The sequence below is a fragment of the Oncorhynchus masou genome, chromosome 15, assembly GCF_036934945.1.
Source record: "Oncorhynchus masou masou isolate Uvic2021 chromosome 15, UVic_Omas_1.1, whole genome shotgun sequence".
In the NCBI taxonomy this organism is placed as follows: domain Eukaryota; kingdom Metazoa; phylum Chordata; class Actinopteri; order Salmoniformes; family Salmonidae; genus Oncorhynchus; species Oncorhynchus masou.
The window spans coordinates 7,452,356-7,592,737 of record NC_088226.1 but is presented as its reverse complement, the minus strand read 5'-3'; the positions used below and the strand labels follow the sequence as shown (position 1 = coordinate 7,592,737).

Genomic DNA, 140,382 nt, shown 5'->3' with positions numbered 1-140,382 from the left:
CACACTCTTACTGTCTCTGTCTCCTTTCTCTTTCTAACACCATGGTACACTCTTACTGTCTCTGTCTCCTTTCTCTTTCTAACACCCTGGCACACTCTTACTGTCTGACTCCTTTCTCTTTCTAACACCATGGTACACTCTTACTGTCTCTGTCTCCTTTCTCTTTCTAACACCATGGCACACTCTTACTGTCTCTGTCTCCTTTCTCTTTCTAACACCATGGCACACTCTTACTGTCTCTGTCTCCTTTCTCTTTCTAACACCCTGGCACACTCTTACTGTCTGACTCCTTTCTCTTTCTAACACCATGGTACACTCTTACTGTCTCTGTCTCCTTTCTCTTTCTAACACCCTGGCACACTCTTACTGTCTGACTCCTTTCTATTTCTAACACCATGGTACACTCTTACTGTCTCTGTCTCCTTTCTCTTTCTAACTCCATGGTACACTCTTACTGTCTCTGTCTCCTTTCTCTTTCTAACACTATGGTACACTCTTACTGTCTGACTCCTTTCTCTTTCTAACACCATGGCACACTCTTACTGTCTCTGTCTCCTTTCTCTTTCTAACACCATGGTACACTCTTACTGTCTCTGTCTCCTTTCTCTTTCTAACACTATGGCACACTCTTACTGTCTCAGTCTCCTTTCTCTTTCTAACACCATGGCACACTCTTACTGTCTCTGTCTCCTTTCTCTTTCTAACACCATGGTACACTCTTACTGTCCCTGTCATTGCCTCAGGGTCTTCTTCAGTTTCTCTCTCTCATTCACACACTCATAGACACACACACATACCGGCACACACATCATCTCTACCCACATTTTTTCTGTTTTCGATTCTCCTCCCTCAGGTCTCTCTCTCTCTCTCTCTCTCTCTCTCTCTCTCTCTCTCTCTCTCTCTCTCTTTCTCTGTTTTCCTCACTTATGTAACACAACATCAGAAGCCTGGGGACTGCTCTCGTCTGGCCAGTGAGAGAGGGAGGAACAGACGAGGGTAGCTAGATAAGTACCAGGCCGGTGGGATAAGAGAGGAGAGTAGAAAAGAGGAGAAAATAGCGCAAGTACATGCTGTTCGGTGCCCAATTCACCACAGGCTCTATTTAGCTAAATACCCCCACTGGAAATAATACGTCAACAAGCAACACATATATATCTGAATGAACCCAGACATGGAACTTAGTATGGAGCTGGCAGGGTGGCTTCAAATCAAATCAAACTTTATTTGTCACATGCGCCAAATACAACCTTATCGTGAAATGCTTACTTGCAAACCCTTTAACCAACAATGCAGTTCAAGAAAGAGTTAAGAAAATATTTACCAAATAAACTAAGTGTATAAAGTAGCACAATAAAATAACAATAACGAGGCTATATACAGGGGGTACCGTTACCGAGTCAATGTGCGGAGGTACAGGTTAGTTGAGGTAATTTGTACATGTAGGTAGGGGTAAAGTGACTATGCATAGATAACTATGCATAGATAATAAACAGTGAGTAGCAGCAGTGTACAACACAAATGGGGGATCAGACTTGGCGTTCCAGTACTGCTTGCCGTGCGGTAGCAGAGAATTTTTTGGGGGGCTTTCCTCTGACACCGCCTAGTATATACAGTAGGTCTTGGATGGCAGGAAGCTTGGCCCCTCTGTCGCGCCTTACGGTCAGATGCCGAGCAGTTACCATACCAAGCAGTGATGCAACTGGTCAGGATGTTCTCAATGGTGCAGCTGTAGAACCTTTTGAGGATCTTGGGACCCATGCCAAATCTTTTCAGTCTCCTGAGGGGGAAAGGGTGTTATCGTGCCCTCTTCACAACTAGTACCAGTCCTACAACAGAGTCCCCTCCTCTCCCCTGGGACTAAGTCTGATCATGGCTATGGTGGAGACAGATCCATTTGGGAGTGAAAACTGTGCTTTTTCAATACCCTGGCAGACATATTGAGAAAGCAGCATCGATGAATAACAGAACATTTATAACCATGAAATGCAGTGACAGAGATAATCTTCCCGTCCTTCCATCCAACCTTGTCCTGATTGTTTTAAGCAGGGATGCCAATTGGGATTGATTTGGGATTGAGCCTGTGGTTAGTGGTGAATGTCAAGTCCCATTGCTTTGACTCAGCAGGTAAATGAGTCTGTATCTGAAAGGGGCAGATTAATGTCGCAGACCCTGGTGCTGTGCTCACTTCATTAGTGTCTCTCTCTGTCTCTCAGAGGTGAGACAGATGGACGAGGTTAACTGTCCCCACTTCCCAGTATAGCCACTATCAGAGCCACCAGAATACATGATTAGCTATGGTTCTGGCCAATACAAAAACGGGATTTCATGTATGAGAGAACATCAATTTTCTTCTTCTTTTGTCTTCTGTCTAACACCTCCACTCTTCCTCCCTTCTCTTTCTCCTCCTTTTCTCTCTCTTCCTCCCCCTCCAGTCCTCCAGCTCATCTCAGGAGCGGCTGCACCAGCTGCCCTTCCAGCCCACCATGGACGAGTTGCACTTCCTGTCCAAGCACTTTGGCAGCACGGAGAGCATCACCGACGATGATGGGGGCCGCTGCTCACCACACATGCGACCGCGCTCCCGCAGCCTCAGTCCTGGACGCTCCCCCTCCTGCTATGACAATGAGATCGTCATGATGAACCATGTGTACAAGGAGCGCTTCCCCAAAGTATGACATGACACACACACAGACGCACATCCACACACACACACACACAGACGCACATCCACACACACACACAAAACATAATTGTCTCTCACACTTTCAAGTGCAAGTAAGGATAAGGATTGGTTATAGCACACTGGTATCAAAAGGAAGCAGGTTATGGTGTTTGCTCAGTGTGGTACTGTATGTCAGAGAAACTCTCTTCTATGGAAGTTGGGGGAAACGAGGCTGTCTCCTCTCTGATTTGTATATCAGGAGTTATGTCTACTTTTAAACAGGTGGAAGTGAGAATGATGGAAATACCACGGGTCAATGGAGCGAAACTGCACTATTTCAGTTTTGAATGTCAAATATGAAATGGGTAAAACTCTCCTAACTCTGTTTTCTGTATCTCCCTCTCCCAGGCCACGGCTCAGATGGAGGAGCATCTAGCAGAGTTCATCAATGCCTTCTCCCCTGAGAGCGTGCTGCCGCTGGCCGACGGGGTCATCAGCTTCATCCACCATCAGATAGCAGAGCTGTCCAGGGACTGCCTGTCCAAAGCTCGCGAGGGCCTCATCACTACTGTCTATTTCTTTGAGCTGCAGGAGAACCTGGAGAAGCTGCTCAATGACGTGAGTCACAGAAACTCTGCAACTATAGGCTAAGATGTCATGATAGGTGCCAGGACAGGTCAGTTCTGGGGTTATAGAGCTGCCCATAAGCCACTCTTATGTTGCAGTGTATAACATCAGCATAGCCCTGAGTGGAATTGTTGAATGGGAGCCACATTGTCTCAATATCAGGCTCTTCTCAGGTCTGGGTGGCCTAGCTGCAGGCTGCTGAAAGGCACATTTAGTTCCTATCATCTCATTTCAAATGACAGCACTACGCCTTTCAGAAGGATAAGAATGAGTAAAGGAGTAAAATAAGGCTAATTGTGTAATAGTGTGTGTGATTTGTGTGAGCAGATAGAACCTATCACGGAACTTCCTCTGCATCTCTGGTTTGGCGGGTTGATTAAATCGGTCTGATTATTCTGGGTTGCCAGTATTCTGTTTGATTGGATTAGTTTTGCCTGGAAAATGACTGTTCTCACATCCAACATTGCTGCCAAGCTTTGATTTATTTTAGTATTTTTCTGTCTGTCGCTGTCTCTCTCTCTCTCTACTTCTCTCTCTTCCTCAACATTTCTCTCTCTCTCTCTTCCTCCGTCTATTTCTCTCTCTCTCAGGCGTACGAGCGATCAGAGAGTTCAGAGGTGGCCTTCGTCACAGAGCTGGTGAAGAAACTCCTCATCATCATCTCTCGCCCAGCAAGGCTGCTGGAGTGCCTGGTGAGAACAGAAAACAGAACTCTCAACACAATCACAGTCATGGTAATGGTCATGGGAGTGTTCACAGTCACATTCACGGTCCATGGCCCCACTAATTATTTAACAGACCATATCCCTGGCCTGAACCAAAGACAAATTAATTTCCTTAAATAAATATGAACACAAACAGTCATTATAAACATTTAAACAGGGGGTTTATTACACAGTAGGGCAAAAATACTGAGCTCCAACTAAGCACCTTGATAAAAGGCCCAATCTGACTGGCTAGCAATCCCATTTGCATTTAGATTAAAATTCCTGTTGCCTTGCTACTGTATTACAAATACCAGCGGCCCCCTGAAGTCCTGTCTGAGTCTCAGACCGTGACTGTGTCATTTAAAGTTTGAGCCTGTGTGTGTAGCCCAGACTGACTTAGGGTCTCTGGTAGATCAGTAGTCCTGTCCTCTGGGTGAACGCAGCCAGCAGGCCTCATAAACTTGGCTTCCATCCAACCTTTTTATGTGCGTAAAGGACATGTTGGATAAAAAATGTCATGACAGGCCTGATGGAAACATCATTTTTTTTCGGTGAACCTTCCAAATGTCGACCAAACAAAATACGTTAGACAAGCCCTTACAAAAAAGATTGCAATTTTGAAACTGCAGTAAAAGTGCAGTAACTGCAGTTGACTGTGGTGTTTTAGATGCAGTAATTGCAGAATAACTGTAGTGTTATACTGTACTCTGACTGCTGTAAATAAAACAGTGGTATTTTGGACACAGTATTTGCAGCATACTGTAGTTATACTGCACTCTTACTCTTTTATGCTCAAATTTTGAAATAATAACCCATCAAATGGAAGTTCAGTTAACTTAGAGTCCTGCAATGACATGTGTATGGTCCTCCCACTACAACTCGTCAGGGAAGCATGTAGTTTATTAGGCTACAGATTAAATCATTTATGATGAACTTCACAGGGTGGTGAAAGTGCAAGGTCATGATCTTGATGCTCCTTTCCAATAAATATCGAGGGTCTTATTCTGGTGATGTCATCATCGATGCAATAATCAATAATCTCATCAACTCAATTCTGGACCTCGAAGCCAGTTCTACTGCATTACTTTCATTGTTCCCCTCTAATTAGAGACTGATTTATACCTGGGACACCAGGTGAGTGCAATTTATTATCAGGTAGGACAGAAAACCAGCAGGCTCCTGGCCTCGTAGGTTAAGAGTTGAATACCCGTGATGTAGGCTATGCGTGTGCTCTAGCCAACAGCATGCAGGGCGCAGAAACAGTACTGTGCCAATACCAGAGTGGGCACAAATCAAATCAAATCAAAGTTTATTTGTCACGTGCGCCGAATACAACAGGTATAGTAGACCTTACAGTGAAATGCTTACTTACAGGCTCTAACCAATAGTGCGAAAAAAGGTGTGTGTGTGTGTGTGTGTGTGTGTGTGTGTGTGTGTGTGTGTGTGTGTGTGTGTGTGTGTGTGTGTGTGTGTGTGTGTGTGTGTAAGTAAAGAAATTAAACAACAGTAAAAGGCATTTGAAAATAACAGTAGCAAGGCTATATACAGACACTGGTTAGTCAGGCTTATTGAGGTAGTATGTACATGTAGATATGGTTAAAGTGACTATGCATATATGATGAACAGAGAGTAGCAGTAGCGTCAAAGAGGGGTTGGCGGGTGGCGGGACACAATGCAGATAGCCCGGTTAGCCAATGTGTGGGAGCAGTGGTTGGTCGGCCCAATTGAGGTAGTATGTACATGAATGTATAGTTAAAGTGACTATGCATAGTATATAATAAACAGAGAGTAGCAGCAGCGTAAAGGAGGGTGAGACTCTGATGACTCTGATGACTCACTCGCTATATAAAACATTTGGGATGAGAAAATCATCAGTAGAGTTGAAAATGTGATGGAAACCCATTTAACTAGTATTTTATATTTGGTACATGCATAGACGCGGGAAGTAGAAAAATCGGAATAATTATTTGAAAAAAATGTCTTCAAAAAAGTAGTGCACTGGGCCTTTACTAATCCAGTATTAGCGGACTGATATTGCGTCTGTAGTGCGGCAATAAAATTAGTTATATCTTGATTCAAGCAGTATTATACCTGTGTCACACTGAATGTGGTCCCCCTGTTCCTGTCCCTCAGGAGTTTAATCCAGAGGAGTTCTACCACCTGCTGGAGGCAGCAGAGGACCATGCCAAGGAGGGACACCTGATGAAGACGGACATCCCTCGCTACATTATCAGCCAGCTGGGACTGACACGAGACCCTATAGAGGGTGAGTGAGAGAATGAGTCCGAGAGAGAGAGAGAAAGACGAAAACTTGACTTGTGTTGACTACTGTTGCTCTCTCACTCTATGTATTGCTGAAAGGCAGCTCATGGGTACTCCCTCTGTATGTCCCCAGAAATGGTGAACTTGGACAGCTACGACAGTGAGGGACCTCTCACCCCAGAAACAGATGACTCAACAGAGGTGAGAACCTTGTCCCTACTCCACCTCTTCTCAGCCCACCCACCATCAACCCCCTCTCCCTCTGTCCCTTTGGGTTAAGCCAAACTGTAGTCCAAGGTCCTGCTGACTGTAATGAATATGCTTCCTCTACTAATTACTTGGCACAGTGGACATTACCCTACGTAATTGAGTTCATTTGCTTTGACTAGTGTCCGAAGTCAAAGCAGGATATCCTCTAGTGCCTTGTAGCCTTGCAATCAGCCCTCCTTCAACCATCAGGACAGGTACCAAAATTCCGCTAACTGGACAAGAAGTCAGGAAGACAAGGGTAGCACTGGGGGGAGAAAGAGACAACGTCACTCCTGTGGGCCTGGTGTTGGAGGTCTGGCCAGATCCAGTCTCGTCTTACCCTACTGTCATGCTCTCTCCCTCAGGGCAAGATGAGAGCTATGAAGACGCCCGAAGAGGCTGACTTCCAGACCATAAAGCTGATCAGCAATGGAGCCTATGGGTGAGTGTGGGTGTGGGTGTGGGTGTGTGTGTGTGTGTGAGGGTGTGTTCACACATATGAATGTTACATTAGTATATGTCTCTGAGCCATCTTGTTGATGTCCATTAAATGGTTTTAGGAGAAAACACTAGATTTACTCAGTAAAATGTGTATAAAATCAGATTACTAACTGTGTGTATGCGTGTGTGTGTGTCCAGGGCTGTTTACCTGGTCCGTCACCTGGAGACCCGTCAGCGTTTTGCCATGAAGAAGATCAACAAGCAGAACCTGATCCTGAGGAACCAGATCCAGCAGGCCTTCGTAGAGAGAGACATCCTGACCTTTGCTGAGAACCCATTCGTGGTCTCCATGTTCTGCTCCTTTGAGACCCGCAGGCACCTCTGTATGGTCATGGAGTATGTGGAGGGTAAGTTAACACAATAATATACTGGACACCATTACCTGTCTGTTTAGGACAAGAGCAGCATTTAGGAAATTGCTGGTGATGGGAATGTTAGCAGTCAGTCTGATCATGTGTTATTGGTTGCCAGGGGGAGACTGTGCCACCCTGCTGAAAAACATCGGGGCATTGCCTGTGGAGATGGCACGCATGTACTTTGCCGAGACCGTCCTGGCACTGGAGTACATCCACAACTATGGCATCGTGCACCGCGACCTCAAACCAGACAAGTAAGACCTCACTTGGGTTGGCATTGAACAATTATCAAATGGGACTCATTGGAGTGAACTCAAAGTTTGATTATATTACAAACACGAAGAGTGTTTCAGGTAACCTTTGACCTGTCTGTCCCCAGTCTTCTGATCACTTCCATGGGGCACATCAAGCTGACTGACTTCGGCCTGTCTAAGATGGGTCTGATGAGCCTCACCACTAACCTGTACGAAGGACACATTGAGAAGGACACCAGAGAATTCCTGGACAAACAGGTGTGCACTGTATATAGAGCGGAGAAACCCACCACAGTATACACAAACTTGGCAGGATTTCAAAATGAATTTGCAGTAATATATTTAAATTTCTACATTTTCCATAACCATTCAGAAAAAAAACTATACCTGATCCATTTTTTTATGCATTTATTTCTAGACAAATTAATAAATTAAGGCTGAATTTATAAATGTGTGCATATAGTTGTCAAAGCGTGAAGAAATGAAATGATCAACATCAAACAAAATGTTGATCAAAATCATAACCAAATATGCCTTAGTTATTATAATCAACAGATGTTCAGATGTTTTGTTTTTCCCACCCTTTGAATGGTGCTGCTTCAATTAAATCCCCAATTATTTATTGGCTCGGCTTTCTCACAGCCACAGATCTGTTAGCATTTGACGAATACCCATCTGCACATGAAAACACAACGTCCAAAGCTTTCATGTTTCATCCTGGCATTCTCGCATTGATCCCCTCAGCTTGGCAGAAACGTGTATTGGCCACACATGTCTCCCACTCACATTTTGAGAGAGACTAGCCTTAGCATCTCACCAGTAGTGTTTTATCCATAAATATGAATACAGAGCCTCTCATGGGAGTGCTGTGGTTCTGCCCTCCATCAGGTGTGTGGCACGCCAGAGTACATCGCCCCGGAGGTGATCCTGAGACAGGGCTATGGGAAGCCAGTAGACTGGTGGGCTATGGGCATCATCCTCTATGAGTTCCTGGTGGGCTGTGTGCCGTTCTTTGGAGACACGCCTGAGGAGCTCTTTGGACAGGTCATCACAGGTGAGAGGTTGGGGGTTAGTGGGTTCATTGAGCAGCATCTTACAGCCATTTTGAAGCCATCTTTCTCACGTCTACATTATCCAATGCAACTTATCTCTGTCTGTCTCTTGTAGATGACATAGTGTGGCCAGAAGGTGATGACGCTCTTCCTGCCGATGCCCAGCATCTGATCTCTACTCTGCTTCAGACCAACCCACTGGTCCGACTGGGCACAGGTCAGCATAAACGTGCATGTTGACAACATGCTATCATCAGATGTGTGCCGTAACAGAGATGGACTAAACTGCCTATTCATAGTGAAAATATAGATTCACTCTCTCGCTCGCCCTTTCATTCTTACTCTCCCTTTCATTCTCTCTCGCTCTCGCTCTCTCTCCCGCTCTCTCTCTCTCTCTCTCTCTCTCTCTCTCTCATTCCTTCTCTTTTGGTGCCCCAGGTGGTGCATTTGAGGTGAAGCAGCACTCATTCTTCACTGAACTGGACTGGAGCAGTCTGCTGAGACAGAAGGCTGAGTTCATCCCCCACCTAGAGTCAGAGGAGGACACCAGCTACTTCGACAGTGAGTCTCTCTCTAACTGCACTGCCCCCTGGTCATGGAGGGGAACTGTGCTGATTTGTTGCATTCTTAATGTATAGAATCACCATAAGGCAGTGGTTTTCAAACATTTTCAACGGGGACCCCATTCTCTTCTCCAGAATTTCTGGGGAACCCATTTTTTTGCAACAGTTTCTCGCGACCCCACCCCACCCCTAATCTATTGACAATAGATTTTTACATCAACAAATAACCAGAGCCTGGGCGCGAACCCGCGACGCAGTGCCTTAGACCACTGCGCCACCCGGGAGGCCCATACCAAGCCTTTTTTGATATACTAAAAGCTCCATTGTTAGATTGTTTTAAAACTACTCCTATAGAAATGGTAGTCTGTCAGGTACTCAGCAGGAAGGTCTGATTTCACTATTATTAAAACAAGACCCAGATGGCAAATATAAAGACCCAGTCTATCTAAAAAACTGGAAGCCCCTTACACTTCAATATTGTGATGCAAAAATACTTGTGAAATGCATAGCACTCAGAATTAAAAGGGTTTTTCCAGGTATTGTTCATCCTGATCAGACAGGTTTTTTACATTGGAGAAAATATACGACAACTACTAGAAATAATAGAAAATCATGAACATCTAAGAAGCCAGGCCTGGTATTTATAGCGGATTTTGAAAAGGCATTTGATAAAGTAAGACTGGATTTTATTTAGAAATGCCTGGATTTTTTCAATTTTGGTAATTCTCTTATAAAATGTATAAAACTAATGTATAGCAACCCCAGGTGTAAATAGTAAATAACGGCTAATTCTCAGAGAGTTTTGAATTGTCAAGAGGAGTTAAACAAGGGTGTCCACTGTCACCATATCTATTCGTTATGGCCATTGAAATGTTAGCTATTAAAATCAGATCCAATAACAACACTAAAATCCAAGATGGCGTAGCAGTCAGACGTCCTTGTCCTGTCATGTCCCTTGTATATATTTGTTTACATATTTTTTGTCGCATATCCTTTAAAATATTTTGCTAAACCTCATCATCTAAATACTCTCCTGCAACCCGCCTCACCCAATGTGGCATGGATCTGCTTTTCTTCTGGAATTCCTCAACTGAAGCTAGCCAGCTAACTACCAGATATCAGTCAGCAAACCATTGCCAGCGGTCATCAGCTAACCTTCAGCTCGGAAAGCTCTCGCCAGTTCGAACAACGTGACTCTAACCAGAGCATAATGGACCTGTTATATTTATCCCCGGATTCCTACCACAAACTGAACATTTTCATCTGGATCTTCCCAACTAGCTAACCACAATCCCGGATGACTACTCCTGGCTAGCGTTTCCATCACAGAGCAAGCACCAATTTAGCTTGAAGCTAGCCCAGCCAGGGCTCCTGTGCTACCACCGAAACATACTCCTGGGCTACAATATCGGCCTGCTAGCTACCTAGAGCTACTTGGAACCCTACTAATTCCAAGACTGGTCTATCGACGTCACCGCACGAAGAGGCAAAAACAGACTTACCTCCATCGCGACGCCCCCCCCCCCCAAAAGGCTAACTTTCTAGCCCCTGCTATCTTCTTGCTTGTTAACCTGGTCTGCTAACTGCTAAACTGCCGGGCCCTGGTCTGCTAACTGCTAGCTTGCCTGCCTGGTCTGCTAACTGCTAGCCCTTGCTAACTGCTTGCTTGCTAACCCGGTCTGCTAACTGCTAGCTTGCCCTGGTCTACTAACTGCTAGCCCATGCTAACTGCTTGCTTACTAACCCGGCCTGCTAACTGCTAGCTTGCCCTGGTCTACTAGCTGCTAGCTTGTTAGCCTGCTAACTGTCTGAATCGCCGTGCCCCCAGCCAGCCCAACCACTCACTGGACCTATATGTTCACTTGGCTACGCATGCCTCTCTCTAATATCAATATACCTTGTCCATTACTGTCCTGGTTAGTGATTACTGTCTTATTTCACTGTAGAGCCTCTAGCCCTGCTCAATATGCTTTAACCAACCATGTTGTTCCACCTCCTACATATGCGATGACATCACCTGGTTTAAACATCTCTAGATACTATATCTCTCTCTTCATTACTCAATGCCTAGGTTTACCTCCAATGTACTCACATCCTACCTTACCTTTGTCTGTACACTATGCCTTGAATCTATGCTATCGTATCCAGAAACCTGCTCCTTTTACTCTCTGTTCTGAACGTGCTAGACGGCCAGTTCGTATAGTCTTTAGCCGTACCCTTATCCTACTTCTCCTCTGTTCCTCTGGTGATGTGAAGGTTAATCCAGGTCCTGCAGTGCCTAGCTCCACTCCCACCCCCCCAGGTGCTCTCATTTGTTGACTTCTGTAAACGTAAAAGCCTTGGTTATATGCATGTTAACATTAGAAGCCTACTCCCTAAGTTTGTTTTACTCACTGCTTTAGCACACTCTGCCAACCCAGATGTCTTAGCTGTGTCTGAATCCTGGCTTAGGAAAACCACCAAAAACCCTGAAATCTCCATTGCTAACTATAACGTTTTCCGCCAAGATAGAACTGCCAAAGGGGGCAGTGTTGCAATCTACTGAAAAGATTGCCTGCAGAGTTCTGTATTACTTTCTAAGTCTGTACCCAAACAATTTGAGCTTCTACTTCTAAAAATTCACCTTTCCAGAAACAAGTCTCTCACTGTTGCCGCTTGCTATAGACATCCCTCTGCCCCCAGCTGTGCCCTCGATACTATATGTGAACTGATTGCCTCCCATCTATCTTCTGAGCTCGTGCTACTAGGTGACCTAAACTGGGACAAGCTTAACACCCCGGCCATCCTACAAACTAAGCTTGATGCCCTCAATCTCACACAAATGATCAATGAACCTACCAGGTACAAACCCAAATAAGTAAACACGGGCACCCTCATAGATGTCATCCTGATTAATTCGCCCTCCAAATACACCTCTGCTGTTTTCAATCAAGATCTCAGCGATCACTGCCTCATTGCCTGCATCCGTAATGGGTCTGCGACCAAACGACCTCCACTCATCACTGTCAAACGCTCCCTGAAACACTTCTGCGGGCAGGCCTCTCTAATCGACCTGGCCGGGGTATCCTGGAATGACATTGACCTCATCCCGTCAGTAGATGATGCCTGGCTATTCTTTAAAAGTGCTTTCCTCGCCATCTTAAATAAGCATGCCCCTCCCAAAAAATGTTGAACTAGGAATAGATATAGTCCTTGGTTCACGCCAGGCCTGTCTGCCCTTAACCAGCACAGCATCGAATAGCCTCCGTGATATACAACTTTTCAGGGAAGTTAGGAACAAATATACACAGGCAGTTAGAAAAGCTAAGGCAAGCTTTTTCAAACAGAAATTTGCATCCTGTAGTACTAACTCAAAAACGTTCTGGGACACTGTAAAGTCCATGGAAAATAAGAGCACCTCCTCCCAGCTGCCCACTGCTCTGAGGCTAGGAAACATTGTCACCACTGATAAATCCACTATAATTGAGAATTTCAATAAGCATTTCTCTACGGCTGGCTATGCTTTCCACATGGCTACCCCTACCCCGGTCAACTGCCCGGCACCCTCCACAGCAACCCGCCAAAGCCCCCACCATTTCTCCTTTACCCAAATTCAGATAGCCGAATCTGGACCCCTACAAATCAGAGCTAGACAATCTGGACCCTCTCTTTCTAAAATTATCTGCCGAAATTGTTGCAAACCCTATTACTAGCCTGTTCAACCTCTCTTTTGTATCGTCTGAGATTCCCAAAGATTGGAAAGCTGCCGCTGGTCATGGGTGCACATCAGCCATGCTCAAGGTTCTAAACAACATCATAACCGCCATCGATAAGAGACATTACTGTGCAGCCGTATTCATCAACCTGGCCAAGGATTTCGACTCTGTCAATCACAACATTCTTATTGGCAGACTCGACAGCCTTGGTTTCTCAAATGATTGCCCCACCTGGTTTACCAACTACTTCTCTGATAGAGTTCAGTGTGTCAAATCGGAGGGCCTGTTGTCTGGACCTCTGACAGTCTCTATGGGTGTGCCACACGGTTCAATTCTCGGGCCGACTCTCTTCTCTGTATATATCAATGATGTTGCTCATGCTGCTGGTGATTCTCTGATCCACCTCTACGCAGACAACACCATTCTGTATACTTCTGGCCCCTCCTTGGACACTGTGTTAACTAACCTCCAGACGAGCTTCAATGCCATACAACTCTCCTTCCGTGGCCTCCAACTGCTCTTAAACGCAAGTAAAACTAAATGCATGCTTTTCAATCGATCGCTGCCCGCACCGGCTCGCCAGTTCAGCATCACTACTCTGGACGGCTCTGACTACAAAACTACAAATACCTGGGTGTCTGGTTAGACTGTAAACTCTCCTTCCAGACTCACATTAAGCATCTCCAATCCAAAATTAAATCTAGAATCGGCTTCCTATATCGCAACAAAGCATCCTTCACTCATGCTGCCAAACATACCCTCGTAAAACTGACCATCCTTCTGATCCTCGACTTCGGTGATGTCATCTATAAAATAGCCTCCAACACTCTACTCAACAAACTGGATGCAGTCTATCACAGTGCCATCCGTTTTGTCACCAAAGCCCCATACACTACCCACCATTGCGACCTGTACGCTCTCGTTGGTTGGCCCTCGCTTCATTCTCGTCGCCAACCCACTGGCTACAGGTTATCTACAAGTCTCTGCTAGGTAAAGCCCCGCCTTATCTCAGCTCATCTCAGGTATATAGGGCAGATTTAGAATATATACAGGTATATAGAATTCTTGCCGCCAACAAAATGTTGAATATTTGGGGAATAAAATCTCTGCAGGTTTTGTTGTGAGGATACAGAATCAATAGACCATTTATTTTGGTATTGCCCTCAGGTGGCCTGTTTCTGGTCTCAGGTTCAGGAATGGCTGAAAATGCATAGCATTGATCTAAAATTGACCATAGAAATAGTACTGTCAGGAGATCTGGAGAGACCGGGTCAGTCAATTACTAATATACTAATACTCTTGGTAAAAGTATGTATCTTGAACTTGCAATCTGTGGATTCTATTTGATTAGATAGATTGAAATTGTACGTTAAACATTACAGCATAGTTGAAAGATATGTGTTGCATAGAAACCCGAAGTGGGTGGCCAGCAGAGATAGATGGGATGGGCTAAGGGTGGCCAGCAGAGATAGATGGGATGGGCTGAGGGAAGCTGAGGGTTGGGATGTGGAACTGGAGACAAGTGGGAGTGGAGTTGCTGTGCAAGAGATAGAATGATGGTCAAAGATATATATATTTTTAAAGTAAAAACATAATAAAAAGTATATTTGAATGACACTGGCGGGGTAGTGTTTTTACAACTAATGCCGGTTTGCCTGAGGTTGATGCCGTGCAGGTGTTTGTACACATGCATATACACATACTCTCATTCAAATAAACGCATACAAGAACACACACATACATGTAATAGTGCCAGACATGCACACAAACATATACAGTTGGCTTTGCTGTTATGATTTTAGTTGTCCTTGATGTCCTTTGTTTAAATGATTAAATAGATATTTTTTTGCATTGTTTGCTGTTTTCATCTGTCTTTTCCTTTTTTCTCTTTAGTTCATTCTCTTGGTTGTTGGGGAATTGGGGAACTGTGGGGGGGATTTTGGAGGGTTCAGGTTCACATTTTTTGGCCTGGTGGGAGATCTGTCAACGTACCCTTGAGCAGGGCATTAACCCTGGCTGCTTCTGTGTGTCGCTCTGAATGGGAGTCTGTTGGATGACTGGTATGATGTAGTTGTTGAGCGGCTTCAATGCAAGTATATTGTATGTTTCGGATATTCAAACAAAACATAAATAAAAAAACGTTTGAATCTCTTATCAAAGAAACCAATAAATACATTTACATAATAAAATAGTATTTCTCAAAAAGGTTTGCATATTGTCCCATACAATAATCTTTACTCTTTGTTCCTAAAAAATGTTGGTTTGGTCGCAACCCCGACTTTGAATACCACTTGCATAAGGGATAGAGATAAGAACTAGCTGTGTTTGGAGCTTTGAGGCACTTGTCCATGCTATTTGTCTGTTTTCATTTGTCATTGTGTGTGTGTGTGTGTCATGTCCTCTTCCGTCCCCAGCCCGCTCAGACCGCTACCACCACGTCCACTCTTATGATGAGGACGACACCAATGATGATGAACCTGTCGAAATCCGTCGTTTCTCCTCCTGCTCCCCTCGCTTCAGCAAGGTCAAACTCTACACTTACTCATCTTTAAACTTACCTTAAAACTTCAATTAAACACAGTCTCAAATAGCCGACATGTCCATTTTAATAGCCGGACAATGCTACACATTTCAGCTAATAAACACCTGTTTCAGATAAACACTGGGTCTAAATGAATTGTTTACAACATGAATTACCATGAATTGTTTACAAGGTTTAATGTTTAATTTGTTACATGAAATAATTAGGTAATGTCTCGAAAAAGTGATGGCAAATCATCAGTTTTTATCACCAGTAAGAAACTGCTAGCCATTGGCTGCTAACAGATGAGAACTGCTAGCCATTGGCTGCTAACAGATAAGAACTGCTAGCTAACTGGCAAGCACAAAAACTGTCAACAACTTCATGAATACAGACCCTCCAGAAATCAGCTGTTCGCTCTAGTGACGAAAGTAAGAACTTCAGAAAAAATGCACATTCAAAGGGGAGAATAAGTATTTTGTCAAGGGTGGGGTTTTTTATACATTTTTATTAGAGGCAAACTAAGACAAAATAAATGTGGCACAGTGTGTAAATGATAGCACATTTGTGCAGGAAATTAAGATATTGATTAAAATACTGGAAGTGAATGCTGGAATTAAACAATGAAGTAAGCAAATGAGCAAACGCTGTGTGCATTTATGGAAAGAGACTCATGACTCAAATAGAAGCATGTGTCTAATAAGCGCCTGTTGTGTTCAGTGATTCAAGCAAATAAACGCCTGGGCTATTAATTGATGTTTACGTAAAACTTATACTTTGGCCTAATTAGTTATTCTGTCTCACCTCCCTTCTCCAACACTCCTTGCTGATCAAGATTGACTTGATGCCCCTCATTGGACAAGTCTTGTTCATGTAAACCTGCCTTCCCTAAAGCCTGTCAGTAAATCTCATAATCCTAAATTCTGATGAGTCTTTCTTTTAAAATGGTTTCAGTAGCACAATTAGCTTTCACAGATTAGTCAAGAAGGGGAGATCTGAGCAGAAAGAGACCTACGTCTGAGCCAAGTGACTTAACGTGACTATCACACATGGTAGACTAAGTCATGAAAGAACCTCTTTGGTAACCTTGGATTTTATTGACACACATGCCTCAGACAAATGTATCTTTCTGCTCAGATCTCCCCTTCTTGACTAATCTGTGAAAGCTAATTGTGCCACTGAACCCATTGTAAACGAAAGAATCATGGGAAAATGTGTCATTTTTCTCTCTGTGGTTGCTGAAAGCTTATGCGTCCTCTCTCTGTTGGGAACTACAGGTGTACAGCAGCATGGAGCACCTGTCCCAGCTGGAGCACAAGCCCCCGACAGTGACCCGGCGAGAGCACAAGGGCCCCAGGGAGGACCGGGCAGCCAAGAGAGAGAGCCTGGGCAGCCTGACCTTGAGAGATAAGAGCTGGAGGACAGGATCACCTGAGATGTGAGTTTGACCACTACTGTACTCTGACTAGTACTAGTGCCCTCTTACCTTGCATAACAAGTAGGAAATGTGACATTGTTGGTCCTCATTATCAAGGCTCTCATTATCATTACTCATTGTTTGTTTTCATAAATACAATACATTTATTCTGTGTTGTGTTGTGTGTAGGAAGCGACTGTCATGCTCTGAGTCATCCTTCACTGAGAGTGACTCCAGTCCTCCATCTGGGGCCCGGCGACGCTTTTCTGCCCTTATGGACACTCACCGCTTCGCCTCCCCACTAGAGGCCGATCCTGAGCTGCCAGTGCCCACCAGGCAGCCCCCAGTCAAGGCCCGGGGCACCTCTCTGGAGGGGGCCATGGGCACCACATCCATGGGCACCACATCCAGCCAGGGGGATTTTAGGAAGGAAAAGGAGGGCAACGGTTTGACTGCTGGAGGTGAGGGCATTTGGCATTGGATAATGGATGAATCCTGGCTTGACATACACTTTGATACCTACATGATATTATTCCTCCATCTTTCTGCTCTGCTCCAGACAAGCTTCTGAGGCTAGCTGATGTACCAATGGGAGTCATCCCCAGCCCCAACAGTACTGTGACTGCTGGGGCAACAGAGCCCCAGGGGTCCCGGGCCACCAACGAACTGGTCCTGAGGAGGGTCCGCCACAGCCAGCTCTCAGCTGAGGGAGAGAAACGCAACTCGCGACCCGTGACCAAGGTCATCAAGTCTGCCTCCACCACAGCCCTGTCTGTCATCATACCTGCAGGTAGCTGGAAGGCAAGGGAGTGTGAGAAGAACAGGGCTGTCTGTTGCTAATGACAATATTAATGTTAAACAGTAAAATGGTTAACTTGGCTTGTTATGGAAAATTGTAAATTTCTTAAAGACTATCTATTGCTTTGACCTTCAATTGACTTATTCAGATGTTTTTTCTCACACTTTATTCCTATGATTCTCTCCCCCCTCCTCAGTGGAGCAGCATGGTATGTCCCCCCTGGCCAGCCCCATGTCTCCTCGATCCATCTCCTCCGACCTGTCATCTCGTGACTCCTCCCCCAGCCGAGACTACTCACCCACGGTCAACGTGCTGCGTTCTCCCATCACCATCCACCGCTCTGGGAAGAAGTACGGTTTCACCCTCCGAGCCATTCGAGTCTACATGGGAGACAGTGATATCTACAGCGTACACCACGTGGTCTGGGTGAGACAGCGATAGAGATGATATGTTCTGTGTTCATTTCTATGGAGAAAGTAGTGTTAAGTAGACATCACTCTATTGAAGAAGTTCTGTATCATAACAAAGCATCAATACAATTGTATTGGAAAAAACAGACTTGTCCAATAGCATGATGACTTGTTTGGTTGATGTTGATCTGTTTCAATCACAGCATGTGGAGGACGGAGGCCCTGCCCAGGAGGCGGGACTCTGCGCTGGTGACCTCATCACTCATGTGAACGGGGAGTCTGTCCATGGGCTGGTGCACACTGAGGTGGTGGAGCTCATTCTGAAGGTGAGAGGAAAGGAAAGAAACAACAGGTGTTTTTTTCTACAGTATAGAATACAGGTGAAGCCTATCATACACTGTGTGCACAATTATTAGGCAAGTGAGTATTCTGATCTTATCATTATTTCTATGCACATTTTCCAACTCCAAACCATATAAACTGGAATGCTTTTTGGATTTAATCATTTTCAGGTGATATGTATTTGTGTGATGAGGGAGGGTGTGGCGAAAGTGAATAACACCTTATGTCAAGGTGTGCATAATTATTAGGCAGCTTCATTACCTCAGGTAAAATGGGCCAAAAAAGAGATTTAACTGACACTGAAAAGTCACAAATTGTGAAACGCCTTTCAGACGGATGCAACACTCTTGAAATAGCTAAACTATTGAGGCGTGAACACCAGACAAACGTTTTGTTGTGAACAGTCAACTGGGGCGCAAAAAACGCATGGAGAAGAAAAGGCACAAATGAACTGCAAAAGACTTGAGAACAATTAAACATCAAGCTACCGGGAACCCATTATCCTCCAGTGACGCCATATTCCATAACTGAGAAGAATTAAACATCAAGCTACCAGGAACCCATTATCCTCCAGTGCCACCATATTCCAGAACTGCTACCTACCTGGAGAGTCCAGAAGTACAAGGTGTCAAGTGCTCAGAGACATGGCCAAGGTCAAGAAGGCTGAAACACCACCACCACTGAATAAGATTCACAAATTGAAGAGTCAAGGTTGGGCAAAGAAATAGCTGAAGACCGATTTTTCTAAGGTTTTATGGACAGATGAAATGAGAGTGACTCTTCATGGACCAGATGGATGGGCCCGTGCCTGGATCAGTAATGGACACGGCACCACCTCGATTCAGGCACCAGCAAGGTGGAGGAGGGGTACTGGTATGGGCTGCTATCATTAAGGATGAGGTAGTTGGACCTTTTCAGGTTGAAGATGGACTGAAACTGGAAGATACATTCTTCAAGCAGTGGTACAGGAAGGAGTCCTCAGCTTTCAAGAAGGCCATGATCTTTATGCAGGACAATGCTCCACCACGTGTATCCAAGCACTCCGCTGCTTGGCTAGCCAGCAAGGGCCTCAAAGATGCCTGAATAATGACCTGGCCCTCTTCCTCAGCTGACTTAAATCCTATTGAGAACTTGGGGGCCCTTCTCAAAGGATTTGCAGTGCAGGAAGACAATTCACCTCTTTGAACAGCATTTGAGAGGCTGTGGTTGCTGCTTCAGCGAAAGTTGATTGTGAACAGATCAAGAAACTGACAGACTCCATGGATGGAAGGCTCATGGCAGTATTGGAAAAGAAGGGTGGCTGTATTGGTCACTGAATATTTTTGAAAGGCCAAACTTGTTATTTAATTGTCATTTTGTGTTACTTGTTTGTTACACTTACTCTAAAATTTAGAATAAAAAGTGAGTTAAGACAAATTATTTTTGTAGTTTAGTTGCCTAATAATTGTGCACACTAATAGTTGCCTAACACTTATATATTCCCCTGAGAAAGACAAACCTCACTATTCCTTTGTTAAACATTCAGGTTTGAGATGCAATAACATTTTGGATTGACTGAGAGCATTGTGTTTGTTCAACAATAAAATGAATCCTGAGGAATACAATTTGCCTAATAATTCTGCAAGCAGTGCATACTGTACGTTTTTTGTTTCCGTTGTTTCTCCAGAGTGGAAACAATGTGACGGTGACCACCACGCCCTTTGAAAACACCTCCATCAAGATTGGTCCTGCCCGCAAGTCCAGCTACAAGTCCAAGATGGCACGGCGCAACAAGAAGACAGGGGCTAAGGAGGGACAAGAAAGGTACAAGTGGGTTTCTCTGCACAGCAGATGCTACACTATGATTTCAGATGAGCGCTCTAGAAAATCAATGTCATTGACTCTGTTCTTCTAACTCTCTCATCCTCCCACCTCTCTCTTTTCACTTCTTCTTCGCAGTAAGAAGCGCAGCTCGTTGTTCAGGAAGATCACTAAGCAGTCGAACCTGCTCCACACCAGCCGCAGCCTGTCCTCTCTGAACCGCTCTCTGTCATCAGGGGACAGCCTCCCAGGCTCCCCCACCCACAACCTCTCTGCCCGCTCCCCCACACAGAGCTACCGCTCCACCCCCGACTCCACCTACCTGGGTCAGTATGAAGGGCAATACTCTACCTACATTACTGTACAGCACTCCTCTTAGCATCTGCACCCTCACATAACAAAATAATACAGTTTGAATTATTGCTATATCTCCTCTTCACTCCTCAGGCAACTCTTCTCAGAGCAGCTCTCCAGTCTCCAGCACCCCTAACTCCCCGGCTGCCTCCCAGCACATGAGACCCAGCTCCCTGCACGGCCTCTCCCCCAAGCTGCACCGCCAGTATCGCTCAGCCCGCTGCAAGTCAGCTGGCAACATCCCCCTGTCTCCCCTGGCCCACACACCCTCCCCCACCACCTCCTCTCCCCCACCCCTGTCTGGCCACACGGTGGGTAGCTCCAACACCACTCAGGCCTTCCCAGCCAAGCTCCACTCCTCTCCCCCTGTGGCCCGTCCCAGGCCCAAAAGCGCAGAGCCCCCCCGCTCACCCTTGCTACAGCGGGTTCAGTCGTCAGAGAAGCTGGGCGCGACTCTCCTGCCCTCCTTTTCATCTTCGTCATCAGCTTCCTCTCCCCTTGCAGGGGGGGTGTCAATGCGTAAGCACAGCCTGGAGGTGTCACATGGGGACTACAGGAGGGAGTCTTTCCACTGCGAGCACAGCCTGCAGAGTCTGCTGGAGATGGAAGGAGAGAACGGGCCCATTCCCCCCTCTCCCTCATCTTCCTCCTCCCCCTCTCCCCCCACGGTTGGAGAGACAGGGTGCCTGAAGCCTGTGAGGAGGCTAGGGAGACAGGAGTCGCCCCTGAGCCGGGACACATTGCAGACAGGGAGGGAGAGAGCTGCCCAGACTACAGCATCTGACCCTCACACTGACAGCACACCTGTTAAAGTAGAGCCCAAGACCAGCGCTGGTGAAACAGCTAAGACATTAACCCCTTGTGAGGCTCTGAATAGAAAAGCTTCCCCAGTACCAGGTGAGGCCCAGCCTAGCCCAGCCTCAACCCTCTCCACTCCAGGGGCCAAGTCCAGCCCAGCAGACAGACCTCTAAGCTCTAGTGCTCCAAGCTCTGAAACAGCCAGTGGAGGCCCTAAACCCACTGAGAGGGCCCCAGTCCAGGCTACATCCCAGAGTCCGCTCTCCCAGGAGCGTAAGCACCAGGCTGTCCAGACAGACACCACCCCAGCAAGCAGAAACCAGGAGAAGAGTGAGGAGAAAGGGAGTGTGGGCCCAGACAAAGTCACTACACAGAGGGCGGGAGCTACAGAGTTGGCCAAGGCAAGTAAAGACACACAGATGGGAGAGAGCACTTTGAAAGGAGGGATGGGTGGCATTGACAAAGCCACTGAGACCAAGGTTAAAGGACCTGCTCCTTCAGCCCCAACCCAAGCGCCAGCCCCAACCCCGGCCACATCCCCTCTTACCATAGGCCCAGTTCCTGCTTCAACAAAATCCAGAGCAGACAAGGTTTCTGTCCCATTGAGCAGCTACCGAGGGGCCAAGGAGGAGAGGAGTCACCTGGAGGTGGTGGAGGAGAACCCTATGTCCCCCTCCTCCACCGCTGCCTCCCCCTGCTCCAGCAAGTCACGCCCCGTCTCCCCTGGTGACAAGCCAAGCTTTGTGACTCAGCTGACCAGTGTGGCCAAAAACGTGCTGGGGCCTATGAAGATGGGATCCCAGGAAGGGCCCAAGGGCGGTGAGGAGAAACGGGGAAGTTCAGCAGGAAAGTCTGAGGCTCCGTCTGGAGGTGGTCGACGGGGGGCTCAGGGGACATCTCAAAGTCCTTCCGGCTCAGCTCAGCCTGAAAAGGCAAACACGAGGAATTCAGGTAAGCACCACTCCTGATCTTTGAGTGAGGGACAAACCTGGGATCTCCCAGAAAATGCCTTTTGGACCGGAATATCATGCCACCATATCAGGCACGGACAGGGCACCCTCAAAAAAGGGACAAAAACATGTACGCCTAAAGAAACACACACCAAATAGCTAGAAAATACAGACCTGTAGATAAAACATGAATATGTGGAGGAATGTGCTTAAATGCTGTTCTCAAATGTGTGTATGTATGTACTGTATGTGTAATGTATATAGTAAAAGTGTGTCTTCTTGCATGTTCCAAATTGTACATGAGAGATGAAAGAGAATATTTAAAGAGATGAGGAAAAACATCTAACAGACCTGATGGTAGTGAACACTGTGAACATCATGTCAACAGCCCCCACATGTTCCCAATGTAAACAGCATGTCAATAGGCAGGCTCCTGTCACAGTCTGTCACCATGAGGTGCATTACCCATGTCCGTCAACTTCGATGCCATCTCTTCAGTCAGTTAAAATACCAAGATAATACAAAGACCTTGTTCTTTTTCTCACACAGTACCTGGAAAAAAGATTGAGAGAAGAATTGTTGCATTGGTGTAACATGTATTGGTGTAACACATTGAGATGTGTTCCTAACTGGACTAAGATGATGACCTGCTTGCTAAATATGGAACTTGGAATTGTATTGTGTAAAGAAGAGCTGAATGAATTTGTTTGAGTGTTTTAAGGGCTGAGTCCTGGTTGGATTTAGGTGGACTATCTGAACTTGCACAGGGACACTATGCAATGGGATTTTTAGGTATTTTCCTGTGTGTCCCCTACAATATACCCATGAACGGATGTTAGGGAGTAAGCCAAGCAATAAGCCAAGCAGAGCAGATATATTGTTCTCCGAATTGTCTGCATTGACTCCACCCACTGGGCACACAATGGTTGAATCAATGTTATTTCCACGCATTTCAATGAAATTACATTGAACTAATATGGAATAGACATTGAATTGACATCTGTGCCCAGTGGGCATTGTGAATTGTGCAATTATTTAGGTTCTGACATGAATACAGTGCTAATGAATTGAACTAAAGAAGTGGAACCCATATGTCTCTGTGTGAATTAAGTGTAGTCAGGTGATGAAATAGATACTATAGAATGGGATTCTTCTTTGAGACTTACTCGTACTCTGGCAACGTATGCTAGAACTCTCTCCCTTTTCAATGTATGCAAAATTAGCATTGTGTAATGTGCGAATAAAAGTGCCAGTTTTAATTGAGGGATAACATGTTGTTTACAGTGATATGTAATGATATGCAAGTTCTATGTAGAATTCCTAGTGAGATCTGAGAGCCCACCGGAGACCTAGGCAGCGCTCTCCTCAGTGACGTAACTTAATATGTTCATGTCCATACCTGTATCAGACTGCCATCTTGTGGCCATCACACGATGGCATTTGAGGTCAAAATGTAATTTACACATAATCAGTTCACAATTTAATGACACAAGATTAGATTTTATCCGAGATATTACCCTCATATCTTCATTATGTTCTATTTTAACCATTGTTCCATTCATATAGCTACTAGAAACGTGTTTGTCTAAATACAATTTGAAAACTTTTGTTGTTTGTATTATGACCGATAAAGAGAGCTGTATGATACAGATACAGTGCTCCTAGGAGAAAACAAACATCTCTTATTTAGATGAATGCTAGTTAAAAGCTTGTGTTTGTGTATGTGGGGGTGTGTGTGGAAATTGCACTTTATTTTGTGTCAAATTTATTTCTCTATTTATTACACTATTTATTGTATTTGATTATTTGTCAATTGCCCTCAAATGGTTTACTTGTGCATCGTTCTTTGAATTGTTATTTATATCTTTAAATTGTAAGTCTACAAATGAGAGAATTTACCAAATCTGTGTGGTTGTCCTATTTTGTGCAGTTATACTTCTGTCATTCCATAAGAGAGTTGCAATACACCATGGCCTCTGTCCATGTTGACTTATTTGTGAGTTTTGACTTTTTTATGACACTTCACTAAGTTCATTGTTGTCCATGTTATTTTATTCCCTGGGCACTGTTATGAAACCAATGCAAAAAAAGCCTAAAGAGTAATAAAATACTTAAAGAGAATCCTTAAATTATAATGTGCCTGTTTGTGTTCTTGTTGTCAGACATAACTTTGACAGACAACTTCTAAATGTATATCAGAGGGGTCTACAGCAGGGCCACGTTCAGCAAAACTTTTCCCAACCTTGCAGATAGACGTTTCATGAATAGAGTAATACATAAATCCTTATTCTATACGTCAGAGAGGCATGTTTTTTTTTTTACGTAGCATATATATATATATATATATATGAACCTTCCAAAACGTTACGTCATGCTGAACACGCCGCTGTGGACGGAGTAAATAAATGGGGGTAAATGCATAGGGTAAATGAAACGTTGGTCCTTTATTGACCAATCACGATACCGATTGCCAAGTAGACAACCAGGAAGTCAGGCCGCTAGCTAATCATGGGATAACTTGTTCTTGAAAGGCATCTCCAATTCCGACGCTTATTTTGTTGACAGTAACGTTAGTTTGTAAGTGAAATATACAAGATGACAGATATGTAAATAAAGGTAAGAGGACAAATTATCGACCAACTATAAAGAGCTCAGGAGAGAACAGCTAATGTTAGCTTGTTTACAGAATATAATAAAGACATGGATGTCGTTGGCTAGCTAGTTAACCCGCTGTCAATTAGTTATTAGCTCACTCACTAGCAAGTCATTCAGCCTACATTGAGTTCGCTTAAGATTTGAAAGCAATATACAATATTTTTGTTAACTACATTTTTACAATACAACGTTAGAACACATTCAGCCGGCAAGAAGCTCGCCAGTGACAAATGAATACCAACGTGTTTGCCAATGTGTTGGAAAAAATGTTAACTATTCATCTGTAATGTTGAGACATGTAGTTACCTGAACCCAAGGCGTGTCACTGTAATGTTAGCTGGTTGTCAACACGACTATTATTACTTACGTTAAACAATTCAGGTGCTGACTTATCACACAACGTATCACAGATTGTTAGCTCGCTAACGTTACTGATATAGTGTATTCGGAAGTATTTAGACCCCTTGACGGTTTCCACATATTGTTACGTTACAGCCTTATTCTAAAATGGATTAAATAAATGAGCTTCCTCTTCAATCTACACGCAATACCCAATAATGACAAAGTGAAAACAGGTTTTTCGAAATGTTTGCAAATGTATTAAAAATAAAATACCTTATTTACATAAATATTCAGACCCTTTACTATGAGACTCTAAATTAAGCTCAGGTGCATCCTGCTTCCATTGATCATCCTTGAGATGTTTCTTCAACTGGATTGGAGTCCACCTGTGGTAAATATCAATTTATTTAGACATAATTTGGAAAGGCACACACCTGTCTATATAAGGTCCCACAGTTGACAGTGCATGTCAGAGCAAAAACCAAGCCATGAGGTTGAAGGAGTTGTCCATAGAGCTCCGAGACAGGATTGTGTTGAGGCACAGATCTGGGGAAGGCTACCAAAACATTTCTGTAGCATTGATGGTCCCCGAGAACACAGTGGCCTCCATCATTCTTAAATGGAAGAAGTTTGGAACCAACAAGACTCTTCCTAGAGCTGGTCGTCCGGCCAAACTGAGCAATCGGGGGAGAAGGGCCTTGGTTAGAGTGGTGACCAAGAACCCAATGGTCACTCTGACAGAACTCCAGAGTTCTTCTGTGGCGATGGGAGAATCTTCCAGATGGACAACCATCTCTGCAGCACTCCACCAATCAGGCCTTTATGGTAGAGTGGCCAAACCGGAGCCACTCCTCAGTAAAAGGCACATGATAGCCTGGTTGGAGTTTGCCAAAAGGCATCTAAAGGGCTCGAACCATGAGAAACAAGATTCTCGGGTCTGATGAAACCAAGATTGAACTATTTTGCCCGAATGCCAAGTGTCACGTCTGGAGGAAACCTGGAAACATCCCCACGGTGAAGCATAGTGGTGGCAACATCATGCTGTGGGGGTGTTTTTCAGTGGCAGGGACTGGGAGACTAGTCAGGAGCAAGGAAAGATGAACAGAGCAAAGTACAGAGAGATCCTTGATGAAAACCTGCTCCAGAGCACTCAAGCCCTCAGACTGGGGTGAAGGGTCACCTTCCAACAGGACAATGACCCTAAGCACACAGCCAAGACAATGCAGGAGTGGCTTCGAGACAAGTCTATGAATGTCCTTGAATGGCCCAGCCAGAGGCCGGACTTGAACCCAATTTGAACATCTCTGGAGAGCCCTGTAAATAGCTGTGGAGCAACGCTCCCCATCCAAGCTGACAGAGCTTGAGAGGATCCGCAGAGAAGAATGGGAGAAACTCCCCAAATACAGGGTTGCCAAGCTTGTAGTGTCACACCCAAGAAGAATTGAGGCTTTAATTTCTGCCAAAGGTGCTTCAACAAAGTACTAAGTCAAGGGAATACCTATGTAAATGGGATATTTCGTGTATGTACAGTGCCTTGCGAAAGTATTCGGCCCCCTTGAACTTTGTGACCTTTTGCCACATTTCAGGCTTAAGACATAAAGATATAAAACTGTATTTTTTTTGTGAAGAATCAACAACAAGTGGGACACAATCATGAAGTGGAACGACATTTATTGGATATTTCAAACTTTTTTAACAAATCAAAAACTGAAAAATTGGGCGTGCAAAATTATTCAGCCCCTTTACTTTCAGTGCAGCAAACTCTCTCCAGAAGTTCAGTGAGGATCTCTGAATGATCCAATGTTGACCTAAATGACTAATGATGATAAAGTCTCTGTATAAATGCACCTGCACTGTGATAGTCAGTCTCCGTTAAAAGCGCAGAGAGCATCATGAAGAACAAGGAACACACCAGGCAGGTCCGAGATACTGTTGTGAAGAAGTTTAAAGCCGGATTTGGATACAAAAAGATTTCCCAAGCTTTAAACATCCCAAGGAGCACTGTGCAAGCGATAATATTGAAATGGAAGGAGTATCCGACCACTGCAAATCTACCAAGACCTGGCCGTCCCTCTAAACTTTCAGCTCATACAAGGAGAAGACTGATCAGAGATGCAGCCAAGAGGCCCATGATCACTCTGGATGAACTGCAGAGATCTACAGCTGAGGTGGGAGACTCTGTCCATAGGACAACAATCAGTCGTATATTGCACAAATCTGGCCTTTATGGAAGAGTGGCAAGAAGAAAGCCATTTCTTAAAGATATCCATAAAAAGTGTTGTTTAAAGTTTGCCACAAGCCACCTGGGAGACACACCAAACATGTGGAAGAAGGTGCTCTGGTCAGATGAAACCAAAATTGAACTTTTTGGCAACAATGCAAAACGTTATGTTTGGCGTAAAAGCAACACACCATCCCCACTGTCAAACATGGTGGTGGCAGCATCATGGTTTGGGCCTGCTTTTCTTCAGCAGGGACAGGGAAGATGGTTAAAATTGATGGGAAGATGGATGGAGCCAAATACAGGACCATTCTGGAAGAGAACCTGATGAAGTCTGCAAAAGCCCTGAGACTGGGACGGAGATTTGTCTTCCAACAAGACAATGATCCAAAACATAAAGCAAAATCTACAATGGAATGGTTCAAAAATAAACATATCCAGGTGTTAGAATGGCCAAGTCAAAGTCCAGACCTGAATCCAATCGAGAATCTGTGGAAAGAACTGAAAACTGCAGTTCACAAATGCTCTCCATCCAACCTCACTAAGCTCGAGCTGTTTTGCAAGGAGGAATGGGAAAAAATTTCAGTCTCTCGATGTGCAAAACTGATAGACATACCCCAAGCGACTTACAGCTGTAATCGCAACAAAAGGTGGTGCTACAAAGTATAAACTTAAGGGGGCTGAATAATTTTGCACGCCCAATTTTTCAGTTTTTGATTTGTTAAAAAAGTTTGAAATATCCAATAAATGTTGTTCCACTTCATGATTGTGTCCCACTTGTTGTTGATTCTTCACAAAAAAATACAGTTTTATATCTTTGTTTGAAGCCTGAAATGTGGCAAAAGGTCGCAAAGTTCAAGGGGGCTGAATACTTTCGCAAGGCAGTGTGTGTGTGTATATATATATATATTTGCAAAAATGTCAACCTGTTTTTGGTTTGTCATTGGGTATTGTGTTTAGAATGATGGGGGGGGGGATATTGAATCCAGTTTAGAATAAAGCTGTAACGTAACAATGTTGAAAAAGTCAAGGGGTCTGAATACTTTCCGAATGCACTGTAGACTAGCCAGCTATAAAATCTTTCAGTGTATATTAAACAGTTGGATACTAGCTACATGTGAGGGCAGATGGAGCTCTACTGTGTGTGTAACTGCATTTTCAGTTTCTCCTGAAATGAAAGTGCTGTATCACAATTATTTTCCAGAAGATACTGACCCTACCTTTACGATTGTTTAAACTGAGCTGTACTGGGGTCGGAACACAATCATGATTATATTAAAACACTGTGGAGCTAGTTGGAGAAATGGCTCAGAAAACATACCTCAATGCAGGGATGGGTGATGTCAAGTTTTAGCTTTATCCACATTGATGCATCGAGAAGGTAGAAATACTGCTTTCCCGGAAAACTGCCCTTTTCATCCTCATGCTAGCTAGCATATGTTAGTAATAATACATATCCCATCCCTACATTGAGATTTATATTCCGACCCATATCTCGCACTGGCTCCCCATTGTCTTAATTTAACCATGATTGCGTTTCGAGCTCAGTGTAAACAAGCCTAAGGGTTGGTATCTTCTAGCAACAACATTCTAGTCTATCTATTTGAAAGAAACCCATGTCTGAAATTCCTACTGTCATCACAAGCTAGTCACGTGCTCTCAGTCTAACTCACTGAGGGGAATTATTAACATGTGATGCAGTTTAACATTCGTTTGTAGCTACTTCCTGGAGAGAGGACTTAGTATAAGCTACTACTATGTTCTGTGCAGCCAATATCTCTCAGCTTACATCTGAGCTTTGTCCCTGATGGTAATCAAGGTTTCTTCTTAGCTGAATACTCAATGGTGTGTCCACTCTCAGGTTGATATGGCAATAAGAAAACGACCTCCTGACTCCAGACAGTTGGACAAGCCCAGTAGTCATGAACCCCAGTTCTCCCTGTGAGGGCCAGATCCCTGAGGGTGACCCTCCAGATGATTGGTTTCACCTTTCCACCATGTCTCTGGGAACTCAGGGCTCTGATGGGAGCCGGGATGACCCAGAAGAACCTGAGGAGAGAGGCAGACTCAAGTCCAAGTTGGTGTCGGCATGGAACAATGTCAAATATGGTATGTGTGCCTAAAACCGTTTTGACCTAACAGTGACCAGTCACTTATTGCTTGTCATTTTATAGTTTGTTTTCCTTTGCCCATCCAGGCTGGTCGTTCAAGTCAAAGGCCCGCTTCAGCAAGACCTCTCCTCTGACCATGCTTGGACAGTCTTATCTGCTCAGTCATGGAGGTGAGAGATGTTCTGTTGGTTGCGTAACTCCATCCTTTTAAAAAGACCCACACCGAATGGTAAACTGGTATGTAACTGGATTTGAGAAAATTCTATATTCAAGGCCAGTGTCTGTCCTTTGTTTTGTCAGTGGAGAGGGAGTGCTTTCGCCAGGCCTTTGCCACTCTGCTGTGGCTGACGTACAGGCGGGGCTTCCCACAGCTGGATGGTTCCTCTCTGACCACAGACAGTGGGTGGGGCTGCATGCTGCGCAGTGGACAGATGCTGCTGGCACAGGGGCTGCTGCTACACCTGCTGCCACCAGGTAAAAGACAAAACACACTTGTGCACGTGGGAGACACACACATATATACATACATACAGGTACATGTTTCCAGCAGCATCTCAAAGTATCTCCTGGTTAACACACTACTACAGTTTATCACTACTTAGCCTTGTCCCTTGTCTCTCTATTGTTGCTAGGCTGGACCTGGCTCTCTGCCAACCATGTGTCTAAAGATGACATGGAGGTACAGGAGTCTCGCTCCTTGGGTCCAGAGGTGACTAAGAAGGGAAGGAGGAAGAGCATAGTGTCCTTCCTGGAGAGCCGGACTGAGGTCACTCATAGACGGGTGGTGTCCTGGTTTGGGGACCATCCCATCGCCCCGTTCGGGCTGCACCAGCTGGTGGAACAGGGCACAAGCGCAGGGAAGAAGGCAGGAGACTGGTATGGCCCCTCCATCGTAGCACACATTCTTCGGTGAGAACTTAGAAGCTAAACCTGCCCCCTCCCAGCCATCTGCATTCCATACAATACATCTTCCCTTAGTGATGTGGGGTGTCTGTTTGTTTTAGTAAGGCTGTTGACGCAGCATCAGCAGAGGTGTCCAATCTGACAGTGTATGTAGCACAGGACTGCACTGGTGAGTGTTCCCTTGTTATTTAATTCTCACTATTTGGCAGGGTGCCCATCAGACTATAGTAATAGGTGGTATCATTATGTGGTCCCTGTGTAGTGTACATAGATGATGTGGTGAGGCTGTGTGAGAGACCTCTATCTGAGGGCTCCACAGGACCCAGTCCAGCCTGGAAGTCTGTCATCATCCTGGTCCCTGTGCGCCTGGGAGGAGAAGTCCTCAACACCACCTACATCAAATGTGTCAAAGTATGTGTCAAGTCAGAGTAACATGCTAGAGACATGCACACAGACACTGACAACCACAGAACACAGTGAGAGATTGGTAAACCATTCTTGTTTTTATTTCCATAGAATCTCCTGAGGTTAGAATGCTGCATTGGAATCATTGGTGGCAAACCCAAGCATTCTCTGTTCTTCGTTGGGTACCAAGGTAGGTGTATGGTCTTCCTGTTGTCATTCTGTAATTTTACCTTCCTTGTACCCTCACTCTGACCATGCTCATGTCTCCTGTGCTAGACGAACAGCTGCTGTACTTGGACCCCCACTACAGCCAGTGGACAGTAGATATCACACAGGATAACTTCCCCTTAGAGGTAATGGAATGCGCTCTCTTTCTATTTTGGCTGTCTGTGTTGTTTGCAAACCCTATACATTATTCTATATCCACGACACTAGCCCAGGTCTTAGACCAAGATTGTATCTCGGTCTAGCAGTGTAACACTAAGCCACTTATTTACTGACCTGTCTGTGCCTGTTGGCCACGCTTTCGTGATACAATCAAGATAAAATCTCTGTCTAGAAACTGGGCTACCCTGAAGCCACCATCTCTTGCCTTAATGGGGCCTTCTTCTCCTCTTCACTCCCCCTGCAGTCGTTTCACTGTAAGTGTCCCAGGAAGATCTCCTTCAGTCGCATGGATCCCAGCTGCACTATAGGCTTCTATGCCAAGAGCCAGAAGGAATTTGAGTTACTGTGTTCAACTGTTAGCACGGTATGTGGGGGGCACACACACAGGCACGATTGCTGCTACTATTTATCTACGCTATACTGTATATTATTTTTGTTTATATATTTCCAAACATAAAAATTCCAAACATAAAAATGGTTATTTTGTTACTACTTTATTACTTATTGTGTATTCTTTTTATAAATGGGTATTGCACTGTTGAGGAAAGCTTGCAAGTATGCATTTCACTGTACCGTTTACACCTGGTATCCTGTGCATGTGACCAACTTGATTTTACTTGTGGTGTCCATGTCTGGCTATGAATTTGAACCATGGACAAGATGCTGTTTACTCTTGATCAAATATGCATATATGAAGAGTATGCTATATAACTGGTGCAGAACATGTTTTAGTTGCAAGGAGCCAAGTACATTATTGCTTTTACAGTATGTCTGTAATACAGTTAATGGTTAAATTGAGATGAGAGGAAAAATAAGAGCTCTTCTAGAGATGGTTCTCTCATTCATCTCTCTTCCCCAGGCTCTCTCATCATCAACAGAAAAGTACCCCATCTTCACCATTGCAGAGGGTCAGGGACAGGAGGATGAGAGTGATGCACCCCCAAACTCTATCACCCACATCCTGACCAAGGACAAGGCGAGGCTGCGAAGGACCAATAACAGCAACAGCATGGATGAGTTTGTGTTATTGTGAATTAACGTAGCAGGTATAAAAGTTCTAAGCTAGGTTGAATTAGCTGTATCCCTGAAAACCGGAACATCCGGTTGTTGGCAACTCTGCTAAGGGTGCTGTGAACAGACTGACTGAATGTGGCCAGCAGGGAACATAATTCACATACCAACTCATACACACAGTTACTGAACTGAGCTTTATCAGTGGCAGCTACTGACGGGGCACATGCTCCAGCATTCGCCTTTATCCCCAACCTCTACAGGCAATAACCAGGCTGGGTGAGGTGTTGCTGAATAGAACAGGCCAATGACACTATTCTTGTGTATTTATTAGTTTGGGCTAATTATTTGATTCAAGGGGATGTGTTTTTATGAATGTAACTATTTTAAATGAAGGTTTTTGTATAATTGTTTTTAATTGTAAGGTTTTGATATCAGTATGGTTTTGAGGTTCTTACGTTAAATAACCTGCCTTCAACTTCATTGTTTATTATTTTACATGAAGTCATGGGTGACTCTATGCCTGGCTGAAAGACACTAACTGACCCTATTTCATCATTGTGTAGATAGGCTGCTCATCCCATAGTCCTCCACTACAACATTTTGTTGAACTACTTTGTATTGAGTCTAATGCTGGACAATCTGGGCTCTGAGCTGCTGTTTGACATCATGTGACAGGATGTCTGCTCTGTGAATAGATTAGGAAATTGGATTCCTTAGACCTTGTGACGTGCACATGGAACTGGTGAAGGAATCAATTTGTCTTCTTAGAGATGTGTTGGTTTTCTGTGGTTGAGTGGGGAGAGTATAAAATAATTTCAATGAAGAGGCACATTCTGAGCAATATGGGGTTGCATTTGCCCTGTTTTCGGAATTAATATTTTTTACATGGAAAATTAGTGGCACAATGCACTCAATAAAAGCTCAGTAAAAAAAATCACTCGAACTTCATCAGACTGATTTTAGTTTAGGCCATACAAATTTGAATTACATGTTTAACGGATACCCTGCAGTGCTTCTACATTGTTTGTTATTTGGGGTTTTAGGCAGGGTTTCTGTATAGCACTTTGTGACCTGATGTAAAAAGGGCTTGATAAATACATTTGTTTTGATACCCCTCTTCAGTTTTCTCCCCACCCCAAAAAATCTGAACATTTTACTGAAAAATGTAATGATTATAGCTAAAATAATGTCCTCAAGCTTCTAGTAGAGGGCTATGCCACTTCCTCTCAGATTATGGCTGAACTATGCCTCTTTTAGCTTAATCTCTTGGTTAGGTCTCTAGGAGTTGAATTAAGGTCGTTATAATATTTTAACAAGATCCACATTTAAAAATACATTTGGAAAGAGACCTAACAATGTTAGTATTTCTGGTTTATTGGAAAAATGCATCAAAAGCAGAAATTCTGAACAGTGTAGTATCTAAAAGGGAAAGTGCTGCACATTAGTCTGTAGGTATGGACCTCATGTCATGGCCATACTGCTGGAAATACAAGTGAGAGTGGTACTGTAGCTCAGGCAGCACTAGTCGCACACAGAGCCCCTCTTCCTGCAGAGTCAGGTTCCCTCGTACCTTGTATCCCAGGATGGTGACTGTGTCGGTCTGCCAGGGCCTGACCAGGTCCTCCAGCTCACCAGGGGGCACTCCTCCTCTGGCCACACACTTCTGTCTGAGCCTCTGTGTGGAGGCCCTCAGTAGGGTCACCTCCCTTTTCAGTCTCCCCAGGCCATACTGCTCAGCTTTCTCCCAGAAAACCTGCAGAAATAAGTTGTAGAGTAGCACATCCAGACTGTTCCAGGCCCAGAGCCTGGCCTTGGTGTCCTCCTCTATCGGGGTGATGTCCGAGGGGGCGCGGACATTCAGGTGCACATAGGCCAGCTCCTCAGGCTCCAGCTGCAGCAGAGCCCCCAGGAGAACCAGAGACTCATCAAAGTGCTCAGCGATCATTACCAGCTGGAAGGCCTCCTCCAGCTGAGTCAGCTCCATGGGCCAGGATGCGTTCCACTCTTGGCTGCTGAGGCCCAGGTCAAAGCTCATAGGGTTTCTGGCTAGGCCATTCCCAGGTTCTGTAGGGTCCCAGTAGGACTCTGGGGCCTCCAGGAAGACTGAGAGGGCTGACTTCCTGTTAGCTGTGTCAGCTGCCTTTTTGGCTAGAGTGAAGGCAGGTACAGTGGAAGTGTAGTAGCTGAAAACGGACTCAAAGGTCTGTAGAGGATCACGCAGCAGGGTGATGTAGATAGTGTTCTTGGGCATCACCTGTTTCAGCTGTCCCAGGTCCAGCCGCATGTGGCTGCAGAGCATGTCGAACTGAGAGGAACCAGGTGGCAGCTCATCTACAAAGTCTGCTCGGAACCTGGAGCCATAAGAAAGGTTAAACATGTTAAAGCAGTGAAGGTTATCTGCAGTTAATATCCACCAAGTGGAGGGGCTCCAAATGTACCAGAGACCTGACAGTGTATTTGATCATCTGAACATTGCAATAGAACATATCTACTCATCAGATGAATAGAGGTAACCGTATCTTACAGGAGATAGTAGTCGTGCCCATACCTATCTGGGTAGCTGAACTGGTATGCGTAATAGGGGAAGGCGAATGTGAGGTTCTCCTTCTCCCCAAGGCGGAACATCAGATTCTGGACAGTGCTGCTTCCAGTCTTGTGTGTTTTGAGGAAAGCTACAGGTGGAGGGCTCCTCCTTGTCCTCCTAAAGGTGTACCCATTGTGATCTCTTTGATGCTGCAGATTGGGTGTCTGAACCTCCTTCTTGCTGTTAGGGGCAGTGTGGGATGGGACGGGGGTGTTTGGAGGAGCATTGTCGGAAAGTGCTCCCTTCTCCTCCACATTATGGCCCTTGTGCCCACCATAGTGGCTTTCGACATAGGAAAGAGAGAGGATTTCAACAGACATCTAGGTAAATAAAGTCTCAACAGAACTTATGTAGCTTAGCTGTATGCCATGACAAAGAACTCCTTATTAATCAGTTCTGTATTTGAAAGGTTTTTTAAATCTGTAATGCATTTACGCAAATATATGTAGTGTTTCTCTGGTACATTTTCACAATAACCATTGAGTTAAATCTATTAGTTTTACCACCACCTACAGCTACAGACAGTGCATAATGGTGTGGGGAGAAAGAGAGAGACAGACTGTCCCTTACCTTGGATGCTGCAATGACTGAGTAGCCAGGAGCATGAGTAACAAGGTGACACACAAAGCCATCAGGAGACCCATCACACGGTGTCTCCAAAGTTGGGTGGACAACCAGCGGAGGGTCATCTCCTTTCTGTGGCCCACCTGAAACACTTTCCTCTGGAACCTTCTTCCCTCCTAGCATGGAAAATATGCTCTGGGACTTTGAAGGTGAGACTGGGTTCCGGAGCTTAAAGAAACTGAGAGACCTGACCTCACCCTCTAAGCTGGCTCAGTGAGACGTCACGCAGCCAGCCAGCAACTCTCCAGCCAAGAAGCCATGATTGAGTTTTTGACTAGCATAAGATTTGAGAATGTCTATACTCAAGCTTTGCTGCTTTTGTGTAAGGTGCAACTGTAATATGACAAGGCTAATGTCCTTATTCACATGTTAAGAGCAGTAATCACTGTTTTTGTATATCAGGGATGCCAAATACTAAAAGCTCAATTGGATAAGAGACAAGGACATTAAGGAAAATAAATACATACAATAAATTAGATACAATTAAAATAAATAAGAACACAAAATTCCCCAACACAAAGAATAGTAAAACCACCTATGCCTAAATCAAGGTGTGCAACAATGAAAATGTATTTTAAGAATAGCCTACACATCTACAAACAAGTTAATGACACCCTTGTTTTTATGGTATTACACTATTGTCTGATATGAATGTGTGTGATATGACTGTGGCAAACACATTGACAGTGCTTTTCATTGAAAGGGACGGGTCTGATATTGGAGGGGGCGTTGCTTTCCTCATCGACCCTTAATGTGCATTATCATTCAATTGGTTAAAATGCTACATGTCAAGATACTATTCGCTCATAATAAAACCGGTGATAAACGGGTAACCCTTACTCTCCAGTGAGGAGGCCATGTTCATTACAAAAACGTTGCAGATAGAAATGCCATGACTTAGAAATGCCTGATTTATTTTGTATTTTTAATCCCAGGGCCCGTCCCCGCAGGAGGCTTTTTGGTAGACATCATTGTAAATGCGAATATGTTCTTAACTGACTTGCCTAGTTAAAGGTTAAATCAAATCAAATAATGTAAAAAGTTTTGTCCTGATGAACGCGGTTCCAGTGGTGCGCGACTTCAGGATTTTTGGAGTCGACTCCGACTCCTGTGATCGGAGTCGAAATGAGTCGCCACTTATTCGACTCTTGCTCAACTCCAAAAACACGCTGAAACGGATGCACACACATGTACGCACCACCTCATTATTGTAGTCCTACTAGGAAGATTATATTTGCGTTTCAGAGGACTGGCAAGAGCATGATCCCTACCAGTTGAATATTAAATGACTATTTTGTTTGATTATAGAAGGTGATGTGTAAGAAGTTACATCTATAATATTTCAGTGATATTTCTGCCGTGTGCAGCCTCCACGGATCCCATCCCATGATACTGCGCACGCGATGCTGTTAAGCCTATTCTTTGACATGTTATAGCCCTATTCGGACGGGTATTACTAGAGACGTTGGTTTTGTAATTATTATCCAAGTATGTGCGTTGACAAAAATATAGGTCTCCCCATAATATTTATATTGATGAATTGTGATCATAACCATTATTTTTGCGATACATTCATGACGTCCTTTCTAATAACAATGCCCCACATCCTGCTGATTTCAGCTGCTGAACCGTATATACCCGTTTGATTGTGTATATGGGTGAGAACGTGAATTTTCCATATACATAAAGTTCAGCGGGGATCCAGCTTTGCGAACTATTGCCTAGGACAGGGCTCTCTGACCCTAATCTAGCGCATCTGATTCAATAATTAGCTGCTTGATAAACGGAATCAAGTTAGGCTACAACTGGATCTGGAGCAAAACCCTACAGGAACTCTCCATGAACAGGGTTGGGGAGCCCTGACCTAGGTCATCAAAAGCCAGCCAGAGTTTCATTAAATAAACTATAGGCAATCATTTTTATTGCGCATTTAGGCCTAATTTAACTGATGCATTTGGCGATGTTCAACTTCAATTCACTGGCACTATGAGGATCAGTTTAGCCATACTCACTCACGGCCTAATATATACTTTAATATACTTTTGGTAATTTACGAGGCACAGCTAGATACAGATTACCAAGATACAGCCTATGCGCATGGTTCTAACAGTCTTTCTGCCTGCCCATATCTTCTCTCTCCCTCGCCTGCTCCTCTTTCTCTTCGCTATGAAAAATGCTAGTGTTTGTTTGGTCTTCGGTCTTGCGTGTAGAATAACTCAGCCTACTCATTGATAGCCCTGACCTTCGTGAATTTGCGCGAGACATTACAAGGCAAGCAATTGTGAAATACAGCATTGCAATAGCCTACATATTTTGATTTGCACAGTTCTGCCTGCTAGCGGACATGCCTGGCTGTGCCCCTCCCATCTCCCCCCGCTCTTTCTTTGCGGTGAAAGATGCGAGTTTGTGTTCTTCGGGAAATAGTTTCCTCCATTGCAAAGATACTGAATTTTAGGAGTCGAAGCTTGACACCAAGGAAAGGGAGTCGACAGGCAAGGAGTTGAGGAATCGATTATTTTGGAGTAGATTATCCACCACTACCCATTTCATTTCAATAACCTGTATCATCATATTTTGTTTTACTGTAAAGCGGACTGGTACATATGCCAATCTACAAAACAGCACCTTTGGCTGTGGTTATTAAACGAGTCAATATTGCTAGTGTTGATAACGGTCAATGTTTTTTTTGACATTGCACATTTTATTCAGATAGAAAAATGCATGTAAACAGAGCTCAATCGCTATTATTATTATTATTGTCAATGACTACTATCAACAATGATGCCTCATGATCTTATTTTACTACATGTAATAATGCTGTTCTATAATAATTTGTACACCCATCCCCCACGTCGACATACTTCGAAAGGACCTTACTCGCGAAGGGTGATTTCAATGTAAGTCAGATTCAGGTGTTTTATTGTCAATACTTCGTCGATGTTATCCTTGTTCAGATTAATGATACGTAATTTCACTTTTGTTTATCGTTGGGTTGGGAAGGAACGGTAGTCAGGACCGACATTACTCGTCTGTCTCTGCAGACAGTGGCGACAGACTGAAATTAGTACATGTTTTTGGTAAATGTATCTAGTTAACTCAAGCGGGGGTACCGGATGCGGGTTGGATCAATCAACTGAAATATATATTTTTTACTCTTGCGGCATCTCTCAAATCAGCAAAACTACGTCATTCACACCATACATTTTCTGCTAGCATGTTCGGCTAGCAGAGACCATACCATTAGCTAACGTTAGCCAACTGTCTGGCAGTGTTCCAGTTTATTCGCATTTATTATGTAGAAAACAATGTTTGAAATGTAGCCCATCACATGGGTGAATGGATCCTGACCTCAAACAAATATAGCGTGCTATTATGTTGTAAACGGAGCGAACGGAGGTTGTTTTGCTGCTAGATAGCTTTCTAGTCAAGTTATGCACCACATTAGGTGCTGTAGATCTCTGCGAGTTTTTAAAGTGTTATGACCGATAAGGAGTTAACATTATTTTTGGTGAGGGAAATGTTTGGGGTGATCAAACTTGAAGTGTGTGTCGCATCTGGATGCAGAGGGCTGGGGCGAGCGGGGGAATGGCGTCCTAGATTTATCAGGAGACATATACTTGGATTACGGAGGACGAATGGAAGGAAAAATAGAGGAAGGTGAGTTTGAATTGGTCAAAGTGGAGGAAAAGGGAGATGGTTTGTTGAAGAATGGTAGAAAGTGTGATCTGTACACTGGATCGAAGACAGGATAAATGAAAGTGAATGAGGGCGAAGTATCAGAGGTGTGGTGAAGTTCTCAGAGCCCGAGGATTACACGCAGGGTTAGGATAAAGGTTAGTCTGACCGTAGGAGTGAAATTACGGAAAAAGTGGACCCTTGCCTTTTGGCGGATCCATTTTTGGTTTCAGGGTGGGTGAAAATTGAGTTGGGTGAAGGAAACCCGAAGTGGTCTTGTGATTGTTTGTGTTTCTGTGTTGGGCCAGATGAAGCAGGCGTTTCGCGTCAAATGTCGGGTCAGGATATGTGAATTGTTTTGCTCTCAAGCATAGGGCGCCATTAAAAGGAGTGATTACCGGGGTAGCGGTAAATGTGAAAGTGGACAATCTGAAGCCAAGGGGAAGATTCCCGGTGTTTGCGATGCTCTTCGTTTGGTGTGACGCAGACCGTGAGGCTTAATTGGAGAAACAGAGGAGTCGTTGTGTTCTTTTGATGTTGAGTCTTTGCCCCGCAAAGTGGTGTTATATTAGTTATCCCTGTACGAGCTTTTGTACCGAATAAATTACGATGTTAACGTTACAGGTGTGTCATGCTAATGGTCATGTGGCAGCAGTGTAGGATGGAGGTTCCTATGTGTGCAGAAGGACATGAAAGGTGTATAGCGTTGGTGAATTTTGGTTGAGAGAATGACAAGCGTGCAAAACTGTCAAGACAAAGGGTGGCTCCTTTGAAGAATCCCAAATATAAAATATATTCTGATTTGTTTAACACTTTTTTTGGGTTATTACATGATTCCATATGTGTTAATTCATAGTTTTGATGTCTTCACTATTATTCTACCATGTAGAAAATAGTTTTTAAAAATAAAGGAAAACCCTTGATTGAGTAGGTGTGTCTAGAGTCGCACATTATGGGGAATATTCAGAGGTGGATACTTTCCTTGGGAATTAACAGGAATATATGGGAATTAATGGCAATATGCAAATTAACATTAATACCATTTAAATATAGATGTTTTCTGCATTGGATATATTTACCATATCATATGGAGACAAACATGAACATTTTACCTTAAAAGAAGACATAATTGCAAATTATTCAAGCCTTCCAATATAAATAATAATAAAATATCCCCAATGATCCATCTCATCCCAAAAAACGTTTTCAACATACATCTTTAAAATTAAACTAAAGCTTTGGTTGTCTTCCTCTCAGGCTTCCATGTCTTCTCCCTGGACCTCCTCAATGTCCACCTCTTGATCATCAGACTCTGAGGCCTCATCTTCACTGTCACTTTCCAACCTGGTTGAGGATGGCTCATTGTCAGGCTCAAAAAGCCTCAAATTTGCCTGGATGTCCACCAATTTTTTAACCCATATATTGGTCAGCCTGTTGCGTGCTTTGTTGTGTGTGTTTCCAAACAAGGACCAGTTGCGCTCTGAGGCGGCGGCTGTTGGCGGGATTTGGAGGATAATGGAGGCAACAGGTGAAAGAGCCTCAGATCCACAAAGTCCCTTCCACCAGGTGGCTGATGAGATATGTTGGCATGACTGTCATATTGCATCTCCATCCCAAAGCCCTTGCTTGGAAGTGTACTTCGCCAGACTGCCAAGAACCTTGCCATCATCCAGGCCAAGGTGGCGAGACACGGTAGTGATGACACCATAGACCTTGTTGATCTCTGCACGAGACAGGATGCTCTTGGCAGCGTACATGTACGCTGCGGCGTGTATGGGCTTCAGGCAGAAGTCTTCATGCTTTTTGATGTATTTCAGAACTGCAGTTTCCTCTGCTTGGAGCAACAGTGAAGTGGGCAGGGCAGTATGGACATCAGACAGGATGCCATTGTCTCCCTCAAATCTCCTATATGTTTCAGGCTGCTTACCACTCTCCCAAAATATATCATCCAGGAGGATCCTCTTGATGGGGCTGTCCATATCGGCAGACTATGATATGGCCATTTCTTGGAGAGACTCCTTCCCCTCCAGGACTGTCCAACATTTCATTTACATTTAAGTCATTTAGCAGACGCTCTTATCCAGAGCGACTTACAAATCGTTTTCTTATCAAACAGGTTGTGTATATGTTGTCTTCTTTCCTTTGTTCTGTCTCTTCTAATCTTTATCTATCCCTTTTCCACCCAGTACTGAAGTGACTGAATTAAATGAGACTGTGTGTGTAGCAGTATGTGTCGTAACCCCCAGTCTCCACTCTTAATCATTAATGGGCATGTGATCCTCCAGAGTTCCCCCCACCCCCTCCACTGTGTCCATGCATGTCTTTCCCATGTCCTAGAATGCAGTGTGCACTTCCACAGCCTTCGTCATCTCCCTCGCTTTCAGAGGAGGACTCTCCGAACTGTTTGGGTTTCTCGTAGACGCAGCAACACTTGGAGGACCTCCTTCCCATATGCTCGTTGTCCACTGTGTCGCTGGACCACTCCACCTTCTTGTCAGTCTTTCTCTTCCTCAGCTTAATGGTCAGGCTACGTCCCTCCTGCTGGGGCGGTGGCGGTGTTTCTACTTGAATGGTCTCCGTTATCGTCTCGTTAGAAGTACCTGGCGCCTCCGCCATCCTGATGATGTTAGTTTGGCGGTATTGAGGTCGCGCCAACCGTCAACAAATGTCAACGTTGTTTTGGGAACAACAACCACCCTGTTTCTGGAACACGAAACAGACTCGTTGTCGTTGGATGTTCGGCAAGAAGCTGTATCAGAATTACAAAAAAAAAAAAAAAGAAAAAAGAATTGGCTATATGGAGGAAGTCATTCCTAGACGGACCACTTCCGGCGGTGACAACACCACTCCAATGGGTGTTGCTGGGCAGCTTCAATGTGGTGCTCTTATTCTTCTCACTTTTCTTGGTGAGATAGATTGCTGCTATAACTTGATGACCCTTCACATACCTAACCATTTCCGTGGCTCTCTTGTGGAGTGTATCGATTGTTTTCAGTGCCATGATGTCCTTGAGGTGCAGATTCAATGCATGAGCAGCACAGCCAATGGGTGTGATGTGAGGGTAGGACTCCTCCACTTTAGACCAAGCAGCCTTCATGTTTGCAGCATTGTCTGTCGCCAATGCAAATACCTTCTGTGGTACAAGGTCATTGATGACGACTCATCTGCAATGTAGAGACTGGTGTATCTGTTGTCTCTTGTGTCTGTGCTATTGTAGAATACTGGTTGAGGGGTGGAGATGATGTAGTTAACTATTCCTTGGCCATGAACATTCAACCACCCATCGGAGATTATTGCAATACAGTCTGCTTTTTCTATGCTTTGATTGATCTTGATTTGAACTCTGTTGAACTCTGCATCCAGCAAATTAGTAGATAAAGCATGTCTGGTTGGAGGGGTGTATGCTGGGCGAAGAACGTTCAGAAATCTCTTCCAATACACATTGCCTGTGAGCATCGGAAATGAACCAGTTGGCCAGATGCACTTGGCCAGATGATTCTGCATCTGTGTTGCAGTCTTCACATATGATTTGGCACGGTATTTGCAAATGTACACAACTTTTCCTTCTACGTTATCTGCAGTGAAATGTCTCCACACATCAGATGGTGCCCGTGGCATTTTCCTGTAAAGATTAGAAAAAAATAGTAAAAAAACTAATACTATTCTTTACAATGTAAAGATAAATAGTTAAGCAGTTAGATTAAATAACTCCTTTTGTAAGATACATGTTTTAAAATGAAACATGTATGGAAACAGGTGAATTAACAGCTCAAGCGAGCTAAATCCCACATGGTAGCAAAAACTAACTAGCAGAAATTGTTAACAAGTTAGAAATAATTTAAACACACTTTTCTGTAGGCTACAATTTCCTAGTTAACAAAAAATATTCACCCCACCCAATATTGTAATCAAAACTTACCAGAAAGCATGTAGTCCTTAGATCAGACAGTGTAGTAGTGTGGGCTGAATAGCATCTCATTACTGTGCAAGATCTTGAGAATCAGCTGTACATGTGATGGAAGAATGCACTGTGCATGCAGAGGGTTGCAATTCCATTGAATTGGGGATAGGTTATCCAAAATATGCCACAAGACCTAGAATTGCCATGTATCCCACAAAAAAAGGTTCACTGTTTTAAGCTAACTTCTTTGATGAATTTAAGCAAAATTCCCCAAATTCCAGGGCTTTAACTTCCCAGGAAAAAATTCAGGAAATTTACGGGAAAGTTTCCAACCCTTTGCAACCCTAGGTACAGCCAACTAATGCAATATTGTCAAAACGATACAAAATATCGTCAACAGTATCCCGATATGTAATGGTATCAATCCCCCCCATCACTAGTACACATTACATTTTACTCCCCACTGCTGGGTTGGTTTGTTGTAAATGGTGGTCAGTATCTCATCTGTCATTTGTCCTCTGCAGAGTGGAGCTTGGTGCTGTCACATTCTCAGACTTACTTGAGAAATGTCCACCCCGGACCCCCCCATGGGAGGGACGCCTCGGCCGGGCCCGTCTCCAGGCCCTTCTCCAGGAGCCATGAGGGGCCCCAGCCCTTCCCCAGGCTCTGCTCATAACATGATGGGACCCAGCCCAGGTCCCCCAGCCTCTGGACACTCCCACCCACAACAGGGGCCCTCAGGATATCCTCAGGAGAATATGCATCAGATGCACAAAGTAAGACAGAAAATGGGCATATCCATAACTGTAATGTATGTAAAATGTCTGCTATGGTCTGTGGTACCATTTTATGATACTTTTTTTGCATTAATCTATTCATCCTTTACTGTACATAAGAAATGTATGTGCTGTCTAAGTAGGACATGCTTATGTCAATGTATTACTGTGTGTTGTCTTCTCCCAGCCTATGGAAGGCATGCATGAGAAGGGCATGTCTGATGACCCTCGCTATGGACCAATGAAGAGCATGGGCATGAGACCAGGTGGAGGCCACATTGGAATGGGACACCCTCCTAGCCCCATGGATCAACATTCACAAGGTACCATACCATGGGGTACTGATTAGGTTGGATATTGGAAACATCGACTCTGTTATTGAAGGAGCTTTACACAAAAGGCTAATGATCTAAATATGGTGCTTATGATTTTAGACTTAAGCACAATTGTTTTTAAAGCTGATTACCCAAAAAGAGAATGCTAACTCGTGTAGACCTGTGTGCACTTGTACTGTGAACTCAACCAGCTAGTTTCTCCTCTTTCACTTCTGTCGTTTTGTTGGGTAGCGTGAGCAGCAGACGCTCAGTGGAGGGGCATGAGGCTTCCCCTTTCAGACAATGCTGGTGGCAGCTGGCTGTTACAAAACTACTCAGTCACCAAGGAGAGAGGGACAGAGGGGCTGTTGAAATACTGTAACACAGGAGAGGGTGTTTTTCTGTTGACTCTTCTATCCTGTATTGACTGGTGACAAATCAAATTGTATTCGTCACATGCGCCGAATACAACAAGTGTAGACCTTGCAGTGAAATGCTTACTTACAAGCGCTTAACCAACATGGCAGTTAAGACAATACCTTTATATAAAATAAAAGAAAGAGATAAGATTAACAAATAAATAAAAATAGCGGGGCTATATACAATGGGTACCAGTACAGAGTCAATGTGTGGGGGTATTGAGGTAATATGTACAGAGAGCGAGACTCAGCTGTAATGTGTGCATGTGACGAATGCCTCTAACCCTATTACAGGGGCTGAGGCACTGGCTTACTGGTTCTCCTGAGGTGCTGACTTGTTGCACCCTCGACAACTACTGTGATTATTATTATTTGACCATGCTGGTCATTTATGAACATTTGAACATCTTGGCCATGTTCTGTTATAATCTTCACCCGGCACAGCCAGAAGCCTCACAGCCTCTAGGTTTCGTCCTAGGTTTTGGCCTTTCTAGGGAGTTTTTCCTAGCCACCGTGCTTCTACACCTGCATTGCTTACTGTTTGGGGTTTTAGGCTGGGTTTCTGTACAGCACTTTAATATATCAGCTGATGTAAGAAGGGCTATATAAAAACATTTTATTTGATGTCTGTTAGACTGATTTGTAAAGTGTTTGTATCGACAGTCCAGCTCATAATCATAATACCAGTCTGGATTTGATTAACATTTCTTCTGGTCTGTTAGCATCCATTTCGCCACCATTTCATGCCCTACCATTCCCAGGGAAGATGACTTTTCTCACCTGTGCTGTTGTCTCTCCTCCCCAGGCTACCCCTCTCCACTGGGGAGTTCTGAGCACTCTCCCAACCCTGTGCCAGCCAACAGCCCTCCCCCCAGCCCCATGATGCCCTCTGGCCCAGGTGTCCCCATGGAGGGCGGTGACCCCCAGGCCATGGGCCAGCAGAGCCTCGGTGGTGTCCTGAGTGGTGATTCTGTGCCAGGCGGGGTTGAGCCTGGTGGACCCACCCCCTTCAACCAAAACCAGCTGCACCAGCTCAGGGCCCAGATCATGGCCTACAAGATGCTGGCTCGCAGCCAGCCCCTACCAGACCACCTGCAGATGGCTGTGCAGGGCAAGAGGCCCATGCCAGGGATGCAGCAGCAGCCAGGGATGCCCAACATGCCCCCTTCCACTGGGCCTGGAGCGGGGCCTGGACAGCCACCAGCAAACTACAACAGATCACTTGGTGAGTGGGGTGGGCACATGCAAGTTTATGCTACACAGCCTGTTAATGAGGTTCGCAACCCTATGAATGACACACAAATGCACATAATTACAGTCAATCGCACACAAATGCTGTCCATCTCAAACAAAGAAAATAAATCATTTGAATGCTTTAACAACGACCCTTGGTGGTGAAACTACAAACATATGCTCTCGGTTCAGGCACCATTTTCTACGTTAACTAGACTTCAGTAGGCATGAATGCCCAGGTAGTGTCTGATCATATCTAATGTCATCTTGCAGGAATGGTAGGCCCAAATATGCCTCCTCCAGGACCCTCAGGTGTTCCTCCTGGTATGCAGGGCCAGCCCACCAATGGCCCCCCTAAACAATGGCCCCAAGGTGAGCCTCAGCTTGACCCCTGGGCAGTGATTTACCTGTGTGTGAGAAGGCACTAGTCTGTAGTGTTTTTAGTCCATGTTCTTCTCTTTCCTGTGCTGATAATTTCACCAGACCTATCACAAGGTTAGTAAGTAAGAATTTGTTCTTAACTGACTTGCCTAGTTAAATAAAAAACGAAACAAGGAATACACGCATATTTAACAGATAATAATTGCACCAAAACACTGTGGAATCAGTGGTAGAACTAATAACTCTTTCAATGCCATGTATTCTAGGGCCCATGGTGAATGCTGCTGCTCCATCCAGTGCCCCCCAGAAGCTGATTTCCCCTCAGCCCACTGGCAGACCCTCCCCTGCTCCCCCCTCCCCCCAGCCCCCACCCATGGTGCTGCACCAGAAACAGAACCGCATCACGCCCATCCAGAAGCCCCATGGCCTGGACCCAGTAGAGATCCTCCAGGAGAGAGAGTACAGGCTGCAGGCTCGAGTGCTGAGGCACGTAGCGAGTAAAAATCATCTGTCCTCCGTTCCAACACGCACTACCGAGTTTCAAACTGCCTCTGGAAGCAACGTTAGCACAAGAACTGTTCGTCGGGAGCTTCATGAAATGGGTTTCCATGGCCGAGCAGCCGCACACAAGCCTAAGATCACCATGCGCAATGCCAAGCGTCGGCTGGAGTGGTGTAAAGCTCGCCGCCATTGGACTCTGGAGCAGTGGAAACGCGTTCTCTGGAGTGATGAATCACACTTCACCATCTGGCAGTCCGACGGACGAATCTGGCTTTGGCGGATGCCAGGAGAAAGCTACCTGACTGAATGCATAGTTCCATCTGTAAAGTTTGGCGGAGGAGGAATAATGGTCTGGGGATGTTTTTCATGGTTCGGGTTAGGCCCCTTAGTTCCAGTGAAGGGAAATCTTAACGCTACAGCATACAATGACATTCTAGACGATTCTGTGCTTCCAACTTTGTGGCAACAGTTTGGGGAAGGCCCTTTCCTGTTTCAGCATGACAATGGCCCCATGCACAAAGCGAGGTCCATACAGAAATGGTTTACCGAGATCGGTGTGGAAGAACTTGACTGGCCTGCACAGAGCCCTGACCTCAATCCCATCGAACACCTTTGGGATGAATTGGAACGCAGACTGCGAGCCAGGCCTAATCGCCCAACATCAGTGCCTGACCTCACTAATGCTCTTATGGCTGAATGGAAGCAAGTCCCCGCAGCAATGTTCCAACATCTAGTGGAAAGCCTTCCCAGAAGAGTTGAGGCTGTTATAGCAGCAAAGGGGGGACCAACTCCATATTAATGCCCATGATTTTTGGAATTATATGTTCAAAGAGCAGGTGTCCACATACTTTTGGTCATGTAGTCTACACAATTGGCTGGGGGGTTAGATCAGCTCAAATGTTGCAGATTGTGGCTTCTATCAGTGTAAATATCTGCATTATTTCCAATCCCACATTTTTTGGCTATATATATATATATATATATATAGTAGCAGTCAAAAGTTTAGACACCTACTTGTTCGAGTTAAAAAAAAAAAAGGTACTATTTTCTACATTGTAGAATAATAGTATAGACTTAAACTATGAAATAACACATGGAATCATGTAGTAACCAAAAAAGTGTTAAACAAATCAAAATATATTTGAGATTCTTCAAAGTACATGACAGCTTTTCACACTCTTTGCATTCTCTCAACCAGCTTCATGAGGTAGTCACCTGAAATGCATTTCAATTAACAAGTGTGCCTTGATAAAGTTAATGCGCTTGAGCCAATCAGATGTGTTGTGACAAGGTTGGGTGGTATACAGAAGATAGCCCTATTTGGTAAGAACAGCTCAAATAAGCAAAGAGAAATGATAGACCATATTTACTTTAAGACATGGTCATTCATTACAGTTACCAGCCTCAAAAATCGGCAATTAACTGCACCTCAGATTTTTATTTTTATTTCAACTTTATTTAACCAGGTAGGCTAGTTGAGAACAAGTTCTCATTTGCAACTGCGACCTGGCCAAGATAAAGCATAGCAGTGTGAACAGACAACAGAGTTGCACATGGAGTAAACAATAAGCAAGTCAATAACAATAGTAGAAAAAAAAGAATCTATATACATTGTGTGCAAAAGGCATGAGGGTAGGCAATAAATAGGCCATAGGAGTGAATAATTACAATTTAGCAGATTAACACGAGTGATAAATGATCAGATGAACATGTGCAGGTAGAAATACTGGTGTGCAAAAGAGCAGAAAAGTAAATCAAATAAACAATATGGGGATGAGGTGGGTAAATTGGGTGGGCTATATACCGATGGACTATGTACAGTTGCAGTGATCGGTTAGCTGCTCAGATAGCAGATGTTTAAAGTTGGTGAGGGAGATAAGTCTCCAACTTCAGCGATTTTTGCAATTCGTTCCAGTCACAGGCAGCAGAGAACTGGAAGGAAAGGCGGCCAAATTAGGTTTTAGCTTTAGGGATGATCAGTGAGATACACCTGCTGGAGCGCGTGCTACGGGTGGGTGTTGCCATCGTGACCAGTGAACTGAGATAAGGTGGAGCTTTACCTAGCATGGACTTGTAGATGACCTGGAGCCAGTGGGTCTGGCGACGAACATGTAGTGAGGGCCAGCTGACTAGAGCATACAGGTCGCAGTGGTGGGTGGTATAAGGTGCTTTAGTAACAAAACGGATGGCACTGTGATAAACTGCATCTAGTTTGCTGAGTAGAGTATTGGAAGCTATTTTGTAGATGAGGATCAGTAGGATAGGCAGTTTTACTAGGGTAAGTTTTGCGGCATGAGTGAAGGAGGCTTTGTTGCGAAATAGAAAGCCGACTCTAGATTTGATTTTGGATTAGAGATGTTTAATATGAGTCTGAACGGAGAGTTTGCAGTCTAGCCAGACACCTAGGGTACTTGTAGATGTCCACATATTCTAGGTCGGAAAAATCCAGGGTGGTGATGCTAGTCGGGCGTGTGGGTGCAGGCAGCGAACGTTTGAAAAGCAGGCATTTGGTTTTAATAGTGTTTAAGAGCAGTTGGAGGCCACGGAAGGAGTGTTGTATGGCATTGAAGCTTGTTTGGAGGTTAGATAGCACAGTGTCCATATAAATGATTGCACCCCATATAAATGCTTCACAGAGTTCAAGTAACAGACATCTCAACACTGCTGCACAGAAACCACTACCAATAAGCCAAGAAACACAAGCAATGGATATTAGACTTTGGAAATCTGTCCTTTGGTCTGATGAGTCCAAATTTGAGATTTGTGGTTCCAACCGCCGTGTCTTCGGGAGATGCAGAGTAGGTGAACGGATGATAGTGTGGTTCTCACTGTGAAGCATGGAGGAGGTGGTGTGATGTTGTGGGGATGCTTTGCTGGTGACACTGATTTATTTAGAATTCAATGCACACTTAACCAGCATGGCTACGACCGCATTCTTCAGCGATACGCCATTCCATCTGGTTTGTGCTTAGTGGGACTATCATTTGTTTTTCAACAGGACAATGAACAAACACACCTTCAGGCTGTGTAAGGTCTATTTGACCAAGAAGGAGAGTGATGGGAGTGCTGCATCAGATGACCTGGCCTCCACAATCACCCGACTTCAAACCAATTGAGATGGTTTGGGATGAGTTGGACTGCAGAGTGAAGATAAGCAGCCAACAAGTGTTCAGCATATGTGGGAACTTCTTAGACTGTTAGAAAAGCATTCCAGGTGACTACCTCATGAAGCTGGTTGAGAGAATGCCAAGAGTGTGTAAAGCTGTCATCAAGGCAAAGGGTGGCTACTTTGAAAAATATTACATATTTAGATTTGTTTAACACTTTTGGTTACTGCATGATTTCATAGTTTTGATGTCTTCACTATTATTCTACAATGAATAGTACAAATAAAGAAAAACCCTTGAATGAGTAGGCGTGTCAACTTTTGACAGGTTTTATGTATATAAACATTTGTTATATATTGTCCATTTATTATTTTCCCATAACCCTACCACCCCTCCCCTAATTGGATTAAACTAATGGACAACACTTAGGCTTCTACTTACAGCTTATACATACTATATCCTCTACATTTTACGGACACAGTACATTATACTTTATCTTGTTTTTTATTATTTTTCCTCTCAACCCCTCCCATCCATCTCTGAACACCATCCAGTTTTAATGTCTATTTGCCATATATTTTTCAACTGTACTGTGATGTTTCACAAAAGTTCAGAACCTTTCTAGTCTCATAGTTTCAACAGATTGTAAATTAAATATAAACATTTTTGCTTAAGAGTATTATTGATTGATTGATTAACTGATTTTTCAAATTACCCAGCAGTGGTACTTGCAGAGTGAGATCCAGGTAAATGTCACAGGTTTTCTATGGAGCCAGATAGCTGCCAAAAGGTTTAACGTACGAATCGTTAGGATCGTAAAAAAATCCATACATAAAATGTTAGGATCGTTAGAAAAGCCATGCGTGAAATGCAAACGTGAAATTTAATCTGTGAACATAGAAACACCATGTTACGATTACGGACTAACATTTTGGGCTTGAACAAATCTTGTTGAAATTCTGACATACAATAATACCTTTCAGAGTTTTGGCAGTTTCATCGCACCGTCAAAAAAAAAACGTACACCAAACGGCCTGTGAGGAGTGCGACACGAACAAGTTTAACACAGTGAAAAAAATCAAATCAATTGAAGCCGGAGAAACCGGAAAGAGTTATCCTGCACGTTTTCAAGTGAAAAGTCTCCATTCTCTATTACTACTCAGTTGAGTTTACTTCACATTTAGGTAGCTAATGTAATGGATTTGTTTGCCAGCGCGTGTATTATGCCTACAACAGTGAAGTTTCAGTTAGCTAGGTGAATCAATACAGCATGGGCATATTTCTGGGTGTTGTGGACATCCCCATGCATGCACCTTATCAACGTATGACTAATTAGTACTGCACCATCCCATTCTCTGTCTGCAATCATAACCAGTAGTATATACCAGGAATAATGAAACATAGATGTTTAGTGAATCTATGAATTATGTATGACCACTGGAGCCTTTGCCACTCAATATTATTTTTAGAATATTTTGACATTTATTTAATCAACTCAATCTTGCCAAAGCATATTCTGTAGGAGGGGTTAATATGAATTTAAAATAATTTTACGTGATTTATATGAATCAGGTCATGAACATATGGCCTTTTAAAATGAACAAGGGAGAGATTAAACGTAGGCTAAGTCTAGTGTAACGGCTAGCTTAGTTAGCGGTGCGCGCTAAATAGCGTTTCAATCGGTGACGTCACTTGCTCTGAGACCTTGAAGTACATTTACATTTAAGTCATTTAGCAGACGCTCTTATCCAGAGCGACTTACAAATTGGTGAATTCACCTTCTGACATCCAGTGGAACAGCCACTTTACAATAGTGCATCTAAATCATTAAGGGGGGGGGGTGGTGAGAAGGATTACTTATCCTATCCTAGGTATTCCTTGAAGAGGTGGGGTTTCAGGTGTCTCCGGAAGGTGGTGATTGACTCCGCTGTCCTGGCGTCGTGAGGGAGTTTGTTCCACCATTGGGGGCCAGAGCAGCGAACAGTTTTGACTGGGCTGAGCGGGAACTGTACTTCCTCAATGGTAGGGAGGCGAGCAGGCCAGAGGTGGATGAACGCAGTGCCCTTGCTTGGGTGTAGGGCCTGATCAGAGCCTGGAGGTACTGCGGTGCCGTTCCCCTCACAGCTCCGTAGGCAAGCACCATGGTCTTGTAGCGGATGCGAGCTTCAACTGGAAGCCAGTGGAGAGAGCGGAGGAGCGGGGTGACGTGAGAGAACTTGGGAAGGTTGAACACCAGACGGGCTGCGGCTTTCTGGATGAGTTGTAGGGGTTTAATGGCACAGGCAGGGAGCCCAGCCAACAGCGAGTTGCAGTAATCCAGACGGGAGATGACAAGTGCCTGGATTAGGACCTGCGCCGCTTCCTGTGTGAGGCAGGGTCGTACTCTGCGGATGTTGTAGAGCATGAACCTACAGGAGCGGGCCACCGCCATGATGTTGGTTGAGAACGACAGGGTGTTGTCCAGGATCACGCCAAGGTTCTTAGCGCTCTGGGAGGAGGACACAATGGAGTTGTCAACCGTGATGGCGAGATCATGGAACGGGCAGTCCTTCCCCGGGAGGAAGAGCAGCTCCGTCTTGCCGAGGTTCAGCTTGAGGTGGTGATCCGTCATCCACACTGATATGTCTGCCAGACATGCAGAGATGCGATTCGCCACCTGGTCATCAGAAGGGGGAAAGGAGAAGATTAATTGTGTGTCGTCTGCATAGCAATGATAGGAGAGACCATGTGAGGTTATGACAGAGCCAAGTGACTTGGTGTATAGCGAGAATAGGAGAGGGCCTAGAACAGAGCCCTGGGGGACACCAGTGGTGAGAGCGCGTGGCGAGGAGACAGATTCTCGCCACGCCACCTGGTAGGAGCGACCTGTCAGGTAGGACGCAATCCAAGCGTGGGCCGCGCCGGAGATGCCCAACTCGGAGAGGGTGGAGAGGAGGATCTGATGGTTCACAGTATCGAAGGCAGCCGATAGGTCTAGAAGGATGAGAGCAGAGGAGAGAGAGTTAGCAGTAGTGGTTCCCCTTGCTCTGCAAGGGCCGCGGCTTTTGTTTTTTTATTTTACCTTTATTTAACCAGGCAAGTCAGTTAAGAACAAATTCTTATTTTCAATGACGGCCTGGGAACAGTGGGTTAACTGCCTGTTCAGGGGCAGAACGACAGATTTGTACCTTGTCAGCTCAAGGGTTTGAACTAACCACTAGGCTACCCTGCTGCCCCAGGGAGCGATGGCTAAAGATGCTTCGTGGGTGACTGTTGTTGATGTGTGCAGAGGGTCCCTGTTTCGCGCCCGGGTATGGGCGAGGGGACGTCTAAAGTTATACTGTTACACTAGCATGATCTTATTCCCACACTTTACAATAACTATGTTGCAGTGGTCTTAAGTAGTCTCCTTGTAGGCTATTCCCTCCATTGTGAAACTGCTTCCCAGTTGAAGAGCTTGTGATCTCCATGCAATACCACAGCACTATGTCCCTCTGGAGGCATGCAGCCATAGTCATTATACCCTAATGTAGGCCTATTTGCCGACTAGCCAAATAAAGTACGGAGCATGCACGATGCGTGCAACTCATTCCCACATATTTCAACATTTAATTCATCCTTCATTCAGTTGTCAGTATGTCATCTATTCTGTCTATGGTCTGAGTTGTAATAGGAACTAAATCAAAGAGAATAGAACAACAGTCTTATCTGTTTGTTTATTGAAATCCATGTGTGTATTCAAAAGTATCTCAATTCTCAAGTCGCCAATTTTAATAAGTCAATGTTTAATTTAGGCCTATCCAAATAAAACAATGGGCCAGGCATTGCAATGTAGGCTATCATTTTGGTACTGGTGTCTTGCAGAATAATTGTAGGATTCTATTTGTGTTTTATTACTGTTTTTATTATAGGCCTCCCCGTAAAAAGAGACCCTAGATCACAGGCCTCTAAATATAGCCTCTAAATACATTTTAAACAAAATAGTTGAAGAAACACATGCAGTGGCTGATAGGGAAAAACAGATCTGGCAGTCTTGACCATTTGGGACCCCTTGGCTATTCCACTCAAGACAGGTTATAGCCAATACTTAATATTTTGTTTTGTCTCGTTATTTGAAATGGATATAGCCTCTGGGTGATGGGGTTGTGCAATGCAAATGGCTAAAACAAGCCTACATACAGGTTGGAATTTGCAAATACAACAGTCAAAATCCCAAATACTGGAAAAAGTGTGATTCATTAGGTTACATGATCACTACAGTAGCCCCATGTGGCTGTAAAAATATATTATGCAATTATATGTCCATTAAATAACACACATATTTAGATGGTGAAATAGGCCTAGCCTAAATCATGTTTACTTTCTATTTTGCAGCTCAGAGGTTATTCTAGACAAGGCTGTTCTATGTCTTTATAGTATCATTCTCGCACAAGTCATTTGCTGAAGGCCCAGGCATTTACTGAGTGGCGAGCCCGAGTGCCGCTGCGGTCTAAGGCATTACATCTCAGTGCTAGAGGCGTCACTACAGACACCCTGGTTCAAATCCAGGCTGTATCACAACCGGCTGTGATTGGGAGTCCCATAGGGTGGCACAATAGGCCCAGTGTCGTCCGGGTTTGGCCGTCATTGTAAATAAGAATTTATTCTTAACTGACTTGCCTAGTTAAATAAAATAAAAACTAGTGTTGATATCGGCAAATGCTTTTTTGACATTGCACATTTTATTCAGGCAGAAAAAATATATGTAAACGGAGCTCAATTAATTTAATTGTTACTGTCAATGACTACAATCAACAGGGACCCCTCATCTTATTTTACTACATGTAATAGTGCTGTTCTATAATAACTTGTACACCCATCCCCCACATCGACATACTTCGCCCGCATTCTTCTCTGCAATGGGGCCTAGACTGGGCATGCGTTGATTTTCCAGTCGTTCATGGGGGATGAATGTGTAGGGGGGCGCTCTTGTATCACCGTTGCTGTAGTGAAGGCCGTTCCTTGGCGATACAATCATACGAGAAGTGGGGGTGGTGAGAGAAAAAATGCTAACAGGCTAGGTCGCTCTTTGTTTCTGGCTAGCGTTGGAAATCGACGGGACCTATCGGCGAAGGGTGATTTCAATGTAAGTCAGATTCAAAAGTTGTATTTTTTAAGACTTCCTCGATGGTATCCTTATTCAGCTTATTGTTACTTAAGTTCAGTTTCTTTCTTTTGTTTATCGTTGGAAGGAACGTTAGTATCTAGACCGACATTTTTTTTGCCTTGTCTGCAATGCAGACTGGCGGCAGAGTGAAATGAATGAATTGTGTTTTTTGTAAATGTATCCGTCTAGTTAGAGCGGGGGTACGGGATGCAGGTTGGATCAATCAACTGAAATGATTATTTAACTTTTACTCTCTTGCTGCATCTCCAAAGTCAGCAAAATAACCCAATTATCACCATACATTTTGTAACGACAGCATGTTCGGCTAGTAGAGACTATACCAGCTAACGTTAGCCAACTGTCTGGCCGTGTTTCTTTGTTTTTAGTTTTCATGTTATACATTTATTATGTAGCTAGAAAACAATGTTTGTTAGCACATCACATGAGTGAATGGTTTCTAACATGTGTTGTAAACGGAACTGAGTTACTATACATAGCTAGCTTTCTAGCCAGGTCAAGCTATGCTAACTACACCGTACACAACATTAGCTTAGCATCCGTTAACTGTTTTTTTTATAACGTTGGTTAGTTAGCTTCTATAACTAAATATTAAGCAAGTAGTTAACGAAGTCTTTAATTAATTAGTTAGCTACCGTAATTGAATTGCTACGATTACCAACTGCAACCGGCAACTATGTTCCACTAGCTAGCTAAATATCCGTGTTTTACTAAAGCTAGCTAGCTTAAGTCAAGTCGCCGGTAGCAGGGTTTACATTATCAAGCTACTACTGTCTCACCAAAGAGAATGCATCAGTCCTTGGACATAACTGTTAACATAACAATATCTAGTGAGGAGGAACGACAATAGATTCCACTCTCAATCGTTTAAATAGCTAGCTATAACGTTACTCGTCTCACTAACATGAATGTCATGATGCCGACAACTTTACCCACGCATCATGGTTGCTGTTTACCGTTTGTTGTTTATTCTGTCGGGAGTGTATGGGGGTTCTTTTTATGCATGCAGCTGCTGCTGGGCAGCATCGTCTGAGTGTAAGGTTTTCAAACAAGAACTCTCCTCATTCTGTCAATCGCCACACACTGGAAAAACATATTTAGTCATTGGAGCATATTTCTGTCCAACTATCTATGTGCAATTATTATATTTGAGGAAAGCAATTATTAATAAAAGTATACAATTTTTAATTTATTTGTGATATGGGTTGTATTATCAAAGGCGGACCACTTCATGTAATCATCCAGAGGTTTTTAGGTAGGCCTGTACAAACTGAAGATAAACAGAACATTGGTGTCTTTAAAACAAATCAAATGCTTCATAACGAACAGGTGTAGACTAACTTCCCAACAATGTAGAGAAAAATATAAAAATAATTTGAGGAATAGCCAAAATACACAATGAGTAACGATAACATGGCTATATACACGAGGTTCCCGTACCGAGTCGATGTGCAGGGGTACGAGGGAATTGAGGTAGATAGCTATGTACAAATAGGTAGGGGTAAAGTGACTAGGCAACAGGATAAATAATAAGCAGTAGCAGCAGTGTATATGATGAGTCGGCGTTAGTGCTGAAGGGGGTCAATGCAGACAGTCTGTGTAGCTATTTTGTTAACTATTTAGCAGTCTTATGGCTTGGGGGTAGAAACTGTTACGGGTCCTGTTGGTTCCAGACTTACCATGTTGGTACCACTTCCCATGCAGTAGCAGAAAGAACAGTCTATGACTTGGGTAGCTTGAGTCTGACATTTTCTGGGCCCTTCCTTTGACCCCGCCTGGTAAAGAGGTCATGGAATTCAGGGATGTCGGCCCCTGTGATGTGCGGTGCCTTACGCACTACCCTATGTAGTGCCTTGCATTTGGATGCCAAGCGATGATCTGAGGGCCCTTGCCAAATCTTTTCAGCCTCCTGTGGGGGAAGAGGCATTGTCGTGGCTTCTTCGGGACTGTGTTAGTGTGTGTGGAACATATTAATTCTTTAATGGAGTTGTGTGCGGCCATGCAGTGGTGGCTGGACAGTGGGTACAGGAGGGGACTAAGCACACACCCCTGGGGGGGGGCCATGTTGAGAGTCAGTGTGGCTGATGTGTAGTTGCCTACACTCACACTTTTGTCTTTTAAGTTGAGAATGCTTGGGCTAATATCTTGACAAAATGAGCCACCTTGTGACTGAAGCAGAAACTGGCTTTCAAATAAACTAACTCAGGAGATGTGTGAACTGTGCTTTCAGGTTCTACCAGTCTAGTGTCTTAATTTCTACTTTTTTCTTATCCTACTTGTGTATATTTGTGCCAGGTGTGCATATTAACACAAAACATACTCAAATGACTACAAAAAGGCTATCTTGAGAATTGAATCTTGTTATTCAAACGAACTGGTGTATTTTGGTTAATTTGGGCACATCCGAGAACCCAAAGCTCAGAGAACACAAAGTCCATTTGTGGATGATGGCTACATAGAGATCATCTGGTACGCACTAGGGCTGGGAATTGCCAGGGACCTCACGATACGATATCACGATACTTAGGTGCCGATACATTATTTATTGTGATTCTCATTATTCTATACACACAGATGCGCGTGACTCTTGGCTGCAGTAATAATCTGTTACCATCTGCGCCCATTCAACATAGCCAAGATTTCTGTTTTGATTCTTACTTGAAAAGTTACTAAGATTATATTTGGTTGTCGTCTTTGCAAAATAACTATTTTGGATGCATCAATTGTTAGCTAGAATCCTAACGCTCATTGATGAATGCTGTAGCAAAAGCTAGCCAAAGAGCCATTTTATTGGTTAATGTTGAAGTATTTAAGTATAATGCAGTTGTTTTGTGATAATGACACAATTATTATATTAAGCAGGATATTTATACGTGCCTTAAAATCCAATTATAATACCATATGTCTGCTGTGGAGGGACAAGAGTCATTAGAAAACAACATGTTTTTTGATCCATCATGGAAATAAAATTGCAACAAAAAAAGCCTCCCTGTTTAAAAAGATCATGGACAACAAGCTATGACGGAAAACCACTGGAGATTTGGTGCAGGTACAGCCAACTAACGCAAACAAATATTGCGAAATTTGTCAACAACTGAGCACAGTGTCATCTGTAATTTGTCCTCTGTGTAGAGTGGAGCTTGGAGCTGTCGAATTCTCAGACTCAGCTGAGAGATGTCCACCCCAGACCCCCCCATGGGAGGGACGCCTCGGCCGGGTCCCTCCCCAGGACCGGGGCCTTCTCCAGGAGCCATGAGGGGACCCAGCCCTTCCCCAGGCTCTGCTCATAACATGATGGGACCCAGCCCAGGTCCCCCAGCCTCTGGACACTCCCACCCACAACAGGGGCCCTCAGGATATCCTCAGGAGAATATGCATCAGATGCACAAAGTAAGACAGAAAATGGGCATATCCATAACTGTAATGTATGTAAAATGTCTGCTATGGTCTGTGGTACCATTTTATGATACTTTTTTTGCATTAATCTATTCATCCTTTACTGTACATAAATGTATGTGCTGTCTAAGTAGGACATGCTTATGTCAATGTATTACTGTGTGTTGTCTTCTCCCAGCCTATGGAAGGCATGCATGAGAAGGGCATGTCTGATGACCCTCGCTATGGACCAATGAAGAGCATGGGCATGAGACCAGGTGGAGGCCACATTGGAATGGGACCCCCTCCTAGCCCCATGGATCAACATTCACAAGGTACCATACCATGGGGTACTGATTAGGTTGGATAGAGGAAACATTGACTCTGTTATTGAAGGAGCTTTACACAAAAGGCTAATGATCTAAATATGGTGCTTATGATTTTAGACTTAAGCACAATTGTTTTTAAAGCTGATTACCCGAAAAGAGAATGCTAACTCGTGTAGACTTGTGTGCACTTGTACTGTGAACTCAACCAGCTAGTTTCTCCTCTTTCACTTCTGTCGTTTTGTTGGGTAGCGTGAGCAGCAGACGCTCAGTGGAGGGGCGGGGCATGAGGCTTCTCCTTTCAGACAATGCTGGTGGCAGCTGTCTGCTACAAAACTACTCAGTCACCAAGGAGAGAGGGACAGAGGGGCTGTTGAAATACTGTAACACAGGAAAGGTGTTTTTCTGTTGACTGTTCTATCCTGTATTGACTGGTGTGACAGGGCGAGGCTCAGCTGTAATGTGTGCATGTCTTTTAGACTGATTTGTAGAGTGTTTGTTTCGCCAGTCCAGCTCATAATCATAATACCAGTCTGGATTTGGTTAACATTTCTTTTAGTCTGTTAGCATCCATTCTGCCACCAATTTCGATGTATCTAGCCATTTTATTGGTCATTCAAATCAGTTTCACACTGTTCTCAGATAAAGGGACAGTCATGCCCTACCATTCCCAGGGAAGACAACTTTTCTCACCTGTGCTGTTGTCTCTCCTCCCCAGGCTACCCCTCTCCACTGGGGGATCTGAGCACTCTCCCAGCCCTGTGCCAGCCAATGGCCCTCCCGCTGGCCCCATGATGCCCTCTGGCCCAGGTGTCCCCATGGAGGGCGGTGACCCCCAGTCCATGGGCCAGCAGAACCGTGTTGGGGTCCCAGGTCCAAGTGGTGGTTCTGGGCCAGGCGGGGTTGGGCCTGGTGGACCCACACCCTTCAACCAAAACCAGCTACACCAGCTCAGGGCCCAGATCATGGCCTACAAGATGCTGGCTCGCAGCCAGCCCCTACCAGACCACCTGCAGATGGCTGTGCAGGGTAAGAGGCCCATGCCAGGGATGCAGCAGCAGCCAGGGATGCCCAACATGCCCCCTTCCTCTGGGCCTGGAGTGGGGCCTGGACAGCCACCAGCAAACTACAACAGACCTCATGGTGAGGGGGGGGGTGTACAAAGTTATGCTTCAGTCTGTCAATGAGTTTTGCAACCCTATGAATGACACACAAATGCTGTCTGTCTCAAAGAAATAATTTGAATGCTTAACACGGACCCCTGGTGGTGAAACTTGAACACATGTTCTCAGTTCAGGCACCATTTTCTACTTTAACTAGACTTCAGTAGGCATGAATGCCCAGGTAGTGTCTGATCATATCTAATGTCATCTTGCAGGAATGGTAGGCCCAAACATGCCTCCTCCAGGACCCTCAGGTGTTCCTCCTGGTATGCAGGGCCAGCCCACCAATGGCCCCCCTAAACAATGGCCCGAAGGTGAGCCTCAGCTTGACCCCTGGGCAGTGATTTACCTGTATGTGAGAAGGCACTAGTCTGTAGTGTTTTTAGTCCATGTTCTTCTCTTTCCTGTGCTGATAATTTCACCAGACCTATCACAAGGGTTGGCCGTCATTGTAAATAAGAATTAGTTCCTAACTGACTTGCCTAGTTAAATAAAAATTAATACACACATATTAAAATTAAGTAATACACACATATTGAACAGATAATAATTGCACCAAAACACTCTGGGATGGTAGAACTAATAACTATTTCAATGCCATATATTCTAGGGCCCATGGTGAATGCTGCTGCTCCATCCAGTGCCCCCCAGAAGCTGATTCCCCCTCAGCCCACTGGCAGACCCTCCCCTGCTCCCCCCTCCGTGCCCCCTGCTGCCTCCCCGGTAATGCCCCCCCAGACCCAGTCACCTGGGCAGCCCCTCCAGCCCCCACCCATGGTGCTGCACCAGAAACAGAACCGCATCACGCCCATCCAGAAGCCCCGTGGCCTGGACCCAGTAGAGATCCTCCAGGAGAGAGAGTACAGGCTGCAGGCTCGTATCACCCACCGTATCCAGGAGCTGGAGCATCTACCAGGGTCTCTGGCCGGAGACCTGCGCACCAAAGCCAACATCGAGCTCAAGGCCCTGAGGCTGCTAAATTTCCAGAGACAGCTACGTCAGGAGGTAGTGGTGTGTATGCGTCGTGACACGGCCCTGGAGACGGCCCTCAACGCTAAGGCCTACAAGCGCAGCAAGCGGCAATCCCTCCGCGAGGCCCGCATCACAGAGAAACTGGAGAAGCAACAGAAGATTGAACAGGAGCGCAAACGACGCCAGAAACACCAGGTACACAGAGGGGTCGGGGCAGAAACGCCAGGTACACAGAGGGGTCGGGGCAGAAACGCCAGGTACACAGAGGGGTCGGGGCAGAAATGCCAGGTACACAGAGGGGTCGGGGCAGAAATGAAACGCGGGGCAGGTACACAGAGGGGTCGGGGCAGAAACGCCAGGTACACAGAGGGGTCGGGGCAGAAACGCCAGGTACACAGAGGGGTCGGGGCAGAAACGCCAGGTACACAGAGGGGTCGGGGCAGAAACGCCAGGTACACAGAGGGGTCGGGGCAGAAACGCCAGGTACACAGAGGGGTCGGGACTGAAGTTCACAATCTAGATGTCAGGTGATCCTCACATTCTTGTGCCTTCAGTGCTTTGCGTTGTATTGTATAGACACTAATATTCTGAGGTTTTTGTGTAGGAATACCTTAACAGCATTCTGCAGCATGCTAAAGACTTCAAGGAGTACCACCGCTCCATCACAGCCAAGCTCCAGAAGGCCACCAAAGCTGTGGCCACGTACCACGCCAACACTGAGCGTGAGCAGAAGAAGGAGAACGAGCGCATTGAGAAGGAGAGAATGAGGAGGCTGATGGTGAGTGACCACACAATTGCGTGCTCATTTACGCACTCACTATTAAATAGCCATAGATCTACTCTCACACCCAGTGCATCTAACACCTGTAGTCAATGTGTGTCCTTCCCTAGGCTGAAGATGAGGAGGGCTACCGTAAGCTGATTGACCAGAAGAAAGACAAGCGCCTGGCCTACCTGCTGCAGCAGACAGACGAGTACGTGGCCAACCTCACCGATCTGGTCAGAGCCCACAAGGCTGATCAGGCCCTCAAGGATAAGAAGAAGAAGAAAAAAAAGAAGAAGGTGAAGAATGAGGCCAAATGTTGAAAGTGCATCTTTCTGAAGTTCCATTTGTTTTATTGTGTTACCTTGTGTTTTACTGCGATATGCGGCCCCCTGTGTTTACGTTGTTGAGCCTGTCATTGTAATTGGAGAAACTGATGTTCATGTTCCCTAGAAGCCAGAGAGTGGGGAGGCCCAGCCTCCTGCCCTGGGACCCGATGGAGAGGTGAGTTTCAGATCCCAGTGAAAGATTTGGTACGATAAAATCCAGACAATAATTTCCCCCCAAGATTTTTTACAAAGTCATCTTCTCTGCCATTAGTTCATGAAGAACAATATAATGAACGAATTTAAGCCCCATCACTCAACATTAACTAATAGGCCCTTTTCATGTCTGGTAATAGGCCATTTGCCTCATGGTGTGTTGATAAGAAACTGAAAAGTAGCATTGTTTCCAGGCTCCCTGTTTTTCACAAGGCCACAGGAATACTTGTTTAATTTACTATGAAATTATCATATTGACAGGCAATAATATATCACATAGTTTCCAGTCAATTTCTCACTCACTCCCTCTTCCACTCTCAGCCTCTGGATGAGACCAGTCAGATGAGTGACCTGCCTGTGAAGGTGATCCATGTAGATAGTGGAAAGATCCTGACTGGGCTGGATGCGCCCGGGCTGGCCAGCTGGACACCTGGCTGGAGATGAACCCTGGGTCAGTTAAACACAGCTAGCTAGAAGACACGCTTGTTTACCCAGACTGTGGGAATAATAATAATAATGACGACAACACGAGCCAGAGGAATGTGAAATACCATTTTCCTTGGGAAAGGATGAACATTTTACAATTCTAAATGCCTTTCACACTGTTGCTTAGCCATAAGTACATAAACTGTCATCTCAAAACAATTTCATCGGGCATCTCAACTTTTCTCCTGCAGGTATGAAGTGGCTCCTCGTTCAGACAGCGAGGACAGTGGCTCAGAGGAAGAGGAGGTATGTACCTTACAGAGACCGCAATGCTCTCCTTACCCCCCACTTTCCCCTCTAATATATGTATATCGTAAACCGCAAGTCACCTTTAAATAAATGTAAGCAGACTGCCGTGGATGAGACCTTGCGTGTGGGGTCTGTTCAGAGGCGTACCACTCTTGCCTTATCAAAAACTAGGCCATTGCCAAGCCCAAACTAATGTAACCCTTTCTCTGCATTGTGTACTATAAAGCTTATATTAATGTAAATCAAAACATATTGTGCTGTAAATATCTTTACTGGAACAGAGATCTTTTCCAGATAAATCTTAATCCTGACCAGTTCATGGGACAAGCCGTGTTCTAGTTCCCATAAAGAATATTTTATTCCGATTCGATAACGTCTTTTGACTTGACCTTAGCTGAGACAATTTGAGCCAGGCTGTGTGGCGTCTGTATCTGAGTCCATCCTCTTGCTCCGCACCCATCAGGAGGAAGAGGAGGAGCCCCAGCCCTCCCAGGCTCCCACCGAGGAGAAAAAGAAAATCCCAGACCCTGACACAGAGGACGTGTCCGAGGTCGACGCCCGCTACATCATCGAAGGAGCCAAGCAGGATGTGGATGATGAGTATAACAGTGCCGAGGCGGCGTTCGCCCGAGGCCTGCAGTCATACTATGCTGTGGCCCACGCCGTCACTGAGACGGTGGACAAACAGTCCACGCTGCTGGTCAACGGGCAGCTCAAACATTACCAGGTACACAGTCTACCCACGTCACAGTAACATGATTTCCCATACACAATGCATGCTGTAGTGTTTCATTACCTTTCACAATGCTTACAAGAAATAAAGAAGTCAAAAAAGAAGAGATAACACATGACCAAAGACATGTGTACCTGATGACCATGTGAGACAGTAAAATGACTGGTTTGTGTCCCGCTCACATCTAAGATCAAGGGCTTGGAGTGGCTGGTGTCTCTGTACAACAACAACCTGAATGGGATCCTGGCTGATGAGATGGGTCTGGGCAAGACCATCCAGACCATCGGCCTCATCACCTACCTCATGGAGCACAAGCGCATCAACGGTCCCTTCCTCATCATCGTGCCCCTCTCGTGAGTCCCTCTGCCTCTCCTTTCCTCTAGTCACTTCTCTGCTCCTTTATAGACCGGGACTAATGCAGTATTTCTGTTGTTTCAATCGAGATGTTCTGTAATTATACAGATACAAGCCCAGAAGGGCTGTTCTAGGTATTTTCCACAGTCATAGATATTTTTGCCTTGTTTTATGTCAGTGCGACCTTGAGGTGGACAGAGAAAGTATGTTTATCCATTTTTCACCCGTCTTTGTTTTCAGAACTCTGTCCAACTGGGTGTATGAGTTTGATAAGTGGGCTCCAACAGTGGTGAAAGTCTCTTACAAAGTGAGTAGCCCCTTTCAACGCTTCTTCCAGGGTGAAGTTTGACAATTGCATAGTATGTGGTCCGCATGTACTTGTGAATATCCTTTGATTACAGTGTTCTGTTGATGTGTGTTCTACTATGTCTCTGTCCAGGGCTCCCCACAAGCTCGCCGGGCATTCCTCCCCATCCTGCGCAGTGGCAAGTTCAACGTACTGCTCACCACCTACGAGTACATCATCAAAGACAAGCAAGTGCTGGCTAAGGTAGGGACCCACCTCTTCAAATCACCCTGTGCAATAGTACACCACCTTAGAAATGGCCCTTGACAGACAGGTAAACCTATGGAAACTTCCATTTCATCTTCTCACGCCACTGTACTCTTTCCCTCTCAGCTGCGATGGAAGTACATGATAGTGGACGAGGGCCACCGTATGAAAAACCACCACTGTAAGCTGACTGTTGTTCTGAACACCCACTACCTGGCCCCGCGGCGTCTGCTGCTGACCGGCACCCCGCTGCAGAACAAGCTGCCAGAGCTCTGGGCCCTGCTCAACTTCCTGCTGCCGACCATCTTCAAGTCCTGCACAACCTTCGAGCAGTGGTTCAACGCCCCCTTCGCCATGACCGGAGAGAAGGTGAGTTAGTCGGGGCCATGGAGAGGGGTGTTCTGGAGACATTGGGGTCATCGTAGCTGGACTCTTACCCCCCTCTCGACCCCAGGTGGATCTGAATGAGGAAGAGACCATCCTGATTATCCGTCGTTTGCACAAAGTGCTCCGCCCCTTCTTGCTGCGCAGACTGAAAAAGGAAGTGGAGTCCCAGCTGCCTGAGAAGGTCTGACTCCTGTCAATCACTTGGCTTTCAGTATCCAAGGACAATGAAGATCAATCAATTGATTCTTTCTGTTCTCTCGTTTGTTCGTGTGTGTGTGTTCCCCAGGTGGAGTATGTGATCAAGTGTGACATGTCGGCCCTGCAGAGAGTGCTGTACAGACACATGCAGGCTAAGGGTGTGCTGCTCACCGACGGCTCTGAGAAAGACAAGAAGGTAAGGAGGAGTAGAGAACCCCCTCACTGCTCTCCATACACCCCCTAACAACTGACTGGGGGTCAGTTATACTGGGCTGTTAAGATGGGTACTACAGGATGATTAAGTGCAGAGTGTTGTGTTTCAGGGTAAAGGAGGCACCAAGACCCTGATGAACACCATCATGCAGCTGAGGAAGATCTGTAACCATCCCTACATGTTCCAGCAGATCGAGGTACAGTGCAAGGGCCCACCTCAACTCTTCCATGAATTGAGAAGAGATGTTGACTGAAGTGTAAGATTGTGTTTATAGCTTCTCATTTTAACTGAAAAGTTGTGATTCGTCTGTTCACAGGAGTCCTTCTCTGAGCATTTGGGATTCACTGGAGGCGTAGTGTCTGGGTAAGCAAAGCATCTGCTGACGTTGCATGTTGATGCTTCATGGTGCTGTGGTTGATCTTACTATGTGTGGCGCGTTCCCTCATCCACCCCTCTGTTCTCGTCCCCTGCCTCCTCCAGACCTGACCTGTACCGCGCCGCTGGGAAGTTTGAGCTGCTAGACCGTATCCTGCCCAAGCTGATGGTCACCAACCACAAGGTCCTGCTCTTCTGTCAGATGACTTCCACCATGACCATCATGGAGGACTACTTTGGCTGGCGCAACTTTAAGTACCTGCGTCTGGACGGTGAGAGGCGGGATAGGAGAGTTATTTTGGCTGGTGCTGGGAAAATAAATTCAAGACAAATTCCAGAAGTATTTTGTACTATGTGTAGGGTTTGTTTTGTACTTGTAGTATGCAGTTGTACGTTCACGAGCTCATGTTACTTGCATCCCTCCTGCTGTTGTCCTGGTAACTGGTAACTAACACCATTGGTCGTTGTCCATAGGAACCACCAAGGCTGAGGATCGTGGGATGCTTTTGAAGACCTTCAATGACCCCGCCTCTCAGTACTTTGTGTTCCTGCTCAGCACCAGGGCAGGCGGGCTGGGCCTCAACCTTCAGTCTGCTGACACTGTGGTCATCTTTGACTCTGACTGGAACCCACATCAGGTTCAGCTCATTACCCTCTACTGTCTACTGTACTATTATGATCTAGGAATTTCACTGGAGTTATTGATATATATTTAGAAAACAGCTAGGATTAGTGGCTATTGAGGTGATTTTGTGAGGTAACAGCCAACTCCCATGTCCTGCCCTCCCCCTAACTCTGATCACTCACCCCTCTCTTTCTCTCTCCCTCCCATGTACAGGATCTGCAGGCCCAGGACAGAGCCCACCGTATCGGGCAGCGGAACGAGGTGCGTGTGTTGCGTCTCTGCACTGTTCAAAGTGTGGAGGAGAAGATCCTGGCGGCGGCCAAGTACAAGCTGAACGTGGACCAGAAGGTCATCCAGGCCGGCATGTTCGACCAGAAGTCGTCGAGTCACGAGCGCCGTGCCTTCCTGCAGGCCATCCTGGAGCATGAGGAACAGGACGAGGTCGGGGCCCCAGGGGGCTGGCGTGCTGGGGGGGCGTTGGTGGGTGTGATCATGACCGTCCACCACACTACCCAACCACCCACACGCCTCCCTACCATTTAACCTTTCTTTACTTTTCTCTCCTCCTCCTCTCTACCTTCTGGATTTAGGGGATGTTCCTTTTTTTAGGTTTGGTTTCCCCTATTCTCCTCTTCCTGCGTTTTCTTTAAAAATGCAACATTTAATTTATTTAATGAAGCTCTTTTTCAATAACATAGAACAGACTTCCAGCTAGGACGGCTACTATCTCTACAGTTAGTAGGAGCTGTGGTTTCCTGGTAGACGTATGCATCACACGTATTGTAGGAGATTTACTCCAATACATCATGTGCTACATGTTACAATGCACTTTATATGATACTAACATAACTGTTAAGCATTCAAGAATTCTAGTTCAGAGATTGAGGCACCACTAACAGCCCTGTGTTCACCCTTTCTATTGTCTACAGGAGGAGGATGAGGTGCCTGATGATGAGACCGTCAACCAGATGATTGCCAGGAGCGAGGAGGAGTTTGACCAGTTCATGGTCAGTCCCATAGTTCTTCAGGATTTACAGTAATGTAGTCTCAGTCTTGCTTGAGGCAACTGGAGGCTTCACGGTCAACCTCTAGACTGAAGACTGCCCTGTTGGAGGCTTTGACACAACCTCAAGTCTGATATAAAATGACACCCATGTATAGACTTAAGATTGTAATCTACCATTCTTCAACTTTTTTTTTTTTTTTTTTTTTTCCCTCTTTTCTTACACTGTACCTCCCCCTCCAGCGTATGGACCTGGACCGGCGCCGCGAGGACGCCCGCAACCCCAAGAGAAAGCCCCGTCTGATGGAGGATGACGAGCTGCCCACCTGGATCCTAAAGGATGATGCCGAGGTGGAGAGGCTCACCTGTGAGGAGGAGGAGGAGAAGATGTTTGGTCGCGGCTCTCGCCAGCGCAAGGAGGTGGACTACAGCGACTCACTCACAGAGAAGCAGTGGCTCAAGGTCAACTATCCAGCTGTTGTAGTTGAAAAAGCTTTTAGCTAATAATTGAAAGTCCTATAACTGAGATCTATGGTCTATGACCTGCAATGCTGATGTGTGGTTCCCCCTCCAACAGGCCATAGAGGACGGTAATCTGGAGGACCTCGAGGAGGAGGTGCGTCACAAGAAGACGACCCGGAAGCGCAAGCGAGACCGCGACGACATGCCCGGCTCGGCCACGCCCAGCTCCAGCGGTGGTCGCAGCCGTGACAAGGATGAGGAGGTCAAGAAGGCCAAGAAACGCGGGCGCCCTCCGGCTGAAAAACTGTCCCCTAACCCCCCATCCCTCACCAAGAAGATGAAGAAGGTGGTGGACACTGTCATCAAGTACAAGGACGGGTGAGTTGGTGAGCTCCTATGTCTGGATGACAACTCAGTGAAGATCAGCACATGACAACATACGCAAACACAACCTGTTTTGTCATGTAATGGTCAGAGCAGAGCGTGTTGAGGTGGACTAATCCCGGAGTTTCCCTGTTCTTCTATTTCACAGCAGCAATGGGCGCCAGCTGAGTGAAGTCTTCATCCAGCTGCCCTCCCGCAAGGAGTTGCCTGAGTACTACGAGCTTATCCGCAAACCTGTCGACTTCAGGAAGATTAAGGTATGGCGCTAACCCGTTAAAGTATCGGTTATAAGACTAAATCAAATCAAACTTTTTGTCACATGCGCCGACTATAACAAGTTTAGACCTTACTGTGAAATGCTTACTTACAAGCCCTTAACCAACAGTGCAGTTCAAGAAGAGTTAAGAAAATATTTACCAAATAAACTAAAGTAATAAACATAACAATAAAATAACAATAACAAGGCTATATACAGGGGGAGCTGGTACCGAGTCAGTGTGCGGTGGTACAGGTTAGTTGAGGTAATTTGTACATGTTGGTAGGGGTGAAGTGACTGCATAGATGATAAATAGTGAGTAGCAGCAGTGTACAAAACAAATGGAGGGAAGGGGGGTGTTAATGTAAATAGTCAGGTGGCCATTTGACGAACTGTTTAGCAGTATTATGGCTTGGGGGGTAGTAGCTGTTAAGGAGCCTTTTGATCCTGGACTTGTCGCTCCGGTACCGCTTGCCGTGTGGTAGCAGAGAAAGCAGTCTAGGACGGGTGACTGTTGTCTCTGACAATTTTATGGGCTTTCCTCTGACACCGCCTATTATATAGGCCCTGTATGGCATGAAGCTTGGCCCACTGATGTACTGGGCCATACACACTACCCTCTGTAGCGCCTTAGGGTCAGATGCCGAGCAGTAGCCATACCAGGCGGTGATGCAACCGGTCAGGATGCTTTTGATGGTGCAGCTGTAGAACCTTTTGAGGATCTAGGGACCCATGCCAAATCTTTTCAGACTCCTTAGGGGGAATAGGTTTTGTCGTGCCCTCTTCATGACTGTATTGGTGTGTTTGGACCATGATAGTTCGTTGGTGACGTGAACACCAAGGAACTTGAAACTCTCGACCCGCTCCACTACAGTTAATGAGGGCCTGTCCGGCACGCTTTTTCCTTTATTCCACAATCAGCTCCTTTCTCTTGCTCACGTTGAGGGAGAGGTTGTTGTCCTGGCACCACACTGCCAGTTCTCTGACCTCTTCCCTATAGGCTGTCTCATCGTTGTTGGTGATCAGGCCTACCACTGATGTCGTCAGCAAACTTAATTATGGTGTTGGAGTACAGGAGGGAACTAAGTACACACCCCTGAGGGGCCCAAGTGTTGAGGATCAGCGCGGCAGACGTATTGTTACCTACCCTTACCACCTGGAGGCGGCCCGTCAGGAAGTCCAGGATCCAGTTGCAGAGGGAGGTGTTTAGTCCCAGGGTCCTTAGTTTAGTGATGAGCTTTGTGGGCACTAAGGTGTTGAACACTAAGCTGTAGTCAATGAACAGCATTCTCACATAGGTGTTCCTTTTGTTCAGGTGGGTAGCACTTCATGGCTACCAACGTGAGTGCTACGGGGTGGTAATCATTTAGGCAGGTTACCTTCGCTTCCTTGGGCACAGGGACTATGGTGGTCTGCTTGAAACATGTATGTATTACAGACTCGGTCAGGGAGAGGTTGCGAAATATCAGTTAAGTCACTTGACAGTTGGTCCATGCATTCTGTGAGTACACCTCCTGGTAATCCGTCTGTGAATATTGACCTGTTTTAAAGGTCTTACTCACATCAGCTACCGAGAGTGTTATCACACAGTCCTCCAGAACAGCTGGTGCTCTCATGCATGCTTCATTGTTGCTTGCCTCGAAGCAAGCATTAAAGGCATTTAGCTCGTCTGGTAGGCTCGTGTCACTGGGCATCTCGTGTCTGAGTTTCCCTTTGTAGTCTGTAATAGTTTTCAAGCCCTGCCATATCCGATGAGCGTCAGAGCCGGTGTAGTATGATTCAATCTTAATCCTGTATTGACGCTTTGCTTGTTTGATGGTTCGTCTGATGGCATAGTGGGATTTCTTATAAGCATCTGGATTAGTGTCCCGCTCCTTGAAAGCGGCAGCTCTAGCCTTTAGCTCGATGCGGATGTTGCCTGTAATCCATTACTTCTGGTTGGGATCGGTACGTACGGTCACTGTGGGGGGGGGACGTCGTCGATGCACTTATTGATCAAGCTGAAGAATGAGGTCGGATACCCCTCAATGCCATTGGATGAATCCCGGAACATATTCCACTCTGCTAGCAAATAGTCCTGTTGCGTAGCATCCGCGTCATCTGACCACTTAAGTATTGAGTGAGTCACTGGTACTTCTTTATGGTCAGATTTGCCAAATGGATTGCAGGGGAGAGCTTTGTATGAATCTCTGTGTGTGGAGTAAAGGTGGTCTAGAATTATTAATTTTTTCTCTGGTTGCACATGTGACATGCTGGTAAAACTGATTTAAGTTTGCCTGCATTTATGTCCCTGGCCACTAGAAGCGCCGCTTCTGGATGAGAATTTTCTTGTTTGCTTATGGCCTTATGGAGTTCGTTGATTGCGTTCTTGGTGCCGGCATTGGTCTGTGGTGGTAAATAGAAGGCTACGAATAATATAGATAGTGTGGTCTACAGCTTATCATAAGGTACTCTCCCTCAGGCGAGCAATACCTCGAGACTTCTTTAATATTAGACATTGCAGGAATCGACTAGGGAATCGCATTCAGTAAAACAGTCCTTCTGGGAGGTTAGGGGACTGACAAGTCACATCTTGCTGTCTAGTTCTGATCTTCTCAGTCCTGTGTTGTTCTCTACTGGTCTGATGACTATTCTGATGTCCTTTCCTTTGTTCCTCTCCAGGAGAGGATCCGCAGCCATAAGTACCGCAGCCTGAATGACCTGGAGAAGGATGTGATGCTGCTGTGTAGTAACGCTCAGACCTTCAACCTGGAGGGCTCTCTGGTGAGTGTCCGGCAACAGGGAGGGAGTGAGGGGAGGACAGACCGTTGTTGGGCATGATAAGACAACGCTGTATGGGTGCTGGGATATGGAGGGCCTGTAACAGCCCAATGTATTACACATCTGAGGAGACTTGTCACAACCTTTTTATGGTGAATTGAACCTCATACTCTGAAGAAACGTCTCTCACACCCCCAGATCTATGAGGACTCCATCGTACTGCAGTCAGTCTTCACCAGCGTCCGGCAGAAGATTGAAAAGGAGAAGGAGGAGGAGAGTGAGGGAGAGGACAGTGAGGAAGAAGAGGAGGAGGTGGACGAAGGCTCTGAGTCTGAATGTGAGTGTTACAGTATTTACATATGCACTTAGTGTCATAGTCCACTGTTAAAAAGGCAATCTGCCGCTCAAACATCAACGCATCCCACCCTCCCCTCACCGGTGTTTGGTAAATAGCTGACTGATGGGGCTGTTGAAACCACTCTCTTAAATTCATAGACTGAGCTATGAATACATAATTATAGTTTTAACCATGTTTTGAGGCGGTATAGTGTTTGTTTACTATTACATTGTTTACAAAGGAGATAAACAAGATTATATTTTGGGTTCTGGTGGAATGTGATAATTTAACTTATATTCTTCAAGAATCAATGGGTGTAAATCATTAATTTAAAAGTCCAAAAATAGATGTTGCAATCAGGGATTGCCCCTTTAAACTATTTAATAATTTGTTGTACTTTTGAGGAATTGTATACTCATGGATTTGTGTCCATGCTTCTTTCTTTATCTCTCCCTCTTTCAGCTCGTTCGGTGAAGGTGAAGATTAAGCTGGGGAGGAAGGAGAAGGAGGGCAGAGGGAAGGGCCAGCGCCGGAGGGGCCGTGGCTCCCGGGCCAAACCTGTGGTGAGCGACGACGACAGCGAGGAGGAGCAGGAGGAGGTAAGACACGCACAAATGCATTGAGACACTACTTAACTGTCAATTTAAACTTCCTATCGAAGCGGTCTACTGTACTGACTGAAGTTGACCTCTTCTAAGCTCTTTGCACAGAAGGCTGTCTAGCAACACTGATTAACGTATGTAACTCAGAGCAGCAGTATTTAAAAATATATATATATTTAACACTTACATTTGTTTTCAGAAATGTTTTCTTAAACGTCTACAGTAGACTAGGCTGGTGATCAACAAGCTATGTTGTATTGGGTTGTAGGATGAAGTGTTTTTTCTTCGGGCTTCTGTTCCAGGCGGGTTCGGCCAGCGGCAGTGAGGAGGACTGAACTGAACCACTCCTGTTCTGTGAGGACCAACGGCCCACTGACACCCTTGACTGGAACTTATATATTTTACCTAGATTCTATAGCAGGGAGACAAGCCAGTGGAGAGGGGCCTAGTTCTACCTAGATGAGATGATTTTTAGTGAGAGAAATGTATTCCAAAATTAAAATACACCATCAATTAAAAAAACACAAATTATAACAAAACAAAAAAAACACTTACATATTTAAGCAGGCAATCCTGGTATGAATAGCTGGACTGTATGTCTTTTTGCCTTGTTGTTTTCTCCTGAAAGTGATTTAAGGTGGACAAGGTTTGATTAGCAGACTGATCGTGGACCACAGGGAGAGTTTGCTGACTCTAAGTGAGTTTGTTTTGTTTCCTTTGAGATGGAGCTGTGTGACCGGAGTCGCTGTGGTTTCTAAATCCCTTGAATGCATGTTGTTTGGTCTGTGGAAATGCACTTGGGTGTGTCGTTCTATTATATCTCTGTTTAATTTAAGAATACAAGTGAGATAACGGTACGTTCCCCCTTAGGCCTTCCTCCGGCTACGAGTGAGAAGGGAAGGGCGGGACTCTGTCTCACGTCTGTGTCACTGGATTCCAAAAAGTACAATAAAGGCGTCTCGTAATTAAACTTTCCTCACAGTTGTTGTCTTTATTCACTTTATGCACTACACATGATTGATTGCTGTATCCTAAATGTGCTGAAAGGAATGAACTTGTTAAGCCATCTTTGACTAACTGTAGTTATCTTGTATGTACACTAGATGGCCCTCTCACCTTGACCAGATAACAGTACTGAATGCCTCTGGATGAAAAGCCATGGGTTGAAAATGTAGGTTTTTTGTTGATGTTTAGGTTGAAGATTTTCTCCTTGAGTCTGAACTGTAAACATGCTGACCACTAAATGAACGCTAGTTTGCTATGATACACTGAATTATATACATTATGTATTTTAGGCCACCGTGCTTTTAAAGGCTTGTAGCACTCAGTTGTATTTCAAACAATGTTACTCTGGGCATGTGTGAGATCCTGCCAGGGCTTCCATGCCTCTGATCTCAGATACACATCAGTTTCTTCCTCAGGTCACTCATTGACCCTGCTGTTTTTCCCCGCTCTCCCTCACACTGCTTTGTTCCAGCCGTGGGCTCATGTCATAACACCTGGACAAGTACTTTTTTTGTGTGTGTGGAAAGTCATTTTTCAGTGGAACGTTTTTGAATGGATCTGCAGTAGAGTCCGTTCTCTCCTCAAATGGTTTGTCAACTCATTTTAAGTGACTCTAAAGAGCTACCGTCACCACATTAACCATGATGGCAGAGATTCTGACTGCACTGAGACCAACCTCTGACTAGCCTTATTATCCTATGTGTACATAGGTTAACATGGCCGGTTTATTTTGTGATTTTAAAAAAACGTAATTGATCAGAAATACATTCCAATAAGAAAGCTTATTTGCTCGGAGGGATGATGGTCAGGAGTGGTGAAGTTGAGGTGAAATCTGCAGAGATATGAAGATGGGCAAGAATGTGATGGTTGAAACCAACAAATCAGTGTACAGGATTAACAGCTGGCGCACCACAGGGGTGGAAGAACCAAGTCACCAGTGGAACAGTTCCTCTCACTGCTCTGTAGGCAGAGGAGACGGTCTGTTATGAACAAGGGGTGTGTCATGGATGTGAGCTGTCTTGAGGGGTTGAGTGGAGGGCAAGGCGGAGGGGCTGCAACCAGTGGTTATATGTTTCAACATGTATCTGCACAAGTTGTCTCACATTGTCATATCTCCAAGACTCGTGACATACGAGAGAAAGCTGGATAGCAAGGTTCCAACAGAATGTTTCATTGGACACAAACTCTCATTTGAGGACAATGTAGTCATTTTACTATATATTATTCAGTATCCACCCAATGTATCACTTATCTCTGCCTTATCCAATTGTCCAAGGGCAGACCATTGTAAAATAATTCTAAAAGTGGTATGCTTCCCTCCCATTAGAAATAAAACTATGCTTTTGTATTGTGATATTAGAGCCATGTGTTTTCTGGTGTTTGATAGTTAAGTCTTGGGAAATAAATAATGGCAGTCCTTCCAGTTGGTTGGTGATGGATTGCCCTGTTGTCTACATACTGATGTTTTGCTAGGTGAAGGCCTCCACATGAAACATCAGACTAGTTAGTCTACATGCCAAGAACCTCGTGCTTTCCTCATTTTACCTTACTATAGTACATCTAGTGCAAGGCACCCAATGTCTACGCAGCATATGCTTCTCAGGTCTGTCAAGATGGATCACTGGGCCAACAGGCTCTAATGCAGCTGGTGGATCCTGATCTGACACTCATGTCTCTCTTGTGAGGGAGAAAGGACTCTCATTCCCAGCCAACCCACTGGACACACTGGTTGAATCAACGTTGTTCCAATCTAATTTGTCAACGTGTTGTGGAATCTATATGGAAAATACATTAGATTTGAAAAAGGTCATCGACGTAAACTGTTGTTTTGAGGATGGAATGTCAACCACAGGATTTTGTTATCATGGTAACCAAATTGCAAAATAGATTAAACTTGAATAAAATATGTAGAATACATTTAAAACAATGTCAGATCTTCAAAGTTATATCCACTATCAGAAGAAAAAACAGGCTGGTCAGAACCCCTTACTGGAGAATTAATATGTCTACAGTAACCCTTTGGTCTCCCATCCAGGGCTTTAACCAGCCCTGCTTCGCTATCTTGGTTGTCCCTGACTACTACCAATGTGCTATTGTGGGAATGATTGTTGAGGGATCTTTGCCTGAAAAATGAAATACACTGAACAGAAATAAAAACGCAACATGCAACAATTTCAAAGATTTTACTGCGTTACAGTTCATATAAGTAAATCAGTCAATTGAAATAAATAAATTTGGCCCTAATCTATGGATTTCACATGACTGGAAATACAGATAAGTATCTGTTGGTCAAAGATACCTTAAAAAAGTAGGCGCGTGTATCAGAAAACCAGTCAATATCTGGTGTGACCACCAATTTCCTCATGCAGCGCAACACATCTCCTTCGCATAGAGTTGATCAGGCTGTTGATTATGGCCTGTGTAATGTTGTCCCACTCATCTTCAATGGCTGTGCCAAGTTGCTGGATATTGGTGAGAACTGGAACATGCTGTCGTACAAGTTGATCCAGAGCATCCCAAACATGCTCAATGGGTGACATGTCTGGCGAGTGTGCAGCCCATGGAAGAACTGTGGCATTGTGTTGTGTGACAAAACTGCACATTTTAGAGTGGCCTTTTATTGTCCCCAGCACAATGTGGACCTGTGTAATGATCATGCTATTTAATCAGTTACTTCAAGTTTATGCTACAACTGTCAGGTGGATGGATTATCTTGGCAAAGGAGAAATGATCACAAACAGGGATGTAAACAAATTAGTGCACAAAATTGAGAGAAATAAGCTTTTTGTGTATATGGAAAATGTATGGAATTTTTTATTTCAGCTCATGAAACATGGGACCAACACTTCATATGTTGAGTTTATTTTTTTATTCAGCATTGCTAACAAAATCATTCCAAAGGGTAGGTTTAACAGAGCAAATTAAATGTGACCATACTTTATCACTCATATTCTCCTGAGTGGTGCAGCGGTCTAAGGCACTGCATCTCAGTGCTAGAGGCATCACTACAGACACCCTGGTTTGAATCCAGGCTGTATCACAACCAGGCTGTGATTGGGAGTCCCATAGGGCGGCGCACAATTGGCCCAGCTTCGTCTGGGTTTGACTGGTGTAGGCCGTCATTATAATAAGAATTTGTTCTTAACTGACTTGCCTAGTTAAATACAAAACAATATACAGTAGAAGTCGGAAGTTTACATACACTTAGGTTGGAGTCATTAAAACTTGTTTTTCAACCACTCCACAAATTTCTTGTTAACAAACTATAGTTTTGGCAGGTCGGTTAGGACATCTACTTTGTGCATGACACAATACATTTTTCCAACAATTGTTTACAGACAGATTATTTCACTGACAATTCACTGTATCACAATTCCAGTGGGTCAGACGTTTACATACAGTAAGTTGGCTGTGCCTTTAATCAGCTTGGAAAACTCCATAAAATGATGTCATGGCTTCAGATGCTTCTGATAGGCTAATTGGCATAATTTGAGTCAATTGGAGGTGTACCTGTGGATGTATTTCAAGGCCTACCTTCAAACTCAGTGCATCTTTGCTTGACTTCATGGGAAAATCAAAAGAAATCACCTCAGAAAAATATTTTATAGACCTCCACAAGTCTGGTTCATCCTTGGGAGTCATTTCCAAATGCCTGAAGGTACCACGTTCATCTGTACAAACAATAGTATACAAGCATAAACACCCTGGGACCACACAGCCGTCATACCGCTCAGGAAGGAGACGCTTTCTGTCTCCTAGAGATGAACGTTCTTTGGTGCGAAAAGTGCAAATCAATCCCAGAACAACAGCAAAGGACCTTGTGAAGATGCTGGAGGAAACAGGTACAAAAGTATCTATATCCACAGTAAAAAGAGTCCTATATCGACATAACCTGAAAGGCTACACTTCAAGGAAGAAGCCACTGATCCAAAAGCACCATAAAAAAGCCAGACTACGGTTTGCAACTGCACATGGGGACAAAGATTGTACTTTTTGGAGAAATGTCCTCTGGTCTGATGAAACCAAAATAGAACTGTTTGGCCATAATGACCAACGTTATGTTTAGAGGAAAACGGGAGAGGCTTGCAAGCCGAAGAACACCATCCCAACTGTGAAGCGCAGGGGTGGCAGCCTCATGTTGTGGGGTGCTTTGCTGCAGGAGGGACTGGTGCACTTCACAAAATAGATAGCATCATGAGGATGGAAAATTATGTGGATATATTGAAGCAACGTCTCAAGACATCAGTCAGGAAGTTAAAGCTTGGTCGCAAATGGGTCTTCCACGTGGACAATGACCCCAAGCATAATTCCAAAGTTGTGGCAAAATGGCTTAAGCACAACAAAGTCAAGGTATTGGAGTGGCCATCACAAAGCCCTGACCTCAATCCTATAGAAAATGTGTGGGCAGAACTGAAAAAGCGTGTGTGAGCAAGGAGGCTGATTCAGTTACACCAGCTCTGTCAGGAGGAATGGGCCAAAACTTATTGTGGGAAGCTTGTGGAAGGCTACCTGAAACGTTTCACCCAAGTTAAACAATTTAAAGGCAATGATACGAAATCCTAATTGAGTGTGTGTAAACTTTTGACCCACTGGGAATGTGATGAAAGAAATTATAGCTGAAATAAATAATTCTCTCCACTATTATTCTGATATTTCACATTCCTAAAATAAAGTAGTGATCCTAACTGACTTAAGACAGGGTATTTTTTTACTAGGATTAAATGTCAGGAATTGTGAAAAACTGATTTTAAATGTATTTGGCTAAGGTGTATGTAAACTTCCGACTTCAACTGAATATCATTGTTAATGCTATTCAGGCCTATATAGCAACATTTGAAGGATATATACAGTTGAAGTAGGAAGTTTACATACACCTTAGCCAAATACATTTAAAATCAGTTTTTCACAATTCCTGACATTTCATCTTAGTAAAAATTCCCTGTCTTAGGTCAGTTAGGATCACTACTTTATTTTAAGAATGTGAAATGTCACTGTATCTGCTCCATCAGCATTCCAATAGTGGGAGCAGTGAGGGCAGCACAATTAGTGACAGTCTCATTAGGCACTTCTGTGGTTCTCCTTTGCACAGTTTCAGAAGCTTTCGTGCCCCATGGTGGGCTATTCAAGGGCCGGTCACTGAGAGGACCCACTCTCACCAGAGGGCAGAGAGTTGTGTGACTGTCAACTCCTATTATTGGTCTCAAATATTAGGTTAGCTTTCTCAGAATCCCTGTGAAGGAAACACATCTCAATCCTGGAGTAAAAATAAATTAGCAATGATTATTTTGTAAGTATTGTAACATGAAATGTAATTGTTACTCTTTCATCTTGATGTAGTATAGTATGATCCAAATCTGTCTGACATAATCTTGATTACATCTGTGTTACCACTCTCTGTTACTAAATAAAACACCATTGCTTCAAAAGGAGAGGGTAATAGCTATAGAATTTGCTGTCATCATCAAAGCCTTGGCTTCTCCTGCCATCTTATTTCCAGCTACAGTGTGTAGCTAGATCCTCAACTCTGATGTGAAGCCACTATTAGATTACAGTTTTTAGCTTGTTCTATTTGGTCCGAAATAGGATAGGGAGCTGTAGTCAGTTACTGGTTGACAGAGGCATGGCAGGATGCCATACTAATACTGGTTGGTGCCGCAGACCCATGAGAACTAGAGCAGTTTGACTTCTTGTTTAGCTATTATTTGTGTTGTCACACGTTGCCGCTCTGACCACGAGGGAAAAACACAGTCGTTTGGCTGTGGTGTTTTTGTCTTTTGATTAAGAGATGGTGCGTCATTGCACACTGATGGACATTGGATAGATCAATATTAGAAATAGAGCAAGTACAAACTAGATGAGAATTAGTCATCAAGGCCATCATGATAGACCTGATAACATGTTCTGTGCTTATTGTTTGGTTCACTAACATCCTATTTATTTTTCTTCTCTCCCCCCACTCAGTGCTGTTGTATTTCATAGGGACAACCTCGAGGAACCCCAACAGCCTATGACATTTTCTGTTTGTCTCTGGATTGAGCTGAGTCATGAAAATGTACAGTTTTATCAAAATGTCACAAGATAGAAATGTAGAACCTATCACTATAATAATCACCTTTATAGTTACCACTTTTACCAACTCCACGGAAAAGCAAGGAAACATGTTTTGACCAAAACTTCAAACAATCTTTATCTATTGTTTTGACCAGGGAGATCCTGCTTTTGAATACTTAGAAGTGCCTGTCAGAATGAGCTTATTGACAAATATTGCTATGTCTTGGCCTGCCTCGTGTGTGTGTGTGTGTGTGTGTGTGTGTGTGTGTGTGGGGGGGGGTGATAAACTCAAGGGTTAAACAGTAGTAAAATAGAGCGTCTGAAGACACGCCTTTCGGTAATGAGGCTCTATTCCAGAGATCACACCACTCCAAACCCCGCCCTACGCTTCTTGGGCTCCTCCCATTCCAACCCACCACTGGACAACATTGAAATTGCTCTGATATTGCCAAACATGATTACACTGTCAGGAGCATCTTTGTCTAACCTCTCGTCCCAAGCGCATCTGAATCCAGAACATAAGAGCAGAGGAACTGAACATCTTGGAAGCAGTGACTTTAAAATAAAACAATCGTTTTAACATTGTTATAGTTGTATCATAATACCTTATTGACAGTCAGAGTAAAGTGTAAATCATTTTTAAAAATTGGCTGCAGACTATGGGGCGGCTGCTGTGCGTGCTGTTGGTGTTCCTGGCTTGCTATGTTGTCCAAACAAGTAAGTATCTTTATTCTAACATAGGTCTACTCTAGTGTATCGTAAACTTAGGAATAATTCCCAATTCATTTGGTTTATTTGTTATTTGTTCCACTAATACATAGTGGCAAAGTAAGTATATTTTTAAACACAGCCTACCTTCTTGTTAAATAGTATGTCTATCGTAAATTATCAAGTTATCAAACGATTTTAAATGTTTAAATAGCCCACTCTTGGACATCGCCTGACGCATCACGACGGGGGAGGGAGCTTGTTATTTGTAGAATGTAGGTCAAATTTGTGTTGCATCTTGAAGAAGCTACGATAGTGTGCAACACAAATAGTTTCTTATTATTATCAGAACACAATGCGTAGGCGATTATTTATTTTGTCATTGCACTCACATTTACCTTTAGATACATTTACATGATCCATTTTTTACCGGAATTTGTATGAATGAACTACGTTAACAGCCTCTGATTTGTTGTTGGCTATGAGATTCCGTGGCCAATCAGATTTAAGAATGTGCAACAAGACGTTTCCGAAAGCTTGCTGTGGAATTAGTAGTAGTGCGTGCTGAGAAGAGCGGCAGTTTACAGTTTTGCACTATTGTGCAATACTTTTTTGTGCAAGACAATTATTTTGTTATTAGGCTATTGTTATTTTAAAGCTTTAATCCTACATCCATTTCAGGATTTATAAATTAAATGGATACTACGGGATTTTGCCAATGAGACCATTTACTTCCCAAGAGTCAGATGAACTCGTGAATACCATGTGGCCAGTATGAAGGACGTTTTAGGTAGTTTAGCGAGCCAATGCTAACTAGCATTAGCGCAATGATTGGGTATCTACCTACCTATATATACACCTATTGAATATAATTTTATTTAACTAAAAAGGTAATTTTAAGAACAGATTCTTATTTACAATGACTGCCTACCCTGGCCAAACCCAGACGTTGCAGGGTAAATTATGGGACTCCCAATCATGGCCAGCTGTAATGCAGCCTGGATTCGATCCAGGGACTGTAGTGATGCCTCTAGCACTGAGATGCAGTTCCTTAGAACACTGTGCCACTTATACATACCTAATGAGCTTAGTCCAGCTGTTGAACCCCATCAGAACCCAAAATATAAGCTTTTTTCCCTCCAATGTTTGTAAACGATTTAGGCTAAATAAAAAAGTAAAAACCTGCATAGTTTCAAAACGTGGTTGAAACTATAATGTTGATATCATGGATGGTCAGTCCTTCCATCCATAGTCTGGCTCTGTCTTTGAATTTGAGAGAGGTTACATTTCTTCAGGCCCATCCCTCAGCTTTTTACCAAAACAGAGGTGGGGTTTTGGTCTATTGTTTCAACTGCTCATTCTAGCTTTAACGTGCAAAAATCTCCCAAATTCAGGTACAGCAGATTACAAGTGAATTATTGTATAATTAGGCTACATAGCAAGGCTGCAATAGACTATATGTGTTCTCACCAACTGATGTAATAACTAGTCACATTGCAATCTAGATTCTCTGTTGTTCACTCATGTTTTTGACCCTTTCATGATGTATTGATGGCCCTATGGCATCATTGTGGTGGGCCGCCTTGAGAATTAAAGGAATCCCTCTTGCCCACCTCCACAAAGCATGACTTTTATGTATTTCTCCTGAGGCAACATTCCAACGTATTGGTTCAACACCATCTGCCCTGTATGCAATAACTTCCAGTGTTAGTGTGGCCAGTATAGAAATGTTTGGGAAAAAGTGCCAGGAACATGTTGGAACTGGCTCTCACACTCCTATCCATTGACACAACAGAGTTGTGTTGTTGTGAGAGCATCAGCAGTCTGAATCAGTTTGTGCTCATTCTCACATTGTCTATTGTCTTATCAGGAGGAACGGACAGCCCTCATATTGATCAGTAACGTGCAGATATATTGAGAATGTGACATCGAATGGGAGACTCACACTGGGAACTTGATTCAAACACTTTGCAAATAATCATAAAGAATACAGTTTTTGCCTTGACATTTTCTGAGGAACTAAATGGAGAGTGCTGAGCGATAAAGTAGTAGCAGAATGACATGCCCCATCTCAAAAAATATCTGTTCCATCACCTATTTAGAAAGTGGTACTGATTAACTGTAAGCCTGTGCAAATCACTTTATCATGCTATCTGTGAACCATGTCCATGCATTCTAAGTGTCATATGAAGATATTTTTACTTTATTAGCCAGCTTCAATAGCTCATCAAACAGTGGGCAGAGCTGTTTACTCTCCTCCAGCTTGTCCTGATAGGCGATGGAAGATCATTAAACACACCACACATCAGAGGACAGACAAACAAGTATACCACGTTACATTTCTCCCCAAGGTTAATCAGTAAACCTTGTCAGTCCGAGCCTTTGATGGACTGAACTTTAAGCCTAACCAAATGTTATTGAAGGCAGGGCATTCGCCTGCATCTGACCATCACTTCTCTCTGGGAATGAGGATAGGTGGATATGATAAAGAGAGAGAGAGACTTTGATAGCTTTTGATTAGAGTTTTCAGGTATTAAGTCAATATACTCACCTGGCCCTAGAGAGTCATATTGTGTGAGTTACTAGAACCCAAACTGTTTTCCAAGGGTTGGCAGTGTGAAATGTGATCACATCTGGGTATTATTTTATGTTATCTCTCAGTTGTGTGGGTATTCATTCACGTGTTGGTTTGCTCTTATTTTGTGGCTTGTCTTGTTCACTCATGAGGGAACTCTATAGATAAGACAACCAGGTAAGATAAGATTAAAGTCACTAATGATAAAACCTTTAAAGAAAGGGAATGCACATGGAAGAGGGTTCCACCAATACAGCTGCCCATAGTACACTCTTACATGGGGACAGCTGGGTCCAGAACTGGAATAGCAGTAACCTGTTCAGCTGTGGAGACATGGTGAATGAGGACATTGACTTCTCATGTTCATGCTGTTTGTTCACAGAGAAATATCTGTACTAGATGGCCCCATTTAATTTCCATCCACTTTCCCAGATCTGCTGTTGACATCTGTTGAATAGAACAGAACAAAAAGCACAGTTTATGACTAAAATATCTCAGTAAAGAAAATGTAAGCCAAACTATGGGCCTTCTTCCAATGAGCATAAATTGTTAAATCTTTCCAAATTCCCTTATTTACTTCCTTGAAATAACACGGTAGTGCAATTCAGTAGGTATTATTGTTCCTGAAACTGAAACCGTTGGTGAGAAACTAAAGGTTCACCTCACACTGGAACTGTCCTGTTTTGAAAATCCATCTTCGGTGGTCAGTAAAAAGAGTACCTAGCCCACTATTGTCTCTTCTGTTACTATCATGCAAACCTTCCGCTTGACCCAATCAGCTACCAGTGATGTGATTCAAGCTCCTCCCTCTGGTCAAGCTCCTCCCCCTGGCTCCTATCAGAAACAGGTGTCCATCCAGTGTTTTGAGGCCTAAGTGCAGGATAAGGAATTCCCAGTGGGATCTGGACACTGCTGTGAGTCATCTCTGTGGCCAGGGGCACTGATGTACAGTACAGTGTCTTAATTGGTTCTTCCAGTTCACTAACTAGGGTGATTTAGATAGGGGGTTGGGTGGAGAGCTGTAGGAGGTCTAGAAGGTCTTTGTTTGATGGATGAAGAGCATTCAGAACTGCATGAAGGATAATGAAGATGTTAAGGAGAACATATCATCAGCCAGTACTGTATGTCTACGATCTATTGTCATTTGTCTTCAGTCATCACCAACCAATTACTGACAAAAATCTACATTCTCCACTACCAATGGCAGGTGTAAACGTTAGTGTGTGAGTGTGTGCATGTGTCAGTGTGTTTGAGTTGTAGATTCTCCACATTCCTCCTCTATAGGCAGGTTGGAATTTGCATGTGTCTGTAAATGTATATGTGTGTATGTTGAGGGAGAGGGTCATAATGGTTCCTCTCCCACCCATACCCCTGCCTCTTTGTTGATGTGTTACCAGCATCCCTGCCATAGCCCACTGAACAGCCAGACCCTCCCCCACTCACTGTCACATATGACTGCAAGCTGGGAAATGAGACCCACCATAATCAACCTGCTCTGGCACTTTTGTTTTAACTCTACACATTCTGATTTATGATCTGCTCAAGTATTTGCCTCAGATAACATCCACAGAGTTACAGAAAACAGACACTTTTTCCTTTTCCTGTAGTTTATTATGTCAGGTTACAGGTGTTGAAATAATGTGTTGTGTTCTTGACTGACCTGACAGTATGTAGATGATAAAGCAGATAAATACCACTGGTTGTCCTATCCTGCTAAGGCTTTGCAGTGCCATGGGCTTGGCTTGCCACGCAACCCCTCTCGGGAAAGCATCTGATTTGTGTACTTTGCCAGGAGTACAAGTACCAGATCAGTGTGCAGCTATATACAGTGTCCTCTCGGGAAAGCGTCTGGTTTGTGTGCTTCCCAGAAATAAATAGAACAACAATTGGTTTCATTCATGAGAGATGTATTGTCCCATTATACAATGGATCCGAGGTTGTAAATGTTAGTCAGTTAAATGCTCCATAAAGCCCATTTTGATTTTGAGATTTTGCTGTTCACCAGAATGAATAGTCATGGACTGACCGTGTGGGTACGTGTGTTTTTCCCTTATAGACGCAGAGACAATATGCGGGACCAGGCAGTTCCTGTGTGGGAACGGGAAGTGCATTACGCTGAGATGGGTGTGTGATGACACAGATGATTGTGGAGATGGAACTGACGAGCTCCCCGGAACCTGCTGTGAGTAACACATACCGCCGTAGCTAATAGGAATACAATAGAGGATTGAACCACACTTCTAGTTCAACATCTTTTTCAGTTTCAGTAACTGATGGTTGTTCTCTCTTTTCGGTTGCACCTGTAGTGGCCAGAACATGTGGAACCACAAAGTTCAGCTGTGGTGGACATCTGAACCAGTGTGTTCCCAGTACCTGGCTCTGTGACGGCAAAGCAGACTGTGAGAATGGAGCTGATGAGCAGAGCTGTGGTAAGTGGTCCTGTCTTCTCCACTCTCTATTGTACCCTTCTTCCCAACTTACCTCCCAACATTTCCCCTTCTCTCATCTACTCTCTCTTTTCCCTCTCAGTCCCATTCTTTCCCAACTGATATAAGCCTGACAAATGAGGCTCCCCTCTAACACACACATCTCTGTTCCTCCCACAGCGCCCAAGCACTGCACAGATAACAAATTCCGCTGCAGTAACAGCCAGTGTGTGTCGGCCTCTTTTGTGTGTGATGAGGAGTTGGACTGTGATGACGGGAGCGACGAGGCTTCCTGCCCACCCACCACCTGTAGCTCCACCTCCTTCCAGTGCAACAACTCTGTGTGTGTGCCGCGCCTGTGGGCCTGCGACGGAGACGCTGACTGCTCGGATGGCTCCGACGAGTGGCCCCAGAACTGTGGGACGCGAGCCCCTGGGGGTGCCCCCAAGCCCTGCTCCCTTCGGGAGTTCCAATGTGGCAGCGGGGAGTGTATCCATAGCAGCTGGAAATGTGATGGAGGATTCGACTGCCTGGATCGCTCTGACGAGACCAACTGTAGTGAGTACATTCCCTCTCTCTTATTGCTTCTGTTAGCTATATTCGCTTGAATATTTTCTGTCTTTAATATGTAAGTTGCATATGGATTAATGACTGACCTCTCAATCTCTCCTTCTCTCCATAGGCCGCGTAACCTGTCGCCCCGATGAGTTCCAATGCCGTGATGGCAGCTGTATCCACGGCGGTCGCCAATGTAACAGCCAGTACGACTGCAGAGACTTGAGTGATGAAATGGGCTGTGTCAATGGTAGGCTCTTGCCCCACATAAAGCTACTACCCCTGCTTCTACTACTGTGACCTACTGGAATGGTAATACTACCTTTGTGTTATAGTCACACTCTCCTCTCCTCCACAGTGAGCCATTGCAAGGGTCCCACCAGGTTTAAGTGCCGTAGTGGGGAGTGCATCAGCATGGAGAAGGTGTGTGACAAGCAGCGTGACTGCAGGGACTGGTCAGATGAGCCTCTCAGAGAGTGTGGTGAGTATGAAGATGGAACATGTACATAGGGGGAATATTGTTTGACCTATGATTTGCTTCTCATGTAAAATTAGTTGGATGGAAACCATGAGAATGCTATCTAGCTGTGGCTGCTGAAAGAAAGAAGGAGTTGTGGAATGGTGTGTTGAACTGTCACTTTTCTCTCCTCTAACCCTCAATGCAGATTCCAACGAGTGCCTGTACAACAATGGCGGCTGCTCACACATCTGCAATGACCTGAAGATCGGCTATGAGTGCCAATGCCCCACCGGCTACTACCTGACGGACAAGAAACGCTGTGAAGGTAAAACTCCTTTCCACTATAGCTGCATGTGTGTCCACAGAGCTCAAAAAGTTGGCTCAATCAGCAGCCATATTGGATCTGATGTCCTTGCCAATGTGGACTTCAGACTGTACATCCTTTTGGCCTAGTGCCAGGCGATGTGCCCATTGATACCTTTGCCATCGTTCAATCCTGTATGACAGTGTAAAGCTGGTGCTATTGGGGTGAGAAGGTCTCTGTCCTGACTGGACCACTTCCCTGTGGAGCCATGATGACTCAGTGCTGTTACTGTCACACACCCTTCGTCTGACCCTACGCCACCGTTTACCTTCTCCAACACTGTGCCAATTACATAGACGTCATATCTGTCCTGTACCTCTTCCCACAGATATCGATGAGTGTGCCAACCCAGACATCTGCAGCCAGATTTGTGTCAATCATATGGGCAGCTACAAGTGTGAGTGTGAGGAGGGCTACCAGGTCGACCCAGCCACTAAAGCCTGCAAGGCCATCGGTAAGTATTTGACCTAAGAAAGTGTTTTTTGAATTTTGTTATCAATGTTCATAAACTTCAATTAATCTACTCAGTCTGCAACCCAGAGTTTGTAAGATTCTGGTTGAATGAAGCAGAGAAGAGTCCCAGCTTACAAAAATCAAAGTGTTTATTCACGAGAACATTCTGAAGTCCATTATACAAAGACATCCATTTTATAGCTGCGCACATACTTGCAGACAAACAGTAGGTGTCCTACGCACATACATACACACAAACAGTAGGTGAGTTGTATCCTTCTCCATAGTTCTCACCCCTGTGTATCACTACCCAGCCGACAGTTCCATTCCCCCGAGGTTGGTCCAAACACAGTTTAATTGTTCTTTTTTTTTTCTTTGGCACACACATACAAGTTCAAATCCTAAACTACGCCTTGCTCAGACAGTCTGTGTTTTTCCACTATACAGATACATGTTTAATTCTGACTAAAACTACACACATCATCAGATTATAATTTTATGATAATCCATTTCATACAATTATAAGGTTTCAGAGTGGAATTTTTTAATCATTATCTTTCAACATATACATTATTTTATCAGAAAGACTGAATGCTTACTTTGCTCATGTTTTGATCAAGTTCATTTTTATATTGTCATGGGTCATGCATTGCAGTTATTGGAACGATACTCTCTCGTCTGATCACACAGGCACTGTAGCCTATCTGTTTTTCACCAATCGCCATGAGGTGAGGAAGATGACACTGGACAAGAGTGAGTACACGCGTGTCATCCCCCGCCTGAAGAATGCAGTGGCTCTGGACATGGACATGGTTGCCAAGGAAATTTACTGGTCTGACCTCTCCCAGAAGAAGATCTACAGGTGAGCAAAGCTTCCATGTTACTTTTATCCATAGAGCCCTGTTGTATGCCTATTGCTCCCAGTGATATCTTGATGAGGATGATGATTATAATGATGATGATGGTATAATAAATATATTTTCTCTCTATTTTCCACCCTTCTCCTACAATCCAGCACCTCAATGGACTTGGCTGCAGACACAGCGCAACACAAAGTTGTGATTGACAGTGACATCGAAGCTCCGGAGGGCATCGCCTTTGACTGGGTCCACGGCAACATCTACTGGACCGACAGTATCCGCAGCAGCATCTCCGTGTCAACCGCCAACGGGAGCCGTCGCAAGACTCTCTTCCAGAATGACCTGGCCAAGCCCCGCGCTATTGTGGTCGACCCCCACAGCAAGTAGGTCCCACACTGGCTTCAGGAATGAGCATAATGACTGAAACATTGAGCCTACACGGGATATCTGTTGAATGATGACATGCTTCAATAAATGTGTTCTACTGCCTAGTTTCATGTACTGGACTGACTGGGGAACTCCAGCCAAGATTGAGAAGGGAGGTCTGAACGGAGGAGACCGTGCTGCTCTGGTCACAGACGACATTGTGTGGCCCAACGGAATCACCCTTGGTGAGCACTTTCATAACTTACCTTTGTGTGTGAGGGTGCGCATGCATAATTGTGTGTGTGTTTCTGCATGGTCACTCTGGTCTGACTAGTTTCTCTTGTCCTATCCCCTGGTCAGACCTGCTGAACCAGCGGCTGTACTGGGTGGACTCCAAGCTGCACAGCCTCTCCAGTATCGACGTCCAGGGTGGCGGCCGAAGGACACTCATTATAGATGAACACAGGCTAGCCCATCCCCTAGGCATCACTGTGTTTGAGGTGAGTGCCAAAATTACAACTTTAACTTTTAAATGAAAAGAAGTCTGAAAATAACCATATATATTTCCTATGTTTATGCAGAGATTAGAAATGTTTAAATGGAGTACTGTGTATTCTGTGTGTAGGAAAGAGTGTTTTGGACAGATGTCAGCAACAATGCCATTCTGAGTGCCAACCGTGTGACAGGCAGGGACATCAAGCCTGTGGCAGAGCACCTGGTATCCCCAGAGGACATTGTGTTGTACCACAACCTCAAACAGCCAACTGGTATGTATCAGGTCTCTCAGATTTTTAATCTTCCCATAGTTAGTTAGGTCAGTAGTTTGTTTATGCAAGAGTAGCCTTGGAGTTAGGCACCAATGGGTTTTGGCGTGACGGTTGCACCTCAGGGATGCATTTTATTCTAAGTGCTATTTTTGTGTCTGGAGCCTCAGACTATTACAATTAAGTTGCAATGCTGCGGTAGCATAGCAATAGCAATGTGCTTTCTATTGAGACAAACCAGTACCCAGACTGAATCCCCTCCTCCCCTCTGCCCCACTCCAGGCAGGGACTGGTGCAAGGTGGCCAACGGAGGCTGTGAGTTCATGTGTCTGGCAGCCCCCCAGGTGGGCCTACATTCCCCCAAGTACACCTGTGCATGCCCTGACAACATGCTGCTGGCCAAAGACATGAGGAAATGTGTACCAGGTATATATCTAGCTAGCACCCTCAGCCTCTCTATGTAGCATAACACAGGGGAAATATATGATCCCTTGCTTCCTGTATAATATCTAACCTAAGTGTTATCTGTATATTGACCAGCTGCACCAACACCTGCAGATCCAGTCAAGCCCATTGTTCCCGCCTCCAACCCCCCACCGGCACCCGCCCGCACCTCTACTGCACCTCCAGCCCGCGCCACCACTAAGGCCCCCATCATCACTACCACAATTATGCCTGCGCCTCCCCGCACTACCAAGCCTGTGCCACGCAACACCCAGCCTGCCCAGCCAGATAGACCCAGGATCCCCCAGGCCCAGACTACCACAGTGCCTCAAGTCACCACTCAGGGTAAGCATGACTTAAATGTGTGCTCTCATTAAATGCAGGAGTTATCAGCAATGAATATTTTTAAAGGTGAGACTTTCCTGAAACATCACACTTTGACATGGTGTATCATTGGTCTAAATCTGTCTTGTTTTGCACTTCAGACATCCACCATGAATTTGCTGCTATACCCTCAACCCCTGCAGCTGTATACATCGCGCTGCCTATAGGTAAGATGCTTTAACATCACTGACAGTCACCATGATTAATACACGCCAATGATTTAAAAACCCCACTTTAGCATCAACACAACCCCTCTGACCTGTATGTCTCTCTCTGTCTCTCAGCCATTGTGTGTCTGGTGGCCTTTGGTGCCGTGCTGCTGTGGAGGAACTACAGGCTGAAGAACACCAACACCATTCACTTTGAAAACCCAGTCTACCAGAAGACCACTGAAGACCAGGTGCACATATGCAGGAGCCACAGTCCAGACGGCTACACCTACCCACCGGTAAGAGGCCACTCTGTCATACACACTCAATCTCAATGTCACTTGGAGTATGCTCGTGTTTTTGTATTAGCATATGTAGCCTATTGTATGTTGTACAGTAGCTGTAGTTCAGTGACCTAATGTATTCCTCTTTGTTTCCTTCCTTCAGAGACAGATTGTGAGTCTTGATGATGAGGCTTGACCGTAGTGCTGCCGTTCCCTGCCAACACAAACGCTTTAAGAGGAGAGAGCAGAGGAGTAAGAGAAACATTTTATATAAGCTACCTGGACAATCTTATTTAATTTTTTTTAACCTCAAAGACATAAGAAGGCAGAGAAGGTGTCATACTGCTGACCAAACCACTGTGTGCTCAAAGACAAATGGAAGCTCTGGAAAGAAAAGCAGGAAAAGGAGGAAGATTTCTCATTCATGTGTCTTTCTTGCCCATTTGTGCACAATCCAAAGCCATAAGAGACCATCAACTCATCTCCACCAAGCTTGAGTTTTATTGGCTCATTCTACACCATAGTATTTTTCCCAGAGACTATTTGTCTGAACTGTGAAATGTCCTACAAATAGAAGACTGTTCAGAAGTTGAACCCCATTATGAAAGAACAGTAATGTAATTGTAATATTTGAGTGTTTTGTGTTTGTGAAGAAGTGCCCTTGATATATGAGGTGACTGCAACTTTATTTAACAGCACTTAGAATTGAGAAAAATCTATATTTTTTGTTACGTACAGTGGGGAGAACAAGTATTTGATACACTGCCGAATTTGCAGGTTTTCCTACTTACAAAGCATGTAGAGGTCTGTAATTTTATCATAGGTACACTTCAACTGTGAGAGACGGAATCTAAAACAAAAATCTAGAAAATCACATTGTTTGATTTTTATGTAATTAATTTGCATTTTATTGCATGACATAAGTATTTGATCACCTACCAACCAGTAAGAATTTCGGCTCTCACAGACCTGTTAGTTTTTCTTTAAGAAGCCCTCCTGTTCTCCATTCATTACCTGTATTAACTTCACCTGTTTGAACTCGTTACCTGTATAAAAGACACCTGTCCACACATTCAATCAACCAGACTCCAACCTCTCCACAATGGCCAAGACCAGACAGCTGTGTAAGGACATCAGGGATAAATTGTAGACCTGCACAAGGCTGGGATGGGCTACAGTACAATAGGCAAGCAGCTTGGTGAGAAGGCAACAACTGTTGGCGCAATTATTATAAAATGGAAGAAGTTCAAGATGGCGGTTAATCACCCTCGGTCTGGGGCTCCATGCAAGATCTCACCTCGTGGGGCATCAATGATCATGAGGAAGGTGAGGGATCAGCCCAGAACTACACGGCAGGACCTGGTCAATGAACAGAAGAGAGCTTGGACCACAGTCTCAAAGCAAACCATTAGTAACACACTACGCCGTCATGGATTAAAATCCTGCAGCGCACGCAAGGTCCCCCTGCTCAAGCCAGCGCATGTCCAGGCCCGTCTGAAGTTTGCCAATGACCATCTGGATGATCCAGAGGAGGAATGGGAGAAGGTCATGTGGTCTGATGAGACAAAAATAGAGCTTTTTGGTCTAAACTCCACTCACCGTGTTTGGAGGAGAAAGAAGGATGAGTACAACCCCAAGAACACCATCCCAACCGTGAAGCATGGAGGTGGAAACATCATTCTTTGGGGATGCTTTTCTGCAAGGGGGATAGGACAACTGCACCGTATTGAGGGGAGGATGGATGGGGCCATGTATCGCGAGATCTTGGCCAACAACCTCCTTCCCTCAGTAAGAGCATTGAAGATGGGTCGTGGCTGGGTCATCCAGCATGACAACGACCCGAAACACACAGCCAGGCTCCGTAAGAAGCATCTCAAGGTCCTGGAGTGGCTTAGCCAGTCTCCAGACCTGAACCCAATAGAAAACCTTTGGAGGGAGCTGAAAGTCCGTATTGCCCAGCGACAGCTCCGAAACCTGAAGGATCTGTAGAAGATCTGTATGGAGGAGTGGGCCAAAATCCCTGCTGCAGTGTGTGCAAACCTGGTCAAGAACTACAGGAAACATATGATCTCTGTAATTGCAAACAAATGTTTCTGTACCAAATATTAAGTTCTGCTTTTCTGATGTATCAAATACTTATGTCATGCAATAAAATGCTAATTAATTACTTAAAAATCATACAATGTGATTTTCTGGATTTTTTTATATTCAGTCTCTCACAGTTGAAGTGTACCTATGATAAAAATTACAGACCTCTACATGCTTTGTAAGTAGGAAAACCTGCAAAATCGGCAGTGTATTAAATACTTGTTCTCCCCACTGTAGAATTCAGAAATTAGGTATTGTAAATAACGTAGGTATTTATTTTACTTATGTCCGAGACTGACAAAATGTTGAGAAATAATGAGCATATCATATCTTTTACTATGTCTAGACTAATTTCTTTGCTCCTGAATTGTTTTAATATCAAAATCTGACTTAAACTAACACCTGAGCCACTTGTTGAAATGAAGCCCTTTGATAGTGAATGTTGTCTTCTATACATGAGCCAATTTAACCTAATACTGTATGTCTATGTTCCTTGGTAACACTATTGCTGTCAATTTCCCTAATATGGTGTTTAATTGCAAGCCAAGACAGTAGATTTAGGACAGTCTGTCTGAGATCTATCTTTCTCATTTTCTCCCTTGTCTAACTTTCTGTCATCCACTCATTCTCAAGCTTCCTGTCCAACTGTGTGAGAGCAGTATATAATTGTGTAATTCTTCTATGACAGAAAGCCTTAAAAAATTGGTTTACAGGACCATGTGACCATAGGAGCCATGTTCATTGTTCATGTGTCATGCAACAGTAGTACACAGACTACACTCTTAGAAAAAAAGGGTGCTATTTCGAACCGAAAAGGGTTATTGGGCTGTCCCCATAGCAGAACCCTTTGAAGAACCCTTTTGGGTTCCAGGTAGAACCCTTTCCACAGAGGGTGATATGTGGAATCCAAAAGGGTTCTACCTGGAACCAAAAATGGTTCTACTATGGGGACAGCTGGACCATTTTAAAACTCTTTTTTCTAAGAGTGTAGCATATCATGTCTTCATTCATGTTCAGAAACACAAGTTTCCTTTCAATGGTTTTAACAGAATTGTTTACTGGAGAGAGATATTTATTTGACTAAGTATAAACTGACTATGACAGTTCTAGGTACTGAAATAGAAGCCGTCCAAGTGCATTATATATCGTGCTGCTAACCTTTTAACCAGATGATCTATTCAAATACTCATGATAGTGCTGAGGTGGCTTTAGGCCACAATGTTTGACACCTCTTTCTCTGAGATCAGAGGGAAATTAATGTGTCTAACTGTTTACAATTAAATGTGTTTGACCTTGAGGATGTCACAGTGTTACAGGCATTAGACAGACAGAGAGTTTGGGTAATTACATATGGCCTAAGTCTAACAAAGATATTATTGTTGAGTCAGTGAAAGTGTTTGTTTATGTTTCCTTTTAATTCACGAGCCATATGGAATAAATCCAGAAATGTGTGTTAACTAACATCAACAGTGCAGATCATGAATATGTAAATATTATGTTCATAATGTATTTGTAAATATTCATAACAAAAAGTGGTCATGATGTCCCAGTGTAGAATTTGTACACCGTTAAACATTTGATGTACATAAAAAAATGCTTATATTTATTTTAGAATCATTACACTGTGAATGGTACTTTACTTGAAGCCTGAAGTTTTGGTCTGACAAGCCTTTTCGTGTTGTAAATGTGTCATACATACACAAACTACAAGTTACAAGTTAACTGTGTTAATTGTGTTCGCTGCCTTTGGTTTTCCAGAATTATTCAATATTGAGATGCTTTAGTAGTTTCAAAATAGTCACCTTTCACATAGATCTATCTATCTATTATATTCCATCAGATTTTTAGCACTAATTTGAGAATGAAATGTTTCCAGAATGACATTTCTTTAACCTTTTAGATAATAAGGGCACTACCAATGGCCATTACATTAGCAGGATGACAGCCTGTTGAATAACACAGACGTTCTGTAATTCCTGACAGAAGCATGGAAAATATGATGTATTTATTTATGAAATTGTATGATTGTAAATACACAAATCACACAGCTGTTTTATATTTCCGGACTATGTTGATTTATTGGGTTTAATTATATGGACTCAGACGACTGACCTTTAGTGTGAGCTTGTTTTTGTCTTAAAGAAAGAAAAAGGAGCACTCTGTTTCCGCACAGATCTGATTATTTATTGACGGGACGTAGGCCTACTTTTTGTTCAAGCTGGGATGAAGTGTGTATGGGTACTTTCTTTCCATATGTGGACTGCAATATCTCATCTTCATGTCATATTGCCAGGAGCATTCTGGTCTACAAAGTCATAATGACACCAGTTTATGTCAAAGCTACTGCACAAGAACACTTCAAGAGAACACTTTTCACAGCACACATCTCCAACTGAAACAATTTGCAGATTGTGGTGGCAGCCTTAAAAAACAGTGTCCAAGAATAACAGGAACAGCATCCAAGAAAGAAATGAGGTCTCAGGCTATATCGCTCAGGTCAAACTGTCTATGTGTCCTGGCAGCAGGCTCCCTACTGTAGACAAAGTTCAAGGCTGTGAAGGGAGGATAAATGATAACATACCAAGAAAACACACACACACGTCCGTACCTATGCATAGACATGAAATACATAAAAAACATACAAAACCACATACAACTCCATTCCATTCAGGTTGTGACTCTGGCTGCCATTGTGAAAGATGGAAAATTAGGAAAATGAGGAGAGTCCCCATCCATATTAGACTGTCATGGGTGCTAAATGACCTTGGACACTAGATTATGTTATAGTAGGACAATACTGCACACACTTAAAGATAAAGTAGATGCTGGGTTTGGATCACTGGCAGAATAATGTTAACCAGCTGTCAGTAACTAGGACACTTATTCAACTGGAGATTTGGCCTCCTTTTGTTTGATTACTCTACTTGTGACATTCATCCAAACAAATAACTGCTCCCCGGAATATGACTTCATTTCCTAACACAGTGTCCTAGACTGGTTGTTTTTGTTGGCATGACGCATTTTTGAAGCAAAGAACCTCGGGTTGTCCTTAATCATTAACATAACAACATGAGTTCAGTACAGCTGAACTGGAGCTGGAGTTTATTAGAGGTACAGCAGAGTGTAAAACTGTAACAAACTATCAATATTGGCAGTATCCTTTATACTGGTATTCAAACAGATTGGTGTAATAAACCGTTTATATCATCAGTGTAGTTAATATGAAATACAACCTATCTATATGGAAACATATTAACCATACTCTCTCATTTTACGTAAACATTCCATAAGAGATAAATGGTGAGGCCATCCTGATGTTTTTTTTGTGTATATTGAATATCTGCCAATATTCTATGCAGAGGTTGGACGTATTCACTTTTCCCAGAAGGGGAAGCAGAGGGCGGAGGGTGGAAATAGGCCAGGGAAGGACACTGCTTCCTTCTGGAACCTGTTGATGTTTTGTTCATTGTTTACCTATATATCATGACTCACATTTTTAGGTGAGCCCTCTCGTGTAATGATGACATGATACAGTGTCATTCTACACATCAGAAAGCATTGATTTGTAGTTTTGCTTTCAGTTAAATTATTCATCCCATCTTGATCTATTTTCTTCAGATGAAGACAATCTTCATCTAATTTTGAACATATGCCAGGTCAGGTGAGAAAAACTTCTGAGCCACGGGGAAGGCTATTATAAAAGGATACATAAATTACACCAGTTTGGTGCCTTTTGAGATGTGTAACTTGGTAAAAAAACAAAACTGTTTGAATTCACTTCATTTTAATATTCTGCGATAAAGAGCACATGTTCAACTTAATAAAAAACTAGTTTTCACAACTCGAGGTTCAAAAACTAAATTACTACAGTATGTGGCTTGGCTCTGAGTCCAGAATAAAGTTACAGGGTTGAAGTTTTCATCGTAAATTAGCCATACATGCCTTTGTGACAGGGGAAAAAGAAGCTTGTTGTGTGCCACAGGGAGGTGCAATTGAATACAAGCGTCAGAAAAAAAATGAAATTGTTAAAACATTTCTAGCTTGTTTATCCATGGGTAACAGGGTTGACTGGTATGCTTGAACCACTCAGTTTTCACCACAAAACACCAGAAAATGGCCAAATGGAGTAGAACCAACTCACCTTCTTGTACGCTATGATTTGACTATTAGATGTCAAGTAATAGTTTCACCATATTAAAATGAGAATTCAGATCACGTAATAGGGTTGACCTTAAAATGATGGACAATTTTTTTTTTACCTTAAAATTAATTACTAATCACATTAAATAAATATTGATCTTCAGAAATGACTTGGTCAAAGCAGCAAATTAACTGGGGCTTTACAATGATGGTGAAAGTCATAGAGGGTGCACTGAGGGACATGTCCAAATACTGAATTTTGTCTTCATTTATATGAAAAAAAATCTGATTTATTGAAGTATCTATGTGGTCTATATTAAAGAGCACTTCATTAAATATAACAAGCTTTAAAAATGTAACATTGGTGCACAATTTCTACTTAAAACATCAAAGGGATGCATAAAGGCACTCATTTCGTGAAACGACAGAGTTATATTGCTGTCCCTTGGCTATCACCTCAGACCTCAAATAAACACCTTCCTCCTCTCTGAATCCCACTGCAGCCTCACTCCCTAGAGCCCTCCAATACCTGATCAACTGTTCAAGACATGAGGTGAATGAAACTACTTAAAGTCATTAATCATTCCAGAAACAGGCTCTTTATCTCAGGCACTATTATTTGCTTTAGGTGGGATGTGTTATTATTTGACAGACTCGTTTGACAGTGGTGATAAGCTACATAGATTGGCAAAGAATTGCAATGTGAACATCACTGATCATTTGTTGTGGGGGCCCAGGGAAATGAAGACATGACTCAGAATAGCTATGTACAAAGAACAAACAGCAAAGAGAACATGGGTGATAATTGATGCCATGTAAGACCATATACTAGGTTGTTGTTTGAAAGGATCTGAGTAAAGCCCAATTCAGAGAGGTCAGAGCCACAGGAATGTTGAGGTGACAAACATAATATACTGAGATAATTTGGGCATAGGCCTAACTCGTCCAACTAGACAAAAACAGAACATTATATTGATGAAGTATAAAAAGGAATAGTTGTCTCGAGTAAACTGGTAAACTGATGTCTTTGACCTGTTCTTTCTGAGTCAGATAATTGGAATAATGAATTCCATTACTGTTTTTAAAATACATTCCTAAGTCTTGTGTAAACTATCCTCCCAGTAGACATTATCTCCTGTACTTTCACTGTCTGGTTACCTTATGATATTTAAAAAAACATAGGGATGGACCAGCATGGTGCATATGGGCCTATACATATTGACAATTTGTACTAGAGCGCCCCCAGCTGTGCTACTGAGTCTCATTCCAAAACATTGTGATGGGCTACTACACACACAAACAACACAAAAACATTAGATAGCTACAGAGTAGATTAGCATTGTATCTGACGCACACATTGCTACTAGGTTGGAGATTATTACTCAACATAAATTATACTAATGTTCTTACTAACACAAAAGGCAAAGCCATCAATGCTCTCAAACTAGGACCCTTAATTTGAATTGCCAATATATTTCTAAGAAATATTTTGTGATTTAAAAAAATATATACCAAAAATCATTTTATATTGGCAACAAATATATTTGTTGATAAAACGTACATATTTTCTAAACCTATGATTGCTTGATCCTCGTTTGGAACTCTGACCCTCCTCTCAGGAAACCACGTGGTAGTTCTATACATGCTGCTGTGGATATTAGCATCATGAACAGATTTCACTGAATCCTTTTCCCGATAAATATTATCCAGTTCACAAGTAATCATGGCAGGCAAATCGGATTTCAAGATTAATTCAAAGTTTGCAGAGAAATATGACAAATATAGACAAAAAGAAGAGTTACAAAGGCGTAAGTGTGACTTCCCAAGCTTGTTAGCTAGCTAGCTAGATGGCTAGCAAGCCAGCCGTCATGTTAGCTAAAGTTATCCTTTTCAACTTGCTTGCTCATTTTTGATCCCATTCTCACTTTAAATGAATCCTATTCTGTAAGTTATTTAACTTACATATTAATACGCTCAGAAGTTAACTTAACCATCATTACATTTTTGGTTATAACTCGGTAACGTTAGCTAGCATGTCCAGCTTTTCAACTTGCTTGCTAACTTTTGATCCCATCTCACCTGAAATTAATCTTATTCTGTAATTTATTTAACTTACATATTAATACGCTCAGAAGTTAATTTAGCCATCATTACATGTTTGGTTATAAACTAGGTAACGTTAGCTAGCATGTCCAGCTAGATAGCAATTTAGTTCTGACTTGTTTTCCTGGCGGAATGCTTCCAACACATTGAATAGCTTGTCATGTTCATTATTGATTATTTCAGTGAAAGACAAATATGGCGACCAAGCTGACGAGAGTGAGTCTGGTTCAGATTCAGAATCAGATGATGATAGCGAGGTGGTAAGTGCTATTACTGTATCTAATTTGGCTAGCTATATCGTTTCAAGTTCGCAATACAAACACTGCCATGGTGTTCTGTTCATGGTTTGTCAGTGTTTTTGGCCCTACCTTTGTGTCCTTGACCTGTATATTTGTAATTTCAATGCAGACTGATGTGTGTCTTCTTAGGAACTTGACCCCAAAGTTGAAAGGGACTTCTACAGAACATTGTCTCTGCTGAAGAAGAAAGATCCTAAGATCTATCAGACTGATGCAACATTCTACACGGTGGAAGGTATGTCAGTGTATCTTGTTGTTGCTGCAACTGATTACGGTATGACACTTTGATTCTGTGTTGCTTGTTTGTTTAAGAGGTGTCTTTCACCACCCAACTTTTCATTCTTAATCAGATGCATCCATTGGGGATGATGCACAGCCTTCAACTTCAAAGAAAACCACAGAGAAGCCAATGTATCTGAAAGACTATGAGCGAAAAGTTATCTTGGAAAGGGGAGGGTGAGTGAGCTGCAGTGTTCCTACTGTGCATATCTTTTTATCTCATTTTGAGCAAATGGTTTGACAATAACAATTTGTCTCATTCCCAGTAAATATGAGGATGATGATGACGAGGAGAGTGATGATGAAGAGGCTGCAAAGAGGAGAGAGGCATGTTATGATACATTGTTTGACACATTTACATGGAGGTATGTCACGAGAAGTCATGTATTGTTTGCCTTTGTTTTCTTTGACAGAGAGCTGCATCTCCAAGTTACATCCAGGAGCAGAGAGAATTGAAAGAGAGGTAAGGGTTAAATTCTCTCATAATCACTGTGTAATCACAACCTTTTCCCTAAAGAACATGGTGTATTTACACAAATAAATAAACTCTTGTTTTCTGTCTTTTATAATTGTCTTTGGAACATAAACACTGTGTCATGCTTCCACCAGCTTCCGTAAATTCATACAGGACAGTGATGAGGAGGGCAGTGAAGAGGACTTTCAGCTGCTGAAGAGGAGGAGCAAAACACAGGAAGAGAAGGTCCGTGGGAACCGGTGCCTGACTTTGTCTTATCATACAGTATAAAGCACTGCAGAGAGAAACATTCTATTCCTCTAACCTGGTATCTTTCTACCCAACAGGATAAAGAGGAAGAGGATTATGTGGACTGGCTGAAAGGCCAGGCAGAGCTGGGGGGTCCAGAAGAGTTGCAGGACATGGTGAGTGATGGAGAAACTGTTGGAATAGAGGGCAAGAGAGTGATATGTAATGATCTGCTGTGACTGAAATATGTGCTGTGTGTTGAGACAGAAATACTTGAGGGACTATTGGAACGACCCAGAGCTGGATGAGAAGGAGTGTTTCCTTAGGGATTTTGTCCTGAATAAGGGCTACATGGAGAAAAATGACGTGGACGGGTAACAGTTATTTGCACAAGTTATTTTATGTGTCTACACATATGTTTTGTCCATGTATGCTTTCAATTGTAATCGTAGAGCAGTGCTCAGGACCTCTCTGACTGTGTACTAATCTGCCATGGCTGTGTGCAGGATTCCCAGCTATGACGAGGTGGTGAATGATGACGTGGAGGACTCAGAAGAGGATGGGGAGTCGTTCTTGGAGCGCCAGGAGGACTTTGAAAGACACTACAACTTCCGCTTTGAGGAGCCTGATGCCCAGAAGGTGGACTTTCCCGTCTCTACATGCACATGTCTGTTTGTATGGTGTAGTGTATGTACCTTGGTCTCATATAGTATCTTATTGTTCCTTACAGATCAAGACTTACCCCCGTACCATTGCCACCTCTGTCCGCTCCAAAGACGAGCGCAGGAAGCTCAAAAGGGAGGAAGTGAAGGATAGGAAGAAAAGGGTCAGTAGACTATCTTTTAGTTAATCTTATATATCACTCCATCCCTTCCTTATTTCTCTCACCCTCTCAACAAACTGACCTGTCACTCTTCTGGCCCCTGCAGGAGAAGGAGCAGAAGCATGAGCAGCTGAAGCAGCTGAAGAACCTGAAGCGTAATGAGATCATGCAGAAGCTGCGGCGGCTGCAGGAGCTGACAGGCAACGAGCAGCTGGCCTTCAGTCAGGTGGACCTGGAGGGAGACTTTGACCCCCAGCAGCATGACCAACTCATGCAGGTGACCACTCACACACCTCAAGAAGAGAAACGAATTGTAAATAAGGACACTCCTCTTATTGTCTCTCCCTGTATTTTTATCTTCTTCCAGAAATTCTTTGGTGATGAATATTATGGAGAGGAAGAGGGGGAGAAGCCCCAGTTTGAAGTTGAAGAGCTAGAGGGTGGTAAGTCACTCGTTGCTGATTTTATTATCTCAAGTAGATTCTAATACTTTAGAATCGGTGGCATTGTAATAAGGTAGCTTTCTCTGTCCTGCAGAACACTGGAACTGGGACACATGGACAGGAGAGGGTGGAGACAAGGAATATGGTGGTGAAGAAGAGGAGCATGAAGGAGAAGAGTATGACCAGCCAAACTGTGAAGATCCAGACTTTATTGTGAGTTCCTCTAATATGACCATCACTTCAGCATTGCCTGCAGACCTTAAGAAACGCGTTTAGTGGCGGCTAGTCAGAAATAAAGGACTCGTTGATGTTTGAGATTGTATGTGACTCACTCATCTGAATTCTCACTTGACCAGATGGATGCAGACTATGATCCCAGTCAGCCAAGCACCTCCAAGAAGCAGAAGAAAAAGGAGAAGATGAAGGTGGATGCCCTGCTGATGGGAAAGAAGAGAAAGAAGTCTCATTTTGCTGAGGTCATTACCCAAAACAAGCCTGTGTTTGACCCCCGTAAGTCTCAGGAGGTTCAGCACCATGAATCTTGGGTTATGTTCCATAACTTTTTAGATTCTGTTCGATGTACTATAGATATTGAGACTGAATGCTCTTTCATGCATCCATCCTTTGTGTTTCAGAGGAGAAGTCCTTTGAGCAGTACCTGGACGAGTACTATAAGCTGGATTATGAGGACATCATAGACGACATCCCCTGCAGGTTTCGCTACAGGCAGGTCCTGGCCAATGACTTTGGCCTGTCCACTGACGAGGTGAGACTGGGAGCCCTAGTTCATACTAGGTTGTCTCGGGGTTGGGGTCAATTCAGGAAGTGCACTAAAATTCTAATTCTTATGCTTTTCAATTAGAAAAGTTTGGAGTTTGGTTAACTTTTTTAGTTGTCTGGAATTTAAATATAATTTACCCCCCCCAGCCCTGGGTTGTGCTATAGTGTAGTACTGTACAGACCCAGAATCCTGCACTGATGAGCTGAGATGTGACTGACCTGGTATTGCCACCCTCCGGGGACAGCTCTGACCAGGGCATGACTTCAGTTAATCTTCTCTCTGAGCAGACGAGGATGAGGAGACAGAATGATAGAAAGGGAAATGCTTGTATGCACCGAGTTATCAACTTGCTTGGAGCCTTATCTGCACAAATTAGGTTTAAAGTAATTTCTGTGGATTTAGCATCTATGTTTAAAGTGGCTGTATGAATGTTACTATTACAGAAATTAACTTGTTCTTCCCTCAGATCCTGGGAGCAGATGAGAAAGAGCTGAACCGCTGGGCCTCGCTAAAGAAGACCTGCATGTTCAGGTACTGAACCTGGTCTCAAAACAGTAGGCATTTACTAATCAGCTACTTATGGGGAAAATGGTCTTTCAGATTTTTCCTTTTCTATTTTTTTCTTCAATCTCCTTTTCAGGTCTGACAAGGAGGAGATGAGTGATTTGCAGAACTACAAAATCAAAGGACAAAATGTGAAGAAAAAGATAGAAGTCTTGAACTCTTTCTATGCTGAGTGAGTATTCTACCATATGCAGATTGGAATATGTTCTCTAAGAAATCTGAAAACGGAATTATCGTCATTGACCAACTTGTGCTCATATTTCTTTGCAGGGAGGACAAAGCAGAGGGCAAGACCAAAGTGGGTAAGAAGAGAAGAGACAGGATGAAGAATGCAGAGAAGGATGACAAGGATCTGGAGGATGATGATGAGGCTGGACCCAGTCAGGAAAGCTTTGCATTGGACTCAGTCCAGGCACTGAGAGAGGCAGGAGACCAGGAAGAGGAGTTCCTGGTACCCAAATCCAAGAAGTTGAAACTGGAGCAGGAAACAGTTGCTTCCACTCAGGAGACTGCCAACACAAGGACTGAAAGGCCAAAATTGCCCAAGAAGAAAAACAGGCACCCAGGAAGCCGCCTCATGTCGGGGAAGGGGCCCTTCAGGGTGAAAATGGGTGGGCGAGAGTTCAGCGGACAGAGACTGAAGGCCTATGGACTGAATCCCAAGAGACTGCACTTCAGGCAGCTTGGCAGGCAGAAACGAAAGGCTCAAGAGAAGACTGAGAAACAAGGGATCAAAGAGTGAGGGATCCCTTGCAGGGTCGTTACAATACTATAAATCATTGGTTCCCAACCAGGGGTACTTGGCCTATCCACGGGGTATTTGAGAATAGACCATAGGTCTACTGGTAAAATGCACACGGGGATATTCCAGGCAGTGCAAAATTCAGTTGGTGGTACAGTAATCGAAAAAGGTTGGGAACCACTGCTATACGTTGTTAAACTCCGTGGGTCCATCAGGTTCCATTGTGTAAAATAAATCGTGCAATCATGACATTGGCGCCCCTATGTGGATCTAGCCAATCACAACGCTGGATATTTTTTGCGCTTTCTATTAATTCGATATTTTCAATTGTAGACATCTACTTATTGTGTATGTGAATAAATACTTTACATTTGTCCTGTAATTTAGTTTTTTGTTTAGAAACAAAAATTCCGTCAGGCACTTTCTCTGGCACCCCATGTTAGCGCGCGCGTTCGCAGGACACATTTGAATTACGGAAACGACTGAAGTGGAGCAAAACTCAGTGGACTGTTTACATTCGGCAAAACACGGTAAGTCAATCCTTGTACAACTTTTTAAACGTATCTAATTAAGATGTTAGCAACCGTGGCTGTCGTCAGAAGGTCTGGGCATTAAGTTAAATGCTGTTTTCAAGCAAGAGCCTCTGCAGCTAAACTTAGTTAGACATAGCATTTTATTTTGTTGCCCGTAGGCAGCAAACAATTTTAGTGGTGATGATGCACCAGCTAACGTAAACTCACTCCGTTCCGTACAAATGTGCGCTACCGCAACATTCAAACGAGGCTACAAAGAAAACTAAATGCGACTGTTGACTTCAAAATCGGGGGTGTGAACTAGGTTTCTATTCATCGACATGGTAATGGCTCTATAGTATTGGAGAAAAGTTGAAAAAACTGACCCTCCGTTACATCTTAACGTATCATGTCCTAACGTACAGCACGCATAAAGCAACAATTTCTGTCTTACAATCTCTCACCACCTGGTGTAGCACTTCTATCATCCTTTAAAAACAAGAAATGGACAGTGACATGGGTAAGGGGGGGATACCTAGTCATTGCATGCGATCATCATTCTCAAAGCCGCTGTTCACTTCTAAGATCACTTTAACACCGCCCTAAAAACATGATTCAAATTCGACACAAACCTTCAAATAGGTATGTAATGAAACTATATTAACTCTTTTTTTATAGTGTTTTATTTACATTTTAGAGGAGATAGGTGATAAGTTGGACAGATCGAGTGGGGAAAAAAGCAATTTTCCCACACAACATCTCTCTCACTATCGCGCATTAGTTTCGCTTCCCCACCCGCCATTTTTACGGGCTCATTGCCTTGTTGAATTATGCAGAAACGGGCAGCTTTTAGGTCATGTAATTGATTCTGTTGGAAAGGGGAGAAATTGTGCTTTACAATGGTATTGACATTACAGTTGATCTGGAAGTATTACGTTTTTGGGGCGCTAAAATAAGGGCAATTGTGCGGACCAAGGGGATGTACGAGTTTAAGTTAGTCTGCTCTAGAACAGGCAGTAATTTATAATCTATTTCTACTAAAATTTCCACAGAAAAGACGTGTCACCATGCTTCAGGACGTTATGGACACGGGAGAGTCGATGGTCAAAATACTGAAAAGCAGCAAAGCTGACGATGAATTAAGAAAAGTGAGAGAAAAACAGCAGTCTTTCTTTGAGCGACACATGGACACGATGAAAACCATCACACTGGTGTTAAACGGTAAGGAAAAATAATAAACTTGTAGATCCTATCATATTATAACTTACTTTCTTTCCATACCTTCAAGATATATAGCCTAATCTTGATCGCCATTGTCCTCAGGTGTAGTTCAGTGTGAGGATGAGGCGAGCCAGAAGCTGCTGGACATGGAGGGGCAGAAGAGCCAGGCAGAGTGGGAACTGGACAGCCTGGAGCAGGAGCTGCAGCAGTATACAGCAAGGAGCCAGAACATGGACTCTGAACTACAGTATCCTTCACTCAGTCATGCTCTGTCTCTACACAGAACAAGTTCTGTGAACCCCTCCTGTCTCAGCCTCCAGCATTTATGCTGCAGTAGTTTATGTGTTGGGGGGCTAGGGTCAGTTTGTTATATCTGGAGTACTTCTCCTGTCCTATCCGGTGTCCTGTGTAAATTTAAGTATGCTCTCTCTAATTCTCTTTCTTTCTCTCTCGGAGGACCTGAGCCCTAGGACCATGCCTCAGGACTACCTGACATGATGACTCCTTGCTGTCCCCAGTCCACCTGGCCGTGCTGCTGCTCCAATTTCAACCGTTCTGCCTGTGATTATTATTATCCGACCATGCTGGTCATTTATGAACATTTGAACATCTTGGCCATGTTCTGTTACAATCTCCACCCGGCACAGCCAGAAGAGGACTGGCCACCCCACATAGCCTGGTTCCTCTCTAGGTTTCATCCTAGGTTTTGGCCTTTCTAGGGAGTTTTTCCTAGCTACCGTGCTTCTACACCCGCATTGCTTGCTGTTTGGGGTTTTAGGCTGGGTTTCTGTACAGCACTTTGAGATATCATCTGATGTACGAAGGGCTATATAAACCAATTTTATTTGATAAATGTACTGCAATTGGTGCGCTCTAACGTGCACATTAATGCTGTGTTGTCCAGATAATACATATAGGGAGCAGTCACATTCTACCCAGAGCTTGTCCATTGCTGCAGGCTGACCAGGCTGCCAACAATTACTGAAAGTATTTTGAGATTTCAGTTTATATGCCATACAGTGTGTATGCAGAGGATCCTACTGGTGACTAGCGCAGAAGTGTGTTAAAATCTGAAACAACCCCTTTAAATCAGCTGTTTTCTCGAAAGAGAAATGCATGCACACATTTTTTTTTTTAAGAAAAAAAAAGCTACATAGATTTAATCTACTAGCTAAATGTTTTTATCACGTTACACTTATTTTGGGACTCCACCCCTGTAAATGTAATTTGCCTGATGACATACTAGTGGACAAGGATTATTATTTAATACAAGCGCATTTGTTTCCTCACCTCCGCCTAATTACCTTTTGACCTTTTTCAAAATCAGGCAATGAGAGGTTGGAGTTGAGGAGTAGTAGAGGATGGAGTTGAGGAAGCGAGGAGTCGAACAGCACCAATTGAGATTCTCCCCGTGTTGGTTTCCTTGACCTGTTCCTCAGGTTCCTGCAGAGGGAGCTGGAGAGTCTGCGTGACTCGGAGCAGGAGCTGCAGACCCTGCAGCAGGAGGTTGATGATGACACTACGGAGGTCATCCCATCAGCCTTGTGAGTAGGACTAACAGCATACAGAAATTATCCCTCCCAACACCACACGAGCCCACCACACTAAACCATGATAGTCGGTGAGCATTGATCTCACATCATGAACAGCATTATGCAACTTGACAAACTGTTCATTCTGCAGATACGTGGCCCAGTTGTACCACAAGGTGACCAAGATCAAGTGGGAGTATGACACGGAGCCACACATTCTGAGAGGAGGTATTTGTCACTGCATAACTGTTTTTCCATCACAAAGTCACAAATGTGGAATTCTTGTTTAATTGCTGGCTGATGTGGGTTTTAGTTGCGTTTAACTAAAGTTTGAGTGCACTTTAATCCCCTTCAGTGCACTATGGAGCTGACCTGGCCACACCAATCAACATAGACACCTCTGTGCGGTCTCGGTGTTCAGTCAGTGATGAGCTGTGGAACTTTGTCAACACTGAATGGTAGAAGAGATCAAAGGAAAGTTGCCATATTTGTCCAGTAGTTGTTTGTCCTGTAGTTGGATTGTCTGTGTGTTGTAATACATTTGTTTTATACTAAGATTGTATTCCTATTGTTGGTATTGACTTCCATGACATTTTTTAATATTGAATAAAGTAGTGTTCCTAAGCATCACATTTCCTAGAACACTTATTTGAGTAGTAACCTATAACCCTAGCTTTTATTTGTATCTACTTTCACCATAGTCATTATGATTTTTATAAAGACTATTTTCTCCCAATAGGTCATTGCAAGCCCACTGCTTTTTGATACAGTACTGAAATTACTGTATTGAAAAGTTGGGTGCTGCTCACCTTTTTAATGCAATAAATGTCCAATGTGAAGGTGTGCTTATGCAACAGACAGTATTCTGTACTGCGTTACAGCAACAACAACAAAAATTAAATAACTTTTATTTACAAAGTTTGTGAGTTTCTGGAATGGTAACTGTTATTCATGGTAAATGCTATTCCTCCATGGGCTTTCCACCATCTAAAGCAAGGAGGAAGCACAATTGGCTAGTGTTTCTGAGATTTTGGTTGAATAAAAATATATTTGTAACTGCTGCAGTAATAATGTGTTGCTGTTATTAGTTGTCAACCCATTGAATTTTCCTAATTGGCAGGGCAGAAAGCCTGACATGAGTTATTGTGGAGATTTTCATTTTAGAGCAACTATTTATTACATTTGTGGCCAGCCCAAACTTCACCCACTTGCAAAAGTCCATGTTGACAAAGTGAGTTCAACCATTTATGGTTGAGAGGACTTGTTTCTAGTCTTCAATGGAAAAGGGCAGTTCTTTGCTCACACACAATTTATGCAACTTTTACCATTACTCTTCATTGCACGTCCCACACGTTTTGTAAATGAGTCATTTTTATTGCCGATGCTTAGGTAGGTTTCTGCCAGTGTAGCATGTGGTGAGTAGTTGATTTGATACAGGGCGGGGGACAGGTTTCATTTGGATCTCAACTCGTGTAACCTCGTCAGCTGGTGGTTTCTTGTTGATAATCTTACTGGAAACGGGGCGTCAAGTATATTGTCCCCAATGACTGCTGCCTTTTCTTTGTGTTGCCACAAGCGCATGCCTTCTTCTTGGGTTGTTGCTTGTGGTTTGGATTTGGTGCACTGGGTTAAGTGGGGGGTTTGTCGCGTGTGCTTGTGTGTTTACTTCAATAACTTCAGCATCGATCAGACATTTCAATTTTATTGTGATATACAGTACATCGTTTCTTTGGCATCTGTCTCTGCTCTATCGTGGGAAACTACACCTTGGTGTATATGTATATTTTGGAGACTGATCCATCTTCTCAAGTGAATTAAGTTGACATTGGCTTATCAGTGTTTATGCACTTTTCAGTGTTGAAGTATATGGTATGTGATGACTATATAGGTCAAAGCCTTTTATAACTGGTGGATGATGGGAGTGTAAGCTTCCTGTGAAAGATCTGAAACATCGCACTCACCACATTGACACTAGCACTTTCATATTATCACACATGAGGCCTCTGGTTTCACAAAGATTGGTGAGAAGAAATAACTATGTTATTTGTATGGATGTTTATTCTGCAAAACAATGACCAAAAATACTTTTTTTGTAGATGTTGTTCACATTTATTTATCATTTGAATGTACATATAAAACATTGGCAGTGGCCTCATAAATTAAGTTTAGTTCAGAATAAACAAAATACAGATACTATAGTTCATTTTATTTACACAATATACTGTATAGTACAGTAAGACCGATATATCTTCTTTTTTTTTCATTTGTACATTTATATACAATGTGAAAGATTTCAATTGCTTGCTTTCAAACATCACTGCTGTCACAATGGAACGTTATACATGGAACCCCAAGCATTTGTGGTTTGTCTTTACTAATGTCTATTAACCACTGTTTACAGAAGATACACCTAACACTTCATTGCATGAGAGGGATATTTTCCAGCTTGTTCAGGAAAGTTCTGAAGGCTATTGTTTTTGTGAACAGGCTGTGTTCAATATGTTTTCCATACTTTGAGTCCACAAAGCCAGAGCCGTCAATAAGCCTAATCTGTCCTTTTAATTGCTCTCAATCATGTCTGCTGCTACGTGTGTTTTAGAGACCTCCAAAGATGTGCAAACCAGAAGAGGCATCAACGTGAAATTCTCTGTGTGTCTTAGCCACCAAGCCTCTAATGTTGGTCTGCAAACCTCTACCCAGAATTCCAGATGATAAAAATGACATAGTTCTGGCAGCAGTTTTGGGTGTGGATGCTTCATGTTTTAACTACATGTCATTATGTTTGTATTATGTATTTTCTCTAGAGGGGATATAAGGATGAGCCTTAGCATGACTCAAATGTATACTTTAAATGTGTATGACTCAAAATAAAATGTACTGAATGTGTTTTCAATGTTTGTGTAATAAAAAACATAAATAACGTTAATTTCACAGCTGCTGGTTGAGTGGTTCTCTTTAACTACCGGTAAATGGTCAATTCAAAATACTGCTACAAACATGAATCCATTCCTTCAAGGAGGGTTTTTCTATTCTGCAGTTTGGATTATGGAAGATGTATGTTGAGATACAGTATGAGAAAAGGAATTTCCCAGTATGAGAACAGCATTAATTCGTTTAATGCTTTGCGCCGAGGAGTAAAAACCAACAAGGTATTTATTTCTCTAACACTGTGACTGAGGTTTGACTTCCTTACAATAGACCAACCAGTCTTTAAGTGGAAACCCCCAGCTTATCTGTCTAGGAAGAAAATGCCAGACCAGGGGAGGAAGGCAAAACATAGGACAATGGTGGGTTCCGCTGGCGTTCTCTACCATTGAGGTGAGAGGAAGAGTATTACTTCCTCCTTGCTTGTTGTTCCATTTACAACCCATACGTAACATGTAGTAGTCTCACAGCTGTAAGATGGTGCCGAAGATTGGTCCAGTCAAGGAGGTCTCCAGAACTCTGCTCTTACTGTAATTGGACAATTAATCATTATTACTGCTGAGTCACATTGGGCCGTCATGGACAAGTCATGTCTTTGACATCCTGGGGTAGATGGCTTTAATAGTGGAAGGGGTGAAGTTGGCAGAGGAGACTGTGATCTCCAGGCCCTCCAGCCTATGGGAGGGTGCCTCAGTCTTACTGGTACTGCACTCTAGGAAGGGCACACCTATCTTCTTCACCTGGCCATCCTTGGTGAGGAGGCAGCGTCGGCACAGCAGCCTCAGGATGGCCCTCCTCATGTCCTTACTGGTCAGGGTATAGATGATGGGATTGAGGAGAGAGTTGAACATGGCGATGCCCAGGAAGTAGTCCGCCTTGAAGAGCACCTGGCAGCTCCGTGCCGGGCAGCAGAAGTCCAGCAAGAGGAGGATGAAGAGAGGCAGCCAGCAGATGATGAAGACACCCAGCACGATGGTGACAGTCTTCAGCAGGGCCATGTACTTCTGGGACTTGCGGGCCAGGCCTTTGCGCTGCAGGCCAGAGCCCAGGTGCTTTGTGTTGGACCTTACAGTGTGGAAAATGCGCACATAAAGCACCACGATAGCCAGCAGAACAGCAGTGAACACGGTGATGAAGAAGAGGATGTAGCTTTTGGCGAAGAGTGGCAGGACAGTGGAGCACTGGTCCAGACGGCCCATACAGTTCCAGCCCAGGACGGGCAGAACCCCCAGGAACACTGACAGCACCCAGCTGGCCCCGATCAGGGCAAACATCCGGCCTCGCTTGGCCCCCTGGTAGGGCTTCATCCTCACCATGGTGACGTGGCGCTCAATTGCGATGGCTAGGAGGCTGATAACAGAGGCGGCCAGCGTTATAAAGACCCCCCCCTCCCTAAGGAACCACAGCACAGGGGTCATCTTTAACGTGTTGGCCCCTGAAGTTACAATGTTCACCATGTAGGTGAAGCCTGCTAGCAGGTCTGAGAGTGTTAGGCTGCCTAACAGATAGTACATGGGCAGATGGAATTTCTTATTCTTCCAGATGGCCAACAGCACCACAGCATTCTCCAGCACTATGAGCAAGCAGATCAGCAGGAAGGCTATGGCCTCTGGCTTTAGTCCATCCTTGTACTTGTTCTCCTTCAGTTTGCCTGTGTAGTTGTAGTGTTCTCTGATGACAGCATTGCTCTGGTACTCGTGGAACATCCGGAGCAGGTACCCTACCGAGGGGGTCATGGGAACCACAGTGGGGGCAGCAACAGCAGCGTAAGCAGCATGCGATGCTTCTTCCATTGGTATTCTGGGAATGTTGCTTTCTTTTTAGCTGACAAGATGCTTTCCACTCTGCGTCACATAGTTCTGAGGCAGTCCATAATTCAATATGTTGGAAGTGGGGCATGTACATTCCTTAGGAAATCTATCTTTGAATGTCGTTTCTGACAGATAGATCAGTCCAGTTTTTTGTATTTAGTATAAGAATGGATGGTAATAAGAATCCTCAATGTGATAGCATTATCCAAAACTGGGCAATGCCTGGACAATCCACTGGATGGCTCAGATAAGCAAGAAACCTGGAAACAAAATAACAGTATTGAAATACAGTATAATAGCCTATTTATCTGTAACAACACACACATGTAAAGAAGGGGGGGGCGTACATTCCTCATTAATCTTGTAATTAACAGTACCTGTCTTTGTTCAAATTCTAATAGAATGTTTTTGAGTATGAAACTAGCAAAGACATTACTCCACAGGTACCTTAAAAATGAGAAATTACCAAGCTAAGGCGCCATTAAAAAGACATAATAACAGAAATCCCAATATTAGTGTTTTGACCTGGAGAAACTTGGCCTATTATGTCACTAATTCATATTCATCTTTAGCATATTTATCTTTATCTTCCAGCTCAGTTTTTATGGGGGGCAAAAATGTAATTTTGTCTGTGAACTTTGATTAATTATCTCGATGCACACATGAACAGAAATGTAGGCACACTCACATACAGTATACACATATACTTCCACTGACACCCCAACACACACATGCACACCCAAACACACACACAAACACTTTTTGTATGCACTAAATCTCCTGCACTGACTCTATACACACACACTGGACTCTACAATCACACATACTTGCACTAACACCTCAAAACACACACACACACACAATACATATGCCCACACATTAAACGCGCACACATGCGTACTCTCTCTCTCTCTCTCTCTCTCTCTCTCTCTCTCTCTCTCTCTCTCACACACACACACACACACACACACACACACACACACACACACACACACACACACACACACACACACACACACACACACACACACACACACACACACACACACACACTCATACACAGCTACCGTCTATTTACTGTCTATTATCTATCCTGTTGTCCAGTCACTTTGTCACTTTACCCGTACCTATATATACACAGCTACGTCAATTACCTCTTACCCCTGCACATCGACTCCGTACAGGTACTCCATGTATAGCCATTTTATTTTCACACGTTATTGTTATTCGTTGAGCACTGGGTATTTATTCCTTGTCCCACTATTTCTATTTCTATTTTTTTAATCTTTAACTCTGCATTTTTGGAAAAGGACCCGTAAGTAAGCATTTTAGTGTCAGTCTACAACTGTTGTTTACGAAGCATGTGCAAATACAATTGTATTAAATTGTATTTGAGGCACTATTGCCTATCTGTTTGAAACATAGCATATGATAAAACACTACTTCAAAATTATTATGGATTGGGTATGCAAATGTATGAGTTAAGTTACGTTTTTTAAATAATTATTAGTTATTCAAGTTTTTTATTATTTCAGAAAAATAACAAGACAACACTGAAATCTGTTGTTTTCATCAACTTATCAGTGGGCAAGTATAGGCTACAGGCTTGTATCAAAATTGTGAAGCTAAATATCTGGATTTTCCACAACATTGCTGAATTTCTCAAATATAAGACACATTAACCAGTCCTTGCTTTAGCCTAGTTATTATATGCCATCAAATTATAGAATTTCGATCAACTCTCTAAAACACCATAATATCTGTTGAATAAATAACTACCAAACAAGTATTATTCAAATATCTATAAAAACGAAAAATACCCCGTACAAATATAAGTAGGCTATTACACAAGTATAACTGCAAAGACCTACCTTTTAAAAGTTTAACTTTGCATGAGAACGTGTTCTTATTTTGCGCAGTTGTCTTTCGTTGAATACAGTACGCTCTCACTGATGATCAGACGTGACAGATTGTGATAAGAGAAAATAGACTGGTGCGAGACTCGACTTGAAGTGGGCTGGGCTGGACTCTGCCCTCCAACGCTCAGCCTTCCTCTCTACCTCTCCTTTAATTGGCTTCTGAAGTCGTAATAACTGTAGGTAAATAAATTGCCCGAGGTGGCTTGGAGATGAAATAGCATTACTCTCTGGTTTACAATTAATTCAGGAATGCAGTGGGAGGCATTTGTGATCTGTTTTGGCTACAGGCAGTGGCGCAAGCTGGAATGTATAAAGGTGCATTCTTTCTAGGTCAATGCCATCTGATATGTTTTTGATCGGTGGTTGTAAAATGGATCACTATACTACTTCCCAACCTGGTCTCAGAGCATTTCATATGATTCTGTACATAAATACATCACACTACATTTAGTCTATGTTACGTTTCGTATGGTATGTATTAATTTGTGGATGTCCATCATCCATTTCGTATCATAAGTCCCCAATTACAATTTGTATGATATGTTATATATTTGCAAAATGTACAACATGTTACGAATTTGCAAAATATATGATATGTTATGGATTCCAATTTGTTGTGGCTAACGTTAGCTAGGTGGCTAGGAGGCTAATATTAACCTTAGCTAGCTGACTAATGTTAGCTAGGGGTTAGGGTTAAGGTTAGGTTAAGGGTTAAGGGTTAAGGTTAGGGTTAGGGTTAGGGGAAGGGTTAAGGTTAGGGTTAGGGTTAGGGGAAGGGTTAGCTAACATTCTAAGTAGTTGCAAAGTAGCTAAAAAGTAGAAAGTAGTTGAAATGTTGCTAATTAACTAAAATGCACAAGTTTTCCGTGATGAGATTTGAACATACAACCTTTGGGTTACTAGGCATTCACGTTATATGCTCGGCCAATCACTGATTCAGTGATTGATTTATTTAAGTTGAAGGCATTCAGTTGTGCAACTGACTCGTTACCCTCCTCTAATTTTGCCTTAAGTTACCTTCTGTCTCATGTAACCATACCAAGCGTGACATATCATACTATGTAAAGTGTTGGTCCCATGTTTCATGAGCTGAAATAAAAGATCACAGAAATGTACCATACGCACAAAAAGCTTATTTCCCTCAAATGTTGTGCATATATTTGTTTACATCCCTGTTAATAGGCATTTCTCATTTGCCAAGATAATGCATCCACCTGACAGGTGTGGCCTATCAAGAAGCTGATTAAACAGCATGATCATTACACAGGTGCTCCTTCTCCTGGGGACAATAAAAGGCCACTCTAAAATATACAGTTTTGTCACGCAATACAATGCCACAGATGTCTCAAGTTTTGAGGGAGCATGCAATTGGCATGCTGACTGCAGGAATGTCAACTTGAGCTGTTGCCAGAGAATGTTAATTTCTCTACCATAAGCCGCCTCCAGTGTCGTTTTAGAGAATTTGGCAGAACATCCAACCGGCCTCACAACCGCAGACCACGTGTAACCATGCCAGCCCAGGACCTCCACATCCGGCTTCTTCACCTGCGGGATCATCTGAGACCAGTCACACAGTCACACAGAAACACCTATGAAGTCATAGTAAGACGGATTCGACACTGTCACTGTGCATTCCAGCTTAACGTGGAACACACTGTCCTTTGGGAATGCAATGCCACCTTATTCATTTCCCGTTAGAAGAGGACTCATAATACGTTGTAAACAAATCACCTTTACCAAACACACATACATTGTTTTTGTTACTGCATGAGACATGATACTCTTTTTTAGTCAATTGGGTTCCATTCCTCTGACATGCTCCATCAGCTTCTAGAGGCTAAATCTATTTAAGCAATTTTTCTCTGTAAGTCTGTTTCATTTAACTGTTGAGGAGGCATACTTCTCACGTCAGCTGCTTCTCTGGAGTTAAACTATTCATTTTCTTGCCCCCATTAAGTAATTTTCAGTTGGCCCTGCAGTAGAGAACTGGTGGTAAACCCTGACTTCCTGTCTCAGTTGTCCCCTGGCCTAAGGCCCACCCAGTGGCTGCTTGCTTAGAAGGTGATCCTCTCCATGGGCCTGTCACCCGAGTGGCAGTTAGCCTCCTGCTGTGACACTATCTCACCATATCACCCTCATTAACACACAAAGAGTAGACAGAATGACACCCGACTCAGCCCAGCTGCTTCCCACAGTAGGAATCTACTCAGTCACCCATTATTCTCCTTCAAGTCTTGTGTCTGTACTCTTCATTAGTCGCCCATCACCCCTAGGGAGTATAGTGCATGCATGAAGTGCTTTGAATTTGGATGATATACAGTGCCTTGCGAAAGTATTCGGCCCCCTTGAACTCTGCGACCTTTTGCCACATTTCAGGCTTCAAACATAAAGATATAAAACTGTATTTTTTTGTGAAGAATCAACAACAAGTGGGACACAATCATGAAGTGGAACGACATTTATTGGATATTTCAAACTTTTTTAACAAATCAAAAACTGAAAAATTGGGCGTGCAAAATTATTCAGCCCCCTTAAGTTAATACTTTGTAGCGCCACCTTTTGTTGCGATTACAGCTGGAGGTCGCTTGGGGTATGTCTCTATCAGTTTTGCACATCGAGAGACTTAATTTTTTCCCCATTCCTCCTTGCAAAACAGCTCGAGCTCAGTGAGGTTGGATGGAGAGCATTTGTGAACAGCAGTTTTCAGTTCTTTCCACAGATTCTCGATTGGATTCAGGTCTGGACTTTGACTTGGCCATTCTAACACCTGGATATGTTTATTATTGAACCATTCCATTGTAGATTTTGCTTTATGTTTTGGATCATTGTCTTGTTGGAAGACAAATCTCCGTCCCAGTCTCAGGTCTTTTGCAGACTTCATCAGGTTTTCTTCTAGAATGGTCCTGTATATTTCCCATCAATTTTAACCATCTTCCCTGTCCCTGCTGAAGAAAAGCAGGCCCAAACCATGACGCTGCCACCACCATGTTTGACAGTGGGGATGGTGTGGTCAGGGTGCGCTGTGTTGCTTTTACGCCAAACATAACATTTTGCATTGTTGCCAAAAAATTCAATTTTGGTTTCATCTGACCAGAGCACCTTTTTCCACATGTTTGGTGTGTCTCTCAGGTGGCTTGTGGCAAACTTTAAACGACACTTTTTATGGATATCTTTAAGAAATGGCTTTCTTCTTGCCACTCTTCCATAAAGGCCAGATTTGTGCAATATACAACTGATTGTTGTCCTATGGACAGAGTCTCCCACCTCAGCTGTAGATCTCTGCAGTTCATCCAGAGTGATCATGGGCCTCTTGGCTGCATCTCTGATCAGTCTTCTCCTTGTATGAGCTGAAAGTTTAGAGGGACGGCCAGGTCTTGGTAGATTTGCAGTGGTCTGATACTCCTTCCATTTCAATATTATCGCTTGCACAGTGCTCCTTGGGATGTTTAAAGCTTGGGAAATCTTTTTGTATCCAAATCCGGCTTTAAACTTCTTCACAACAGTATATCGGACCTGCCTGGTGTGTTCCTTGTTCTTCATGATGCTCTCTGCACTTTTAACGGACCTCTGAGACTATCACAGTGCAGGTGCATTCATACAGAGACTTGATTATACACAGGTGGATTGTATTTATCATCATTAGTCATTTAGGTCAACATTGGATCATTCAGAGAGAGAAACATCTGGAGAGAGTTTGCTGCACTGAAAGTAAAGGGGCTGAATAATTTTGCACACCCAATTTTTCAGTTTTTGATTTGTTAAAAAAGTTTGAAATATCCAATAAATGTTGTTCCACTTCATGATTGTGTCCCACTTGTTGTTGATTCTTCACAAAAAAATACAGTTTTATATCTTTATGTTTGAAGCCTGAAATGTGGCAAAAGGTCGCAAAGTTCAAGGGGGCCGAATACTTTTGCAAGGCACTGTATTTCTGTGACGTTGGTCTTGTAATGAGAAAGTCAATGGGAGTAAAGATGAGTTTTTAATGTACCTGTTGTTTGTGTGCTCTGTGTGTTGTTGTCCTTTTAGGGAAGGCACGTTGCCAGTGTGGCTGTCATGTCTTGACTGATGAGCCAGAAATTCCCCCCAAAAAGAGGGTCCCTGTTGATCAGTCTGATAATTCTGCTTGTTTCATAATGATACAGGATAATTTATCTCTTACTATTTTGTCCATTGTGGGATGTGAGAAAGCCAATCACACCTCAGTGTAGCATTGCATTCTGAGACTATGACAACTTCCTTTGGCTGCAGCATTTCAGCGCTAATCCAGTTGACGAGCAACATTCTCACCTCAGAATAATATTCTCACCTCAGTCAAAATAGCACAGTGCCTGCCGTACATATTGTATGAAGGACCGTGAAAAGGTCATGAGAAAAGCAATCACACCTTCCCACTGCTTAGAATGGTGTTTCGTTAGTGTGTTTATCCAATAAAGAGGGTGTTAAACATCTTCATCCTCTGATTCAACGCTGACCCCTTCACTTCACAGGGTCAACAGAACAGAGGATAAAAGTGAGGGGTTAAACAATATTTCATCTGGATGACACTGGTTGAACTCAAAAGGACATGTCTTCTCATCCATCCGTTGGCTCACCTCAATCAGCCTGACTAACTGGTGTCTGTATGTAGCCTCGCTACTGTATGTAGCCTCGCTATTGTATATTGCCTCGCTACTGTATATAGCTTTTTACTGTTATTCATCACAAAACATACAGCACCTAGATGCAAGCCACAAGATCCACATGAGCAGAAAGTGTCTGCACTCTTTCTTCTCTCTACTCTTTCTCTCTCAGTTAAATGCAAAGTGTCATATTTCAGATGTACAGTAGGTTGAGAGAGTGACTGTTTTTTAATTTGGAAGTTGTTGAGTTGGGCGGCTTGTTGACCCGATGTTGCACTGGGTGAAGTGAGGTCATGGGATTTCCACTCCTCCTGTCTGGAGCACCATAACTGGGTAGGGTGGCTTGGACACAGTCTCTGTCCATCACAAACTTCTCACAGAGACTGCAGTGGAGAGACTAAAGAACAGAAACTGACAGAGTTCATAAAAATGTCTCTGAACGTGCGCAACAAGTTGCTCGCCTGCCTTTCTGTGTAAAAAGTCCAGGTTTTGATGGTGATTAACTACAGCTTATTGTTCAAACAATGACCACAGCCCATGTTCCAAATGAGAGGAAGTAAGGGAAACATATGAAACTGCTGGACTTGTTTCCTTTCCATTACTGGTCTGCCTACCTCTGTCAGGCATGTCACCTGACTCTCCTCCCAGCCACTGGCTGTCTGGAGCACTCTGAGGCTGTCCTGTGATGCAGTCCTTTTCTAAACCACACAACTGGACTCACTACACTATTCTGTCACAATTTGAATATGTATAGATGGATGAAGATTGTATCTGCCTCCCTCTCTTGTCCATTACCTGTGTGTGACTTCTAGTATGTAAAATATGTAGTAGTATGTAAAATATATCAAACATGGGCAGCAATTTTTGTATTAAGTGTATGGGCCATAGTCTCTACTCGCCTGTAGGTCTGTAGCTTTGTGTGTTTGAAATTCTCAAGTAGAGCAGAATGTCAAATTGCTGTGATCCAGACTTTTTGTTTTTATAAGGAAACACACTCTTGAAGTTTAGCCTTTGTGTGTAAGCCAGGCAGACTTTATAGAGAGGGGTGGTGCAATAAAACATAAATTACACTGGAATGCATTCATTTATTTCACTGGGTAAACAAACTTGTTTTAATCTTTTTCCATGTACATTTTTCCTCTTTTTGAGTGGAACAGGAGATGGAAAACGCTTTGTTCAGTTTGATGTTGTCGTTGCAGTCAGCGGGGATAGTCTGGGACAAATAAACAACAGGAAGAGGCTCCCATTTGGGAACAGTTTGATTATACACACACTCTGCAAAATGTGAATGTGACTTTGTCTATGCATAAACACAAACATCCTCAGCTTCTATCTAAACCTCTACAAATCTTCACTCGGAAGCTGACGTGCATTGCTTTTTCAATACAATCCCCTACCACAGAGATATCACCCTAAAAGTGCAGTGTCAACACATTTTCCCTGCTGCTGTGTCTCGTCTATCAACATAATACAACAAAGCATTCCAGGTGCCCTTTTCACTGACGTAGCAAACTTCTGAAACACTACATTCTAGAGGTTGGTTTGGTCCCCAGCCCCTCCCCAGGCCTTAGGACAAAGGGTTTTACTGACAATGTTACACTTACTGTCACTTTCAATTCTCGGGCTCCCTAGCTGGCATCATGTTGGATGACCTAACATTTTTGCTCTTGCTATTACATCTGTACTGTTCCAGGTTAGCTGTTGCTGAGTGTGATTTGAATGAAGAGTCTTATGAAAGGCTGTTTTGTTCCTGGAAGCCGCACTGAATGGTGGTTTGGGATGAGTTCATCCTGGACGGAGGGATGGAAGAAAGAACATTCCCATGGAGAAGGGGAGAAGGGGTGGGGGTGGAACCGTTCTGGGTGAGTCATGTGAATGAATGAGTTAGGTCTTTCACCAGATTTATTACAACTCTTTCAATGACCAATACGCACCAAACAGCCCACCATGTCTTAGTCAGGAGTCAGATTCTGGGAAGAGACACCCTCACTTCCACACAGAGGGGGCAGCCATGTTGGAGGGGGGCGGAATCCGAAATGAAATGGTAAACAGCAAGACTCTTTTCATCAAGACGATGGGAAAATCCAGCATCCGACCCTGGGACCCTTTCCAGTTTTGGTGTTCCCCTGGTACACGATAAAAGAGTGAATGTGTATTCATTGAATGAATGAATACACATGAATAGTTGTCTTCATTTTTCCTCTGGTGAACTCCAGCTCTAATGAGATCTATCCCCGGGGTTCATACTCTATTCCTGTAGAGAGGAGAGCATACCCTCTGACCACATCACCTGTGTGTTAGCTACTGAGGTACAGGATATGGGTCATTGTAACAGTGTCTCAATGACACCTTTTATGGGTTTGGGGGAAGTAATATAATATCTCTGATTTGTATTTAGGATAGAATCTGGAAGTGTACAGACCTAATATGTAATGTAAAGCCATTCTAAGAAACACACGTCAACATTAAAAATAGCTTTTTTCAGGCCCATTGTCTGTATTCAATTGCTGTACCTAACTACGACCACCCACAGGCCAGTCATCGTCACAAACATCACGATACCCTAATCGATGGATAACCTTTCTACCTCCATAAAAAATAAGACCATAAAGTTGCCCCTACAGTGTCAGAAGTGAGCCGGACTGGAGTGGCCGGCTTCCCGAGAGGAAGGTTAATCGTTAGAACATGTGTAAAGGCTGATAAGGCAGAACGATACTACCGCCATGCCCTGGAGTCTTTTGCTTCCCTTGTTCCGCTCTTTCTTTTGATTTGGATGTGGTTTGCTTCAAGCGTTTTGACTGTTGATACGGCCCTGTTTAAGTCAAGTTGGGTGCAGTGTAGCATGACTAACAATGTTTTGAGACAATTTAAGTGTTCCTTCTTTTATTCCCCCTATGCCTTTTGGTGTGTTTATTAGGGTTAAATTAGCACAGTGGAGTGAAACCAGCCCACTGATTCCCTCAAGTGAGGGTCTATGGTGGTGCTGGAGATTCCTCAGGTTGTATGCCTGCACAGTTCTCTCAATCAAGGGTATGGATGTTTACATATAAGATGCACTTGGCTCAACCCATACTCACCTGTGCTGAGGACGTTTGGACAGTAACTTCTAAAGTATGATGGGATCTGCAAATAAACAAACCAAATATCTCTAATAAGTAATGATTATCAAACCATCATTGCACTAAATCAAATCAAAGAATAAACAAGAAGTTTGTCTCTTGGACTATGTTTCTAAGGATTGGATTTCCTTAGCTCAATCCATGCAAACCAGAAAATAGCCTAGATTTAAACCCGTCTGAGTGAGAAACTAAACAAATCTGTGAGTTTGGTTACAGCACCCAGCTATCACTAGACGTCTTGCTTTCTGTCTTCTTCCACCCCCCTCGCCTATATGTTAAATATATGTTCCGTATATTGTTTCATAGCATTCCCTAAAAGTGGAACGAAACCCCTTAATTATGCGTGTGCTCTGTCAGTGTGGTACGGGCTGCTCTGGGAGAAACCAGGCAGCTGTTAGAGTTACCCAGACCATCACAGAGGTTCTGCCCTGCATGTTCCACTGATGCTCAGCTTAACCCAAACCAAAACTATTGTTGTCTCTGCTTCTCTAATTTCCTGCACGACATCTCAAATAAAAGAGTAATGTTTGACCTTTCATTGTAGTGAAGGGCTTAAATTGGACTTACAACCCAAAGGCCTTATATTTTCTTTTAAAAACTTGTGAATCTAACTTTGACTCTTGTTAGAATATAATTAAAACCTGACATATTTTAGTAAGAGAAGATAATTTGTCAGTGCTTGCTGCCTGTGGTGCTGATAACCCCCATCACTACAGGAAGTGAATTGTCCTGCCTTTTGTGACTGTGTTGGCTGACAATAACCCTCTAGAACCCATTGCTGTAAATCTAGCCAGCACAATCTGGAGAACATAGTCTGAAGATTCAGACATGGGCCTGTGTTTGATGGGTCTCTAGCTACATCTGTGTCTCTGCCTCCCTCTCTCTACCCATCGCCAGCGATTAACCGCCCGGTCTTGGGCTACACAAACCAGGACCGGTAACTTCTTATCTGGTAGTGGTCTGTGGCAGTCTCTCTCCGATCATGTATCATGTCAAGTCGGTGCGTGTTGGAAACAGGCATCAAAGATGGGAAACAGCTGTGGGGCCAAGTTGCCGGTGGTGATAGTGTGTATGGTAACTGTGAAGGGTATGATGGTGACAGTGCTCAACACATGGCAGCAAGGGGACATCAACACCCCACTGTGTCTGCACTCTGTCTGTGTTACCGTATGGCTGTCGAGCTATGTGAGGTATTTCGCTGTAAAACATATCCAGGAGACAAGGAGTAGATGATTTCCAAACTCCTGTCTCCTGCACTTTGTAACTGTAGCCCTGGAACAGCCCCCTCTTCAACCCAGGAGAGAGTTTCAAATCCCCAAATCCTACCTCATCCACACACAGGGACAAGGAATTACAGCACAAGCTCATATTGGCTTACGCTCTTTGTTGATGTTCTTTGGAAATTAGTAGCATGCCTTTCCATTCAGGCTCATCCCTCTGTTTATTTTGATGAACTGTCTAAATTGAGTTGAGAGATGTATCATTTTGTGGGACAGCTGATTATTTGGACACATGGTTTCTGTTATCATAAACATGATTACCCGTATGGATTCCATGTTCTTTCTATATTGTAAACCTTTGGAAGGTTTACAATATCCTGATCTTCTGTTCATTTCAACCAATTACCACAAGTAATTTACCCCACTGTCCTTCTTTCCTGTGTGCATCACATGTTTATAACCCTGAAAAATGGTCCGGCATGGTGTTCATGTTAAATTATGTTAAAAACATTAAATGGGGTGACTGTTTTAAAATGTAGGTTTTATTGGAAGACTTAATGGGGGACTGTTACCTAGAGGGAAAGCAGAGCCCTGTTTGGATGCCAGTGGTTTTCATAAGCTGTCCATGGTTCCAAACCTCCAAACCAGCGCTAGCTGGAGGAATGTCAGTTTCCTCACGTGTGTTTTTATCATGGAGGATTCTGACCCAAAGAGAGCAACAGCAGGACCTGGTGAGCACATGTTACTCTGGACTGCATGTACAATAGGCCACATGGTACAGAATGTACAGGATTGACTGGAGGCCCTCTGAATATTATGGTAGTAGTGCTGGGGGATACTGGCCTACTCGAGCCCTCCTGCCCCCTTCCCCCTCCTGCCCGAGACAAACACAATTGATGGCCACTGAGTTACAAACAGATGTCATTCCCTGGTGCAGTGAGCACGGACATTGACACAGTGACATATAAGGGCTTAAACAGTGCAATGGGGGGCACACCTGTGAAATGAAAGGGCTGATCTGGAGTAATGAGTAGCAGGCCAGTTACAGAGGACAAAGCCTTGTTGTTTTAGAGGCCTAGCCGCTCTTTGTGCCAGTAAAAAAGGGAGAGCATTTCGAGGAGAGGTGAAATATTTACACTAGGCAGCAGCAGCCAGGGCTTTATGAGGTGCACTAGCTGGACCATGTGCAGGGCTGCAGATGACCTGACGTATTGTAGAACAGCTTTGGTTTCCCATAAACCTCTGCTCTGATCCACCATGTGTCCTGTGGCTGTCTTTGGCCGGTATAAGACTCTGGGGTTAATGAAATGCTCGAGGTGCCCTTGAAGTACAATAGAAAAAACCTTCACATACTGTACAACACGTACAAGGTACAGGTGCTCAGCTACTGTAGTCAGCATTGAGCTGAGTGCAGTACAGGGGTTAATAATTGTGATAACCTGAGAAAAGGATGTTATTTCGGCACTTTCAAATGAAGACAACAAAAGAATTGCCTGAGTCTGAGACATTTATCAGTGTGCAATAAAACCTATTCAGCACACTGACCTTAAAGAGCGACTGTACTTCCTGATTTTACCTCATTTTAGATTTGGTTCACTAAGAAATTCAAGTGCTCATGACTGAATTCAAATGGGAGTTGGCTTTTGGGGTGTGGTTTGATGTGGGAATAGTAAGCCAAATGATTTAGTCAATTAGCTTCAGCCGGTGTCGCAGCCATTGAAAGAACTGGACCAAAGTGCAGCGTGGTCAGCGTACATATTCCCATTTATTTATATGACGCCGACAAAAACAATAAACAATCCAAAAACCAACCGTGAAGCTTAAGGCTATAGTGCCAACAAGCAAAGACAACTTCCCACAAAGACAGCTGGGAAAAGGGCTACCTAAGTATGGTTCCCAATCAGAAACAACAATAGACAGCTGTCCCTGATTAAGAACCATACCCGGCCAAAACATAGAAACATCAAAATCATAGAAAACACAACACAGAATGCTTACCCCAAATCACACCCTGACCAAACCAAATAGAGACATTAAAAGGCTCTCTACGGTCAGGGCGTGACAGCCGGTTGGTGTGCGACTGTTGCAAAATTGGATTGATTTTGGATAGCCTATCTCTGAGGCTAATTTGAGACCATCAAGAATGTATTATTAATGTATATGAGACAATATTTTCATGTTGCGCACCTTTAGTTTTGTCATTATGCTTTCAATATGTGTATAGGAATTTCTACAATTTACAGTTGGGTTAAGGTTTTTAAGTCCTAGAAATTTGGAGCCACTGGAATTTTAACATATTGTCTCATGTACATTGTGTAATTTACCGATGGTCCCGAACTAGTCCCAGAGGTACAGTTGAATTGTGTGCAACTGCACTTCGAATTGATGATTACTTGTGTGCTGCCAGCTGTGGGCAGGATTGAAACAAACCCAACCTTAATTTTCGTTCTGATGCAGTGACGAACACAAGTCTCACAAAACTCTGTTTTGGAAGAGACTGACTATAACCAAAATTATCTTATGACACACTTTAACAGTAGTATAAATCATTTCTGACTCATATTGATGCCACATAGGCTGTTTTCTAAATGAGAAGGTGTTTTTAGGGGCAGTTGCCCTTTAAAGATTAAATCAGCAGCCACCGTTCGCCCCCTAGTACCTTTGCTATTGCTTTTGTTTTGTTGATGAAAACAGAGCAGAGAAGCATCCGGCAGTGTGGGAAAATAATTGCAGTACATATTCTGCTGTTCTATTGCGTGTGCAGTGATGTGTGACGGGAGAGAATTGTGTTTGTTGTCGTAATATCCCAAAGTGACGTAGTAGTTTCACCTATTAAGGATTCGAGCTTTAGGTTTGTCATTGATATTTGCTCTTTTTTTGCTTAACCACAACTCTTTACACTGGCACAACACTCAGGCTCAGACTTGTTCAGTAACCTGAGGGCAACCATTAGGAAAGGAAATACACACACGCGCACACACACACACACACCTCCCTCCGCCTCTTATCTAGTAATCCATTTTGCAGAATGTGTTAACCACATCATCATTGTGTCAGAGCTAGTGGTTGTTGGGATGGAGTAGTTGTTTAATTTAACACCCAACTCTAGGTGCAGAAATAGCCTTGTGTTCTCACTGAAGGCTTAGCAGCATGCTTGAGAAGTGCAACTGCAACACTTTGTAGCCAGTTAGCATTTTGAATACATTCTTTTTTTGGATTGCTCTAAATAATCTAGTAGATTTGTTAACAAGGCAGATCTACTCTATAGAGATTATGACACTGATTGGGAGATTAATATATACAGTATACAGGGTTTAGGATTATGTTGATTTAGGACTATGTAATTAATATCCTATGCATCGAGCCATGTGATTGGTTCATTAACATTTTGATGTTAAAACCTGGACACGAGAAACATAGAAAGTGTCAGTATGGTTCGATATTGGCTCCTCCCCTACGGCACCTCAATTAATGCCTTCATACTGAATGATGAAGTGCTCACCATTTGCCCATGATGACAGGCCAGACCAATCACCCGAACCCTTTAATAACCATGTTTGTTAACTAATCATTGAAGGGGTTATTTTAGATGAACTCAGAGGAGCCCTGCAGTTATGAAAAAGGACTAGGTAGACGAAACCCCTCTATGAAGCCCCTACTGCTATTAAAAAGTACATCCACAATAAGCAGATAATGTGACATTGGGGTCAGATATGTACGGTATCTCTCCTGACCTGCTAATGTTAGCTGGAGGGTTGACATACTATTGTTATCAAGTCTCGATTTCCTGTTATTTCTCCAATTGGTTGCATTACCTTTTCATCATCTGTGCCTGATTGTGTTTGGCCCATCTTGTTGGGGCTTCTTCAGATGCAGGGCCATTTCCTGCAGACAGCAGCAGTTTTCCGTCCTGCTCTTTGACTGTTACATGGACGCAATAACAATTGTTATTAATCATGTGAAATTACATTTTTAGCCTGATATATCAAATCAATATGATATTACTTAGAGAGGTGCTTTAAGGTGGGGTCAAATGCAGACCACCACTCTCATTACAGACAGACACAGGTTGTGGTTATTTCAGGTTCATAAAGGCCTGTCTCTTCGAGGTAATTTGGGGTATGACCATGAGGTAATAGAAGGTGCTAAAGCTTGCCCATGTAGGCTGGACTGACTTATACAAGGCTCATATTACATTTACTATGATGATTATTTGCATCCAATCCAATTTCAAAAGTTTTCAATATTATTTTAAAGATGACTTATGACTTTTAATTCAATCTTAGTTATTTTATGACTTTATCACAACAATAAATCTTACAGTGTTACATTGAGGCTGTAATTCAATATACAGTTGAAGTTGGAAGTTTACAAACACTTAGGTTGGAGCCATTAAAACTAGTTTTTCAACCAATCCACAAATTTCCTGTTAACAAACTATAGTTTTGGCAAGTCGGTTAGACATCTACTTTGTGCATGACACAAGTAATTTCTCCAACAATTGTTTACAGACAGATTATTTCACTTATAATTCACTGTATCACAATTCCAATGGGTCAGAAGTTTACATACACTAAGTTGACTGTACCTTTAAACAGCTTGGAAAATTAAAAAAAAAATGATGTCATGGTTTTAGAAGCTTCTGATAGGCTAATTGACATTTTGGAGGTGTACCTGTGGATGTATTTCAAGGTCTACCTTCAAACTCAGTACCTCTTTGCTTGACATCATGGAAAAATCAAAAGAAATCAGCCAAGACCTCAGAAAAAGAATTGTAGACCTCCACAAGTCTGGTTCATCCTTGGGAACAATTTCCAAACGCCTGAAGGTACCACATTCATCTGTACAAACAATAGAACACAAGTATTAACACTATGGGACCACGCAGCCATCATACCACCACGCAGCCATCAGGAAGGAGACACGTTCTGTATCCTAGAGAACGTACTTTGGTGCGAAAAGTGTAAATCAATCACAGAACAACGGCAAAGGACCTCGTGGAGATGCTGGAGGAAACAGGTAAGAAAGTATCTATATCCACTGTCATGACGTTGGCCTGGAGATAGGTTTATGACAGTCATAAATACCCCTCCCCCTTTTTCCTCTCTTTACCCTACTGATGTTACATTTGAAAATCCCTTTGGTTAACATAGAGATTCTGGGAACATCAGAAGGTGGGGGGGGGATGAACTATATTCTGTAAATCCGACCAATTGAACATATGCAGTGGTACTTAATGAATATGATGTCAGTTCGGTTGTCATCTGAGACATTCTCATCAATGATAAGATGACATAAACTCTACAGTGGAAAGTCTACACATCAGAGTTATCGGATTCACATGGAATTGTTGTTCAATTTAAATGTTTGAATATGAAATTATTCATGATGGGATGAAATGTGATGTTAGCTTCTAAAATGTGAGATTTGGGTTTTCATAAGGTTAAGGCTATGCTCAATCAGTGGCCCGCCCCTGTGAAGGGACATGGGCTATAAAACTTTTCAAACACGCCCTCCTCTCCCTTCCTATATAAAGCCTTGACGACAATGTAACCTCCTGTCTACCACACAACGACGTTACTACAACGTATCCAATTGACCACCAGAGACATTCTTCAAAGGACAAAGGACTCGGTTTGGCAACACGGCCTTCCATCTACCACCAACCTACCCGAAGCGCAGCTCAGAGTAAATATTTATTGCATTTTCCTTTTCCAAGTGGGAGGTCATTTAGAATGCATAAGATACTGTATTTACGATAGCACAGCTTCTTTCTTTGTTACTCAGTCTTCCTGCTCTTTCACTCAAACACACCCCTTTTATTTTGTGTAACAAGCTGTCATATTTGTTCCGCCCGGTAGGGACGTTTTCCTTTATGACGTAATTTGTAATCAAGTTATGATTAATTATGTGTATGTGTAATTCTGTGTGATTAGTAGGTATTTAGTAAATAAATACTGAAACCCAATTTTGTATTGCTGATTCAACTTGTCAGCCAGAGTTTGTGAAGATAACCAAGAATTTACAACTTTCAGATGAGACTGAATTAAGGTGACGATTAATATTGACTGCTGTTGATGTAAAATATTACTAGGTCTTTAAGAGTTTATTCGGAAGATAACAGCTCTATAAATATTATTTTGTGGTGCCCGACTCTCTAGTTAATTACATTTACATGATTAGCTCAATCAGGTAATATTAATTACGGAGAAATTATTTTATAGAATAGCATGTCATATCACTTAATCCGGCATAGCCAAAGACACGACACCACAGAGTCCTATATCGATATAACCCGAAAGGCCGCAACAGCAAGGAAGAAGCCACTGCTCCAAAACCGCCATAAAAAAGCCAGACTCCGGTTTGCAACTGCACATGGGGACAAAGTTCATACTTTTTGGAGAAATGTCCTCTGGTCTGATGAAACAAAAATGGTACTGTTTGGCCATAATGACCATCATTATGTTTGGAGGAAAAAGGGAGAGGCTTGCAAGCCGAAGAACTCCATCCCAACCGTGAAGCACGGAGGTGGCAGCATCATGTTGTGGGGGTGCTTTGCTGCAGGAGAGACTGGTGCACTTCACAAAATAGATGGCATCATGCGGATGGAAAATTATGTGGATATATTGAAGCAACATCTCAAGTCATCAGTCAGGCAGGAAGTTAAAGCTTGGTCGCAAATGGGTCTTCCAAATGGACAATGACCCCAAGCATACTTCCAATGTTGTGGCAAAATGGCTTAAGGACAACAAAGTCAAGGTATTGGAGTGGCCATCACAAAGCCCTGACCTAAATCCTATAGAAAATTTGTGGGTAGAACTGAAAAGATGTGTGTGAGCAAGGAAGCTTAGAAACCTGATTCAGTTACACCAGCTCTGTCAGGAGGAATGGGCCAAAATTCACCCCACTTATTGTGGGAAGCTTGTAGAAGGCTTCCCGAAACGTTTGATCCAAGTTAAACAATTTAAAGGCAATGTTACCAAATACTATTTGAGTGTATGTAAACTTCTGACCCACTGGGAATGTGATGAAAGAAATTAAAGCTGAAATAAATCATTCTCTACTATTATTCTGACATTTCACATTCTTAAAATAAAGTGGTGATCCTAACTAACCTAAGACAGGGAATGTTTACTAAGATTAAATGTCAGGAATTGTGAAAAACTGAGTTGAAATGTATTTGGCTAAGGTGTATGTAAACTTCCGACTTCAACTGTGTATGCGTTTTGTGAGAGAATTCCAATGTGGAGTCTCATAGCTGTGGAGGAGATGATAATAGCATCACTCAGGCCTTTACAGTCTGAGGTGGGTGTGTGTTTTTACCCATGAGTTCATGAGCTGTTTGCACTGTTTTCAGAGACCTCCTAATTACAATATGTGACATGTTGCACCACAACTAGACAGCTGGGCTGGAGTTAGGCTGACACATTTGCTTGCAGCTGTTTTCGCCCCTCAGTAAAGAAATATCCCACTAAGAACTCAGATAGGCCTATGCTTCTCGTAAAAGTGTAATCTATGATAGTGACTTCTTCTAAGCTTTCTTTTTGTCAAATAGGTTCATATGAATGTGTGAATGTGTGTGTGATTTCCCCAAAATGTACCACTTCCATTTCTGAGGAACTTATTTCATGTATATAGCAAACCTTGAGTTTTGCAACTTCCTAGATTTTATTCATGCATATATAAAGGACATCACATTGTTTGCTTAGTGAGTACCACTTCCTCCCGATTCAGCCTATACCAGGCGCAAACTCGGGACCTCTACCTTGCCAGCACAAATGACTTCCTGAAGCTTCTTACCAGTCGGCGCCACGCGAAAAGCTATCTGTTCACTGGCACAAGTGGGGAGACTTCATCATGTGCTACATGTAGTCAGAATGGGTGGTGATGGCAGTGGAAGTGGGAGCACTGTAGCCCATATAGCCTGGTGAATCACATTCAGGCTCTCACTTTCTAAGAGTGGCCAGCAACTTAGATTGAAGCTGTTTCACCCTGTAACTAACCACTCTGCAGCCCATAACCATGAAACTCACAGTTTTCACCCAAGAGCCAGCTCAACCCACTCCTCCTTTTCCTGCGGCTCTGTCTTGCCTATTTTAACATCTTTGTGGGTATGGTAGTCGAAGAGCACAACTTGCCTTTACAAATTATCCCTAGCAAACTGGAAGATGATAGTTTTCAGAGCTCTGCATTGGAGAATGTCTAAGTGGGTTAATGAGATATGGAGGAAAGAAAAGAGAGGAATGGTAATTGTGTTCTTTACAGGAAGTCATCGTTTGCCAATCCTGACTAATCCATTCCATTCTCATAGTTCTATATCCTTTCTTCAGTCTTCAGATCGGTGTGGGTGTTGGGAGTGGTCTAACTGTTAGAATCTCTTGAGTCTGACACATAGATATGGGTTCAGTTTTTAGCTGACCCATTCCTCCTAAAACCACTACTCAATGGTGGACTCTGCTGAAATGTCAGTTTAGTAGTCTCCCTCTCTCCCTCCATCACAGATTCAGCATCAGATACCGCAGCGCAAAGCAACAGCGCCTCTGATCTAGGTCATGTTTGGCACTGTTGTACATATCTTCCACTGGTCAGTGTCATTTACATTCTGCAATGTAACCATTTAAAGATCTCCCGTGTACCTAAGAAGAACACAAACGTGCCTAATCAAAGTTTAAAACATCAAAGGCCACTGAACAATCAGAATCCTTCTGTCAACTGACTGTTTGCTCTGTTACTTGGAAACAACTGTTCTTGAATAGCTATTAACACTGCACTGTTTCAACAAATGATATCATTGACTTAGCTTGTATGTTTAAATACTGAGATACGGTTATCTAAATTGCTACCTGACTCTTTGCGGAACAGAGCAGGAATCCTGAGTCCGTTGTTTGGTACGACAGATAGAGGCCTTGATGTGATGCCGACAGAAGGATGTGTGTTTGCTCATCACTAACTCTGCCCTGGGAAAACATGTGTCCTCCCTGACCACTGATGAGCTGTTTATTTTCTCTGAATGACCTGGAAATAAGGCTTTTTCAAATAAATACAGATTTTTACAGTGATATAACTAATGAAAGTATGGTTGTGCAAGCTATTCCATGAATTTCTAGAGCATGATATCTACAGTGACCCATGGAGGTTGAATATAGATGTCGCAAATGTTTGTAAATAAAGCAGGCAAATTCATTGGAGGGCCAAAGAGAGTCGTTAAAAGCTTCTAAACAAAGTTTATTTTCAGTTTACAGTAGAAGAAAACATGCCATTGTGAGTTCGACTGACCGTTCATCATGTTTACAACACAGTACCAGCTCTGGGACCCGAGCTGAGAGACACACTTTTTAGTTAAAAAGAGTCACACAGTCAGTCAAGGACACTGACACATTAGTAATATTCTCAGAAATGTAGCAGCAGCTAAAAATGAAAGGGTAACCCAGGGCTGTGCCATAAAAAAAAAAATGTACTTGTTGTCTTGCACCCGTCACCCCTGCTCCCCCCTGGAGTCGCTTATCGTATCTTTTCATCAAACAGTCATATCCTCACATTGTCTCAGAGGAAAGCTGACCTCTCAGCTGTAGATACAGTATAAACTCAGTCCAACTCCTCACTGTTTTGTTCTCCCTCCATCTCAGGAGAAGGGGGAAGGGTGCCTAGACAGAAACAAGGAAACTTTTAAGAAGGCACATTGGCTATATCTGCCCAAGTCATGAGTCCTTGGAGATTCTCTTTGCGTCTATTTAGAGTAGAGGTGCTCTTGTCACCCTCCTCACTCCACCTTCATCCCTCACACACAGCTCTCTCCCTGGTTGTGCGGATGCAGCTGTGGCTGTGTGTGACGTAGGAGTCAAGCGGAAGGGTTGTTGGGTCGAGTGGAGGCACAGGGGTGTGGGAAGACGCAGTGCCAGGTCTGGAGAACGTGCTGTTCAGCGGTGGAGGCGGGGTCAGACCAGAGCAGTGACCAGGCAGGCTGTCCACCACAGCTGCATAACTGGAAAAGGAAGAGCTACATGTCCCCACTCACCTCCAGAAAACATCAAGGGATCCCTCACCACTGCTTTTATTGACTTTCTGCCATCGATGCAGATAAGCCTCTCCAAGATAATGGCGAGATAACTTTAAAAAAAGGTGCTTTAGTACTTTATTTCTCTGTAATATAGAAGCTCTTTAGGCAAATCCTTGAAACGTCATTACATGCTGTGTTTAATATATACTTCCTCTCTTTTCCTGTGGCGATAAGGTAAGGTGCCTGTGGACGCTCACATTCCTATTGACTTACAAACAGACTGACTCAACAACTCCCCTAGACAGAGAGGAAAAGAGTTGAATGCTGCCACCAGCAGACAAGCACAGTGCAGAGCATCCTGTACCACAGCAGCAGAACCAAGTATCCTATCAAACAGTCTCTGTGTGTTCTGGATGTACTGTAAGGCCTTCTGCACCACTTTATTTATTTCAGAACATCTCAACCCTTGATTTACACTACTTGCGCAGGATCTTCATCATGTATTGTGACAGTCCTCCAACATATGCCAGGACCCAGGAAACCAGACTGCTGGACCCATGCCTGTCTGACCCTTATCGGTTATCAGTTCAGGTCATTGTCATTTGAGGTTGGCTGGGTTTTGTCAGACATTGAGGCCCTTGCAAAGGCAGCCAGCCACAGCCTCCTACACTGTAAAATCCCCTGGGGGTTATTTCCTAATGCTGTTTGTGGGGACTGGAAGTATTTATCACACTGCAAGTATTTAAGGATAGTTTTTGAGGGGGAAAAGTTGGGTCTATAAACTTCCGCAGTTCATGGGAACACAGGAACAGTTGGGGCATTAAATAATGTAGTCATCCTCCAACTAGAGAAAGAGTGCTAAGCTGTTCTCGTCACAAACATTTGGATGTCATTAAGAGGTGCTTTTGTGAAGGCTCACATGCCCTTTGGACTCTGTGTTCTGTGTTCTCTCTGTGGAGATGTATATCTATTCTGTCTTAAAGACAGGGCCCTCTAAGGCTTTGACTGAACAGTGTCATCAATCAAGTGCAGTTTACTTAAGAATATAATCCTTCAATTTACTATGGCCAAGTATGTGGGGCAGTTTCCCCTGTTATAGTATATGCCCATATGATTAACACAGACATAATCAACACTAACACAACACAGATAGAGTGATAGTAAAATAGGAGTGGCCAAACAAACCCTTGTTCGGGGTTGGGTAATCTTACCAGAAATCCCTCTGCCTGATTAGGATCCCTGTACATAGAAACAGATAACAGCATTATCTTAAGGGACCCCTGATTAATGTAGTGCGTGTTCAGTCCTGCAAGTTTATATCCTGTTGTTTTTATATCAGTGTGTGTGTGTGTGTGTGTGTGTGTCTCCATGTGACCACAGGCAATGAGTGTAGCCCCTGTGGTATCTGTCTGTCTGTTAGCTGGGGCTTCATGAGGAATGCTGACCAGTGTGAGGGACACATATAGAATATCTGTGGGAAACAAAGTGGCCTCATTCTCTCAATGAAACTGTGACACTCCATTCATGGCATAGAGGAAGACGAGAGACATTACTTATTTTCTTCATCTTGGTATTACATGGTGATAATCAATATTGACAGAAGAGTATAGAAGTTTCTGAGCCTTACAAAAAATAAAAAGTACTATGTTTCTACTTTGAAGGATACAAGGATAATGAATAAAACAACACCTGTAAAAAGTCCTACTATCACAAAGTGGTGAACAGGCCTGGTTCTGTGGGGTCTATGTGGTCTCTATGGTGAAATAGGGTGCAGGCCAGGCAGCAGGCTGTTAGCCAGCCTGTCAGCTTAGTGGAGTCTGCCACTAGCACAGTCAGTGTAGTCAGCTCAGCTATCCCCATTGAGGCCGTGTCTGTGCCTCGACCTGGGTTGGGCAAAACTAAACATGGCCGTGTTCGCCTTAACAATCTCACTAGGATAAGGACCTCCTCCATTCCTGTCATTATTGAAAGAGATCGTGATATCTCACATCTCAAAATAGGGCTACTTAATGTGAGATCCCTTACTTCAAAGGCAATTATACTCAATGAACTAATCATTGATCATAATCTTGATGTGATTGGCCTGACTGGAACATGGCCTAACCCTGATGAATTTACTGTGCTAAACGAGACCTCACATCCTGGTTACACTAGTGACCATATCTCTTGTGCATCCCGCAAAGGCGGAGGTGTTGCTAACATTTATGATAGAAAATTTCAATTTACAAAAAAAATGACATTTTCATCTTTTGAGCTTCTAGTCATGGAATCTATGCAGCCTACTAAATCACTTTTTATAGCTACTGTTTACAGGCCTCCTGGGCCATATACAGCGATCCTCATTGAGTTCCCTGAATTCCTTTCGGACCATATAGTCATAGCAGATAATATTCACATTTTTGGTGACTTTAATATTCACATGGAAAAGTCCACAGACCCACTCTAAAAGGCTTTCGGAGCCATCATCGACTCAGTGGGTTTTGTCCAACATGTCTCTGGACCTACTCACTGTCACAGTTATACTCTGGACCTAGTTTTGTCCCATGGAATAAATATTGTGGATCTTAATGTTTTTCCTCATAATCGGACTACCATTTTATTACGTTTGCAATTGCAACAAATAATCTGCTCAGACCCCAACCAAGGAGCATCAAAAGTCGTGCTATAAATTCACAGACAACACAAAGATTCATTGATGCCCTTCCAGACTCCCTCTGCCTATCCAAGGACGTCAGAGGACAAAAATCAGTTAACCACCTAACTGAGGAACTCAATATAACCTTGCGCAATACCCTAGATGCAGTTGCACCCCTAAAAACTAAAAACATTTCTCATAAGAAATTAGCTGGTATACAAAAAATACCCGAGCTCTGAAGCAAGCTTCCAGAAAATTGGAACGGAAATGGAGCCACACCAAACTGGAAGTCTTCCAACTAGCTTGGAAAGACAGTACCGTGCAGTATCGAAGAGCCCTTACTGCTGCTCCATCATCCTATTTTTCCAACGTAATTGAGGAAAATAAGAACAATCCGAAATGTATTTTTGATACTGTCGCAAAGCTAACTGAAAAGCAGCATTCCCCAAGTGAGGATGGCTTTCACTTCAGCAGTAATAAATTCATGAACTTCGTTGAGGAAAAGATCATGATTATTAGAAAGCAAATTACGGACTCCTCTTTAAATCTGCGTATTCCTTCAAAGCTCAGTTGTCTTGAGTCTGCACAACTCTGCCAGGACCTAGGATCAAAAGAGACACTCAAGTGTTTTAGTACTATATCTCATGACACAATGATGAAAATAATTATGGCCTCTAAACCTTCAAGCTGCATACTGGACCCTATTCCAACTAAACTACTGAAAGAGCTGCTTCCTGTGCTTGGCCCTCCTATGTTGAACATAATAAATGGCTCTCTATCCACCGGATGTGTACCAAACTCACTAAAAGTGGCAGTAATAAAGCCTCTCTTGAAACAGCCAAACCTTGACCAAGAAAATATAAAAAACTATCGGCCTATATCGAATCTTCCATTCCTCTCAATAATTTTAGAAAAGGCTGTTGCGCAGCAACTTACTGCCTTCCCGAAGACAAACAATGTATACAAAATGCTTCTTCTGGTTTTAGTCATAGCAGGTAATAGCACTGAGACTGCACTTGTGAAGGTGGTAAATTACCTTTTAATGGCATCAGACCGAGGCTCTGCATCTGTCTTCGTGCTCATAGACCTTAGTGCTTCTTTTGATACCATCGATCACCACATTCTTTTGGAGAGATTGGAAACCCAAATTGGTCTACACGGACAAGTTCTGGCCTGGTTTAGATCTTATCTGTCGGAAAGATATCAGTTTGTCTCTGTGAATGGTTTGTCCTCTGACAAATCAACTGTAAATTTCGGTGTTCCTCAAGGTTTCGTTTTAGGACCACTATTGTTTTCACTATATATTTTACCTCTTGGAGATGTCATTCGAAAACACAATGTTAACTTTCATTGCTATGCGGATGACACACAGCTGTACATTTCAATGAAACATGGTGAAGCCCCAAAATTGCCCTCGCTAGAAGCCTGTGTTTCAGACATAAGGAAGTGGATGGCTGCAAACTTTCTACTTTTAAACTCGGACAAAACAGAGATGCTTGTTCTAGGTCCCAAGAAACAAAGAGATCTTCTGTTGAATCTGACAATTAATCTTAATGGTTGTACAGTCGTCTCAAATAAAACTGTGAAGGACCTTGGCGTTACTCTGGACCCTGATCTCTCTTTTGACGAACATATCAAGACTGTTTCAAGGACAGCTTTTTTCCATCTAAGTAACATTGCAAAAATCAGAAACTTTCTGTACAAAAATTATGCAGAAAATTAATCCATGCTTTTGTTACTTCTAGGTTAGACTACTGCAATGCTCTACTTTCCGGCTACCTGGATAAAGCACTAAATAAACTTCAGTTAGTGCTAAATACGGCTGCTATAATCCGGACTAGAACCCCCCCAAAAAATGATCATATTACTCCAGTGCTAGCCTCCCTACGCTGGCTTCCTGTCAAAGCAAAGGCTGATTTCAAGGTTTTACTGCTAACCTACAAAGCATTACATGGGCTTGCTCCTACCAATCTCTCTGATTTGGTCCTACCGTACATACCTACACGTATGCTACGGTCACAAGACGCAGGCCTCCTAATTGTCCCTGGAATTTCTAAGCAAACAGCTGGAGGCAGGGCTTTCTCCTATAGAGCTCCATTTTTATGGAACGGTCTGCCTACCCATGTCAGAGACGCAAACTCGGTCTCAACCTTTAAGTCTTTACTGAAGACTCATCTCTTTAGTGGATCATATGATTGAGTGTAGTCTGGCCCAGGAGTGGGAAGGTGAACGGAAAGGCTCTGGAGCAACGAACCGCCCTTGCTGTCTCTGCCTGGCCGGTTACCCTCTTTCAACTGGGATTCTCTGCCTCTAACTCTATTACAGGGGCTGAGTCACTGGCTTACTGGGGCTCTCTCATACCGTCCCTGGGAGGGGTACATCACCTGAGTGGGTTGAGTCACTGATGTGATCATCCTGTCTGGATTGGTGCCCCCCCTTGGGTTGTGACGTGGCGGAGATCTTTGTGGGCTATACTCAGCCTTGTCTCAGGATGGTAAGTTGGTGGTTGAAGATATCCCTCTAGTGGTGTGGGGGCTGTGCTTTGGCAAAGTGGGTGGGGTTATATCCTTCCTGTTTGGCCCTGTCCGGGGGTGTCCTCGGATGGGGCCACAGTGTCTCCTGACCCCTCCTGTCTCAGCCTCCAGTATTTATGCTGCAGTAGTTTATGTGTCGGGGGGCTAGGGTCAGTTTGTAATATCTGGAGTACTTCTCCTGTCCTATTCGGTGTCCTGTGTGAATCTAAGTGTGCTCTCTCTAATTCTCTCTTTCTCTCGTTCTTTCTCTCTCTCTCGGAGGACCTGAGCCCTAGGACCATGCCTGAGGACTACCTGACATGATGACTCCTTGCTGTCCCCAGTCCACCTGGCCATGCTGCTGCTCCAGTTTCAACTGTTCTGCCTGCGGCTATGGAATCCTGACCTGTTCACCGGACGTGCTACCTGTCCCAGACCTATTATTTGACCATGCTGGTCATTTATGAACATTTGAACATCTTGGCCATGTTCTGTTATAATCTCCACCCGGCACAGCCAGAAGAGGACTGGCCACCCCTCATAGCCTGGTTCCTCTCTAGGTTTCTTCCTAGGTTTTGGCCTTTCTAGGGAGTTTTTCCTAGCCAATGTGCTTCAACACCTGCATTGCTTGCTGTTACGGGTTTTAGGCTGGGTTTCTGTACAGCACTTTGAGATATCAGCTGATGTACCAAGGGCTATATAAATACATTTGATTTGATTTGATTTATGGTGTCAATGAAAGGCTTAGTGTGGGGCCCTGTGGAGTTGAGCCTGAGGTTTAGTCCCTATGGTGATGATGTTTTGCCCCAGGGTGAAAACTCCCACCACAACAGTGGAAATTGACCTCCTCTGAGGGGTTAGATACATGCGCTGTGGGGTGATTTAGGCCCTTGTGGGACCCTATCTATGTTGACCCTTTGAAGTTGGCCTACAGGTAGATCCCTATGGGGATAAATGCCCCTGTCGTATAAATGGTATTCTCCATGGTGTTACAGTAGTCATATACAGTGGGGCAAAAAAGTATTTAGTCAGCCACCAATTGTGCAAGTTCTCCCACTTAAAAAGACGAGAGTGGCCTGTAATTTTCATCATCGGTACACTTCAACTATGACAGACAAAATGAGAAAGAAAATCCAGAAAATCACATTGTAGGATTTTTTATGAATTTATTTGCAAATTATGGTGGAAAATAAGTATTTGGTCACCTACAAACAAGCAAGATTTCTGGCTCTCACAGACCTGTAACTTCTTCTTTAAGAGGCTCCTCTGTCCTCCACTCGTTACCTGTATTAATGGCACCTGTTTGAACTTGTTATCAGTATAAAAGATACCTGTCCACAACCTCAAACAGTCACACTCCAAACTCCACTATGGCCAAGACCAAAGAGCTGTCAAAGGACACCAGAAACAAAATTGTAGACCTGCACCAGGCTGGAAAGACTGAATCTGCAATAGGTAAGCAGCTTGGTTTGAAGAAATCAACTGTGGGAGCAAATATTAGGAAATGGAAGACATACAAGACCACTGATAATCTCCCTCGATCTGGGGCTCCACGCAAGATCTCACCCTGTGGAGTCAAAATTATCACAAGAACGGTGAGCAAAAATCCCAGAACCACATGGGGGGACCTAGTGAATGACCTGCAGAGAGCTGGGACCAAAGCCTACCATCAGTAACACACTACGCCTTCAGGGACTCAAATCCTGCAGTGCCAGACGTGTCCCCCTGCTTAAGCCAGTACATGTCCAGGCCCGTCTGAAGTTTGCTAGAGAGCATTTGGATGATCCAGAAGAAGATTGGGAGAATGTCATATGGTCAGATGAAACCAAAATATAACTTTTTGGTAAAAACTCAACTTGTCGTGTTTGGAGGACAAAGAATGCTGAGTTGCATCCAAAGAACACCATACCTACTGTGAAACATGGGGGTTGAAACATCATGCTTTGGGGCTGTTTTTCTGCAAAGGGACTAGCACCACTGATCCGTGTAAAGGAAAGAATGAATGGGGCCATGTATCGTGAGATTTTGAGTGAAAACCTCCTTCCATCAGCAAGGGCATTGAAGATGAAACGTGGCTGGGTCTTTCAGCATGACAATGATCCCAAAAACACCGCCCGGGCAACGAAGGAGTGGCTTTGAAAGAAGCATTTCAAGGTCCTGGAGTGGCCTAGCCAGTCTCCAGATCTCAACCCCATAGAAAGTCTTTGGAGGGAGTTGAAAGTCCATGTTGCCCAGCAACAGCCCCAAAACATCACTGCTCTAGAGGAGATCTGTATGGAGGAATGGGCCAAAATACCAGCAACAGTGTGTGAAAACCTTGTGAAGACTTTTGACCTCTGTCATTGCCAACCAAGGGTATATAACAAAGTATTGAGATAAACTTTTGTTATTGATCAAATACTTATTTTCCACCATAATTTGCAAATAAATTCATTAAAAATCCTACAATGTGATTTTCTGGATTTTTTTTCTAATTTTGTCTGTCATAGTTGAAGTGTACCTATGATGAAAATTACAGGCCTCTCATCTTTTTAAGTGGGAGACCTTGCACAATTGGTGGCTGACTAAATACTTTTTTGCCCCACTGTATTGTGCCCTGTGTGAGTCCCATCTGTCAGGTGATCTTACTTTCCTATAAAGATAAGCTTGCCATGAATTATAGTGGCAAGGCTTGGTGTTAGATGAGAGGTTAATGCTAATTGAAGCCAGGCTTAATCTGTACATCAAGGTCATTGGAATGGTGTTGTTCAAGATTATCATCTAAAGCACACGGAGAGCTGTCTTCGTCACATTAACTTCTCTCATTGTTCTGCTCTGAAGTACAGCCTCTAATCCACCTCCAGTATTGTTGTAGCTCTCCTTAAATGTAATGGTCCTGAACTTCAAACTTTCAGAACAACAGAATCCAGTGTATTTGTCTGCGTGGGAAATTTTCCTTTGTTTTCCCTTCTGAGGCACTAGGTTTCCCATCCCTCAGAGAGAGGCCATGGCCTGGCCACAGAGCCCTTTGTTTGTTTTGCGGTGGTGCCTGCTTCAGTGCCTCTGTCTTTCTGGATGGTTCTGGACTCTTTGACGTCTTTAGAAGGACTTGGATGTGGGTGAGTGCAGTGTAAGTGTGCAAGAGAGGAGAGAGAGCCAGGGAAACTAAACCAGTGTCTCAGTTAGAAGCATTTCAAAGAGCCAAGATGGTGGAGAGAGAGAGAGAGAGAGAGAGAGAGAGAGAGAAACTAAACCAGTGCCTCAGTTAGAAGCATTTCAAAGAGCCAGGCTGGTGGAGAGAGAGAGAGAGAGAGAGCCAGGGAAACTAAACCAGTGCCTCAGTTAGAAGCATTTCAAAAAGCCAGGCTGGTGGAGAGAGAGAGAGAGAGAGAGAGAGAGAGAGAGAGAGAGAGAAAAGCCAGGCTGGTGG

General features: G+C 43.6%; 10 protein-coding genes and 1 non-coding gene across 18 annotated transcripts in view; 8 read left to right on the top strand and 3 right to left on the bottom strand.

Moving 5' to 3' along the window:
- LOC135555232 (microtubule-associated serine/threonine-protein kinase 1-like) overlaps nucleotides 1–24,448 on the top strand; it is a 40,370-nt gene extending 15,922 nt beyond the window's left edge. Inside the window, exons 8-28 of the mRNA XM_064987551.1 lie at nucleotides 2,433–2,669; nucleotides 3,071–3,280; nucleotides 3,880–3,981; nucleotides 6,130–6,262; nucleotides 6,392–6,459; nucleotides 6,873–6,949; nucleotides 7,147–7,355; nucleotides 7,480–7,618; nucleotides 7,744–7,876; nucleotides 8,507–8,672; nucleotides 8,786–8,887; nucleotides 9,109–9,231; nucleotides 15,343–15,452; nucleotides 16,727–16,887; nucleotides 17,056–17,327; nucleotides 17,426–17,656; nucleotides 17,862–18,091; nucleotides 18,279–18,401; nucleotides 20,084–20,220; nucleotides 20,356–20,543; nucleotides 20,665–24,448. Of these exons, the coding sequence (XP_064843623.1) occupies nucleotides 2,433–2,669; nucleotides 3,071–3,280; nucleotides 3,880–3,981; nucleotides 6,130–6,262; nucleotides 6,392–6,459; nucleotides 6,873–6,949; nucleotides 7,147–7,355; nucleotides 7,480–7,618; nucleotides 7,744–7,876; nucleotides 8,507–8,672; nucleotides 8,786–8,887; nucleotides 9,109–9,231; nucleotides 15,343–15,452; nucleotides 16,727–16,887; nucleotides 17,056–17,327; nucleotides 17,426–17,656; nucleotides 17,862–18,091; nucleotides 18,279–18,401; nucleotides 20,084–20,220; nucleotides 20,356–20,543; nucleotides 20,665–22,337 (4,824 nt within the window). The 3' untranslated portion in view covers nucleotides 22,338–24,448. The remainder of the gene's footprint in view (nucleotides 1–2,432; nucleotides 2,670–3,070; nucleotides 3,281–3,879; nucleotides 3,982–6,129; nucleotides 6,263–6,391; nucleotides 6,460–6,872; nucleotides 6,950–7,146; nucleotides 7,356–7,479; nucleotides 7,619–7,743; nucleotides 7,877–8,506; nucleotides 8,673–8,785; nucleotides 8,888–9,108; nucleotides 9,232–15,342; nucleotides 15,453–16,726; nucleotides 16,888–17,055; nucleotides 17,328–17,425; nucleotides 17,657–17,861; nucleotides 18,092–18,278; nucleotides 18,402–20,083; nucleotides 20,221–20,355; nucleotides 20,544–20,664) is intronic.
- A 350-nt stretch (nucleotides 24,449–24,798) lies between these two features.
- Nucleotides 24,799–33,466, top strand: LOC135555460 (cysteine protease atg4da-like). Of its 2 annotated transcripts, none has more exons than XM_064987906.1 (11): nucleotides 24,799–24,935; nucleotides 29,399–29,646; nucleotides 29,735–29,818; nucleotides 29,949–30,122; nucleotides 30,281–30,524; nucleotides 30,653–30,720; nucleotides 30,814–30,962; nucleotides 31,068–31,146; nucleotides 31,233–31,309; nucleotides 31,588–31,707; nucleotides 32,203–33,466. In XM_064987906.1, the coding sequence occupies exons 2-11, from the start codon at nucleotides 29,460–29,462 to the stop codon at nucleotides 32,374–32,376; spliced, it is 1,356 nt and encodes a 451-aa protein (XP_064843978.1). In that variant the 5' UTR covers nucleotides 24,799–24,935; nucleotides 29,399–29,459; the 3' UTR covers nucleotides 32,377–33,466. The 2 variants fall into 2 exon arrangements, with proteins under 2 accessions (XP_064843978.1, XP_064843977.1); XM_064987905.1 differs by having other exon boundaries at nucleotides 30,281–30,557.
- Nucleotides 33,467–33,734: 268 nt separating this feature from the next.
- LOC135555231 (galactose-3-O-sulfotransferase 2-like) lies at nucleotides 33,735–35,635 on the bottom strand. Its single transcript, XM_064987550.1, has 4 exons — nucleotides 35,512–35,635; nucleotides 35,377–35,395; nucleotides 34,906–35,261; nucleotides 33,735–34,708 (listed from the first exon to the last, which is right to left on the bottom strand). The coding sequence occupies exons 1-4, from the start codon at nucleotides 35,628–35,630 to the stop codon at nucleotides 33,799–33,801; spliced, it is 1,404 nt and encodes a 467-aa protein (XP_064843622.1). The 5' UTR covers nucleotides 35,631–35,635; the 3' UTR covers nucleotides 33,735–33,798.
- Nucleotides 35,636–37,748: 2,113 nt separating this feature from the next.
- LOC135555458 (transcription activator BRG1-like) lies at nucleotides 37,749–50,551 on the top strand. Of its 5 annotated transcripts, XM_064987903.1 has the most exons (7): nucleotides 38,469–39,222; nucleotides 40,498–41,356; nucleotides 43,666–43,917; nucleotides 44,105–44,240; nucleotides 45,456–45,875; nucleotides 46,157–46,255; nucleotides 46,531–50,551. In XM_064987903.1, the coding sequence occupies exons 3-7, from the start codon at nucleotides 43,708–43,710 to the stop codon at nucleotides 47,562–47,564; spliced, it is 1,899 nt and encodes a 632-aa protein (XP_064843975.1). In that variant the 5' UTR covers nucleotides 38,469–39,222; nucleotides 40,498–41,356; nucleotides 43,666–43,707; the 3' UTR covers nucleotides 47,565–50,551. The 5 variants fall into 5 exon arrangements, with proteins under 5 accessions (XP_064843973.1, XP_064843975.1, XP_064843971.1 ...); XM_064987901.1 differs by lacking the exons at nucleotides 38,469–39,222; nucleotides 40,498–41,356 and adding an exon at nucleotides 37,749–38,462; XM_064987899.1 differs by lacking the exon at nucleotides 40,498–41,356.
- Nucleotides 41,503–41,856, bottom strand: LOC135555459 (E3 ubiquitin-protein ligase PPP1R11-like). The gene has a single exon (XM_064987904.1). It carries the CDS (start codon nucleotides 41,854–41,856, stop codon nucleotides 41,503–41,505), a length of 354 nt encoding a protein of 117 aa, XP_064843976.1.
- A 4,250-nt stretch (nucleotides 50,552–54,801) lies between the features above and the next one.
- Nucleotides 54,802–73,109, top strand: LOC135555457 (transcription activator BRG1-like). The gene is given in 33 exon segments (XM_064987897.1): nucleotides 54,802–54,976; nucleotides 58,148–58,405; nucleotides 58,590–58,725; nucleotides 59,435–59,446; nucleotides 59,449–59,859; nucleotides 60,095–60,193; nucleotides 60,490–61,046; nucleotides 61,456–61,629; nucleotides 61,743–61,913; nucleotides 62,068–62,118; nucleotides 62,478–62,565; nucleotides 62,568–62,607; nucleotides 62,834–62,888; nucleotides 63,355–63,618; nucleotides 63,814–63,977; nucleotides 64,219–64,285; nucleotides 64,418–64,528; nucleotides 64,658–64,900; nucleotides 64,986–65,099; nucleotides 65,205–65,312; nucleotides 65,440–65,526; nucleotides 65,647–65,693; nucleotides 65,811–65,977; nucleotides 66,180–66,343; nucleotides 66,544–66,810; nucleotides 67,260–67,337; nucleotides 67,577–67,795; nucleotides 67,911–68,173; nucleotides 68,328–68,436; nucleotides 71,097–71,198; nucleotides 71,394–71,532; nucleotides 71,995–72,131; nucleotides 72,437–73,109. Coding segments are annotated over 32 exon segments (4,893 nt in total). The 5' UTR covers nucleotides 54,802–54,976; nucleotides 58,148–58,189; the 3' UTR covers nucleotides 72,470–73,109.
- A 6,539-nt stretch (nucleotides 73,110–79,648) lies between these two features.
- Nucleotides 79,649–93,687, top strand: LOC135555456 (low-density lipoprotein receptor-like). The gene is made up of 18 exons (XM_064987896.1): nucleotides 79,649–79,907; nucleotides 84,530–84,655; nucleotides 84,780–84,902; nucleotides 85,080–85,457; nucleotides 85,582–85,704; nucleotides 85,813–85,935; nucleotides 86,120–86,239; nucleotides 86,607–86,732; nucleotides 87,422–87,593; nucleotides 87,747–87,974; nucleotides 88,084–88,202; nucleotides 88,318–88,457; nucleotides 88,583–88,724; nucleotides 89,004–89,147; nucleotides 89,262–89,510; nucleotides 89,651–89,716; nucleotides 89,834–89,997; nucleotides 90,146–93,687. The coding sequence occupies exons 1-18, from the start codon at nucleotides 79,850–79,852 to the stop codon at nucleotides 90,176–90,178; spliced, it is 2,634 nt and encodes an 877-aa protein (XP_064843968.1). The 5' UTR covers nucleotides 79,649–79,849; the 3' UTR covers nucleotides 90,179–93,687.
- A 4,134-nt stretch (nucleotides 93,688–97,821) lies between these two features.
- Nucleotides 97,822–103,321, top strand: LOC135555452 (protein KRI1 homolog). 2 transcript variants are annotated; one of them, XM_064987892.1, is made up of 19 exons: nucleotides 97,822–98,018; nucleotides 98,497–98,573; nucleotides 98,742–98,847; nucleotides 98,963–99,068; nucleotides 99,158–99,218; nucleotides 99,305–99,354; nucleotides 99,501–99,591; nucleotides 99,693–99,770; nucleotides 99,862–99,968; nucleotides 100,101–100,233; nucleotides 100,325–100,420; nucleotides 100,524–100,694; nucleotides 100,785–100,857; nucleotides 100,955–101,073; nucleotides 101,217–101,370; nucleotides 101,496–101,626; nucleotides 102,108–102,172; nucleotides 102,282–102,377; nucleotides 102,476–103,321. In XM_064987892.1, exons 1-19 carry the CDS (start codon nucleotides 97,934–97,936, stop codon nucleotides 102,945–102,947), a joined length of 2,271 nt encoding a protein of 756 aa, XP_064843964.1. In that variant the 5' UTR covers nucleotides 97,822–97,933; the 3' UTR covers nucleotides 102,948–103,321. The 2 variants fall into 2 exon arrangements, with proteins under 2 accessions (XP_064843964.1, XP_064843963.1); XM_064987891.1 differs by having other exon boundaries at nucleotides 100,785–100,860.
- On the top strand, nucleotides 101,831–101,928 carry LOC135556998 (Z30 small nucleolar RNA). Its single transcript, XR_010458125.1, has one exon. It is a non-coding gene; the product is annotated as a Z30 small nucleolar RNA (small nucleolar RNA).
- A 56-nt stretch (nucleotides 103,322–103,377) lies between the features above and the next one.
- LOC135555454 (kinetochore protein Spc24-like) lies at nucleotides 103,378–107,130 on the top strand. 2 transcript variants are annotated; one of them, XM_064987894.1, is made up of 6 exons: nucleotides 103,378–103,477; nucleotides 104,512–104,680; nucleotides 104,783–104,927; nucleotides 106,120–106,224; nucleotides 106,364–106,440; nucleotides 106,568–107,130. In XM_064987894.1, the coding sequence occupies exons 2-6, from the start codon at nucleotides 104,527–104,529 to the stop codon at nucleotides 106,672–106,674; spliced, it is 588 nt and encodes a 195-aa protein (XP_064843966.1). In that variant the 5' UTR covers nucleotides 103,378–103,477; nucleotides 104,512–104,526; the 3' UTR covers nucleotides 106,675–107,130. The 2 variants fall into 2 exon arrangements, with proteins under 2 accessions (XP_064843966.1, XP_064843967.1); XM_064987895.1 differs by lacking the exon at nucleotides 103,378–103,477 and adding an exon at nucleotides 103,996–104,101.
- A 768-nt stretch (nucleotides 107,131–107,898) lies between these two features.
- LOC135555453 (sphingosine 1-phosphate receptor 1-like) lies at nucleotides 107,899–113,027 on the bottom strand. Its single transcript, XM_064987893.1, has 2 exons — nucleotides 112,820–113,027; nucleotides 107,899–111,208 (listed from the first exon to the last, which is right to left on the bottom strand). The coding sequence occupies exon 2, from the start codon at nucleotides 110,928–110,930 to the stop codon at nucleotides 109,725–109,727; it is 1,206 nt and encodes a 401-aa protein (XP_064843965.1). The 5' UTR covers nucleotides 110,931–111,208; nucleotides 112,820–113,027; the 3' UTR covers nucleotides 107,899–109,724.
- Nucleotides 113,028–140,382: the final 27,355 nt, after the last annotated feature.

What these genes read in the sequence shown, in the direction of transcription:
- LOC135555459 (XM_064987904.1), bottom strand. Translation starts at nt 41,856, where the DNA reads ATGGCGGAGGCGCCAGGTACTTCTAACGAGACGATAACGGAGACCATT.
- LOC135555460 (XM_064987905.1), top strand. Translation starts at nt 29,460, where the DNA reads ATGAACCCCAGTTCTCCCTGTGAGGGCCAGATCCCTGAGGGTGACCCT. An exon ending in GCTACACCTGCTGCCACCAG is followed by an intron (nt 30,123 to 30,280) that starts GTAAAAGACAAA and finishes TATTGTTGCTAG; the next exon opens with GCTGGACCTGGCTCTCTGCC. An exon ending in TGTAGCACAGGACTGCACTG is followed by an intron (nt 30,721 to 30,813) that starts GTGAGTGTTCCC and finishes GTCCCTGTGTAG; the next exon opens with TGTACATAGATGATGTGGTG.
- LOC135555452 (XM_064987891.1), top strand. Translation starts at nt 97,934, where the DNA reads ATGGCAGGCAAATCGGATTTCAAGATTAATTCAAAGTTTGCAGAGAAA. An exon ending in AACATTCTACACGGTGGAAG is followed by an intron (nt 98,848 to 98,962) that starts GTATGTCAGTGT and finishes ATTCTTAATCAG; the next exon opens with ATGCATCCATTGGGGATGAT. An exon ending in CAGAGAGAATTGAAAGAGAG is followed by an intron (nt 99,355 to 99,500) that starts GTAAGGGTTAAA and finishes TGCTTCCACCAG; the next exon opens with CTTCCGTAAATTCATACAGG.
- LOC135555453 (XM_064987893.1), bottom strand. Translation starts at nt 110,930, where the DNA reads ATGGAAGAAGCATCGCATGCTGCTTACGCTGCTGTTGCTGCCCCCACT.
- LOC135555458 (XM_064987901.1), top strand. Translation starts at nt 43,708, where the DNA reads ATGTCCACCCCGGACCCCCCCATGGGAGGGACGCCTCGGCCGGGCCCG. An exon ending in ATATGCATCAGATGCACAAA is followed by an intron (nt 43,918 to 44,104) that starts GTAAGACAGAAA and finishes GTCTTCTCCCAG; the next exon opens with CCTATGGAAGGCATGCATGA. An exon ending in CCCTAAACAATGGCCCCAAG is followed by an intron (nt 46,256 to 46,530) that starts GTGAGCCTCAGC and finishes CATGTATTCTAG; the next exon opens with GGCCCATGGTGAATGCTGCT.
- LOC135555456 (XM_064987896.1), top strand. Translation starts at nt 79,850, where the DNA reads ATGGGGCGGCTGCTGTGCGTGCTGTTGGTGTTCCTGGCTTGCTATGTT. An exon ending in CTCTGACGAGACCAACTGTA is followed by an intron (nt 85,458 to 85,581) that starts GTGAGTACATTC and finishes TTCTCTCCATAG; the next exon opens with GCCGCGTAACCTGTCGCCCC. An exon ending in CAACCTCAAACAGCCAACTG is followed by an intron (nt 88,725 to 89,003) that starts GTATGTATCAGG and finishes GCCCCACTCCAG; the next exon opens with GCAGGGACTGGTGCAAGGTG.
- LOC135555231 (XM_064987550.1), bottom strand. Translation starts at nt 35,630, where the DNA reads ATGACCCTCCGCTGGTTGTCCACCCAACTTTGGAGACACCGTGTGATG. An exon ending in CAGTTCAGCTACCCAGATAG is followed by an intron (nt 34,709 to 34,905) that starts GTATGGGCACGA and finishes TTATGGCTCCAG; the next exon opens with GTTCCGAGCAGACTTTGTAG.
- LOC135555454 (XM_064987894.1), top strand. Translation starts at nt 104,527, where the DNA reads ATGCTTCAGGACGTTATGGACACGGGAGAGTCGATGGTCAAAATACTG. An exon ending in GAGGTCATCCCATCAGCCTT is followed by an intron (nt 106,225 to 106,363) that starts GTGAGTAGGACT and finishes TTCATTCTGCAG; the next exon opens with ATACGTGGCCCAGTTGTACC. An exon ending in GCCACACATTCTGAGAGGAG is followed by an intron (nt 106,441 to 106,567) that starts GTATTTGTCACT and finishes AATCCCCTTCAG; the next exon opens with TGCACTATGGAGCTGACCTG.